At 47.0% G+C, this 144,179-nt stretch overlaps 4 protein-coding genes across 4 annotated transcripts; 2 read left to right on the top strand and 2 right to left on the bottom strand.

The window, feature by feature from the left end:
• The first annotated feature begins 4,260 nt into the window (after window positions 1-4,260).
• LOC108933104 (T-box transcription factor TBX1-like) lies at window positions 4,261-13,989 on the top strand. The gene is made up of 7 exons (XM_018749932.2): window positions 4,261-4,712; window positions 6,282-6,383; window positions 7,049-7,220; window positions 7,432-7,587; window positions 9,368-9,435; window positions 10,431-10,534; window positions 12,312-13,989. The coding sequence occupies exons 1-7, from the start codon at window positions 4,354-4,356 to the stop codon at window positions 12,683-12,685; spliced, it is 1,335 nt and encodes a 444-aa protein (XP_018605448.1). The 5' UTR covers window positions 4,261-4,353; the 3' UTR covers window positions 12,686-13,989.
• Window positions 13,990-28,549: 14,560 nt separating this feature from the next.
• Window positions 28,550-89,161, bottom strand: LOC108933333 (armadillo repeat protein deleted in velo-cardio-facial syndrome homolog). The gene is made up of 19 exons (XM_018750304.2): window positions 89,021-89,161; window positions 64,361-64,488; window positions 62,935-63,103; window positions 53,533-53,688; window positions 47,771-48,333; window positions 45,461-45,942; window positions 41,385-41,568; window positions 41,075-41,192; window positions 40,156-40,330; window positions 39,337-39,354; window positions 38,589-38,660; window positions 33,772-33,899; window positions 32,810-32,960; window positions 32,074-32,266; window positions 31,628-31,739; window positions 29,715-29,802; window positions 29,371-29,462; window positions 28,944-29,055; window positions 28,550-28,849 (listed from the first exon to the last, which is right to left on the bottom strand). The coding sequence occupies exons 3-18, from the start codon at window positions 63,100-63,102 to the stop codon at window positions 28,954-28,956; spliced, it is 2,802 nt and encodes a 933-aa protein (XP_018605820.2). The 5' UTR covers window position 63,103; window positions 64,361-64,488; window positions 89,021-89,161; the 3' UTR covers window positions 28,550-28,849; window positions 28,944-28,953.
• A 17,327-nt stretch (window positions 89,162-106,488) lies between these two features.
• LOC108933114 (probable palmitoyltransferase ZDHHC8) lies at window positions 106,489-136,087 on the bottom strand. Its single transcript, XM_029253024.1, has 10 exons — window positions 135,863-136,087; window positions 116,126-116,247; window positions 115,588-115,745; window positions 112,464-112,636; window positions 111,567-111,669; window positions 111,259-111,350; window positions 110,912-111,041; window positions 110,446-110,548; window positions 108,197-108,282; window positions 106,489-107,592 (listed from the first exon to the last, which is right to left on the bottom strand). The coding sequence occupies exons 1-10, from the start codon at window positions 135,964-135,966 to the stop codon at window positions 106,744-106,746; spliced, it is 1,920 nt and encodes a 639-aa protein (XP_029108857.1). The 5' UTR covers window positions 135,967-136,087; the 3' UTR covers window positions 106,489-106,743.
• A 1,645-nt stretch (window positions 136,088-137,732) lies between these two features.
• On the top strand, window positions 137,733-142,552 carry LOC108933123 (serine/threonine-protein phosphatase PGAM5, mitochondrial-like). The gene is made up of 6 exons (XM_029252979.1): window positions 137,733-138,180; window positions 139,582-139,766; window positions 140,045-140,170; window positions 140,397-140,485; window positions 140,605-140,735; window positions 140,817-142,552. The coding sequence occupies exons 1-6, from the start codon at window positions 137,930-137,932 to the stop codon at window positions 140,965-140,967; spliced, it is 933 nt and encodes a 310-aa protein (XP_029108812.1). The 5' UTR covers window positions 137,733-137,929; the 3' UTR covers window positions 140,968-142,552.
• Window positions 142,553-144,179: the final 1,627 nt, after the last annotated feature.

Below are 144,179 nucleotides of genomic sequence, written 5' to 3'. Positions count from 1 at the left end.
AAGATCATCTATTTGATGAAATATGAATGGGTAATAAAAATAACTGTGCGAAAATATATACCTGTCAAGGGACATTGGTTTAAAAAATATTCGAGCGATGTGCGCAATCTCACGTCATATGAATTAATGTCTTTAAATTTCATTAGGTCATAAAAAAATCACATATAAGTGTTTACTGCACTCGTGCAACTCCACCAAACCAGAGATTTGAAACGATTTATGTTTTTTAATTATGCTCTAGAGGCGTTACCAACTTTTAAAGCACTGGTACAGTATAAGGATATAAATGACCAGGGCGTAGTTCAAATGTAGCAAATTCAATTCCTTCGTTTCTGTGGACAAGACGTATTAATTTTTGTGGTTATATTTTTCTTTTGATTTCGGAAGGCTATTGTTGATTAACAGGGTAAGTAAAAATGGGAGTCTTTATTTCATCTTGTGTTAACTTGTGGGACAGTTGGATCGAATTGGAAAATAACGTCATAAATCAAGGCAAGGAATAAATGAAAAGCAGACTGCGGAACTTGACAATTATACTTACATGTATTTATTTAGCAGACACTTTTCTCTAAAGCGACTTCCAACGAGCTCTAGTGTTATCAGCCCACACACCTTATTCACCGCGGTGACTTACACTGCTGGATACACTACTTACACTGGGTCACTCATCCATACATCAGTGGAACACACACACACTCTCTTTGCCACTCACACACTATGGGGGAAATTGAATAGCATGTCTTTGGAGTGTGGGAGGAAACCGGAGCACTCGGAGGAAACCCACGTAGACACAGGGAGAACATGCAAACTGCACACAGACTGAGCGGGGATCGAACCCACGTCCTCTCGCACCACCCAGGCGAGTGAGACAGCAGTGGACAACAAAATAACGGATGACTGAAGCAAACGTGGAGAGGGAAGTGCAGCACGTTCACACATCGACGTCTACATCAATCCTCACTCGACTCCCTGATTAAGCTGAAAAATATATAAGGTAATATTTATTCAATTTATTAATCTCTACTGTCTACATGATATACGTCTTGTAGAGCAGCGCTTCGGTCAAACAGATTCTGCGCCAGAGTCACATTCATAATGTTATTACTATACTGCACATGACTGGACATAGATAAGTATCATAACAAATTCTGGGCCTTATTAATTATTAATAATTTTAAGGTCATAAAATTATTGCCCTGAGTTTCACGATCATCATCAGACTTATGGGGAAAACGTATTAACGCAGAGAGAGGTTGAACATTAAATGCAGCTTCTCTTCTTTATATACATTTCTGCTGGGTGCCACATATTTATAAATTCCACTTATTATTAAATACAAGTAGTTTTTATAAAAAGCCTGTTTAGAGAGAGAACTACAAGGACATTTACAGGTTTTATACCCGATAACAGAATACGATGATTACCTGGCAATGCTATTCGTATTACCTGAGAATTTGAATCATAGGAAAAATTAATTAAAATTGTTTTAAAAATGTAAACGTTATATGTTTCAACAGGAATCTAGAGCACTACAGTCCAACATTTATATTACAGCGGTTGTATTTATGTTCTGGATAGTATCTCTCTATTTTTCATGTATTTTAAGAATTGAACACTTCATTGTTTTAATCAAGTACATATAATTAATATAAAATAATTTATAAAATAAATGTGGTGCTGTTATGCAGTTCTGTTTACTTTGAGCTGTACAAAAGCGTCTGCAAAGCGCATTAATTCAAATGTAAACTCATTGTAAAAACCAAAATGTATTGATGCGTAAAAGAGGACATCAGAAATATTTTAGAATACAGTTAACTTTTTGTAAAGAATCTCAGTTGACAGCTATGTACGGCGCGTGAAATTGTGCGAATTATGACTGATGTAGTGAGACGCATTTGGTTCGTTTTCCAGGTAGGAAAGAATGTTGATTAGGAATTACTACTCAAATTAAACCAAATCAGAAAACCAAAATCATAATACACACACACACACACATTTTCAGAACCGCTTGTCCCTTACGGGGTCACGGGGAACCGGAGCCTAACCCGGCAACACAGGGCGTAAGGCCGGAGGGGGAGGGGACACACCCAGGACGGGACGCCAGTCCGCCGCAAGGCACCCCAAGCGGGATTCGAACCCCAGACCCACTGGAGAGTAGGACTGCAGTCCAACCCACTGCGCCACCGCACCCCCTCAAAATCATAATATATATATATAATATTAGGTATAACTAATGAATCCTAATCATGTAACTGTTTAATTACAAAATTTGTCCAAAATAGTATAATCTTATGAATTACTTTGAAATATAATGTAAACTCCACATATAAAGACATGGCAGTATATAATTAGTTCGGATTTAATATTAATTATATGTATATAATTATGTACACTTTATAATTATATATACATATCTCATATACATATAGTTTATTTTAAATGCTCCAGATTTAATCCAAACTTACTTTCATTTACCACTTTTGCTTATGTGCAAATGATGTTTTTATCTTTAATCCAAAATCTTATTCGTGACACCTTCTAACTTTTATGAAAGTAGTAGATGAATATTAATATTGATTCCGCTGCGAGCTCCCAGCAGCCTGTTTGACACTGCAGTCGGGCTGGGGGAACCGTAATGATTAAAGTGACTTTTCTTTTTAGCCAAGTTTAAAGTGTCACGCAGTTTACCTGATTTGTACTAGAGTAAAGAACGGATGCAAGATGAGGGTCAGGTGTTTTTAAGGACAGTCCGAACATCCGGCTGAAGACAGTGTAGCCAATTAATAAATCCCATACAACGATGGATGGACCGCTTCTGCATCTTACGAAAAAAAAATATAATTTTAATACAAACGGCTTATCATGCAGCACAACGGCATTTTTTCCCGTTGCGCGGTCATTTACTCCCACAACGGCTGGAAAAGGAGTTCATATTAGAATGTTAATCGTGGACGGTTTTTAAAAGAAGCATTTCAGTCCCGGTGCGAGGCGGCTTTGCGCGGCTTTTGGGCTGTTGTTCTTTGACGCAGAACACTTGAATGGGAAAAACAATTATGAAAAGTGGAGACATTAAAAGCGATTAATGAAAGAAGGCCATTCATAGTGTATTCATATTCATATTCATATTCCTGCGCGGCTCATGCACACTAAGGACAGCTCGATAAAGACAAAGTTAAAGGACCAAAAGTGCGAACTTTAAAAAGAGGTAAGAGAGTATTTTTACTGCTTCCACGTGCTTCTCCTCCAGGGCTGCAGATGTTAATGCACCACGAGGAATGGAATGTATTGCGATATTTTGGGATCAACCAGCCGCGTGCACATAAGCGAATAGAAATACACCTTCAAAGTGCCGCCCCCGTTACCTGTATTTATTCGGCCGATACTTTTCTCCAGTTACTTGCAGTCAGTCAGTGTGCAGAAATTCACAACGATTGTACAGATTGGTCATTTTTACTGGAGCATTTACAGTGCTCAAGGATACTAACGCTACCTCCTACGCGTGAAGACAGAGAAAAGGCTAAATATGAATAAAACTCTACTTACGAATACCTTTTTCATCGTGTAACGCCTGCAGTCCAAAGAGCCAAGATTAGGTACCAAAAGCAGCAACAGACAAGAGCAGCAGGGAGGGGCGGGGTTCCTCGTGGACAAAGTGAGTCACGGGGGGTAGTGACGGACCAAAAGGGTGCCGCCGCGCACGAGCTCTGGGCTGCCCGAGACAGGCGCGCGACATTCACTTCTCCCAGAGAGGACGTTTTTAAAAGCCGACTGGACACATACGCAATTTTCGCGTGACGCTTTGCACGTGTGTGTGTGTGTGTGCTTTGCACGTATTCAGTGCTGCGGAATAAATGTGTGTATCCCGCGAAAGCGCGCGCCACAGGCGACGCGTTTAAACGGAACGCACGCGATCATGTCAAACTCTATTTCCTTCCCTCGGCAGGAGCGAGAACGACTTTTTGTAAACGTCGCGCGACTGAAAGCGGCGTAGTAGATTTGTGCGGACTTTTTTTTCGGAGACAGACGCAGACACCAGGACACACACACACACATATACATACAGCCCGCGGGTTTTAATCCACTTAAGGATTAAAAATCATTTCTTCATCCTTTTATACAGACGAAAAGAGGATATCTGCTAACACATGATCTTCGGCCAACTTTGGACATTCCGTGTCGGGACATCATCTGGAGGAATTTTTTAACAATCGCCCACCGTTGCTCGTGTGTGTGTGTGTGTGTGTCAGTGTCCGCAGGATTTGGGCTTTCGCGTTCCGAGCAAACTCGCCGCTCGCTGCGCTTTTATGCCGTTGCTCGGCCCACGGAGGCGCGAGGAGCCCCCCACTCCGCGGCATGATCTCCGCGATTTCCAGCCCGTGGCTCACGCAGCTCTCGCACTTCTGCGACGTGGCCGCCTGTCCCGCACCGGGAGGAGGGTACCGTTACGCCGGGGCTCCGGGGGACTCGTACGGGCGACCCGACTCCCACCTGGAGCCCGGCTTCGGCTACACGGAGCACGGCCAGACCCGAGGCGCGCAGGCCCGAGGCGGGGGCGCGAGATGCGCGTCGCCGTCGGCCTCCGCTCCCAGTGGGAACGCGCCGGCTAAGAAGAACCCCAAAGTGGCGAACATCACCGCGCATCTGGAGATGAAGGCGCTGTGGGACGAATTTAACCAGCTGGGAACGGAGATGATCGTTACTAAAGCTGGGAGGTAAAAAATTCATTACCATAAGTTGTTTTTAAAACGGCATATAATACCATTTTGCGGGGTTTACTAATTTTGTCAGTCTATGGTTATATTTATATTACTGCTAGAAGGGGGGTGTATGCGGTATTTTCATGTTTTTAAAGGTGAAACATGACATATTTGCGAGATTTTTGCCGCCGTGAGCATTTTATCAGATCCGCACTACACTGACTCTTTAAGTTTCAAATTTATTGTCATAGATACAAGTACCGTGTTGTAGTATCATGAAATTCTTCTTGAATGCTTCTCCGCAAACTATGACGAGCAAAAAAACAATAGGGATACTGGACGAAAAACTAAACAATAACAATGACAATGAGTAATGCTAATAACAACACACTCTTGAAGGTATTCGTAATATTAATAATGAAAAAAAAAACTATGTTTTAGGGGTTTATATGTAAAAAGGAACTGTGTGTGGGCTCAGCGTTATTTAATCCACTATTTTCACAGGGGCAGAATGAGTTCAATTTCAGGCGCAATTTCACCGAAAATTCAGTTTCAGTCAAATTGGGCTGTTTTGCAATGAAAAGTACATTTATTAAATGAATATATTGTAAGATGAGAAAGGTTCAAAGAGTAGTACATGAAGTCATTAGAGATTTTTTTAATAACATTACTATTAACTACAATACATAATGTAAAGAGTTACATAAATACACAGCATGAGGACTAAATATTTCTTTAGAATTAAAGTAAGTATATTAACCAAGGGTGACTAAAACCTAAGCAGAATGTTGTTTTAATACACAGGATATCTCCGTAACACTGTTTTATTCTTTAAAGTTGCTATTAAAATATTTGCTTCAGTAATTTGTAAAAGTTATTGCAAAAACTTGACCAGATAAAATTACATGGACAGTAAAATAACCGACGTTATACTAATATTCAGTAATGAAACGGTTTCTTTAGCATGTTTTAAATTTGTATTTGTTACAATGTAATCTGAACATCTATAAACAAAAACTCAAATCGCTATTTATACATGCAACTTAAAATTATTTCAAGAACACCGTTGGATTCTCCTGTCATTTTTTCTGAATGAACATATTGCATTTTTTAAAATCATGTTTTCAATTAATAATGACAGACGCATTTTTGTAGTTTTCTCTCTTTTGTTGGGCGAATAAGCTATATCCAGATTTCAGCTTCTGTAAAGCAGAAATACCAGTCTATGTTTAAAGGTATTATTATTATTATTATTATTATTATTATTATTATTATTACAATAAAAATATAAAGAATATTTTCCAGAAGCAATATCCTTCTGCTAATGAAATTCAAATATTATTTCTCCAGAGCTACATTACATTAATCTTAACCGAAGTTTGATCAGTTTTACATATGCTTTTAAACGTCTACTATTAACATTTGTAATGTGGTGAATACTGTATTATACCTTATGAGATTTTTAGGAAAGATACTCCATTAAGAATTATTTTATTCTTTTATTAAACTTTTATTCTAACCTGAAGAGTCCCAGTCAGATAAATCCAAGAAGGTTATAAGACCTCAATGCGTTTTATATTTCAGGCGAATGTTCCCCGCCTTTCAGGTGAAACTTTTCGGACTGGACCCCGAGGCCCATTATATGCTCCTCATGGATTTTGTACCGCTCGACGACAAGCGCTACAGGTAACCGAACACACTGAGAACGAGCTGTTACTATAGTGTGAACTTCCCTCATTTCAGCAAACGTGTATTTAAACCATATGCGTAACGCCCCACCCCCCAAATTGTCATGTAACTTCTGAATTATATTGCAATTTTTTTAAAGTGTTTAAATATGGTTATCATCGCTATTTTGAGCTCATTAAATTATGATGTCAAGGAGATCAATTAAATTTTTTATTTTTAATTAAAGGTATGTTGGTACATTAAGTGCAACGTGAATAATATGATTTGCCTTTATTTACAGTATCTGATGCCACTGGATTTATAATGCTATGCGCGATAGAATGATTTACCCATTTATACAACATGATGCTCTTAACACATCCACACAGGAGTTAGTGCTTCGCTCAAAGTTATATAATTACCGCGTAGTACTCAGAGCTGCTGTCTTAGGACCGGGAGGTTACCGGTTCGAATCTCACCTATTGCTGTAGAATCTTGAGCAAGGTACTTACCCTAAAATTACCCAGATGCAAAAATGGGCAAATAATTATAAGTCGCCATGGAGAAAGGTATCTGGTGAATGAATCAAGTGCAGGAAGTTCGGATTCGCGGGACGCCGCCTCGTGCTGAAAAGCCGCGCGCGAGCTACGTGTGACACACCTGTGTGTGAACTCCGCGCGCAGGTACGCCTTCCACAGCTCCTCGTGGCTCGTGGCCGGTAAGGCGGACTCCGCCACCCCCGGGCGCGTGCACTACCACCCCGATTCCCCCGCCAAGGGCGCGCAGTGGATGAAACAGATCGTGTCGTTCGACAAGCTGAAACTCACCAACAACCTGCTGGACGAGAACGGCCACGTGCGTAGCCGCTCCTTTCTTCGTTTGTGTGCCGGACGCGGACGTCCTACTAGTCCTAGTAGTGAACCTTTGTGTAACAACCCGGTAAACTGTTACTACTGTGTATTTATGCCGGGTTTCCGCAGTCGCTCCTGTGAAATACCGCGACACATGTAAGTTCGAATCCCTCCCTGAGCTCAGCGCGGACCCGTTCTCGGTTCTGCCCTTTCAGATCATCCTCAACTCGATGCACAGATACCAGCCACGGTTCCATGTCGTCTACGTGGACCCGAGGAAGGACAGCGAGAAGTACGCCGAGGAGAACTACAAGACGTTCGTTTTTGACGAGACCCGCTTCACTGCGGTCACGGCCTATCAGAACCACAGGGTACGGTACGGGTACGGGTACGGGTACGATTTGAGATACCTTCTTCGTCAGCTTCGAATGCCACCTCCAGCTGTAGTGCTCTTGAGCAAGGTACTTACCCTAAAATTAGCCAGATCTAAAAATAAATGAGTAAATAATTATAAGTGGCCGTTGAGAAAAGTATCAGATAAATGATCAACTATAACTAACTTCTTTAAACCATGTGAGTGTGTGAGTGACAGAGAGAGTGTGTGTGCTCCACTGATGTATGGATGAGTGACCCAGTGTAAGTAGTGCATGTAGCAGTGTAAGTCTTTGGGTGCTCTGGTTTCCTCCCACACTCCAAAGACATGCTGTTCAGGTTCACCCATAGTGTGTGAGTGACAGAGAGAGTGTGTGTGTTCCACTGATGTATGGATGAGTGACCCAGTGGAACTAGTGTATCTAGCAGTGTAAGTCACTGCGGTGAATAAGGTGTGTGGGCTGATAACACTACGTAGAGTTCATTGGAAGTCACTTTGGACAAAAGCATCTGCTAAATAAATAAATGTAAACGTAAACCAACTATTTTAAAGTGTCTGACATCATATACGAGGGTGAGTCAAAAAGTGTCCGCTGTAGTGTAATAAATGTTTTAACTTTTCTATAAGCATCAGTGCACACACTTTTTGATTTACCCTCAAATATGATTTCAGACATGTTAGAATAGTTAGTTTAAATAAGTTAGTTAGTTGGTTCTGTGGATGGTTTCGGAATTATCTGGGTTTGTAAAGGTATCTTAAACCATTTTAAGTCAAATAAAGAGCTGAAACTTTAATCCGCTACAAAGTTTAATTTAAAATGAGAAAATTCTTTTGAAGTAACATTGGGTGCCTTTATGAAAATATAAAAATTTACCTTTATCGATTTAGTATTTTAAATATACAGTGTAATGTTAGAATGTGATAGATAAGGTAACATGTCTGTATTCTTAACCACTAATAATTTAGAGTCTAGATTTGATACTGAATGAAGAAACGCACATTTTAAAAAATTACCTATTTTTCCACACCAGGAAAAGTGGAAAGAACCTGAACTTAACACTATTTGTTCATCTATATGTTTATATGAAATATAAATAGTAGTGATCGCGATGTTAATTTCCTTATATACTAATTTTCTTCTACACAAATGTATACTAACAATATTTTTTTTTTCTTACAATTATTTCAGATTAGGATGGAAAAGCCTAACTTTTCATTGTGCTGAGTTTGTATTTTTCCCCATGTTTTGGTGGGTTTCCACGGGTGCTCTGGTTTCCTCCCACAGTCTAAAGACGTGTTTCACGTGGATTAGTGACTGTAAAAATTACTAGTACTGTGTGCGAGTGGGGCCACCTTGCCATAGACTTGCATCCCGTCCAGGGCGTACCCTGCCTCCTCTACTTCCTTAGGCATCTGGAATAGGCTCCGGACCACCTTGACCCCGTAAAACATCTTTTATTGATTGATTCTGCCCATTTGGGTGTGAATATGACCCTTTATCAAGTAAGAAAGAACATCTTGTTATGGCTGAAGATGTATTCATTAGCATTCCTTCCAGTCGAGTAGCAATAATAATGATAATTAATTAAAAAAAATGAAAATAATAATTACGCAGCCATTCGGAACTAGTTATTTTAGTTTATTAATTTATTTATTTTAGCTGATGCCTTAGTAAAATCCGATCTGCAATGTCATGTTTGTTGTAACTTCTTTTCTGTAAATGATTTGGTAGAAAACCTAACTACCCTTAACTCATTGTGCCCTTTTGTTGGTTTCAGATCACACAGCTGAAAATTGCCAGCAATCCCTTCGCTAAGGGGTTCAGAGACTGTGATCCTGACATTTGGTAAGAGAGACACTCATCATAGATACGGTCATCAGTTCCCGAATAAAGAATGAGTGTAATAATGAAGAATGAATAACCTTTAGCACAGCATCTCTATCCTGGAAACATTGGGCATGGGGAGGGGTACATCCTGGGAGGGACACCAATCCATTTCAGCATAATTCTAATGTTGTGCACACACACGTGTGCGCTAAGGCAAAGTATGTTACCTTTACTAGGCTACAGACCCCTTTAAGAATCTACTGGAAGCGAGTACTAGGCAATAACCTCACACAGACACACAATTACACAAACTGCACAGGTTTAGTAGTCACAGTCGAGGAGGGACCAGCTCTACCCACTGTGCCACAGTGCTGCCCAAATACAAAACAAATCAACAAACAAAATATATGCAAAAAAATATGACTGTTGAGAGGGGAAGGGGGAAGAGGGGGTAGAGAAAAGGGAGCATGCAAATTTATTATATTTAAACAGTTTGGAATATATGGTTCTTGGGTTTCATCCTGGATTTTAAGGCATCCAGAGCAGTTCTGAAATTCTGGACTTGAATTTTTTTTAAATTTTAATAAATTAAAAAAAATATATATATTATTTTAAGATAAGAAATGAATTTTGAATTTTGCATGTTAGGTGATGAAGTTGGCCCAAGTTTTATGACTCAGGAATATTTCATTCATTTTCCCCATTTACACGTAATAGATTTTTTTCAGGGGAATTACCTTTAGAAACAGATTTTCTGGAGCAAATGTATATTTATGTGTTGCTTTTCTCCAAAGTTAAAGTACCTACTATTACTTACTCATTTATACAGTAATCCTACTTGAGGACTTTAGGGTAAGCACCTTGCCCAAGGGTACTAAAGCTGGAGGTGGGATTCGCACCTGTGACTTTTGGATAGAAAGACAGCAGTTTGAACCACTACACCACCAGGTCATTATGGGAGGAAGACTTGCATGGTTATTGTCCCTAATGAAAGCATGGTGTATTCACTGCAGGCCCCGAAGCCACAGGCCATGCACTCTGCCAGTTACAGGAACTTTAGTGACTACCAGAAGCTCGCTGTCATCGGTGCCACTGCACAACGTCCCGGAGAAGAGAGGTGTGTGTCAGCCGGAGCCGGTCTGAACCGGAACCCAGTTCGTCAGTTATGGTTGCTGGCCACGCCCTCAGAGGCAGCGGATAAAATAGTCAAATTAAACAATGTTCTTACAAGTAGAATAAGTGGAGGTGTAGCCAAATTAAATATTGAGTTATTATAGCAGAGTGCCAAAATAAGCCAATAGCCCATTCTGTTTTCTGTCACCTATTCTCACTGTGGGGGGGGGGGGGGGGGGGGGAACACTGCTTAGTTCTTCCGGCAAGGAAAATCTTCCCATGTGAAAAATTTTCTTCAGAGGAGGTACTGTAGTGACTTATATTAAACAAAATAGTATTAATCATGGTTGTCAGCATCAACAGTTATTCAAGAAAGTAATATAAATATACGCTGGCTCCTCTTGTTACAAACTGTTGAGTTACAAACTTTCTAAGATGTGAACATTTTCCACTGTATTTTTAATTGTGTTTTGTTGATGGATATATTTTCAAAAACTTCTGCTTGTTGTGGTATGAATATAACCCATAATTTACACACCCTGCTGATAGCTGGCAGTAAAATGCACCCAAACAGAATATGTTTGACTGCATTAATTCAACTCACTTCCACAGTGTTTACAGCTCGTGACTGGTGTGCTTGAGTGCTGGCGATGAGCAAAAAAGTAGACAAACCCCACTGCACATGTTTATGGGATGAACTAATCAATAATTCGCAACGAATAGGAGTTTATAGAGACAATATGAGTTTTAATTTCAGTGTAGCAACAAGTTAATAAAGCGTTTTATGGAAGATATAGTTAAGACTGTTAGAGAATGTTGCCATAAATAAATCTATGAGATGCCTGCATTATTAAGCTTGTATTTATTGTAACTTAATGGTAAAAGTAAATATATTCAAACTTTAGGTCCCTGTTGTGTTAGTAAGGAGTGGTGTATTTAGATTACAAAAGTGGCAAAATTGTACATGCAAGTACTTTTTCAATGCCCTGAATATTGTACGCAGAGCAAAATTTCATGAGACTGGTGTTTTATACATGTAAAGACCACACACACACACACACACACATTTTCAGAACCGCCTGTCCCATACGGGGTCACGGGGAACCGGAGCCTACCCGGTAACACAGGGCGTAAGGCCAGAGGGGGAGGGGACACACCCAGGGTGGGACGCCAGTCCGTCGCAAGGCACCCCAAGCGGGACTTGAACCCCAGACCCACGGGAGAGCAGGACTGCGGTCCAACCCACTGCGCCACCGCACCCCTGGCATGTAAAGACCAATCCTTGGCTAAAGAATAGGAAAATGGTATTTTGAAAAAGTTAAGAATTTGATAATGTAGTTATAGGTAGTAGTTTAAAAGAAACTGAAATATTAGGCTAAATGAAAATTAAACCTGCTCATAATTTCAGTGAAATCTTTCAAAGTCTTCTGTCAGTTATGTGGATTTATTTATTCTTATTAACTATTAACTTGGTATTTTGTAGTTGCAGTCTATACTTGTGTTTTTCTTCATACATGGGGAATGATAGTGATGAATTTTCTTCCGTGTCATGGGTTTATACTTTTTTAGAAGGATTTTGGCAAATGCAGTTGATCATTTCTGAGAAACATTGTAATTTGCTTGCCTTCATTTAGGCTTGCAAATGTAGTTCTCGTTTTACTCTGTGTTGTTACTATATTTCTGCAGGTCATGGTGGCCCAGTGTTGCTAGTTTCACAATAAAAAAAAAGAACAAAAAGCGTGGCCTCGCTTATGTTATATTTTTGTCCCCATTTCACCCAGAGGATGGCCAGCAAGATTATGACAGGGAGCAGCTGCACAACAACGCTGCCCACTCCGATGGAGCCCACAGACTGATGATGCGTGTCCTCAATAGCACCCTTCCAGCCCCAAGTGGACTCCACACCATGCCTGCCTGCCCCAACCACTCGCATGACCCCTGTTTGGAGGGGCACCCTCAACATCCAGAAGCTCTCCATCATCACCCGTACAAGTACCCCAGCACCTACCATCACTACCTGGGGACCAAATCCCGGGCCGCTCCTTATCCCTTGTCCAACAGAGGGCATAGGTATCCCCACCACATGGGTTCTACTGCAGCCAGCTTGTACTCCACATCCAGTGACCCATCAGCTTTTGAATACAGTCCCAGTTAACGGTACTTATCAAAACAATATCGGTCATTTAGGACAGTTTAAACCAGTAGTCCTGCTGTTCTCAAAATGAGGGAAATGCATCATGGGATCTCATGAAAGAAGCTGGTGGGAAAAGTTGGAAAAATGCAGATCCCCACCAACACATATAATTTGACACCTCGGAGCAGAATTTCTTTGTGCGCAGATTTACCTCATCTATAAGTACTGCCAAATATTTAGCACTTTCTGGAAGTGAGGAGCTTGGCAAGAGACCCCTGAGCGAAGAGGGGTCCCATTGTGAGGGCCAGAGCAGTCAGATGGTTTCGAGAAAGAGAAGGAGGTTTTCTGCACTCCGCTGGATTTCTGGAGAGACTCAAGAAGGCCACCAACCGCAATATATTTTTCATAAGATTAAAGGGGAGAAATAAGAACCAGACGATACTGTTGAATTAATATGGAAATTCCTCTCTCCAGGCATCGTGACCACCGCGCTGCTCGGTTCGGAAACGGCATCTTCAAATTCCTATGGACTTCACAGCAAAGCAGTTTTACTGGAACACTGATTTACCCCCCTGGGTACCGGAGACCTCACACTGCTCTGTGGGGTGTACCTCACCGCACTGTACTGCACTGTAAATATCAGTGAGAACTAAAAGAGACTCGTCTGTAATATCCAAGTACGCAGCATTCAGCGTTCTGCTTGTGGGTCTATTAAATTATTGTTCATATGCTGCTGGTGTACTGGACGCAAGAAACTGGCAATACCCCCATATGTACACACAGCAGACTGAGAACAATAATTTAATAGACCCACAACCCCTTTAAATCAGTGTTTGTGCCAAATCGTACCAAGCTGTTACAGAATATGTATTTATTGTTGCTTTTGTGGAATTAAGATATTTTGGAATATGCAAACACTAGCATATATAGAATTTTGTAGGCACGTACAAATTATTGCTGTTACTGTTTGAAGTTTAAGCTGAGCGTTTGAACAGGACTTTGATGAATGCTTTGAAAACCGCAGATCACATTTTAGTGATGAATATGGACTTAGATCCACAGTCAGTTTCGTGTCCAAACGCTGAGAGGAAACAGAAACACACGCCACAGAAACCTCTGTCATAGCAAACACTGATGCTGTTTAATGAAGACCATCTGAGAAACGGCTATTGTCTCTCTACCTGCGCATTCAACAGGGAATCCATTGCATTTTACTTAATCAGAATTTATCATGGTGGTTCAGGACCCAAACTTGTAACCTCACGATTACCAGCTCAAGTCGGAGAAGGTTTTAATGTCCTGGGGAAGTCGACTTAAAGAGAATATCTTAGGCACAAAATACAGCTGTATAAAGGCAAGAAGTGGCTTTGAATAAAGGCATCAAGTAAGCAATAATAATAATAATAATATAATAATAATAATAATATACGTTTTACTGACAACTGGCTGCCCACCTTGATATTTCTATTTGTCTGGTGTTTAAAAAGTTTTTTTTTTTTTTTTTTTTTAAATTTCAGGGAACAGCTGAAGCCTATGAAAAAACATTTGTCTAAGGCTCGTACTTCACACTTCATAAATTAGCACCCCCATGGGCCGGCAGACAGGCAACAGAGAGCGCACAGGCACGCACACACTGCTGCGCTCTCCCACCCCGAGTCATAGTTTTCAACACCAGATGCTGCGTGCCAGTTAAACGCAATATTTACAGTGAACCATCAGAGGCACAGAACTAGGAGGGGGGCATTTCTCTTTGAAGAGGAAAGGAATGCAGTTGAAGACCTGGACTGGTGTCCCTTCTGTTTAAAGGAAATAATCTGTCAGACAGTCATCAGTCACACTGGAATAAAAACACACAATGACTCATTTGAACTGATTCCACCCCACCCCACCCCACCCCACCCCACCCCAAATATGCACAACTGCCAGTTTAGCCCCAGAAATTGCTAGACCTCTGAGTGTTAAATACCTGACAGAGGGGTTTGGTTGGGTCAGAGGTTAAACAATGAAATCAGCAAGTGAATTGACACCCAATATATCATTCCGTTTTTGTTCAGGAAGTTAACATGAACATATATACAAAATAAAGTGTATCATTATTACACACAAAATATATAATCAATACAAAACATAACCACTTTCACAGTTATTATTGTGGTTACTCAAAAATACTTTCATTAATCACTTGTCCTTTTCAGGGTTGGGGTAGTCTGGAGCCTATCCCAAAATCACTGGGCGCTAGGCCAGGAGGGGTACACCCTGGATGAGGTGCCAGTCCGCTGCAGGTTAGTTGCCCACAGAGAGAAAAATGGCAATTTAAAGTCAATTAACCTGAAACACATTTCTTAGCATTCGGGAAACGGTGACAGGGTCCGTGTTCTGAACCAGGTGCATCATGGGCCCTGTCAGAAAGACTGTGTAGGCATGAGGGTGGCTACATGACAGTCCTCTTGGAATTCATGCAGCATCCCTTATCAGCTACCTGGGTCACTGTGAAACATGGGTGATAGTTTTCGGCATGATATACAGTATTTCAATGTATAATTTTAATTTGACTGAAAAAATCTAATTTATGAAAGAATCAGAGCAATTTTTTGCATTTGAGGTACAAATGGCATTCTACTTCCAAGTCTGTAGAAGGAATACATGTCCAAATAGCCAAGATCAAACCTCAAAGGTTAACAAAAACAATCTGCTGCAAGAACAAATCTGTCAAAGCATGTTTGGAAGAGCAAAAAGAAATGAATACTAAAGCAAGAATCACACAGAACCTTGGAGCACCTCCGGTGCACTAGACTGGAGGGTTTGTTCTTGTGTCCATTTCCTGCCCACTGACTGTATGAAAAAGTCTGCATCATTCACAAATGTCAAATCATTAATCTATTCAGACATTATTTAAATATGTGAAGGTCAGGTCATGTCACTTTATATGTATAACTGCAGATATTGTGATTTATACAGCCAGCTAAGTAACTACCTAGTCTGCTACTGCTGCTATGTCTTGCTGGGTCGGTTGGAAGGACAACCGTTGGCAGCATTTACAGCTGTGAGTCTCATTGCAGATCTTGACACTGGAATTTTTGCCAACTTCTTTGCTAAATCCCTTAAGCTTCATCAAGTTTTAGATACAAATGTAAGCGTAAGTTGAATGCGGATTGTTTGTGAATGGCAGTTTTAAGCCGTTCCACAGATGCTGAACTGGATTGAGGTCTGGGCTTTGGCTGAGACACTCTAGGACAGGGGTCACCAACATGGTGCCCGCGGGCACCAGGTCGCCCGCAAGGATCACATGAGTCGCCCGCGGGCCTGTTCTGAAAATAGCTCACCATAGCGCCACTTACCAGTAAGCTGCATCTAATTTTTTTTGTTGCTATTCTTTTTAAATCACACTTGCATTGGTGTAAATTTGAAAATGACAATATTAAAAAAAAAAACTTTAAAAAATATTTCATATTAGATTAGAGCTAGCTGGTCTCCACGGCAACCGTTGCCGTAGAGAGCAGCTAGCTGGCGCAGTGAAGGGGAGGAGATGATTTACCCCCGAAAACATGGCAGAAAAAAGAAAGAAAACATATCATTTTCACAGTGAATGGGAGGAAGAGTTCTTTTTTACCACTGTGAAAGATTCCTGCGTGTGTCTCATTTGCGGGGCGACTGTGGCGACAGCAAAGCGGCACAATGTTGAGAGACATTTCAGAACGTGTCACGCAAGCTACCATGCTAACTACCCACTGGGCAGCGCATTACGAGTGGAAAAAGCCCGCGAGTTAAAGGCAGGTTTGTGCAAACAGCAGTCTTTTTTCACGAGACCGGTGAAAAACCCCCAAAAAGCAAACTGGTAGCCCTTCACATTAATCGGTACCCAAGAAGTAGCTCTCAGTTTCAAAAAGGTTGGTGACCCCTGCTCTAGGACATTAACCTTTTTGGTTCTAAGCCATTCAAGTGTGCTTACTGTATACTTTTTGGCGCACTGTCCCATTGGATGATGAACTGGGTTCCAAGTCCCAGCTCTCTTGCAGACTGCAGCACATTTTCCGACAGGATTTGTCTGTACTTACCTCCATCCATTCTTGCTTCTTTGAGTTTTCCAGTTCCTACTGCAGAGAACCATCACCGAAGCATGATACTGCCACCACCATGCTTCACTGTAGGAATAGTGCTTTCAGTGTGATGTGCAGTATTAGGTTTGCACCATACGTAACACTTAGACTTGAGGCCTAAAACAGGCCAGTGCCAGTATCTGAAGCAATCGGAGTCATTTAATTAACTGCCAGGCAGATTAATAAACCCATGCCAAGGCCAGTAATAAGATCATTTGTGCATTAAAAGTGCCCCTGCTGGGGATCCCTCTCAACAGCTCACCCATCCTGTCAGACCCTAAAACATTAAAGCTCTGGAAACATTTATAACCCAGTGTGCATGCTCACTCCAGAAACAGTCTACATAAATTACTCCTTTGTGAACATTCAGTCAGCAGCACAGCATCTGGACTATTGCTGAAATTAAAATTTATTGCATTCAAACAGATTTTCTAAGACCAAGGATCACAATGATGTTTTAGAGCTGGAAAGAATGACTCCCTTTGTTCTAAGCCAATACAATCCTCCAAATGCACGAGGGTTGTGCTGAAAATAAAAGCACAAATGATCAGTAATTTTCAGCCTTCACTATTTAGCCATCACTATGTGAATCCACACCGCATTCTAGTATAACGTGGGTCACTGATCAGATATTAAATATGTAATTTTGTTGGACTGCCCAGTTCAGTTTGAGCACAGTGGCATCCCAGGTTAACTACTTCAAGAAGCACAGTTTCAGTTACTGTACGCTGAATAGGTGTTCTAATCAGCCGTTCCAAAATAAACACTTTTGTTTCCATGACTTTTTTTTTTCGTGATTACTATATGAAATCCAGGCTGTAAGTACGCCAATTCTGTCATGAACGTCATGTGCTGAAATCTTTGCCACCACATTCCTGAAATGCATTGCATCTTGTGATTCATCTGCATGCCTTGCGGCTTAGAGGCAATGCAGCATGCATGTTTAATACCGTACTAGTTTGTGTACATGACAGAAGGCTGAATGATGACTGTACCAAATCAGCCAAGGATAATGAGAGAAGCATTAGACTCAAAATATAAGGGGAAAACAAACATGGTAAATTCAGTCAGTCAAAAATGTTTGACGAGAGCAGGTGGGTGTGGATTTGAAAAAGCTGTTCATGAGGTGCAGTAAGGTAGTCGGTGTCAAAGAAACCTGATTATGCATGATACTGTTGGTGATCATGGTGGAATCAGTGATTCCAGCTTCCAATTTCTTGGTTTTCTGTCTTGCATGAGTTCTACCCCCTCCACCAGATGGCAGCACTTTAATTTGTATGTCTTTTAAAAATCATTACTTTTAGCCTACCCTATACAGCAAAAACAAAAAAAAAAGAGTCTTACCTAAATCCAGAGCCCTGTTATGTATCACAGGTGCAGCTGGCTGTCTTAATAGCATCAGTCATTTCTAGGGAAGTGATAACCCTAAACCAGGGGTTCTTAACCTTTTTTTATACCATTAACTCCTTTTGTGGTCTGGTAAAACCTATAGATACCTTCTCTGAATAGTGTATTTAAATGCATAAATTAAAATAAATAGGATTACAAAGGAAACCACTTATATTGAAATACATAAATATAAATATTAAAAACAAATTTGTGATATATGAACATACATGCATAACACATTAAATTAGCAGACTGTGTATTTAAAATATAGGCAAGTTAAAATTTTTTAATAGGTATCAGTGTGAAGGCTGTTGCTTAGATTGAATAAGAACAAACTGTGGAGTGAAATTTGACAACACGAATGTCACGTTGGGCATCCAGTGGATTTTTCTCTGGTATCTAAGAACTAATGTGGTTTTAAAATATGTGATTTCTCTTGGTGAAAGTCACAGGTACTGCTACTACTGCTGTGGTTTGTTGCCTACATTCATAATCAAAGGAAATGCTAAATTTCAGATAGAGGTTAGTGAAAATAAAGATAGAAATTTTTCCCCATCCACGGACACCCTGAAATCCGCTGCCCTCAAAAGAAGTGTAACCTACCCCATGTGATTTCTCACACACTCCTTCCCAAAACATCAGCTAGACATGCAAAATGCAGCATTACTTGCTATTTTAACAACAAGTTTATTAGAAGGGATCACTCTTTGGACTTTGAGCACTGAAGGTGTCAATCTGAGTTGTTTTTTTTTTTTTTTTTTTTTTTTTTGGGGGGGGGGGGGACTCCAAAGGAGGAACAGTTTCTTGTGGGTATCAGATGTTTGTAAGGAAGGTGAGGCCACACCTGTTTTTGCTGTCATCGTCTCGCAAACAGACGGTCACGCCTGACCTACAGCCTCAGGAAGCTCTGACAGCAGAGGAATCCATACCGCTAGTCATGAGAGCGGTCAACAAATCCCAGTATGCACAAACACAGGCATGCAGCCAAAATCCTATACCCACCCATGCAGAAAAACACGTACGCTCACAAATGCAGACAAATGAAACGAGAAACAAACGCACAGAGACAAAACCCACATTCGTACTATAAATGCATACTTTCCAGCTCTTTCCGTGGAGGGTAGTGTGAGCTCATCGCCTTTAGGCATCCTTCCTGACCAACACTGGACAGCTATGACCACAAACACACACTGATGAAAATATCCCTCGGTGTGTATGAACATACATCACACCACGCTCACCACTTATTCCTCCACCATTATTTCCTCACCCCCCCCCACATGCAGCATACAAGCTGTAGTCTCTACAAGCACAGCATTAACTCTCCAGGTACATTTATTCATTTAGCAGAGTCTTTTCTCCAAAGCGGCGCACATCTCAAAGAACAATACAAAAAGTGAATCACACCAACAGAAGGAAAGATTTGGATACACACACACACTTTTCTAGAGTACAGTCAATTTGTCTCATGATACAGTATTAACTAGTGTACATTACATGACTAGATGCATGTAGGGTTTTCATTTTTTTTTAAAGCGGAGTACTCAGTGGTGTTTGAGTTGTTTGCCTTCTAGTGTACGGTATAGGCACACGCAGGTGTTCTCCGACTGCCACGCTACAGAGCAGAGGTCACAGAACACTAGGCAGACAGCTAATTTGTCATATCCTCCACAGCGCACATGGGAGGGCTTCCTCTTCACGGGAGGCAAGAGCTATGCAGTCAGGTGGTTGCTCTTGGTGAGGTCATAGGGTATCTCTGAATGTGAGAAAGCAGTGTATGGAAACTAAAGTGAAGGTAGATATCTATCTACAAGGCGTGATCATCCGCTACAGCCCAACCACACTGCTTTCCACATCTGCCCACTTGGTGGTCCCATGCACAAAAGGTAAAACACTAAGGTTCTCGGTTCTGGCTCCGTTCTGGTGGAACGACCTCCCCCTCTCTCTCAGGACTGCTGAATCTCTGTCCACAGTTAAAAAGGGTCTTAAAACTCACCTCTTCCAGACTCACTTTGCCCATCATGTCTTAAGTTCATGTAAGGTGTAAATGTTCATGCCCTATAACTTTCAGATGATCCCCGGATAAACCTTTTCGCAGCTACTCCTGTAATGTAACGTAAATGTTTCTATGTATCTCCAAAAAAAAGAATTACTAGGAAGGTGATTTGGAATCATGGATATTCTGATAAAGTTTTATGCTCAGATGATGAACATTGGTTCATATGGTGGAAAGAAACAAACTAACGCCACTTAAGAATCACACGTCTGCATCCAAGTGTCTCTTCCTGCTAATGTAATGAACACATTGTATTTTCTATGAGATGTGCGTCACTTTGGAGAAAAGCATCTGATAAATGAAAACACACACACTTTCTGAACCGCTTGTCCCAGACAGGGTTGCAGGGAACCGGAGCCTAACCCGGCAAGACAGGGCACAAGGCTGGAGAGGGAGGGGACACACCCAGGATGGGACGTCAGTCTGTTCAAGGCACCCCAAGCAGGACTCAAACCCCAGACCCACCAGAGAGCAGGACCCAGTCCAACCCACTGTGCCACCGCACCCCCCTAAATGAAAACATGTAAATGTTGGACCTGTTCACATCTGCTAAATAAATAAATGTATGTAAAGCAAGTATAAGCCCTGCATAACATGTACTGCACTCGTTTATGATTTTTTTGTATACTTTTATTTAGCTTTACCTACTATGACACAACTACTTTGTATATTGTACAATAATGCATCCCTGGATGAGGTGAGAAACCCTCCTGTGAGGTAAAACGAGCAACTGCTACTGTCATGGTTACAGCTTCTCTCTTTAGACGCGAAGGCTGCAGCTTCAGATCCCACCTTCAGCTGCAGTACTCTTGAGCAAGGTATTTACCCTAAATTGTGCCAGTAAAAAATTACCCAGCAATATAAATGGGTAAATAATTGCGAGTAGCTGAACGGTGAGCGTGAGGGGCTGTGGTGGTGCAGCGGGTTTGACCAGGGCCTGCTCTCCCGTGGGTCTGGGGTTTGAGTGCTGCTTGGGGTGCCTTGCAGCAGACTGGCATTCCGTCCTGGGTGCGTCCCGTCCCCTTCCAGCCTTGTGCCCTGTGTTACCCGGTTAGGCTCCAGCTCACCACAACCCTCCCTCGGGACAAGTGGTTTGCGTGTGTGTACGGTGAGTCACTTTGGGAAAAAGGCCCAGCTAAATGAATAAATATAAAGACCTGGGCCAAAGTGGACATTCACAGCTCTTGGAAGATGGTGCAGCTCTAGGTGTAACAGAGACTAATACTTTGTGCAAAATGAAGCCAATTTCCGAGTATAAGAAATGAATTCCTTCGTGTTCTGCACACCTATTCACAGCATGTAAATAGAGGCTGCGAGGTTTAGCTATAACAGGATACAAAGACACTCGAAGCACTACATCCATCTTGACAACAAAAACTTGTGTTTACGTGCAACTCGTGCTCTCAAACAATCAAGTGGGTAAAATCTGTGAGAATAGCTGTAGAAAAACAAACTCTGTTGTGCATTTTCTACACCTGAGAGGGAGCGGCTGCTCCACACACATTAGAGATTATGTTGTTTATGAGAACACGAAAAAAGAAAAGAATGGTATGGGAAATATGCTATGCTAATAATATTACACAATCTGTAATGTTGCAATTGTTAAAATGTTTAGAAATGTGCTTTTACAGTGGCAACCAGATACTCACCAGGGATAAAATGGAACCTATGGCCAAGATGGCAGAGAGAGGATCATGGGAGGTGGAGTTCTTTAAAAACTCTCAGGCAGAGTCTATTTGAAAACAGATGATGACAATAGATAGATTGTTGATGTAAACCTGGACTGACTTGCAGATGTATGTAATAGTGTTTTTAAAGTGTTATTGGGTTGTGATTTTGTTTTACTTTAAAAGCAAAGTGTGCATTTTCAATGTTAAATATGCTAACTGGACAATGGAATGGCTGAAGGCGGAGCCTATTGTATAAAATTGCTTCAGTTCTAGGGCAGAGAGAAAAGAAATGAATGGAGGAGTGCTAATGTGAAGACTGATGTTGGTGCACCTGTAAATAAAGCATTGAGAGAACTACTGAAGGAAATAAACCTTTGTGGACACACCCCCAACTTCATGATCTCCTCTTTGTTTTACAATGTTTAACTCCTAAGGTACTATAGTCAGAAATGAGTTCATATCAGGGGGTGACTGACAACCAGGAATAAGAGTAGATCCCAGCCACCAGCATAGGCATGCCCACATTTTCTCAGATATCGTGCTGTTAAATAATAAATGCAGCAAACATAATGAAATGCATCGAAAATTAATATGGCTGAGACCCATAGTACTCAAACGGGCTTTGCGGTGGGAAGAAGCCAGAGACATGAATCCTTTCCTGCTTCATGATCAGAGCAGACAGCTCCAGTAATGTGACTCCAGGCTTCTGGATAAGGCTGTTTTGTGTCTTCCTGGATCAGCTGTCAACACCTGCTTTATAATTAGGTTCAATTAGGAGAAAAGGCAAGAGTACCCTTCCCTCAGTTGGCTTGAGAGCTTGTCTCCCCAGCCTGGCATCTTTCGACACCACCGACGACCTGACAACCTTTAGGTCTGGTGGAGACCTTCTCCCATGGCTGCTTCTGGACTTCCTGGAGAGGAGAAGGGGGGGTGGGTGCAGATTTCGGAGGTACCGACTAGCCATTCTGTCCTGGGGTGTTAACAGCCAACATCCTTCCCTCCCCACCCTTTTGAGTTCTCTTTGTTGCTGAGAACAATCAGTGGATAAACCTCTGTGACCTCTCATCACATCCCATACACCCCTTGCAAAATCACTATGATTTCACCATAGGAGAAGGACCCCCAGCACCAAAACTTCTGCACTGGAGACAAGACCTGTTTTCTCCACTGCTATTGATGCTTCCAGGACTTTAAGAATCATTAAGTGATCATTTTACAACAATAGAGGAAATCTGCAAATTCATGGGAGTATATTTTTCTTTGGGTTTGGCCAAAATATTGATGAAGGAATGAAAAACAATAATGAAGACAAGGATGAGCTATGTCATAATGACTGTTTGGTACACTTCTCTAAAAGGTGATAATGATACATACTGAATATCTCTGCAGGGTCCAGTGCCACATCTGCTGTGTTTTCTTTAAAAATTTGATCACTTTTCCATCACTATTCTCAGTCCAGTTCAATTTATTTTTATAGAGCACTCTTCTCACACAATGACATAGGGCACTGAATAAAGGGATAAGACCGACCAACCGTCGTCAACAATCGCTGGAGCAGGGTCGCGGCGAGCTGGAGGCTACCCGGCAACACAGGGCACAAGGCTGAAGGGGGAGAGGACACACCCAGAATGGGATGCCAGTCCATTGCAAGGCAACCCAAGTAGGGCTCGAACCCCAGACCCACCAGAGAGCAGGTACCAGCCAAACCCACCATGCCCACTGAAAGTCAAGGGAGGAAGAAAAGAAAAAAAAAAAAAAAAAACCTCAGAGCTCTGGCTGTCCACCCTCCTGGGGATTCTAGATTAAAAAAAGACATTTATAACTAATAACATTGTAGCTGAGTATTAACATGAGGTCCCAGTTTACATAGGTATGTCTTGTCCATCATGGCAGGCAGTCATCAGCTTTAGTCAGCATAGGGCACTGGTATGACAGCCGGCCGGTTTCCTCAGGTCTTATCACAGGGAACAATGCTCAACAACAAAGAAACTTAGTATATGATGACTTAAAGAGATTAGAGTTGGTAGAGAATACAAAAAAAAAAAAAAAAAAAAAAAAAAAAAAAAAAAAAAAAAGCACTGTCAGCTGGAATTACACTGCCTACTGATATGCCAGTGTGAACGTGCAAGTCTTTAGTCGGGATTTAAAGGCTTAGACAGACAGGCATTTCTGACACTTACTGATCGATTATTCCACAGTTTAGATGCTCTACAGCTAAAGACACACCCTCCTACTGAGAGCGTTATTGACCACAGGTACTTTGAGGTAACTCGCATCCAATCGGCAAAGACACCGTTTTGGAATATGAGTCAATCTCACAAAGGTTTCCTATATAGTAACTAAATACATTTTATACCTTAGATACATATACAGTAGATATACTTGTATTGGGTCTAATAATAGATCTGAACTCATTACATTTAAAGATCGTTCAATGAACACAAGTGAATTCTATAGTGGTCAGTATTTGCAGTTCCAGGCCTTCAAGACAAGGATACAGTGGAAACACTAATCGAAAGCCCAACGGGTCCAACAGCTAAACCTCACCCAAGAAGGTGCCCTGGGCAAAAAGATAACCTGTCTCACCTAACAAGTGGACAGGGGCTTCTGAATTTTTTGCACATTAAAGGGGTTTGTAATAAATTGTGTCTCAAGCACAGGTGCAAGGAAGGTTGACAATAGTGAAGTAGTATACTTGGTTAAGGCCTCTAAATTCCTCCTGTAAAAAAACCATACTTTAGAAATGGAAACAGTAAATCATTGTAAAATTTATCATAGGGGCAACGGTTAGCGCTTACACTTTTGGACTCAAAGGATGCAAGAGAAAGTGCAAATATATCCACATACATAGAAATATGGTCAAAAGGTCAATTTTTCCCAGGTGTTATATAATTAAAAAAAAAAAAAAAAAAAAAAAAAAAAAAAAAAAAAAAAAAACTGTATATGGTATAAAATAAATCCCATAAGAGTGTGCAAGCAGCACAGAATTCCTCTGAATAATCATGCACATCTTAATTAACATTTAATTTTAGAACTCACCTTACAAGCAGTCCTTTAGGAACAAGGTATTCCATTGTCAGAGGGATGCTTGTGTTTGAGTATTAGTCTGTCAATCAGTTCAGATTGCAATGGCGCCACCTTCAGGTTTATTGAGGCACATCATTTATTTTATGTTTATTGATGTACACTTCATAGACTTCAGAAGGAGGACACAAAGAGTGCCTCAAACCAATCAACATCTACAACCACTTGTCCCCAGTGCGGTCATGGGGAGCTGGAGCCTACCTGGCAGCAGAGGGTATAAGAGCAAGGGGCCACACCCAGGACGGGACACCAGTCTGGCACAAGATACCCCAAGCAGGGCTCAAACCCCAGATCCACGAAACAAAGGGCATTGGCTGAACCCACCATGCCACTGCAACCACTGCTGCCTGAAATGTTTTGGTTCATTTAATTTTACTATATTCCATGCAGCTTGAAAGAGAATATTCATTAAAAAAAATAATCACAACTGAAAGGCATTTCCCAACTGTAGTGAAATGCTGATATATAATTACACAACTCCACAGTTGGTGTTTCAGCGAAAGGGACATCTCACACACCTGTGCTGGTTTTCGGCAATAAGTTTGCGCTCGGCAGGCCTGGAGACACAAGGCACCTGGTTTCACTCAGCACTGATTGTGGGCCGTCCATCATCACACACCTCGAGCTTCAGTCAGCTGTCCTGATGGCTTGTCTATCACAGTGATGGGTCACCACCTACATCTGCAGGTGTTTTAGCACAGGAAGGCAAATTCTGGCCTACCTCTGCAATGTCATTCATGCAAATAAAGTCATTGCACTTGCGTGGGGGATGTGGGTCACAGTGCAGGACCAGGGCTGGCGAATGAAGCAACTCCTGTTTTGCTCATATTTTATCAAAACACCCTCTGAAGTGGGTCTGGATTTCATTGCATCTGTGAGAGCTATAAATCGGACTCTTTAGAGCAAGAAATCACTGCAACACAATGCAAGTGGAATTGGCTAAAAGCACGTTTGATCATGCAAGTTCATTAAAACAAATTAAAAAAAAAACAAATGAAAAATAAATAAAATCTGAACGAACTGGTCAAAGACAGGCAAGAAAAAAACTTTCGATTATTTTCCATAACCAACATCATTTTCAGCAACTGCTAGCCCTGATCAGGGTCACGGTGGTCCGGTGCCTATATTCATCCTTTATATGTGAAAAAAATAAAAAGTGTGGGTGGTTGCAGCAAGTTTCAGGAAAGACCAGTTAAAAAACATTTTCTCATATATTTTCTTAACATGGTAGTGAGTTTGTTTTTCTAAGAATGACGCGTTCTGCTGTAGCTGCAGGGTAATTTGAGGTACATAGCGCTTGCATACCATGTACCTGACTCATTTCACCATAGTGTCTTCCTCCTGTCACTCAAGAAAGGAATGATGGGTGTCTGATTGACACCGTGCTGCATCATCACTGCACCTTGTCCGTGCAGGTGTGTCCGGCGTGTCCAAGGTTTCCACAGACACATGCAATCTGAAATTACCTGCCGCCTTTTTCCACCTTCTCTACTTCATTACATCATGGCAGGCATCATGGCAATTGTAACGATTTTTCTCCTGAAATTATCAGTTTTCTCCACTACTCTGTACTGTTAGTACTAACGGAATACAATGTGCTGCATATATACAGTTTATATGTAGTGTATGTATATATACAGTATACTGTATGTATATATAGTATATATACTGTCTATAGCTACATACATACACATATATCATATATATACTGTAGATATATATAGGCTCAGTGAAAAGTTATTTCCCCCTTTCAAATTTTCTCTATTTTTGCAGCAATTAAAATAAATGAATCCATCAATTAATCCATTTGGATCTTTTTATCAGTTTCAGTAACATGCAAATGGAGCCTATAAAAGATAAAATTGAGACAAGTTTTGTTTTCATTTCATTTCATTTGTGCGTAAAATAATGAAAAGTGCAGCTATAGATGTGAAAAGTAATTAAACCCTTCATAGTCAAGTGGTTGTGCCACCTTTAGCTGCAATGACTGCAACTAAATGTTTCCTGCAGTTGATGTAAAAGCGCAATAAAAGACTTTTTCACGGCATTGTATGAATGGACAACCTATCTTAAAGGTTACTTTCAAATACAAAATAGTACTTTTTCAAATACTATAAGAATGTGTAACTGTGATATACTTTCTTTTATCAGAGTGAAGAAATGGCAAGATTTAGCCTGTCACCGCAATTTTTCTTCCATTTTCCTCCGTTTTAAAATAACAGTTCTCCCAGCTTTGATAGTTTAAACCTGACAAGCATATAAGTGAAGAGACAGAAAATAATAAAAAGCAATTTTTTTTTTATTTTTATGACACCCCACAGTTCTGTCCCAAATCAAATACAATTGTCTTCGCTTGCATTTCTTGGGCTGCAAATGTTAAAGTGCACAAAAAACGAGCATACAGACGGACGTATGAAACACATTGAAAGCATCAGTTTAATTTTATCATGCCTGCCCCAAAAATACTTAATAAGTTGCATCAAAAAACAGGAAAATGTCCTACCGATGCACTGAGAAGCAAATGAAATCAAACACAGCTGCTGTCATTTGTCTGTCTCTACAGAAACAAGAGTCCCTCTGGCCAGCCTCACTGAGTGTCCCTGTTGTGATCTCAAGTATATCTGTTCATCCTGGCTCTAAGCTGCAAAAATTTCCTCTCGTTCAAAACACAAAGGTGGGGAATGATCCCTGTTTTACTTTTCAATGTATTACAGATAAACAAAACTGGCAGTTTCATACATACCTTCTAAAAGCCTTCTCCTATATAGATTATTATTATTATTATTATTCTCAACACAGTTCCTTCACTTACTCTCATGAATACAGCTTACGACCAAACAGAAATGTATGGTTTCTTTTCCTCTTTGTATTATATACATTCATAAAACTAATATAAATATAAATTACTTTGAGATTTTTTTTTTTTTAACATTTTCCATTCAGTATATAACTAATATCTTCAATACTCCATTTCTCATCTTGTACAAAAGCATTTACCTTTTTCTTTAAATGAGCTTTCTTTACATCTTAATGTAAACGAGCGTTTGGAAAAATCGGAATAACTTCATAACTTCACAGCAAAGCGTCGGCGCCTGAAGAAGACAGAGAGTGTGGGAGTCGAAAATAGTTTGTTTTTTCTTCCTGGGGGGACGAGGGGGGGGGGCATGTATCCCTCCACGTGGGTGGGCGACATGGAACGAACCGGAGGAAAGGCGCCCAGATGCCAGTGATCCCAGTGCCGTGACCTCAGCAGCCAGCAGGGGGCGCTCACTTTGGGCTCCTAGCCTGCGGTGGTTACTAATGTTTACTTCACCAAAGCCGTCTTTCAGAACCGCTGTGTTTTTCCTGCCCAGACCGAAAAAAGAAAGCATCCATCACACTGCCGAGCAGTCCTGAGTTTCTGGAAAATCACAATACAAACGAAAACATCTGCACAGTAACCTTGTAAATAAAAACAGGAGGTTTGCACAGGGTCTCCACTTTGCCTTATAGAAAGACAAGAAACACACAAACCCAAATAATAAGAAGTATAATAAAAATGTGTCGATATCCACATACAATAAAAATATTTCTCTTTCCTTCTTCCTCTGTACATTCCACTGGACCGTCCGTGTCTCTAAAAGCGCAACTCGAATCTTGCGGTTAGAACAACATCCAACACTAGGGTGCCTGTCGGCCCAAACCCGGTGACCTCTCCGGGCCTTTCCACAGTGTTCTGGGGCATGTGGACTTCAACAGCAGCAGTTCTGGTTGCTCTCCACTTCACCTGCTGTGCGGTTAAAAGTTCTGTTTTTAAGAAAGTCTGCCGAGACGTGGGCGCCAAGACGACAACCGTGACGGCGGCAGTGATGCTGACCTCCTCTTCCGCTCGAAGGGTCCCCGCACGCCTCTGAAACACATCGAGGTGCGGTGATGCAAGAGCGTCGAACCAAGCAGGTCGGAATTTAAGGAAAACGGACAAAGGGAGAAAGAAGCGGCCGTACCAGTGCGGCGTTACACCCAGGAATCCACGGGCTGGGGTTTGAGGTCGCAGGCATCCACCAGATTCACAGAAGGCTTGTTAGTCCTGATAAAGAATTTCCTGTTTGAGTCATTCTGTAGTAACGGGAGAAGGGTTGGCACGGTCAGTGTCAAACGATGTGAGAGAGCTCCAACGGCCCTCAGAAAATTCAGCAGTAGCACAGTAATCCCGCCGAACCTAGGAGGCCAGAGATACACCCTTCGAATGGCTCGTCTGAATCTGCTGCTCACGGCTGATGAGCCTCACGTGTCCAACACACACTCTCTTTTCACCCCTTAACTCCTCCTAGGCATTTGGTTGCATATTATCAGGAACGTAGATGCAAATAAGAGTCCGGATGTCTAGAGTGGCCCCCGAGCAGAGCCACGACATAGTTATTCCGGGGTTACCTTCACATGGTCCCGTTCCACCATGCTACCTGGACCATCCCTGGTGCTATATCTGCACTCGTGGTCCCTGGAATCAGTGTTGGAGAAAACATCTGCAGAAGAAAGGAGGGAATCTTCAGGCTTACCTAACAGATCTCGAATATTTCCACAGCACACAGGTTCCACTGGAACAGGAGGAACCACCGCATGCACCCAGAAACCACGCTGCCACGTGAGAGTTTCGCCATCTGATGCAAAACTGAAGCTCGGGGTTGAACCTAATAAACCATCGAAAATGACCCCCTGCGCTGCTATGCTCAGCGAACACCTTACCACATTGCAGCGGGGGTTAAGAACCAGCGCACCTTGGTTCCTCTCCATCAGGGGCAGAGTGGTGTCATCGCCGCTGGCCCTGCCGTTCCGGGTCCCTTTGGGCTGGACGGCGGCTGAGGGCTAAAAGGGCGAAAGACAAGAGAAGACCCTGTGAGAACCACGACCGGAAAAGCCAGGAATCCCGCCCACGGGTGTTTCGACCACTTTGCTGATATTTTGTCATTTCATCCGCAGTGTGGCTGTGGGCAGCAGAGCAGGGTACATACGGAGGCCGCTGGGACAAGCCCCGCCCACTGTTACAAGCCCCGCCCACTGTTACTACTTGATGAGTTAGTTAATGAGTGAGCATGGTACTTTCCCAAAATCACTCCAGTGAAAATGCCGATGGCTCAGATACTGACGGTTGGTTTGAATAAAAGTATGAGCAACAAATGAATATCAACATGCCCATGCAGGCCTCATTAACAGTACAGTAATTAAGCAGAATTAGGCGGTGATTTTGATGAGCTATTAACAGTAATCATCTGCCAGAGAACAAGTAAAAGCTGTCCACTAACATTAGCTTTAATGCAGTAGTGCTGGCTTCCCCTCAGAGTAAATCTGAGCCAGACACACACACACACACACACACACACACACACACACAGTCTGAAACTGCCTGTTCTGAGCAGGGTCACAGCTAGCCAGAGCCTAACCCAGCAACACAGGGCACAGGGCAGGAGAAGGAGGGGTCACACGTCCGTCGCAAAGCACCGCAAGCGGGACTTGAACCCCAGACCCACCAGACAGTGGGACGCAGCCAAACCTGCTGTGTCATCGCATCCCCACACCCCTGTGCCCCCCATCTGAGCCAGACAGCACTCTCCTAATCGGCATCCAGCTGCTGACAGTCATGCACTGGTGAGAATATCAGTACTGAAACTCAGAACGTACAGTTCGTGTCCAGGAAAAATGTATTATTACTCTCTTGATTGTTATACACATCATCTGAAACTGCCTGTCCCACGCGGGGTCGCAGGGAGCCGGAGCCTAACCCGGCAGCACAGGGCGTAAGGCCGGAGGGGGAGGGGACACACCCAGGATGGGACCCCAGTCCATCACAAGGCACCCCAAGCGGGACTTGAACCCCAGACCCGCCAGAGAGCAGGACCCAGTCAAACCCACTACTCCACCGCGCTCCCCTACTTGATTATTATTATTATTATTATATCATTTATACCTCTCACTATCATTCTTTTAATTGTTTATACTTCTTGCTATTAAGGACAGTTGAAAGTGTACTGGTTCGAGCTATTGCCTTTGGACCTAAAAATCACAGGTTTGAATCTTACCTCTGGCTGTAGTACCTGTGAGCAAGGTATTTACTCTAAATTTACCGCAGTAAAGTTACTCAGCTATGCAAAGAGGTGAAAAACTCTAAGTTGCTTTGGGGAAAAGTGTCAGTCAAATGTGTTTCTCTCTTAGTTGTTGAAATTAATAAAAGCCCTCTTGGGACATCTGTCATTTGACACAATTATGCTTTTTTAATCATTTACATTCATTCATTCATTCATTCATTCAGCTGACACTTTTCTACAAAGCGACTTAGAGCACTAAGACGCCTACAATTATCTATCCATTTATACAGCTGGGTCATTTTTCACTGGAGCAATTTTAGGGTAAGTACCTCACTGAAGGGTACTAGAGCTGGAGGTGGGATTTGAACCTGCAACCTTCTGTAAGTCGCTCTGGACAAAAGTATCAACTAGATGAATTAATGCAAATGCAAGAGAATAGCTTATCCTGCATGTCGCCAAAACGCAAATGCTATTTATATATTTTTTGCTTTGTTCTCCAATAACTGCCACTTATATTGTTCTTATACATGTTTTTTTTGAACTGCAGGCAGATGCAATACCTCCCGAGGCGTCTCTGGGTCCTCTCGGACCCGCGAGAAGCACCGTACCTGAAAGTGGGTCTTATTCCAGCCATCCCTGGTCAGGACGTTCCTCAGCTCCTTGTAGCTCCACACTGTCTGCAGCACGTGAGATGCAGCCTTAGTCTCACGCGGTGACTGGCTGATGCCGCGGAAGAGGAGAAATCGGTGCGTAATTTTGTGGCGGCTGTAGCACAGCGACACAGACACACTGGCTGCTCTGCAGAACTCACTTTGACTCAAAACAATTAACTCGAAACAAAACAATTAACTCGAAACCAACACCACAGGCTGTTTTTAATTAATTCCCAAATGGACGAAATTCGCCAGCCTTCCCGCATCTCTCCGAATTAATTATACCAACCGTTTATACCTTTCCGAGTATAGTTTCACGCGAAAAACAATTAGCCGGAATGCGCAGCTGAATGTGAGCTTCCTTCTGGCCTTCACTCTGCTGGAAGCGACTCCGCTATTACCTGGTCCGACTGATGGAGACCAGCTTCTGGATGGCGTGCGCCTGGATGAGGGCACGGGCGTTCTCGGAGCTGTTGGTGACGATCTCGTGCAGGGTGTTGAGCACGGCCACCACGGTGTCCTCCTCCAGGTTCTTGGCTGGACGCTGCTGACCACTGGGCAGGTTGCTCACCAGATCCCTCACAGCGTAGCTCCCTGGGGACGGGAAGCATGCAGTCACAAAGATGCCAACACACCCATTTCAGGCTACGGTGCTCACACAGCAGAGGTGAGCATTACAGCGTTGAGGTAAAGGGCACACCAATATCATCCTTAAATTGCAGTAAAGGGCAGGGGACAACTGGTGGTGTAGTGATTAGAGCTGCTGCCTTTAGACCTGAAGGTTCCTTCTCCGAATCCCACCGACTGCTCTAGTACCCTTGAACAAGGTACTTACCCTAAAGCGCTCCAGTAAAATTACCCAGCTATATAAATGGGTAAATAACTAAGTATATTAATATTGTAGGTTAAAACTAAATGAATAAATGTGATGTTGACCAGGGGGTTGTTACGGTCGCTCGGGTTCCAGCACATACTGAAAATACCACCTACGCTCCAAGGGGGCTGCACTCGCACAGGACAGCATGTTCTTCTCGCAGGGATCACACTCCCACCATCAAGGTTCATGTCAGCAAGAACATCTTTCACTCTGGAAGCAGTGTGAAGGTGTCCTTTCCTTGTCACCTGACTGGTACCCACCTATCAGGTCCTTGTTGCGGTGGTCTATGGCCAGGTTGCGCAACGCGATGGCCACGGCCCGGACCACGGTGTCAGCGTGGGACCGCAGCAGCTCCACGAGGACAGGCAGGCCCTTCTCCTTCCGTACCGTCGCCCGGATGTAACTAGACCACTAGGCGAAAATAAAATCACTTAAGGGTGACAGGACTGTTGTCCTCTCATTCCACATCAATGCTTACGTTTCATCAAAACATGACAACAGAATGGCAAGAAGAGAAACGTAATATGGCAATAAGGTCTATGGCTTCTCCTTTTCCAGAGAACAAAACACTCAGCTTTGGCTTCTGCTTCCAAAAGACCAGACAGCAGCAGCACATCGCCTGCCCCTCGTGTACCAGTGTGATGTAGTTTTGGTGTGTTTCCATGGGGTGACAGTAGTGAGCTTCAAAACAATACATTTAAGTTCTCTAATAAAAAAACAGACAAAAATGCTACATAACTGACAGTATGCATCAGTGAGTCCTGTGGTCCAACCTAATACCCTTGGTCCTCAGTCCTCAGACCACAGTGTGGTCACAGGATAGCCTCTAAGCAAAGCTAACCTTAAACCCCTAACCCCTAAACCTAACCCTAACCCAAACTCTAACCCCAACTCCTAATCCTAAACCCTAATTCTAAACCCTAACCCCTAACTCTAACCCAAACTCTAACCCCAACCCCTAATCCTAACCCCTAACTCTAACCTTCGCCAATGGACTCTCCAGCCTCAGTCAGCTCTGCCTTTTCCTACTCATGTCCATGCTCCCCATCAATTTCCCACTCAACTCCTAAATCCATTTCCTAGCCCGGACTCAGACCAGTGATCTCACCAGGGTACAGCCCGTCTAACAGCCCTTTCTATTTCTCCAGCCCAGAAACAGATCAAAGTACCCTCCCAGGCCACACCCCTTTTCAGACTGCCTCGACTTTCCCAGCCGACTCACCGTCCAGTGTCCAGCAGCGAGGTTCTGCAGAGCCCCAGCGGCTGCCTCTAGCGTGTTGTAATTCTGGCTCTCTGTGAGAAGGGACAGGTAAAGCCTGACCACCTCTGGTTGGTAGAGCAGCTGGTAGCCTGCAAGGTGAATGAGTGACCTATCAGATACGGAATAAGGGCTTGAACCAATCAGATGCAGGATGGGTCCCGAATGGAAGATGTCTCATTGCCAAGCTCATAGGTAGAGTTGGTTTTGAGACACATACGTTCATGAGCAACTCAGGGGGAGATATACGTTGGCACTCAAACTAGCAGTTGGGCTTTGTGAATGGTACTAGCCCAAGAATCTCTTAATCTGTGCATTGTGTAATCCATCCATCCATCCATCCATCCAATTTCTGTAATCACTTGTTTTGAGTAGGGTCGCGGTGATCCAGAGCCTATCCCAGAAGCATTGGATGCAAGACTGAGGGGAGGTACACCCTGGATGAGATCTTGTGTAATACGGTAGCACTAAATTAAGGACCCTGTCAATGTGGCTACCATATATACACAGAGTATGTTGATTCCAAGGAGAACACAACATTGGAATTAAAGCTTATTGATGTTTCAGATGAGCTTTTGTATGTATTTTATTTGTTGTTAGGCCTTGTGACGGACAAATGCCAATGGATCTGTTAAAGAGGATTTAATTTATTTCCAGCTTTGGAAATCATAACAGGTTTCCCAAAGGCTGCTTTCTGGAAAAGGTCTTCAGCTCTGACACTTCCATCAGTCTCTGGTCACCTCGCAGCAGGGCACCACATGTGTGATGCACCACATGTGCAAAGCCTTTCCTTCACCTCCACCCAGTTGACTGTGAAGGGAGGGCTTTAGTGGACCACAAGAGACTCCACAAGAGCTGCTCCACCTTTCAAGAGAACATCATTTACACACGGATTTCTGCAAAAGGGCCATTTCAAAAGAAATCCGGGACCCGGATGGATCACCGGTGACACTGACTGCACACTGCAGTCCTTTGTGGGTTTTGAGTAGCAATCTGAACAGAAACAAACTTCAAGACTAAATCAATGAGCACAGGTCAAACTGAGGGTCACTTTCTAAAGCTGCACTCATCATGCCTCCCTGTGCCATTCAGAAAACCACATATCTTTCAGGTGAGCACAAGTGGCTATGGCATGGAGTGAGTCAGTCGGTCAGTGGAAATGCTCCCCGGGACATGAGAAGAGTTGTGATATGGCTTACTGCACCCCCTAAGGCATGGTGGAAGGTCTAAACTGTTAGGAATGACTGTTAGGATAGTTAAGGTGTGGTAGTATCTCACTCAGGACTCATGCGGACCCATCATTACATTGAGCCACTATTCCTAACCCTAACTCTCATAACCCTAACTCTGACCCTAACCCTAACTCTGACCCTACCCCTACCCCTAACCCTCATAACGCTAACCCTAACTTTGTGCTCGTCAGGCCGAACTATTCCATTCCCGCTACTCCATACTCCAGTTACTACGATGGCCACCCTGCAAAAAAGTTACAGGGATTTTTAATTAATAAAACAGGAAAAGTTCCATCACCTCAGGGACACTCATCCTTACAGTATAATTAAATTGTGGCCATTAAAGTATTCCATTAACTTTTCTCCGCTTTCTGCACTGCAGGCCTGTCTTTTTCTTCTTTTGTCATTGCATACATACGCAACCTCCTTGATCGATAGCGATATACACCAACCAACAAAAACGATCTTTCTTCCATAGTCAGCTGTGATTTTGCAAAGTACGGAGGTTAATATCCTGTACAGAATTCAGTTGGACTCTTTTGTACGTCTGTACAATAAAACCCAAAATTAATCTCAAATAAAAGCATATCTGAGCCCCAAGCAGGAAACATACTCAGTGTCCTTGGTCCATCATTGCAGCACAATTGTACAGTGCAGTCTTGACAGGGTACAGGATGGACAGGGTCATTTTTCTTTCCATCCCACTATAAAGCGAAAGCACAGTTTAAAAATCACAGCAGCATCTAAAAGCAAGTATTATTGTATGCCACCCTCATCAGCATTACTTGACATTTATACAGTTAAAAGGCGAATTCAGTTGACCTCTTCACCTCCGCACTTGAGACCGTCCTATATGAGAAACAGTCTGCTATGATTTGGTGAGTGTACTAGTGTACTCCTCTCTCATATGATGGGGTCTTGTACAATGAAAAAGCACTACAATGGCTCATGGAAGTATACAGGCTTTCTCACACAACAGGTTTATCATCACCATATTGGCATTTTTGCATTTCATTCTCTAGTTTTCTCCATAGTCATTATGTTAAACCACTTTGAATTATCAATCCCTTTATACAGCAGGGAAGGTTTTACTGGAGTAAGTCAGGGTATGTGCCTTGTTCATGGGTACTGCAGCAGATGTTGGGATCAAACATTCAAACACGGCGCCTCCCACGGTATGGTGCCTGTGAACTTTGCAGAGGGAAAGAGATGGGTAGCCATGGAGTGAACTTTATTTTTTATATCACCAATATGTGTGAGCGAAGTCATCTTAACGTGTTCATCTTGGCATGAACCCTCTCTTGTTAGAACCTTGTGCTTCCAACATAAACTCTGTTTTGCCCCAATGCTGCACTAGACATTCACACACCATCTGAAACCGCTTGTCCCATGTGGGGTCACGGGGAGCCGGAGCCTAACCCAGCAAGACAGGGCACAAGGCTGGAGGGGGAGGGGACACACCCAGGACAGGATGCCAGTCCATCACAAGGCACCTCAAGTGGGACTCGAACCCCAGACCCACTAGAGAGCAGGACCCAGTCAAGCCCATTGTGCCACCATGCCCCCCCCGCACTGGACACTTCTTGACAATAAATAAATGAAAGAAAATGTAATATTAGACAACAAAAAAAAACATATGTTGCAAATATTATAATATCACTGCCAGGCCTAAACATATTTTTCATTTCAGTATTTTAATACAGTTTAGGTGACACACTTTTCATTTGGGGATGATAGCTTTTCAAGAAGACATAATGGTAAATCAAGCCCCTCACAGCAGGAATTCACTTAATGGGGTAATTTCACACAAGAAATTAACCCTTTTATGGGAGGAATGAGAGTATTTGGAAAACACCAAAGGACTCTGCCTCCACCAGACTGAGAGCCTTTTAATTTTGGGAAGGGCGACACTCCCTAAATTATGGCGACTCAGAGCAGACTTGTTCCGCCACTTGTTTCCACTCTGCCCATAAGTGGGATGACTTCCAGAGCCATATTGAGGAAGAAAAAGAAAAACACATGGGAAATCTTTTACGTGTGGCTCCTAGCATATGACCGTTCTGCACTCTGATGGGAAGGCAGCTGGTTCAGTATCTCCTGTCATGTACCATCGCCCACTGACAATTTGTGTCAAAGAACCACAGCCTGGAGCAGCCTTGGCAACAAACCCAAGCCTGATTTAAGTCACTGGAACGTTCTGGAGTCATCTAAGAAGCATCAGCAGCGTTCCTGCTGTCAGCGCGAGACAGTTTGCGTAGTGCAGGGCCCAGAGGAACCAAACCACGTGGTTTATGCTTCTGTAAACAGGTGTTTTTCAATTTTTTCTACAGAACTCCACAAACGAAGAGAGCATATCTCTAAAGTAAGTACAATAAGAATGAATGGGAACGTTTGACTTTAATGATCAAAATCTTACATGACAGAAATGGCATTGATAACATACCGCATATAACACTATTAACTGAGTAGCCCTATATATCGTGCAGTAATGCACTTCGGACTAATTTATAATGGATGGTACTTAAATCTAAACGTCAGTCTTTGCTTATCTTATTATTATAATACGGTATTCTACCATGTCTCTGTATTCTATGAGGCAGAATTGTTTAAGCCAGATATATTCTTTTACACACAAAAAGTACATATTACAGAGAAATTAAAGTTAGTCCTTATCTGTTGAGATGTTAGATAATAAAAGTGCATTTTTGTTAACCAAGATCACATAAGTATAGTCTGTCAATTCTGATTATGAGCGATGGAGCAGCGTGCAATACACTGGGGGCTCAACTTATGAACGCAACTGGGACCAGAACCCCAAAATGCAATTTAAAAAAAAAAAAAAAAAAAAAAAGAAGAACTGGAAGACGTCTGTATTTTTGAAAATTCGTAACTCGAACATCAGTATCATGAGCAGCGGGTATAGTTCACTAGGATTCCAGAGTGTGTGCTGCGTGTTCGCCGTTGTGCTTTTCCACTGAATGAACTCGAAATCGGAATATCTCCGGCGATGCTGACCTACTTCCATGCAATTACAAACAGCTCTTCTTGCACTATCTACCGCCTCCCATCAGCGGAGTACACTGAGTCGTTTGACTACCCCATCACATCCTTTGCGAAACTTCTCTGGAATAAAGGCACCCCAGAGCACGTTCTTGTAAGAGTCTCGTTAAACTGCCAGGGCACATCTCACACAAAGTGCAACACCAGTGCCTCCCTGTCTCTTCGTGTATCTGCGACTTGCTGTTGCTTGGTTACGGAAATCGTGCTCGCACTCCGAAGCGTAACTTTTCCGGCGCTCGCCATTTGCATTCTCGCCACGGTCGTTCTCAGACGAGAGATACTGAAAGAACCCCTGTTCCTTACACCCAGGGGAGACACCTTCCCTTCCCTGCTTCAGACAGGTGTTAGATTTGCAAGGTGAACTGCAAGCAGCATGCAGAGCCTTGCAGTTTAGCACAAACATTCACAGCGTGGGCAGAGAACAAACCGTTGCACCTACATCACAGACTCTGAAATATCTGACTAAATTATAAGTTGGAACCCCCATACCTTTCATGGGCTCGGTGCGCTTGGGTAGATCCAGCGTCTCGTAGGTTCTCTTGCTCTCTCCATTTTTCCTACCTAGATAAAGAAGTGCGAGAGGATAAGATGGGGAATGGCCACATTTAGAGTGTCCGGTCACATATGAGCATCGAAGGGCCAAAAAAGAGGTTAACCAAGCTCAAGAACCACGTGTCCCAAGCGGGGCTGCGGCGAGCCTATCCCGGAGACATTGGGCGCAAGGCCGAAGGAGTGGGAGGGAACACCCTGGATGGGACACCAGTCCATTGCAGGGCCACAACTAGGTACCTAGGCACAGAGCTGGGCGAAGGTACTGGAGCAATTGCAGGGCAAGCACCTTGCTCAAGGGCACGACAGCTGGAGACGGGGATCAAACCGGCAACCTCCAGAGCCAAAGGCAGATTTGTTCCAACCACAACGCCATCAGCTGCCCCAAAAAAGAAGCGAGCATGGTACTTGTATGTATGACATTGAACTTGAAACTATGACTATATTTGTTTGAAGGTCTTCTACATACAGGTGGCCATTACACATCATGTTCAGTTGAGTCCTTTCTCTTCCTTGCAGCGACCTTCTGAGGTCTTCATTTAGGGCTCAGCAAACGGTCGAGCACAGGGTCTTTCGACGAACCTGTTATTTCTGGCACCGCCCAGCAGATGGGCTTCATCGCGAAAGAAGAGACCGAGCGAAAAAGCCAAGAGTCAGTGAGATCAGTGGATCAGATGGCATCACTCACCATGATTAAACCAATCCTCTATGGAGAGCAGAAGCCAGGGCACGATGTAAGGGGAGGGCAAAAAAGGGAGAAGAGATACAGTAAGTGCAGGGCACCTATTATTGCTAAGAGCTCAGCTGTGAAGCACAACACCATTCTTTGCTTAGAGAAAGAAAAACTTTGGACGAGCAGTTATAAAAAGCACACGGACACATGAACAGAGGCCAAGAGAAAGAGAGAGACACATCAGCCACATCAGCAAACTACAAAGCCCCCTTGAGTCCATCTAAGCTCTTTACCGCAGCCATCAGAAGTTGGCAGGTTTGCCTCGCTGTATGAAGGGTACAAAGTGGCACATTAACAGGCGCGGCGCTGATTAATCCTATCCGTATATATACTCCTCCGCTCCTGGCACAAGGCTTAATGAGCACACAGAACTGACGCGCAGCACAGTTACACCACTTGTCCACCATCGTTACTGACAAACCATGGTAACACCTCTCACACAGTCACGGCGGATCACACTTACAAAGCGTATGGTAGTAAAACGAAGTACAAAAATGCCACAATGCAGCCAGTGGAGACACAGTACAGCAGTGCACCTACTGTAAACTACACAGGGCAGCATTCGGCAAGTACACATATCGCACCGCGGTACACAAACAGACGTATCTGCTTAGAACCAAAGCCAACTGTATGGGTAAAGTAAACGATACTATTGTGTTTCAGCTGAATACTATGTGCTCTTCTCCCAGCCTGAGAGTTGAGTAAATGTCGATTTTTCTCTCTTGCCAGCTTTCTACCGACGCCACGTGTGTGACTTGTCCCATTTTAACTGACCTTTGACCTTCTTTCCCCCAAAGCAGCCGGCATCATCCTTCTTCTTCTTCTTCTGTGAGCCTCCAGAGCTCGGTTTGAAGCCGCTCGCCGGGTCCTGGTACTTCTCTGCCCCCGGCACCTCCTTGTGCACGTGATACGACAGGTTCCGCAGGATGCACACGCAGTTCTCCACCGACTGCAAAATGCCCAAGTCATGTGCAGTGAGGAAGCTGGACGGCAGACACACCTGCGGAATTTCACACACTTCCCATAATGCCCTGCTCTCACACATGCGAAGACACCAACAGACGGAGAGATCGAGACGTAATGACGCCAACTACAGTACATCGTTGCACCTCTGCTTCACTCTCGTAGCATGTGACTTTCATATTTTTCACAATTTTTTTTTTTAAATTCTACAAGCTGGGACGGCACGGTGGCACAGCGAGTAGCGCTGGTGTCTCACAGCCCCTGGGTGGTGTGAGAGGATGTGGGTCTGATCCCTGCTCAGTATGTGTGGACTTGGTATGTTCTCCCTGTGTCTGTGTGGGTTTCCTCTGGGTGCTCTGGTTTCCTCCCACAGTCCAAAGACATGCTGTTCAGGTTTCCCCATATTGTGTGAGTGACAGAGAGAGTGTGTGTGTGTTCCACTGATGTATGGATGAGTGACCCTTTGGAAGTAGTGTATCTAGCAGTGTAAGTCACCACGGTGAATAAGGTGTGTGGGTTGATAACACTACATATTGGAAGTTGCTTTGGAGAAAAATCATCTGCTAAATTAAATGTAAATTGAAAACTGACCATCAAGAGACATGATACCAAAAATTTAGATAAACAGTTTGAAAACTGAGATGCCTGTATACACAGTACTTTATAGAAGCAATGCCAGTTGCAGAACAGCATGGCAGTAATTCCCTTCTCCACACCATGTGCAGCCCACCTTGTTGTCTGTGTCCTTCTTGGCCACGGCACACTGCAGGGTGTACAGCAGCGCATCCACCAGACCCTCGCACTCCCGTAACCTCCTCCGGGCTTCTGCCCCATCTGAACTCACATTCCTGCAAAGCGAGGAGAGCCTGTGGCCACCTGCTTTCTACATGGACACACACACACACCTGTACAAGTCACACCTGCAGGAAACACCTGTCTAAAAGACATGTTGGCATTCATGCACTTGCGTAATGACTGAACAAGACAAAACTGCCCATTAAGAATGACCGTCAAAACCCAGATGGGGTTCTTCAATGTACCTCAGACACCCTGAGGTGTTCTTGAAAACCGTGGTCCACTCGACATCGCGGGGCTTGGAGTCCTCACCGGGCTCCCGTCCCCAGCCAGAATGTGGGACAATGACCTCGCTGGTGAGGGTTTGGAGGCAGTGGTTGATGATAACCATCTTTAGGGGTTCGTAGGAGGACAGGTTCCACAGTGTTCCTGAGAGGAGCAGGAGAGGAGTCATTTAATTTCATTTATTTCATTTATTCACTTAGCAGATACTTTTCTCCAAAGCGACTTCCAATGAACTCTATGTAGTGTTATCAGCCCACACACCTTATTCACCGCGGTGACTTACACTGCTAGATACACTACTTACAATGGGTCACTCATCCATACATCAGTGGAACACACTCTCTCTGTCACTCACTCACTATGGGGGAACCTGAACAGCATGTCTTTAGACTGTGGGAGGAAACCAGAGCACCCAAAGACTTTCAGTGCTAGATACACTACTTACACTGGGTCACTCATCCATACCTCAGGGGAACACACGCTCTCTCTGTCACTCTCACGCTATGGGGGAACCATATGAGTCTGAAGCAACGGGCCTGGAAACACCCTGTTCGAGGTCAGAATGTAATCTCTATAAATTTCACTGACACTAACCACACAAATGCAGAGGAACATAAATCATACATTTCTGGCAGAAAGACAGAATAACAACACGTTGACCCAAATGAAAGCCTAAACTGTTTCCGTGGACACACTTTCACGTGTTTATAACTACCGTAATTTTTTTTAAAATACATCCGTTGTAGAAGGAATCCCAGGTTAGGCACCGTGCACAAGGGCACCACAGCAGATACCTTCTCCACACCATGTGAGAATATGTGTTTTTGGACGAGCAGACATTTGAGCGAAATATAATATCGTGAAATCTCTCAAGTGAAATCTGAGCAGGCGAAAAATAAGAAAATTTGTCCGCGGCAACGGCATTCCCTCCATTCTCTTAGAGACTGCCAGAGTACAGCGATGGTTAAAATGACAATTAGAACAAGCAATTGAGCTCAACTGGCCCGAAAAGCTTTGAATGAAAAAATGTGACATAAACCTTCAAAAAATATACTGCATTTCTGGCATGATGTGTTTACATCAACACTATTTTCACAGAAGAGCTTTGAGTGAAGTCTCAAGGTTATCCCTGTCCTATATACAAATGGCCTTCGTTTCAGTATCATTATGAGACCCCCACACCCCCCAAGCCCACATACACACCTTCCTCAGAAGAACAGTTTGAAGAAATCTTTTCATCTCTCTCTTGGGTCTGATGAGAGGAGAATCCGGGGTATTTGGGAACGATTTTAAATTTTCACTCATAAGGAACGAAAACGGCCAGGAGGCACCACTTCGAACCTGATCTTCCACGCGCACCAATTGCAGCGAAGGCCATCAGGCAGGAACTGAGTCCCTCCCAACTTTCACACCCAACTGTCCCATTTACATGAATTTTCCACCAGATTAACAATTTCCATGTCAAATCACACCAGCACTGCATTCCGCAGCTGAAAGGCAAAACCTAAAAATAATTGTAAGTCCCCTGTGACGTTATTCTGTCTTTAAAATTCTTAACATACAGTCATTTTTCCGAACAATGTCTAGCTGCTGCACACAACCATAATCTGCTTGGATAACATGGGTTGCATGAAGAAACAGCTGGTATGTATATTAATCTCCACTATTTTGCATTTATTCATTGAGCTGATGTTTTTCTCCAAAGCAACTTCCAGTGTTAAGGTTACAACCCATTTATACAGCTGGGTAACTTTACTGGAGCAATTCAGAGTAAGTACCTTGCTTAGGGGTACTATAGCCAGAGGTGGGGATTAAATCCACGACCTTTGGAGCCAAAGGAAGTAGCTCTAACCGCTATGCAACCGGCTGGGTCGTGTGGCATCTGTACAACATGTTTATTTCAGCAGGTCTGTTTGCAGAGCTCAGCAAGAGGTGGGTCTGGAGCCCTAGCTGCCTCCACCTGAGTGCTGTGTGCTTAAGACCAGGCCATCTTTCTACAGTGCTGCTCGAAAGTGTGTGAACCCCTTGTGTCTCTTAGTTTTGCCACAAAATGGTTATTTAATGAAAATCAGTGTTTCTCATATGACACAATAGGTGTGTAATGATCAATTCCATATGTTGCTTTAGAGGAAATCATGTGTGTAGTAGAAACACACAAATAGTGCAGGTGTAAAAATAAGTGAAAGCCAAGCTGTATTGGTTCGACCAAGTAGGTAAGTAGAATTAGGTGTGTAAATCATCATTTATTCATTTTATGAGTTTATTTTAAGGTTTAACGTTTAGATTCAGGAAGCAGCAGGGGGTACGGTGGCACAGTGGGTTTGAGCAGTGTATGCTCTCTGGTGGGTCTGGGGTTCAAGTCCTCCTTGGGGTGCCTTGTAGTGGACTGGTGTCCCGTCCTGGGTGTCCCCCCTCCGGCCCTGCGCCCTGCGTTGCCGGGTTAGGCTCCGGCTCGCTGCGACCCCCCGCATGGGGCAAGCAGTTTCAGTCTGTGTGAGTGATTTTACAAGTTCATTTAAATATTTATACAAGAATAATGACCAACCGTAAAGGGTTCACATACATCCAAACAGCTCCGTATATAACAAGAGCCGCAACGAACGAAAATGCACTGCTGAATTTTCCCGACTCATACGATGCAGTTTGTAACTGGTGCATTACAACAGCGTGTGCTAATTAAACAGAGCATAACGACTGCGTGCGGCGCCTGGAAAGAATTACAGTCACTTTGCTGGATTATGGCCATGAAGTCATTTGATGGGAAATAACATTCTGTGGTCTGAGGAAATGTACATGCTGCTATATTTAATTCGACCCACGTCCACTGTTTCCAGTGTCATTACAGCTTTCCCCACTATTCAATTAAATCAATTTGGTGCTTTATTCCCCTTCTACAGTCGAAATCCATACAATTTATTTCCAGAATAACCTCTAATGGCCACCAACTGATTGACTGTCTAGATACACAAAGATATTAATAATAAGTAAGTTTGTGTATATAGTTATATTACATGCCACCAGCTGCTCTTGCCGATCATCTGTACTGCTAGTTGTGGTTTCTACAACATCTCGCATTTATCAGGCACTTTTCTTCAACGCAACTTACAGTTATCTGCCCATTTATACAGCTGGGTAATTTCACAAGAACAATTTCAGGGTACAAACCTCATACCTTTCAGCTGAAGGAGGGATTTGAACCTGCAGCCATTAGCTCCAAACGCAGCAGCTTTAACTGCTACCCTACCAACTTCCCTGTTGTCACTGATTCCTGTTCAGGTTCTCTTCCTGCTTTTAGTTACTGTTCACCTTAACTTCTTGGTACAGGTTTAGTGTTTACCTCATTTCCTGAGGCAGTTTACTGCCACATTGCAACTGACCCTCTCCTTCTGTTGCTTTTTGCTCTTCCCTTATCATATTTATAATAGTATACATTAATGTATAGATTAATCATATCAGGCATATACAGGTGGTCCCCAACTTACGATGGGGTTATGATCCATGAAACCCATTGTAAGTCGAAAATATCATAAGTCAAAAATGCATGAATTCACCTAACCTACCGAACATCATAGCCTAGCATAAGTACGATGACTATTACGGGCTTGTCGCCTTTATGGTGGGCAGCTATCTTGAGTTTCTCCTCAAGAGTAATTGCCATCCTCTTCTTCTTCTTGCCAGTAGCAGGAGAGACAGATGAGCGTTTCGTGGACATGATGGATGCAAAAAACACAATGTAGATACTGGGGGTATCCGTATCACGACCGCGTGACGGACTGTGAGATGCGGATCGCTGCCGCTGCCCAGCATCATGAGAGAGTATCGAGCCGCATATCGCTTGCCTGGGAAAAAAATCTGAATTCAAAATTTGAAGTACAATTTATACTGAATGTCTATCATCAGCTCACCATCGTAAAGCTGAAAAATTGTAAGTCAAGTCATCTGTAACGGAATACTTGCATGGGCAACACATCACCAGCTCTCTCTCAGTTACACCTTTGGACAGGTGGAGGTCTGTACAATTCATATGGCAGCATACCTGTGACCAGTTCTCGGACCTCCATGTCACCTGTCCGCCTCAGTAGCCGTACCAGGGCAGGGATGCCATCGCAGTTCCGGATGGCGACCTTGTTCTGGTGATCCCTGCCGTAGGAGATGTTGCGCAGTGCTCCACAGGCCTTGCGGTGCACCTCAGCCCGCGGGTGGTCCAGCAGACCCACGAGCACGGGGACCCCCTTGAGCTGCCGCACATCCCTCTTGATTCGATCGTTTTCATAGCACAGGTGCTGCAGGTAGGCTGCGGCGTTGGATTTGACGGGGTCCACTGGGTGGCTCAGCATGCTGATGACCTCGGGGAGGTCAGGGTCACGCCAGCGAGGGTCCTTGCGGACACTGTCTGTGGATGGAGAGTGGTGGCCTGCTGTGGGCTCCATGCTGGGCAGAGAGGCTGGGTATACGTCCTGGAGGAAGGGGTGTCGTCCCTCACGGAGCTCTGCCTCAACGTGGTCATCATACACACCCCTGAACGAGAATGACAAATGCAGACAGAGAGGGTCCTCTTGGGGTTAGGGTTTTGAGAGCTGATATTTTGAGTCTTTGCCTATTCATTACCGCACATTTCCCCATCAGTTGTCAGTTAACCACTGTGAAACAGCTGCACAGAAAATAAGATTGGATGCATTGACTCTACATGATGATAGCCACAGTCACCAGAATTTATCCACCTTTATATACTCGCAGAAAAAGAGACTCGTATGCTTAGATACTACAGCTACGTGGTACTGCGGACTCATTGAAAATAATTATATAATGAAAAATACACACACACCTTCTGAACCGCTTGTCCCATACGGGGTCGCGGGGAACCGGAGCCTAACCCGGCAACACAGGGCGGAAGGCCGGAGGGGACACACCCAGGACAAAACACCAGTCCGTCGCAAGGCACCCCAAGCGGGACTCGAACCCCAGACCCACCGGAGAGCAGGACCCGGTCCAACCCACTGCGCCACCGCGCCCCCTTAATGAAAAATAATGCTTACAAATAAAAACAAAAAGTAAATCACAACACTAAGGGAGTTACTGTCCCTTGGTTAATGATAATGATGTGCAGAAACTAATGTTACCAGTGCTAACTAAGCCCTTTCCAAGGTGAGAGGACTGCCAAGGCCGATTGTAAATTCCTGATGGGGAACTGTGCTGATACTGCATTAGTCACTAGAGGAATGTAGATGACTGTGTTTTGCTGCATGGACAGAGTCTCTAGTGTGTGTGTGTGTGTGTGTGTGTGTGTGTGTGTGTGTGTGTGTGTGTGTGTGTGTGTGTGTGTGTGTGTGTGTTGTGATGAAGTCCACTGGGTGACATGTCAAAACAGCCACTCCAGAATGGCTGTAATCTGCCCTCACGCAGACTATCGAAGCCCCGTGGCCTGGCTTTTCTTACAGCCTCGCACAGTTTGGACCCAAGTGGCAGTAAAATATGGACTGCAGCACGCAACACCGTGGGCCCAAAAGAAATGCTGGCACACCCAACAGGCCCCCAATGCCCTGCTGAGATTTCAAACACTTTAACTGAAGCAGCTCCGGAGCAATGCGTGGGCCAGCGGCCAAACTCCTGGTCGTTGCAAATGCAAATGTTCCTCTCTGAGCCTTGAGGAAACGAGAGTGTGTGACCTCAACGCGATGGCCTGTTGAGACCTCACACACTCAAACCCGGTCACACACACAAAGCCGCTAATTTTTCACATCAACTGAAAATCTGCAAACATGCAGAACTCGAGGATATAGTTCTTCCCCGAAGCAGTTTAATCAAGCCCACATACTGTCCGTAAGTGTCACGTCCGCATCACAATCAGCAACACCCGGCTCCAATTAAGCACCCGACGGTAATCGGAGCGCTCGGCTTCATCAGACACCCCTCCCCTCAGCCTCTTTTCAGTCACGGAATCTCATTGAGACAACCGTCCCCTCTGCGCTAACAGCACTCACCATGTTCCATGTCGTGTTCCCCTTCGTCCTCGTATCCTGACCTTCGTTCCCTGGCTCCCGACCATTCGCCTCGCTTCCGGACGTCGCCCACGGATCTTCGCTTTCACCCTGACCGCCGATCGACCGACCATTCGCCGGTCCCCGATAACGAGGACAAGTCTATCCCCTTGGCCCTGAATGAACGATCCTACACTTGGGTCCTGCCTTCCCCATGTCCTCTCCTACACATGACAATAAGTCTGGGCTCACGATTTTTCCCTTCAGATACGTGTTCTTTGTAGGACGGAAAGAGGAAAAGCTTTCCTGGGTGATGAATAACAGGGATTATCTACGATGACCACCACCATCATTACTAAAACTCTTACCTGATGTGGAGGGGCTCTCTGATTGGCTCCCGCGCAGGCCTTCCGCGGTCGGTGGCAGCGAGCATGCGTCGGGCAGTGGTGCCGTACTCAGGTTCCAGGCTGTAAAGTGCTTCTTCTTCAGGTCCTAGGCTGACTCGCTCGACCTCCAGGCTGTAGCGCTCCGGTGGGGACCGGGCCGCCTCCACAGGGACCTGCGGCTGGGCCGCGAGGCCGTAGTCATCTAGGCGATGGGGCAGAGTGTAGGCGCCAGCGGGCGCGTAAGGTGGGTGTAGCCGGTAGCCCGCAGGACGAGACAGACTCCCATAGGCGTCACCGGCATCACGACTCGCCTGGCGCGTCAGCCGCTCCGGGCTCTCGCCGTAGGATCCATTGTAGCTGTTGAAAGAGCAGGTGAGCGTGGAGCCTTGAGGGAGGCCGCGGCGCCGATCAATGGAGTCCGTGTAGCTGCCCAGCGGTGGAGAGCCTTCAAGGAGGGGCAGCCCATCTGGTCCCAAGGTCGAAGACCTCACCGAGCGTGCCATGACTGTCGTCATCGTTTTGGTGGCCTGCAGGAAGGGCAGGGGCTAGTAATAATATGATGCCAGGGTCAGCTAGCGGAGAGACAATGTTATGAAGGCCTTGTTTCAAGCATATACACACACACACACACACACTTTCAGAACCGCTTGTCCCATATGGGGTCGCGGGGAACCGGAGCCTACCCGGTGACACAGGGCGTAAGGCCGGAGGGAGAGGGGACACACCCAGGACGGGACGCCAGTCCGTCGCAAGGCACCCCAAGCGGGACTCGAACCCCAGACCCACTGGAGAGCAGGACCCGGTCCAACCCACTGCACCACCGCGCCCCCCTCTTCAAGCATATATATTTCCATAAATATTAGTGTAGTGGTCAGAGCAGCAGTCTTTGGACCCAAAGGTTGCAGGCTTGAATCCCTCCTCTAGATATAGTACCCTTGAGCAAGGTACTTACCCTTAATTGCTCTAGTAAAATTGCCCAGCTGTATAAATAATCGTATGCAGCTTATTGCCAAGTTGCTTTGGAGAAAAGGATCAGCTAAATGAGTAAATGCAAACAAAATCATAGACACTCCAAGGAAAAGGGAACTATTCTTTTCTGAAAAATCTTCATCTAGGTCAAATAGGTGCATCCTTTCCAGTTGACGTCCCTTTTCCTATATTAGGGATTTGAGGTTATCATATGGCACTGCTAGAATGGAAAGTTCCAGTACATAACGGCAGGGTTTCATATCAGGTGCATTTTTAAAATATTTTTTTGCAGATATTGCTCTCCGTCTAAACAGAAGTTGTGAGGAAGCACCGCAAGGACTGGTTCTCAATGTAGATTGTCCTGCGCTGAATGCAATGTCCATTTTCCCTCTCCCTTGTCTTCTGAATGAAGGAGTTCAGAGGGTTCAGACTTTACGTTTTTTATTATACCACAATGAGTTTGCTCCTAAGAACTTCAGTTTCTATGTGGAAAGCACCTCGTTTTATTTCTTTTGAATCAAGACTGCTGCTCTCATCAGTTTACCACACCTCTGCAGTGCACAGTTTGTCTGTTACAGAATTCATTCCAGAATCTTAAAGGATCACTGAAGTACAACATATTGAATTTAGCAGACTGTATGCACTCACATTCAAGACTGATCAAAGTGCCCTTTTTTACAGATATTTTTTTTACAAAATAATTATGTAAACACATGAATGTTCCTGACCCACAATGTTATCAAGAAACCACTCCTGCTTCATGAAGCATATCAAATTAAATCGAAATTAAATTTTATCCCAAAGATGACTCTTCAGTTGCTAAGTAACTAAACTATACTGTATGTCCTAACATAATCAATTTAAATATAAGACCAGGCTGGTTCATTGACATTTAACTTCCAATGAAATAGTCTGGTCTCATATTGAAATGTATTATTATTATTATTATTATTATCACTCCTCCGTGAACCGCCACCTTATCGTGGTGGAGGGGTTTGAGTGCCTGAATGAGTCCAGGAGCTATGTTGTCTGGGGCTACATGCCCCTGGTAGGGTCTCCCATGGCAGACAGGTCCTGGATGACAGACGAGACAAAGCGCGGTTCAAAAACCCCTTATGACAAAAAAATCAAGGCGTCCGTTTACCCCGCCCGGTATGGGGTCACCGGGGCCCCACCCTGGAGCCAGGCCTGGGGGGGGGGCTCGCATGCGAGTGCCTGGTGGCCAGGTCTATGCCCACGGGGCCTGGCCGGGCTCAGCCCGAAGCCACAACGTGGAGCCGCTCTTCGGTGGGCTCACCACCTGCCAGAGAAACCATAAGGGGCCGGTGCGTTGTGATTTGGGCGGTGGTCGGGGCCGAGTGCCCGGCCGACCCAAACCTCGGGCGCCAACTCTGGTTTTTGGGACTTGGAATGTCACCTCACTGGCGGGGAAGGAGCCTGAGCTGGTGCGGGAAGTTGAGAGATACCGTCTAGATATAGTCGGGCTCACTTCCACTCACAGCTTGGGTTCTGGAACCACTCTACTCGATCGAGGGTGGACTCTCCACTGTTCTGGCGTTGCCCAAGGTGAGAGGCGGCGGGCTGGTGTGGGCTTATTAATAGCCCCCCAGTTCAGCCGCCATGTGTTGGAGTCTACCCCGGTGAATGAGAGGGTCATCTCCCTACGCCTTCGGGTCAGGGAACGGTCTCTCACTGTCGTTTGTGCTTATGCGCCTAGCGGCAGTGTAGAGTACCCGGCCTTTTTAGAGTCCCTGGGGGGCGTGCTGGAAAGCGCTCCCACTGGGGACTCTGTCGTTCTACTGGGGGACTTTAACGCCCACGTGGGCAGCGACAGTGATACCTGGAGGGGCGTGATTGGGAGGAACGGCCTCCCTGATCTGAACCCGAGCGGTGAGTTGTTATTGGATTTCTGTGCTAGTCGCGGTTTATCCATAACGAACACCATGTTCATGCATAAGGGTGTCCACCAGTGCACTTGGCACCAGGACACCCTAGGTCGGAGGTCGATGATCGACTTTGTAGTCGTTTCTTCTGACCTTCGGCCATATGTCTTGGACACTCGGGTGAAGAGAGGGGCTGAGCTGTCAACTGATCACCACCTGGTGGTGAGTTGGATTCGATGGCGGGGGAAAAAGCTGGACAGACCTGGCAGGCCCAAACGCATAGTGAGGGTCTGTTGGGAACGTTTGGCGGAGGCCCCTGTCAGAGAGGTCTTCAACTCCCACCTCCGACAGAGCTTCAACCAGGTCCCGAGGGAGGTGGGGGACATTGAGTCTGAATGGACTATGTTCCGCTCCTCCATTGTCGGTGCGGCTGTTCGGAGCTGCGGCCATAAGGTCTCCGGTGCCTGTCGCGGCGGCAATCCCCGAACACGGTGGTGGACACCGGAAGTAAGGGATGCCGTCAAGCTGAAGAAGGAGTTCTATCGGGCCTGGCTGGCTCATGGGACTCCTGAAGCAGCTGACAGGTACCGACGGGCCAAACGGAGCGCGGCTCTGGCAGTCGCCGCGGCAAAAACTCGGGCTTGGGAGGAGTTCGGTGAGGCCATGGAGGAAGACTTTCGGTCGGCCTCAAAGAGATTCTGGCAAACCGTCCGGCGACTCAGAGGGGGGAAGCGGTGTTCCACGAACACTGTTTACAGTGGAAGTGGTGCGCTGCTGACCTCAGCTGAGGATGTTCTCGGGCGGTGGAAGGAGTACTTTGAGGATCTCCTCAATCCCTCCGACACGCCTTCCGTAGAGGAAGCTGAGGCTGGGGACTCGGAGGGGGACTCGTCCATTACCCTGGCTGAAGTTGCTGAGGTAGTCAAAAAACTCCTCGGTGACAAGGCTCCGGGGGTGGATGAGATCCGCCCCGAGTTTCTCAAGTCTCTGGATGTTGTGGGGCTGTCTTGGCTGACACGCCTCTGCAGCATCGCGTGGAGTTCGGGAACGGTGCCTCTGGACTGGCAGACCGGGGTGGTGGTCCCTCTTTTTAAGAAGGGGGACCGGAGATTGTGTTCCAACTACAGGGGGATCACACTCCTTAGCCTCCCTGGGAAAGTCTATGCCAGGGTACTGGAAAGGAGAATCCGACCGATAGTCGAACCTCGGATTCAGGAGGAGCAATGCGGTTTTCGCCCTGGCCGTGGAACACTGGACCAGCTCTATACCCTCACTAGGGTGTTGGAGGGTTCGTGGGAGTTTGCCCAACCAGTCCATATGTGTTTTGTGGACCTGGAGAAGGCATTCGACCGTGTCCCTCGTGGCATCCTGTGGGGGGTGCTTCGGGATTATGGGGTTCGGGGCTCGTTGCTACGGGCTGTTCGTTCCCTGTATGACCGGAGCAGGAGCTTGGTTCGCATTGCCGGCAGTAAGTCAGACCTGTTCCCGGTGCATGTTGGACTCCGCCAGGGCTGCCCTTTGTCACCGATTCTGTTCATTATTTTTATGGACAGAATTTCTAGGCGCAGTCAGGGAACGGAGGGTGTCTGTTTTGGTGGCCGCGAGATCTCGTCTCTGCTTTTTGCGGACGATGTGGTCCTGTTGGCTTCATCAAGTCAAGACTTGCAGCGTGCACTGGGGAGGTTTGCAGCCGAGTGCGAAGCGGCGGGGATGAGAATCAGCACCTCCAAATCCGAGGCCATGGTTCTCAGTCGGAAAAAGGTGGATTGCTCCCTCCGGGTTAGGGGGGAGTTGCTCCCTCAAGTGGAGGAGTTTAAGTATCTTGGGGTCTTGTTCACGAGTGAGGGAAAAATGGAGCGGCAGGTCGACAGACGGATCGGTGCGGCGTCTGCAGTAATGCGGTCATTGTACCGGTCTGTTGTGGTGAAGAGGGAGCTGAGTCGTAAGGCGAAGCTCTCAATTTACCGGTCGATCTACGTTCCTACCCTCACCTATGGTCATGAACTCTGGATCATGACCGAAAGAATGAGATCGCGGATACAAGCGGCAGAAATGAGTTTCCTCCGCAGAGTGGCTGGGCGCACCCTTAGGGATAGGGTGAGGAGCTCAGTCACCCGGGAGGAGCTCGGAGTAGAGCCGCTGCTCCTCCGCATCGAGAGGAGCCAGTTGAGGTGGCTCGGGCATCTGTTCCGGATGCCTCCTGGACGCCTCCCTGGGGAGGTGCTCCGGGCTTGTCCCACTGGGAGGAGGCCTCGGGGCAGACCCAGGACACGTTGGAGAGACTATGTCTCCCGGCTGGCCTGGGAACGCCTTGGGGTTCCCCCAGAGGAACTGGAGGAGGTGTGCGGGGAGAGGGAGGTCTGGAGTACTCTGCTCGGACTGCTGCCCCCGCGACCCGGCCCCGGATAAAAGCGGAGGAAGATGGATGGATGGATGGATTATTATTATCATTATTATTATAGAGCTAGCTTGCAGTGCAGTGGCTAGAGCAGCTGTCTATGGACTCAAAGGTTGCAGGTTTGAATCCCACCTCTAGCTGTTGTACCATTGAGAAAGGTACTCACCCTGAATTGCTCCAGTAAAATTACCCAGCTGTATAAATGGGTAAATAATTGTAGGTATATTAACTCTGTAAGCCACTTTAGAGAAAAGCATGAGGAAAATGTAACAAATAACTAATTATATTTCACATTTCATGCTGTTCATGTCACTTGTTTGTGCTGTGCTGATATTGGAACAGGTAATAAATAAACGTTATAATCGGCCCTAGCTTCAGGAAGCCCCAATGTGAGCAAAATCTACTACCCTTGGAAGGGGTGGATCTAGCTGTCAGTCTCGTACAATCGATCAGTTGCCCTCTTGCAAAACGAGATGCCTGTATCACTGTCCTACCTTGGCCTCGGGACGGTCAGTGGTGAGCGCAGATGGCCGGGAGGTGGGTGTGCCAGGATCCTGCTCCGTGGTCACAGTTGCACTTATAGTTGGATCTAGCAGTTCCTCTGGTTCCTCCATCATAGCCAGGGAAAGGTGCTCCTCAGGGCTCTGTTCCTAAGCAGCGAAAGGCAGGAGAAGGGTAGTAGGAAGACTACACCATTGCACTGGAGAAGGTTTGGTCCATGCAGACTAAACACCACCAAGCAGAAGGTCTGGTCCTTGCAGAACACCAGTCGGGAAGGTGGTCAGGCCCAGAAAGCTGGGTTAAGTAGAATTTCAAATCAGAATTTTACTAGTGCAGTAAGAGGTGACGGACAAAGGTTACTAGCATGGTACACTGCGTGGATCATTAGGAGTACATCTACATCATCTACACACTGCTTTCTCCTAGATGGCTTGTACTCATCGAGGGCCCACTGAAGTGTGAGTTGTTTCTGGAAATTCTACAGCAGAATGCCAGTGCATAGGTCTGTGATTTAAGACTCGAAAGAAGTTGGATCATTTTGATCCAAAACAAAGGAGTAAATCAATAAAAAGTGGCCAGAAGAAGAAAGAAGAAATTCTGTATCAAAGAACAGCTAAGACAGAGCCATGACCTCAATCCCACTGAAATGCTATGGCATGATCTGACGCAGGCTGTTGAAGCAAGAAGCACCAAAAATATACATGAGCTGAAACAGTTCTTCAGCGGAATGGACCAAATTTGTTCCGGACTGCTGAGGGTGTGTCACCGGTTGACTTTAGTTGAGGTTCTCGCCAACAAAAGTGGGTCCACTAGTTACTAAATACAAGGGTTCGCATTTTTTCCATCAATGACATTGAATATTTAAAGCATATTTCCAATGAAAATATGGAAATGTAAAACACTGGTGTGTCCTTTGCTTAATAAGACTGTCTTTATTAATTATCATGAGACATGAAGATCAGGTCACGTTTTACTGTAAATGCCATTCATGCAGAAATCCAGAGAATTCCAAAGGGTTCACAAACTGCACCTTGGGTGCCAGAAAGATTGCGTCCCTCCGAGAAACCTCTATATCTGCTGCTACCACCTGAAAAATGAGAGCAACGAGAGCCGCAGTGGTCCAAAGATGTCCTGGAAGTTTCCCCCAGACCCTAGGTGGCAGTTCATGTGGCAGAAGGGACCCAGGGTGGTCCACCTAGTTGCCATTTGCTTTGGAGAGCAGAAATCATCTCCAGCAGCTCAATAATGAGGCAGCAGAGGAGCTCAAAGCTGTAACATCCGCACTAATCATCTGGTTGTTTCTTCACTGGCATTTTGCAGGTTTCTCCACCTCCCCACCCCCTTCGCCACTGCGCATGTCCTCAAACAAGAAGCCGACACTCGTTGTCCAGGACCACGGTCTTAGGGGACATCGAGAGGTCTTCTCCCCTTCTTCCAAGCCACAGCTTGTTATTTGCTTAATTAGATGGGTGCAGGAACTGGCTTCTGGGAAGAAAAAAGGCCCCGCTGTCTGAATTAATGGCCAGGCCTGGAGCCCATAAAAACCGCCATCAATTTCAGCAGCAAATTCACATAAAAATACTAATGTTCTCAGCGGCGTTTTTCTCTTCAGCAGGTAGAGGCCTCCAGCCTTTAGAGCACAACGAGCGGTTATTTGCAACGAGGAAAAAAATTATGGGTCACTTCGAAAGGTCCATTAGTTACACCATAAAGGTGCATAAAACATAAAATTCATTTTTCTTCAAAAAAATCAAAGGAAATGAGTGTATTATGAAAAGCTTCATTTTGTTTTCTCAACATTTAGTTTTTATGCCCAATCTGTCCCAGTAACTGGTTATCATCCCAGTGTGTGTCCCTGGTTACCAGCCATGGTACTCTTGATGGTTACCAGCTTTGTCAGGGTGTCAAGTCCTGGTCCCCCTTCTCTGTCTGTGTCCATGGAAACAACCCTGTTAGTGGCCCTGGCTCCAGATGACATCACCAAGAGGTGGTCCAAATAATATTAAATATGTGTGAAGGACATGAACTTTTACATTGCAGGAATTACTTCTGCAATATATCCATTGTTTTCTTCTTGTATTATACAATTTACAACAGGACTTTCCAGCGAGTCCTTGCCACCCGTATTTCGGGGATATCAGCAGTTTGCTCAGGGACCTATTTGTTACGATATATTTTCTGAAAAGGTGAATGCTTTATGTGAAATTATTATTTTCCAGCTCTTCGCTTGAAAATTATATAGCCGTGCTTTTGCCAATTAAGTATTAATCTTCTTAAAAGCTGAAATCCTGACCCGTCGCATTAAATTGATTTTTCTCAAACGGAGATTTATGATTTGCACTGTAAAAAAAAGTCATACAAGGACAAAGCAGGTAAAATATTAAAGACCAGAAATCGTTTTAGATTCCAAAAGAGCTGGACATGACAGTGAAAGTGTGGACCAGAGGGTACTTCGCACGACGCTCTCCGAATCCCATCATCCCCATGCAGAGGTGGGCCCGGTCAAGTACCTCTGATAAATACATTTAATCCTCGATGTTAGGACATGATAATAACAACTTGTCACCAAAAGCACTTTGCTTACGGCAGAAAATACAGGAAAAGCTATTTCCTAAAAGTGGATGAAACTCTCCGGGAAGACGTGCAGCTGCGGCATTCACCCGGCAGAAAGTCCTTTACCGCGGGCACGATGGACAGGTTAGTTAGCAGAAAAATACCGAAATGCGCACTGCTTTTAAAAGGTCAGTACAAGATAAACGCCATCATTCATGCGTGCCGCACTTCCTGCAGCCTCTTCCCTGCCCGTTGTTGGGGGTGACCGGCGCGATGCTGCCAAGCCATGCACAATGAGAGAAAGGTCAGAGGGAATCGGTGGTGTAGTGCTTAGCGCCGCTATCTTCGGAGACTCGGGGCACAGCTTCGAATCCCACCTCCAGCTGTAGTGCCCTTGAGCGAGGTAGTGTCACGCCCCCCCAGGGCTGCCCAAAAGGAAACACCTGCTTCGAATTAGCAAGCACAAGCTTACAAAGGGGCTGCGGAACACAGCCCGCTGCGGAACCTTGTTCGGCCTTATTGATCACTTGCGCTCCTAGTCTTGCTCCTCGTTCCTCGCCCTGCTCCTCGTCTCCGACTCACTGGTTTGCCTGATCGCTCGCCTGTTTCTTGGATTACGGTTCTTGGGTTTGCCCCTTTGGATTCTGTTTGTACATCGGTGACCCTTTTCCTGTTCCCTGACAATGTCTACTGAACCGCCCCTTGACCAAGCTTCCCGTGCCCCGCACTCGGGTCCGTCGCAACCGCGCCGGGGAGAATAACGTAACAGGTAGTCGTCGGCGGTGCCACCGAGTCAAAGGCAAGGGAGGAACGGAAGAGGGTTGCCAGGTCCCTCTTCCACATGGCGGAGGAGGCACGTGCAGAGGAGAAACACGGAACCGTCAGGCACCCCAAGCAGGGCCTGAACACCAGACCTGCCGTGCAGTTTGTGGGATAAGTGTCTCTGGACCTCTAGGCAGCCGCTATGTTCGAAAGTCCTGGCTCTTTCATACAACAGGGAGTGGGTAACGTGAGGGATGCTGAACCAGAGCACTGCCTGTACATATGCTGACACCCTCCGTGGCACAATAAATCCATCCCTGGTGCATTTCTCGCAACGGGAATCCCGTGCTGCGGATGTTCTGACCGAACCCGGGAACGTTCTTGCTGATACAACCCTCACTCATCCCAAGCATGCTGCTCTGAAGATCTTTATGTATCCCAGACATCACCTGGTCCGGATGACCCCCTTCCAAACCCTCCAGGTCCCCTGCCAGCTGGACAGCCCCTGCAGCGCACTCACGCCCATACTGTGCTTCCCTGAGTTGTGCATTAAACTTCAGAAAGACTAATACGCAATCGGAGGTTCGAATCCCTCCTCCATCTGTAGTGCCCTTGAGCAAGGTACTTACCCTAAGTTGCTCCAGTGAAATTACCCAGCTGTATAAATGGGTAAATAACTGTAAGTAGCTTAACCTTCCATCCTTGACCAGAAACCCAAGGTGTCGGGAGATGAATCTTCCTATTGGCTCTTCTTCAGTGGACCACAGAGAGCACCGCTTTGCTGATGGTTTGAGACCACTTTTGCATCAACCTCTCGTCCCTGGGGCACATTCCATGCCAGAACCTTGCACATTGTTTACCTTGACAGCCTTGCTTCAAGTTGGCTGAGAAAAGCACATCGATACTAATTAAAATAGGGCCACACTCTTAATGTTAGAACCGCTGGCTTTGGACCTAAAGGTCACAGGTTTGAGTCTCACCTCCAGCTTTAAAAGCCTTAAGCCCAAAAATTACCCAGCTATATAAATGGGTGAATGACAGTAAAAGTGTCAGCTAAGTGAAGTAATGAGAAGAGAAAAAAAAAATAACATTAACTTAAAAAGTGTCCCTGGAGTGCAGTGCACTCATATGTCTGGCAGTTGTCGCTTTAGGACCCGTCACCCCAGCACTGATGACTGACTGTGGCCTGGGCATACTCGGAAACGCTTCAGGGAATGGTTAAGGGGGTATATGCATGGGGGGCGGGGTTGGTCATACAAGCCTGGCACCATCATACATAACCATGTATTCATCCTCACAGCACAGAGACTCTTTCACCCACTGCAATGAGCTTCGTTCAGGAAGATCAGCCTCCAGGCAGAGTCAGAACATCATCCAGCATCTCCCTTCTTTCTCCCTCCCATGCAAACCCTTCCACCCCCAGCAAACAGGGGCTAAATCGTGGTAAATTAGGTATGTCCCTTTAATACGTCACTGTAAATATGTCATGCATGCTAATGGATTGTAATACCTGATACATTAAGTGTTTCCTACATAGATTTCCCTGCCCTGCTGTACTACCCTAAATCGCACCGCTGATTAATTACCCCTCCAGGCACGTGTGTATTGGGTCCTTACCTGGATCGCCGAGCTAAAGTCTATTAGAGAATATCGACTAAGAATGTGTCTTCCATGAGAGCAGACAGGATTTGTTTTTATACTGGTAACAAAAAAGAACGTGAACGAGATCACGCTGAAGGCACACATGCACGCGCACACACACTATCTTTTTTTTTGACTTGGTCCCAAAGGAGGGGTGCCAAGAACCGTCCTGGACAGGGTGCGTTTCCCAACCTCAGTAAACGATTGATCCATGCTAGACCTCCACGCGGTGCAAAAGGACACAGAGAAGGAGTTATCCCAAGGTGCCCGAAGCGCATGCGTGTGTGAGTGTGTGTTAAAAGAGCAACGCAATCACCCAGTAGTGCTGAGCACCAAGGCCGTCAGTCTTGCTGTGTAAACGCCACACACCCCCCCTCTGTACTACCCACACTGCTATTTCCCTTTCTCTGCAGAGCAATGGACATGAGCTGCCTTCTATACACCGTCTAGTCCCTTTATGGACACTCTATGCAGTCGTCTCAATTATCACTGATCTGCTCAGTTATCTGCGTGCGCGTCCCTCCCCATCACGCTTCCTCACCGCTCCCTCTGGGTAACCGTTCCCCGCTGATCTCTCGCCGTCATATCTCGGCGAAGTCGCCGCTCCATAATGGTCTCTTGATGCTTCCCTCTGTTCCCAAAATGATAGCGCCGCTAACACTTTATGATAAGTGTCCCCGAAGCGCAGCAGTTAAGGCAAAGGCGCCCGAATAAGCAGGAATACATACATTTTCACTCGCGTCTCTTTTCTTGCGAACCGTTTGAATACAAAAGAATTCTTCAGAAATCTCGAGACGCTCCGCTGAGACGAGAGAGAATTTGTACCAGGTAACATCCTTCAAGAATCCACCTGATGTTTTGTGAAAACGGCTGGATGACTAAGACCCATGTCCTCGCGTCAGGTATGTTTGTAGCAAGCAGAAGAACGGACCCGTTCCGGCCAGACACGGTCCTGCAGTATGTTTGCAGATGTTATGACAGCTCCATCCTTAGCCGCTTTACTTTGGTCTGCGAGGCGGGCACCACGCTGAGCGGAGTCTATCCCCCAGAACAGCCTGAATTATTTAGCTTTGCTTTCAACACACTTGCATAACAGCTACGGCTCCACGTTCAGCCGATGCAGCCTGTAAGCAAACTCTAAATTTCTCACAAATTTGTATTCGGCGTGCTGCAGGTAGGGGAATGAACTTCAGCCATACATCTATTCATTTGTCCCCAGCAGACACTGGCCAGAGGAACATATGGTGAGACCACCCAGGTGCTGAATGAATCTGCCCCTTAGTTCCTGTTGCTGTGTGAATCAATGCCTTTAGACCTTTTTCCCAGCATGGAAGAAGCAGAAGAAATGAGAATAACTCACTGTGAGCAAAACCTACCAGTTCCGAGGAACTCGCCCAATAAAAGAAACCCGCTGAACATGGAAGCAAAAAGAAAAAAGGAATAAAAGACAGACAGTGAATAAAAGAAACCAACTGAAATAGTCATAAAGTAATCTGACAAAATTAACTAAAATGCATTATTCACTATTTATATTAACTAGAGCATCAAATCACTTTCGGCGTACAGAGAAAACCAGTTTACGTAAGCTGTTAAAGGCAACGAGAAGAACCTAGTACACCTAGTACATCCTTCACCGTTTCCCAAACCTGCTTGAACCTGAAATTTTAAGCAGGGGCAACACAGTGGCCCAACGAGTGGTCTTAGTGCCTCACGGCACCTGGACTGTGCTATTGGATGTAGGTTCAATCTTTGCGGCTTATAGGTTCTCTCCACATTCATGTTATTTTACTCTAGGTGCTCTGGTTTCCTCCCACAGCAAAAACATGCATTTTGGGTGTACTGGTGATTCCCATGTGTCTGTGGGGCTGAATGTGTGGGGATACTCTTCGATGGACTGGTATCCCTTCCAGAGTGCACCGTGCCTCCCTAGCAAACTTCCAGGATAGACTCTGGACCACTGCAACCCTTCCTTAGGATGTGGCCTTATGGCAGTGAGCGGGTGAGTATTTAATTCCAAGTGGTCTCCCCCAATTTTCGCCATCATGTAGACCATTCTGGCAGCAGACTGGGTGCCCTGTTAGGCATCACAACTGAGCTGTCAGGTGCGCTGGCAATCCCTAAGTTTCAAGCCCGTTTCCACCATGGTACTTGTACACTGTCCCGTGGAAAATTATTGACGCAGATGACAATAAATGATTTGTGTTAAATTAATTTTAAAGGAAATGATACAGCAAACAATAATGTGTTCTGCATGAAATGTATGCTGCTATTAATGATTTTGTTTTCCTTGAGTATAACTACAAATACGGATAAAACACCTCATTGAGTTAAAACACGTCCCACTCAGAGACAAGCAAACCGTGTACACGGGCTTTTTCTGAAGGCAGAACAAATGCTGAATAACGAACAATCCAGTCAGCGACACTTTGAGTTATTCCTTGGTGAATACCTTCCAAAAACAGAATTGTTACCATTCATCAGTCACAGTCTCCTTATTACAACCCCATTTCATTCTGAGGAGTTTTGTCATTTAGGAGCCATCTTTTCCTGCGTTTGCAGGTTTCCTATAAATTTGCCCCTTTTTTCACAAATCTACTTCAACGCAGTTAAACACAGTTTCAGTAAAAAGATTTTCCCACAGTACTTTGTTACTACATCTTCATGATCTACACCACTGCAGCTAAGACAGCCTAGCAGCACTGCTGTCTCACAGCGCCTGGGTGGTGCGAGAGGACGTGGGTTTGATCCCCACTCAGTGTGTGTGGAGTTTGCATGTTCGCCCCTTGTCTGCATGGGTTTCCTCCCACACTCCAAAGACTTGCTGTTCAGGATCACCCATAGTGTGTGAGGGACAGAGAGAGTGTGTGTGTTCCACTGATGTATGGATGAGTGACCCAGTGTAAGTAGTGTGTCTAGCAGTGCAAGTCTTCGGGTGCTCTGGTTTCCTCCCACACTCCAAAGACATGCTGTTCAGGTTCACCCATAGTGTGTGAGGGACAGAGAGAGTGTGTGTGTTCCACTGATGTATGGATGAGTGACCCAGTGTAAGTAGTGTGTCTAGCAGTGCAAGTCTTCGGGTGCTCTGGTTTCCTCCCACACTCCAAAGACACGCTGTTCAGGTTCACCCATAGCATGAGAGTGACAGAGAGAGCATGTGTGTTCCGCTGATGTATGGATGAGTGACCCAGTGTAAGTAGTGTATCTAGCAGTGTAAGTCACCATGGTGAATAAGGTGTGTGGGCTGATAACACTACATAGTTCATTGGAAGTCACTTTGAAGAAAAGCATCTGCTAAATAAATAAATGTAAACGTAAGGTGCACTGCAGGAGCTGTGCACCCCACAACAAAGCAACTTTGCAGAGTTACGCTCACATTACAGTAGCACAGTCGTAACACCGAAACAGTTGCAGCACCAAAGCATCCCTACCCACGCTAGAGCCGCTCAGCACAGAGACCCCCTCTCGAACCCTTTCTCAAAGGTCATTATTCTAGCAGACAGCGTACTCTCAACGCAACACCAAGCTCAGCACAATTCCAGCGCAGAAAAAGCATCTCAGCCAGGAGACAGACTAATAACTCCTGCCAGAACTCAGGTTAAAATGAAATAAAGCGGAAAAAAGCAGAACTAGTGTAACACATCCTTTACAAGCTGCGGCGAACAGAGTTCAAAGTACTTTTATAAACGTATGCGCGCTCCTTACATAACGGGTTAACGGCTAAAGAAATTAGCGCTGCAGCGTTTTCTTTTCCTCATATTTACCAGTGAAATAAATTTTCCACACTGCACTTTCGCATCCCAAAGGGTTATACAATGAAATGACATTTGCTTGCAAGTGTAACATACTGTATGTATGGGACAGCTGGTTATGCAGTGGTTAAGACCTGCTGCAGCCTTTGGACCCAAAGGTGGCAGGTTCAAGTCCCACCTCCAGTTTCAGAACCCTTCTGCAAGATACTTACCATAAATTGCTCCAGTAAAATCACCCCGCTATATAAATGGGCAAATAATGGTAAGTAGCTTCACATTGTAAGTTGCTTTGGAGAAAAATGCGGGTCTGTGGTTTCTGTGATCTTGATGGGGGGGCTTCTGAAAAAGTGAGGGGTCAGCAGGAGCAAGAAGTTAGAGGGTGGGCAGAAACAACACAGCAAGTGACTCAAAAAAAACTGGAAAATAGAACTACTCAGACCACCACATACTCTAGCGCCTTAACGTGGGATGAGACGAATGATGAGGTATATGGAAAATGAGCCATAATGAGGGAGCGAGGAAAAAACAGTCATCCAATGAGGAGCTTTCTGTGGGGAATTAGCCAATGAGGAACCTCCTATGGAAATAAACCAATGTGTTTGCTAAGGAACAGCAGTTACCCTGGTAAAAGCTACTGTAGGCTGTAAGCGAGCCCAGGTGAAACCCAGACCTGAGTCGTCTGTACGGTACCTGCATCACCACCTGCTGCCAGGCGAGGGTCTGTCCACCGGTCGCTGACTGGAGGGCCATGCTGTGGCACTCCTCCTCCAGGGCACGTGTGAGACGCTCAAAGCGAGCCTCCTGCTCCTTCACTGAAGCCAGGATGCTGGCCGCAGATCGCAGCTCATAGTCCTCCATGCTGCTCTGAAGGTGAATGGGGGGGGGGGACAAGTGTGAAACATGGACACAAGCAGACAGGAGGTTATTTCATCCAAATTAGCATAGTGTCATCAGGAAGTTCTCACCGCCACACTGAGGTCTCGCGAAACAGTACGATCGCACATGAAAAAGATTTTTGCATTTTATATATATAAGCACCTATAATACACACACACACACACACACACACACACACACACACACACACATTTTCAGAACCGTTTGTCCCCTACGGGGTCACGGGGAACCGGAGCCTACCCGGTAACACAGGGCGTAAGGCCGGAGGGGGAGGGGACACACCCAGGACGGGACGCCAGTCTGTCGCAAGGCACCCCAAGCAGGACTCGAACCCCAGACCCACCGGAGAGTAGGACTGTGGTCCAACCCACCACACCCCCCAATGAATAAGTATTCCTCTTCCATTTAAGCGCGACAGAATATCAACATCAGGACTGAGAGCAGGACTGTGGTTCAACCCACTGCGCCACCGCACCCCCCTATATGCACCTATAATATCGAAATGAAATATTAAGATATTTTCAGAATTGTACTGAAGGCAAAAACCTGAAATTGACCAGATACGTATTCAACTCAACGAAACAAGACCAGGTACAGCACATCGCTTAGCGGCATCACATTACATATGATGGTGACCTGTCTGAGTTTGATGCACCTACTCGAGCGATCAACATCGATGCGTAAAATGGAAAGTAACAAACTAAGTTGATTTAATCACACATCTGCAACTATATCTCTCTTTTTCCTAATGTAATGCACGCATTGTATTTTTCTGTGATGTACATCACTTTGGAGAAAAACGTCCGCTAAATGAACACATGTAAACGTAAACGTCTTCACTTTCGGTCAACGGCATGAGTGCGGAGTCAAGATCTCTGACTTTTCCAGCTCTCGCGACCGAAACTGCGGCGAATAAGAAACTTCCTCTTGAACATCGTAATTAAACTCTCAGGAACCGCTACACACAGCCGATCGCACATATTTACATTGCTACAAGGCGACTCACCACGTTAAGCCGATTACGCCGACTTATTCATACAGCTGGGTAACTATACCGGGGCAATTTAGGCCAGGTACCTCATCCAAGGGTACTACAGCTAGAGGTGGGATTTGAACTAGCAACCTACAGATCCAAAGGCCACAGCTCTAATTCCAGACCACCAGCTGCATATACAGTCTTACCCACTTACTCCAGGGGAAAAACGGCCAAGTGACTGACCTCAGATGACGGGGATTCCTTGCTCGTCTTGTGGAGAGATGGGCTCCGGGACTAGGGGCGGGGCATTCCCCTCGACTAGAGCTTGAAGAGGAGGTCCGGAAGGAGTCGAGCTACAGTTGGGCGACCGGCTGAGAGACAGACAGGGGAAGGAAGCGTTCAGACCGCCGGAGCGTTCAAAGAGGCAACGGCGACACCCCCCCCCCCGATTCTGCACACACAGGCTACCAATATTATCCGAAGAATGCATTTTTGGCAGGAACCCGAAAACCTAACAAGGGCGGACGCACCCCATCGTGTGAAGGACTTGGCCTGTAGACGATCTGTCCTCTTTGACTTCACCCCTACATGTCACGCCACGGGGACTTTGACAATAACTTGTTTCATATTTAAACGCGCTCGCCCCGAGGGCGTTCTCCCAGTTCGGAACCGGCCCGCACGGCCCCTCGCCTGCTGAATTTGGAAATGAAACCAGTAACACCAGAACTTGCAGAGAACTTGTATTTACTCCATCTTGGCCTGCGTTTTGCTTACGACATTTTTTTTTTTGTCCCTGATCACTTTGTTTACAAATGTTTCCGCCCGCATTCCCTCGAAAGGACTTTTGATTCGACGTGGCTAACAAGCGAAAGATGGAGTATTCTGGTGGCGCTGAAACAAAGAAGCAGAACGCACAACATCGTGTAGAAATGAGAGTGAAAACAGCGCGATACGAAGAAATAATAATATATGATTAGAATAGCGTATTGTTTTTATAGCTCTACATTGGTATTATTTAACATGAATAATGTGTGGAATCAGTGAAAAATGTAACAGCTCGTTATACAATATAGCATGTTCATTGTCTACGTGTCCTTATGGATAAAGTCGACATGTGACGGCACTGTCGGAACAGAACCCCGCTGTAACCCGAGGAACGGCCAGTGGAAAACAGTGTAACCAACATAGTAACATCAATGCTGCTTCTCAAACAATCCAAAAATTCCACAATGCAGTGGATCTAATCTGAACCCTAACCTGAACCATAATGCCAAGTCCAGGCTGCGTTACTATTGGCGTGTTGTTAGCACGTTATGCTAACGACATGCTAATATGCTAATGATAAGCAGCATGGTAAGATACAACATGCTAATAATAAACAACATATAAACACAGTGAGTGTCGCTGCTGTCTCACAGCGCCTGGGTGGTGCAAGAAGACATGAGTTTGACTCCTCAGTCTGTATGGACTTTGCATGTTCTCCCCATATCTGCATGGATTTCCTCCAGGTGCTCTGGTTTCCTCCCACAGTCCAAAGACATGCTGTTCAGGTTCCCCCATAGTGTGTGAGTGACAGAGAGAGAGAGTGTGTTGCACTGATGTATGGATGAGTGACCCATTGTAAATAGTACATCTAGCAGTGTAAGTCACCACGGTGAATAAGGTGTGTGGGCTCATAACACTACATAGAGTTCATTGGAAGTCACTCTGAAGAACACACACATATGCGCACCATCTGAAAAGCCAGCAACACAGGGCGTCGGGGGGGAAACAGGCAGGACGGGGCGCTAGTCCGTCACAAGCACCCCCAGCGAGAGTCGAACCCCAGACCCACCAGAGAGGGGGACCCAGTCAAACCCACCGCACCCCCAGCTTTGGAGAAAAGCGTCTGTTAAATAAATAAATGTTGTGCTGCCTATGCGAGGCAAGGTTTCTTATTCCATCAACCTCCGAACGGCTACACAACCTCCCCTTGTCTACAGGACCCTCAATTTACTGTGTAGCAGTATAGGCAGCATTAATCCACCGGAGAGTTAGAGAGAGCCAAGCCACCGCACTATGGCTTAGCAGAGAGCACCACAAACAAACTATAAGGTTCAGAGGAGGGAAAAATAGACTCGTTCCTCTGTTTCTGGGCTCCAAGGATTATTCCTTTTTTTTTTTTTTTTTCGGTGTCACAGCGCACAGAATGCTCACACGCGAGAGCGATTGCATCATCTAAGCACACAGATTCACTGCACACATAAAAGCTGGCCAAACCTGAGCTTATTAAAAACACAGCTTGGACACAAAATTAAGTGGGGGAAAAAAAAAAAAAAAAAAGGAAAAGTACACACCCACGCATGCCCACACGTTCACACCCACAGGCAAAGCAAGAAGCCCCTTTCCACGGGAGGCGGCAACAAGATTTACTTGTCACCGTACAGCTCATCAGCATTCGTCCTTGAATCGGTACCGATCCACCTAAACAGCGTCTCTTTGGAATGCAGAGCAAATACGGAGCTGCAGAAGGAAAGACGAGAGAACGAAAAAAACCCACCCAGACGCAGCTGGGGCCTGTAGAGGTAACTCTTCCCCACTAAGACAATCTGGGTAAGAGCAGCAAGCAGTAAATTACTCCAAAATGTGTGTTTCCAGAATTGCTTACTCTCCAGAAGGTTGACCTTCCTGCAAAGACACGTCACTTATCAAGGTTCCCAAAGGGAATCGAAGAGGTGTCAAGAAACGCTTGTGACCTCTACACTAAAGCTGAGTATAAATATTTCCACATGTTGAACTCATAACAGCTGCTGGGATATCGAAAATAAGAACAACACATTACACCGCAGAAAAAGGAGAAAACAGGAAGCTGATTCATTTCGAATTCTATTTTGTTTTTTAAGGATTCAGTTGCTGCACCCAAGGGCACGTGTCATGGTTTCCGCACGGAGAGAGGCGACGGACCCGATCGCGGGTGCTCGAGGGTTTATTCGACGGGGCAGGCGAAATCTCGTGGTCCGAAAAACACCAAAGGGCCACCGAGGAGCAAACGTGGTTTCGGGGAAGATCCAAAAGACGTAGTCAGGAAATGAGGCGAGACAAGTCTGGTCGAGTCAGAAAACCGGGGAGACGTGACACGGAGGCAGACGAGCAAAGGAACGGGGACCACGGAGGGGGTCAAGGAGAACAGGGTTGTACGCAGTGGTCGTAGTGCTGAACGGTAGGTTCCACGATCCGTTGCGTCCGGAGCAGCCCTTTATAGTCCCGTTCCTCGATCAGCCGCAGGTGTCTCTGGTTGCGTGACAGCATGATAGAGACCTCTGAGCTGTGGATAAATATATTTATTTGGATCGATGAGTTATTGGTTCTGTCTGAAGTGATACAGTATATAAACAGAAGAAATTTTTATAGAGGTTTATAGATATTTTAACTAAAAGCAAATCAAGCTATGATAGTTCACAGGTATCTTGAGGATGGATAGATAGATAGATAGATAGATAGATAGATAGATCAAAAATGGTGATGAAAACATTGTTTTCCTCCCCTTCCCTTTGTGCTTTTGTGTACCATGGTATACACTCCAAAAATTTCAATGATTGTCGCCAGACTGAACCTCAGGTGGTTCAAGTTGCATCAGTTGAACAAGGACTCTCAACCTGAACTCAAAAGTTTTCAAGACATCCGCCTACAGTCCACAGCATCCACAGCTAAGAGCATCCAGCTTAAGAGTCATTGTATCTCATCGTGACCTTAAGTAGAGCTGCCCGATTAGTACTCGTCTGTATGTTGGATGGTCTCCAAAGCCAAAACATCCTCGGCAGAAAAAAAAAAAAAAGAAGAATCAACTCAAAGCTGCCCGCTGTGATGCTGAGGAAGCAGCACGTCTCGCAAGGGGTTAGAAGAAGGGCGAAGGAACGGCTGGCTTGTTTCAAGCTGTGAGCATTTAGAGGGCGAGCGGGCGAAGAAGCGGCACGCTGAGAGCCAAGACGCCATAGCGATTATGACTGAGAAAATGAGCAAAGTTATTAAGGCTGGGATAACAGAGCAGAGACCAACCCTTCTTTGACCTTCTTGCTAGTTCTGGTCTGGTAAGCGTGTCTTCTATTACGAGACAAACGTAATCAATGCGCCAACGTTGTTCCTTTCCCGCCCGCTTACCCTCAGAGTGTCCGCGTGGACGAGGCCTGAGACATTCAGTCTTTTGTGACTCGCTCTCAGGATAGATTGAATTAAGGAACAAAAAGCGAGTTACAACATTAATAAAACACGGAGGGGAGGAGACTAACTTCTGTCTATTCTTGACGTCTGATGTCGCCGTGTTCCGAAAGGATGAGCCGCGAGGGGCAAACTTCAATGGAAATCGACAAGCCCTGCGTCTCTCGCAAGTCGGCGAAAGGTCAGTGCCGTGAAAAATCATTGTTCCGCATGGTCTCTGCTGCTCCCTTTTCGGTCAGAAGCCCGGCCCACGTTCAAAGGCACAAAAACACGGTCTGAAATGTTGACGCTGGCAGGACAGCGTACTGAGCTTTGCACTCGTACTGACAATTATTTTCTTAAACCTGCACAAATTCGTCGGCAATTTCTTGCAGGGTTTTGCGGGGACTCGGGGAACGTACCCCTGAGACAGGTACGCTCATCTGTTGTGTCGTTTAATAGTGTCTTCGGGTGGCGATGAATTCTTTATTGTAGTGTAAATCAATTTATTTCGGAATAGCGCACGTCCCAAAATGTACAGAACGTGCATGGAATACAATTGGTAATAACTCAAGTATGGATCCACAAGTCTGAAGCACGACTCTGTTTCCGTGAGAGGCTCTAGACCGAGCTTCCCAGGTTTGAATCTTGCAGCACAAGTGCATCTAAATAAAACTCTGATTTATTGTGAAGGGAAGAATTCCAGGGCCAAATACATGGCCATATGAGACCTTCGCGTTTTGTGAATGAAACACCCATAACCTCTAAACTAAGAAGCATAAGAAATAAGCAGTAACTTTGAATCATCTTCCTTTGCAGACAGAATGGGCTATTTTTGAACGAGATTAGTCGGCGCTTCCTGAGTCACGATCAGACAACATTCTGAGGCACAACCGAAAAGCTATGACTCAGCAGAGCGCTCTCCAGACACAAACACGGTTTGTTTGTTTTGTTTGGTCTTCTCCTGTTTGTTTGTTTGGGATCATATCCAAATGAATGAAAATAACGCACATAGAGTAATTTATAGTGCTTGCAACATTCGCAGTGCGAAATTGAGGACTCGGATGCCATACTTTGTTATAGGCTGAAAACCGCATTTTATTGATGTATGATATTTCGGGGGAAAAAAATTGTTTATGGTACCAAATGCATAAAACGTTTCACCTTATTTTCACTGTCACTGCAAATGGTCTGTTTACCACTGCTGCTCCACATTAGTTCAATCAGCCCTAATGTACAATACTGATCTAAGAACATCCCAGATAAAACCTGCGGTCTACCACACCAGATTTGTTTGAAAAGTGTAAGAAGACAAACAAATATAACAGCGAGTTATCTGTACGAGTAGCCGCAGCCTCGGAGGGGTATAAACGTCCCTTGTGATTTAATGTCCGACACCCACGCGTTTGTAATTTGAAGGCAACTGTAGTTTCAGGTCCTCTTCCAAAAAGAAGCCATAACCAACAGGTGCGGTTTCCGCAGAAGCGGAGACGATGGGATTGTTTTATGGGGACACAAGGTAGAGCGTCGCATTCCCATCATGCCGTGCCCGTATTCCGCCTTTCGCTTCCTCCCAACAAACTGCACGTGATCCCAATGAAGCCAGTGTGAAAAGGAGAAGGTGGCCGTGATGGAGCCTTTTCTCCAAACATTAGAACTGGACACGGTGGTTATAAGAATACGTATATAGTCAAGGAGGATGATTATACGAAATGTAACGGCATCTTCCTTATAAGAATATGTACATTGTGACTGTGAATATGTTTATACAGACGTGTTGGTGTTGAGATCACAGGAAGAAACAAACACACACCTTTCCTTTGTGTCAAATCACAGAACGATGGCGAAAGGGAATTGTGGGGATTAAACTTCTTTAAGCATCGGCAGGAAGAAACCGTTTGGGAAACGGATGGTAGAAACTGATTTTATACTGTCATTTACATTTACATTGACAGAGAGAGTGTGTGTGTTCCGCTGATGTATGGATGAGTGACCCAGTGTAAGTAGTGTATCTAGCAGTGTAAGTAACCGCGGTGAATAAGGTGTGTGGGCTGATAATTTAAATGATAGTATGTAGTGTTAAATCAAATACTGCACTTTATAAGATGCCTGTTTCTGATGTTGATATTCTGTCGCGCTTAAATGGAAGAGGAATACTTATTCATTGGGGGGTGCGGTGGGTTGGACCACAGTCCTACTCTCCGGTGGGTCTGGGGTTCGAGTCCCGCTTGGGGTGCCTTGCGACGGACTGGCGTCCCGTCCTGGGTGTGTCCCCTCCCCCTCCGGCCTTACGCCCTGTGTTACCGGGTTGGCTCCGGTTCCCCGCGACCTCGTCTGGGACAAGCGGTTCTGAAAATGTGTGTGTGTGTGTGTGTGTGTGTGTGTGTGTACTTATTCATTTTTCTATTTTGCTTGGAAGAGGGCGGTGCCTCGTACTATATAGCTTGTTGTACTAGAGTAAGGGTGCAAACGGTGAACTAGTGTGAGTCTTAAGCCTCTATACAGATATTGATTGAATATTGACCCTACTGACCCTTGTAAATAGCGCACTGGGATGTCTGTTAGCCACTTTTATGGATCCACACTTCCTTGCGTTTTGACCACTGTGCACAGCTAGTCTGGGGACAGATACAGGCAAATATCTCGTCCATGGCCAATTAAGCATCGATGAAATCAGACCTCTCTGAACCCAATTGATGTTGGTCATTAAGGATGAATTAAATCTGCTGGAAATGTTTTAAACCAGCGCAAATGTAAAACACAATCCCACACACACTGCGTGCCAAAGGAGCATTCTGATGCTAAACATTAAAGGGAAGAAAGCAAAGCACCACGGGGGAAAAGAGACGTCCGAACTCTGCTAATCTGAAACGGAAGCGCGATGCTTAATTGCGGCACATTAGTACATTCAAAATGCCTCTTCATTTTCTCTAATGAACCTAGGCCTTTAATGAGAGGAAGAATAAATATTGCAAAAAAAATATAAACCGTGACGCTCGGAAATAAAAGTCAGACAAAAAGATGAGTTGTTCCTGCTCATTTAGGTTTACATTTGCATTTCAATCATTCAACAGATGCTCAAATCCCCACTGACAACCCGACCATAGTCGGTAAAAGTAAACATACTGTGGATCCGTGCCGCACATTAACAGCTGTCCAGCAATTAATGCTATGAACGGTGTTTACTTGTGTGACTCACTGGAGGTCAGTAAGCCCTAGAGGGACCATCCCATATTGTCTGAGGCTATAAGGAGACACTGCATTTACTTATTTATCAGCAGCATTTCTCCAAAATGACTTCCAATGAACTCTGTACAGTGTTATGAGCCCACACACCTTATTCACCGCAGTGATTTACACTGCTAGATACACTACTTACACTGGATCACTCATCTATACACCAGTGGAACACACACTCTCTCCATCACTCACACACTATGGGGGAACCTGAACAGCATGTCTTTGGACTGTAGGAGGAAACCAGAGCACACAGAGGAAACCCACACAGACACATAGAGACCATGCAAACTCCCCACAAACTGAGCAGGAATTGAACCAACAGCCTCTTGCACCATCCAGGCACCGCGAGACAGCAGCGCTACTTACTGTGCCACCATGCTGCTGTCAAAGGAGCTGCTAAAGTTCAGACAGCAATCAGGATCCTTTTCCAATCAGGTAAACTACCTTGTGCCTCACCATGTTCTCTTTGTGTGTGAGGGTCACCTTGGTGAATAAGGTGCGTGGGCTGATAACACTGCATCGCATCCGCTGGAAGTCGCTTTGGAGAAAAGCGTCTGCTAAATAAATACATGTTGGCACAGTGTGAGAAGCGCATGAAGAGAAGCACAGTCTTTTTGCTCGTCCTCCTTCTTTGGCTTGAGGTCCCCTATTGACTCAGATTCATAGAGCTCCCGCTACTACCGTCAATCCCTGCGACAGTCATTGATATACATGCGGGATACCCAGAACCGGAGCACAGCTGGTAAGGGAGGCAGGGCTGCTATCCATCTCTCCCCACCCCACAGAGCGTGACAAGTCTAAAGAGGGCCAGGCCTGCTGAATCAGCAGCTGAAATATGGCATCGCACTTGGCTGACGTTTCCGAGCACCACTAAGGGACCCTTGCTTACAAAAACATATGAACCCCAAGGCAGCGTGAAACAGGCTCAGGCCGCACATCCTGTTAAAGAGAGAGAAGATAAACATGCTCACGAGCCATCGGTGGGGTCCTATACTTAACCGTGTCCCCTGAAGGAAGCAGGGAAAGGTCAGGCGACAAGACGGGCAGCTCCCATTAGCGGCGTTGGCAGAAGGGCAAATGATCTCGTTTCGAGGAGGAGGCGACCCACAGCTCCCGGCCCCTGCGCGGAGGGACAGGCGGCCCCCGTCTCGCCAGGAGATTAATCTGCTCCTCCCAAGTGTCTATTAAATTGGTTGCTCATATCCTGGCTGTCAGAGCGGGTCAGAAACATCTTATTAAATGGATTCCGGCTCCATGAATGCACAGAATTTGAGAAGTGTTTTTATTATATAAATTGGTCCTGGGAGGGGGGGGGGGGGGGGGGTCGCCGTGCTCACAACATCCCTCCAGATCTCATTTTCAGCTCTTTTTTCTGGTTAAGTGTAGAGGAAATCAAGCCCCTTCCTAAATTCTCCAGAGAGGGTGAAAAAAAAAAAACAGGAGAAAACAGCATTTAAAAAGGCTACAAGGAGGAAAAACTCGATTTAAACCAGGGTCAGGCCTTAATTCTCGACGGATCGTGTTTGTAGAGGTCCGCACTCCAAGCCACTCTGTTAATTATTTAAACCGCTCTGTTCTTTAAATATTTTCTAAAGGATAATCAAGGCAGGATAATTTATAGTTCTAGTGAACTAGATTCCTGAACCGCTGGGGAACTGAGTTGGACACGTTTGATTACAAAAAAGAAAAAAAAAAAAAAAAACAGAAATATGAAATGTGCACTTCATGCGAGAACGGAATGTTTCCCATGTCAACATCACACATGCCAACTTCATACATGCCTCATGGGGCAGCCAGCCTGAATACCGCATTAACAACAACTGCGGGAGGATGGTTTGCTCGCAGAAATCTCAGAATCAGTGTGTCGCGGAATGTATCAGAGCCCACTGTTACCACACAAAGCATGCTGCTCCAACTTCCAGAAAGGCTGAGGAGTCGAGAGATAGGCAGCGCCTTCGTTCGTCATTCTTCAAACCCTTCTCATAAAGGGCCCTTTCAAAGCATTTGTTTTGGACACCCAAGGATGCCCTCAATGTGATTTCCAAGCATCTTTTCACCGCTGCAACTTCAAAGCAACACTGGCAACGGAAAGATATAAGTCCTTTCACACAACACAACAGTCCTTTCATTTGTGCTAAAAGTTCCTAGAATAAACTCTCCATGGTTAGAAAGTGGGGGAAAAGAGTTAATGATGAAGCAAGAGCAAAAACGACCTGAGAATTAGAATCACCACACTGAGGGACCTTGCATCTAGCCCCAAACCTGCTCAAACGGTAGAGGTGGGGAAGGCGGACCCTGCTCTGTTCATGCCACCAGTGCTCTGCATAACCACCCAATTAAGAGCAGCATGGTGCTTCATAGCTATTGGGCTGGCGGTTCGGTTCTGGGTTCAATCCTCTCTCAATCTGTGTGGAGTTTCCATGTTCATATGTGTGTGCATGTGATGGCCCTGCAATTGACCAGAATCCCATCTAAAACATATCCTCCCTCATCATTCAGCATTCTGAGATCGACACTGGACCATCAGAACCCTGCAGTGGACAAGCAGTTATTGATGGATGAACAGATTATACCTTATTAATACAGCACAGAAATATACATTCATTCCTTTAGCTGACACTTTCTCCAAAGCAGCTTATAACATTAAGGTTACAATTATCACAAGCTTACAGCTGTTTACCCATTTACACAGCTGGGCAATTTTACCAGTACAATTTAAGGTAAGCACCTTGCTCAAGGGTACTAGAGCTGGAGGTGGGGATTGAACTTGTGACCTTTAGATCCAAAGGCAGCAGCTTTAACCACTACACTACCAGCCCTCTGCTAAACATAATAAAATATAATATAAAAAGAATAAGAGAGGGGAGTTGTTTAACCAAGCAAACAATGTCTACAACCACTGGTCCCAAGTGGGGTCACGGAGAGCCAGAGCCTACCCCGGCAACACAGGGTGAAAGGCCAAGGGGGCAGGGTACACGCCCTGGATGGGAGGCCAGTCCACCGCAAGGCACCCCGAGCAGGGCTCAAACCCCAGACCTGCCACACAGCAGGCACAGGAGAAACCCACCATGCCACCGCATGCCTCCCAGAGGTGTTTTATATATGAAATAAAAAGAATCAATCATGGGAGCTTATTTCACATATAAAATAAAAAAATAAACCATGGGAGCTTATTTCACAAATAGAGAGACTCAATCATGGGAACTGATTTTACATGTAACAAGTGCTTTTGTTATTCAGTCAGCATTAGTAAGCAGCCAGACTCACCCAAGTAGCATACCTTGTGGATTTGATTTGTCTCAGCGTTCGCTGACTCGTGGTGCCTGTGGAGTAACCGGAGTTTGTAGGAGACAGTGTGAGGGAGGGGAATTTGCGAGTCACAAAGCCGTGCTCGTGGCTCTTTTGGCGCTGTTCCGCCGTAAGAACGTCGTGTGGGTTTATTCCATCAAACTGCGACGTATTAAGTGCCTGAGCAGCAGCCTTCCTGCACCCGTTCGATGGCTGGTGCGGTGTGCGGAAACACCTTGGAAGTGGCTGTTCTGGACGTGTTTATTTTCCATCTCATTACGGCGAGATGACAAACCCTCCCACGCTGTAGGGATTTAAGAGCGGGGTGCATTAAGTCCCTTCGACAAAGCGCCTCCGCCAGGCAGCTGGAAAACACCGCCACATGACAGCTGAGGATCGCTGAGCTCTCGAACCCAGATTACAGCTCCCAGGTTTGTGGAAATGGGGCATCGTCACAGGACTCATAAAGCATAAAAAATATTTACTAATTCAGACTGCAGAGAAACACTGTATTTGAAGGTCAAAAAGTAGCGAGAATGAAACTTAGCAAAAACGACAATGGCTTTGTGCCCAAATAAAACCTGCAATAAAGAATTCATCACTACCTGGAGGTGATATCATTAATTCATTTATCTCATGCTTTTCTCCAAAACAGCTTACAACTATTTACCCGTTATTTTACTGGAACAATTGAGGGTAAATACTCAAGAGCTCTACAGCCGAAGATGGGATTCAAACCTACGACCTTTGTGCCCACAGGTAGCAGCTCTAAGCACTACGGTGCCACCTGTTTCCAAAACAGCCCGACACAAGCAGATCAATATTCCTGTCTCAAAGACAGTGTCTACGTCCCCTACAAAACACACAACAAATCCCAACTAAAATAGCAACGATATGCTGCAGCCAGTCCCTCTTGTGTGTGACATTCATCAATCACGTGTACATGCGTGTCCTTTACATGTTCTATAGTCTGCTATACAAAGAGCGGATTCCCGCACCTCATCTTACTGTTCAAAGAGCTGGGGGTCTCAAAGTTCTACACACGACGATGCCTGCCAAAATACTGCACTCCGCACCCTCTTTTCACACACAATCCAAAGACTTCGCAGCGAAAGCCACAACAATGCCGATCTTCCACACTTGCGACGCGGCCTTGAGTTCTCCCGCCATCAACGTAAACCTTGACTCAAAGCTTGACTGCAGTTCGGTGTGACTGCAGCAGATGTGTGTGGATGAAGGTGAATGGAGTTGCTAGGATGGTCACAAGGTCAACCGAACCAGCTGACCTTTGGGAACATACAGTGGGCGAAGAGGCCTTCAGCACCCCGGACAGCTCCCCGAGGGAAAATCCTTCAGCACCGGACGCTGTTCCCCAAAAAACACATCAGCCAGTAATCTCCCCATCAGGACCACAGGGAAGGCAGTGGGGCAGTCGATATGGGAGGTGGGCTCCCGAACAGACACCGTACCAGTGATACAGGAGGATAGGAGACCCCCAACACGAAAGTGAAAGATGACAGTTTGCCGCTTTGGTCACTAGGGACTCCCCCGTCCTCGACCAACCCGTTCAACTGGCATGGATCCTTTGTTTTGTTTTTTTTTTTTTTTTTTATGATTGTCCAGTCACTCTTTGACTTTTTTTTGGACCCATGCTCCATTTCACTTGGAGTACTCGAACTGAGGACGTTTTTGTTTGTTGTTAGAAGACGAATTATGGAACAATAAAGCCTGACAAAGCACGGAGCGACCTCCCAAGGTTCATTTTTATCATCTGTTCCTCCCATACTGCTTACGGTGTACAAACTGGAGCTGGGCAAAGAGCAGCTTCATAAATTTTCTGTTTCAGGAGTGCAAAGTTTTTGCAGTGAGCTCACAGCTCAAGAAAAAACTAAATTCTAAAAATCAGCAAGGACCTTGATAACTTCAATGATCCAAAACAAAAATTATGTTTGCATCCTCATAAAAGATTCCTAAGGCTTTCGGGCAATTTAATACTAGGCACATCCGTATTATGAATGGAGCGATAAGCCCTGCGCCGACTCCATTCACAATTTACATTACATTTACATTTATTTATTAGGAAAAGAGTAATTATTTTTCTTATTTCTGTATTGTTCTTTTTCTGGGCGGCACGGTGAGACAGTGAGTAGCGAGGAGAGAACATGCAAACTCCACACAGACTGAGTAACGTAGGGTGGTGCGGGAGGACATGGGTTTGATCCCCATTTAGTCTGTGTGGAGTCTGCATGTTCTCCTCATGCTTGAGTGAGTTTCCTTCGGGTGCTCTGGTTTCCTCCCACAGTCCAAAGACATGTTGTTCAGGTTCACCCATAGTGTGTGAATGACAGAGAGAGTGTGTGTGTGTTCCACTGATGTATGGATGAGTGACCCAGTGTAAGTAGTGTATCTAGCAGTGTAAGTCACCGCGGTGAATAAGGTGTGTGGGCTGATAACTACATAGTGCTCATTGGAAGTTGTTTTGGAGAAAAGCATCTGCTAAATAAGTAAATGTAAATATGCATTTGCCAAAATGTTCCCTGTGGGTGAGAATACCTTCGGCGGTTGAGAAAGCCCACCGGGGAAACCCACAGTTGATCCATGGTACGACTTTCCGTTATGACATTGCAGCAGGCGAGAGCAAAGCGAGGTGAACCTGCGAGGTAAAAATGGAGCTGCGTAAAAGTCATACAGATCCATCTGCTGATGCTGCAGATCTCCAGCGCAGCCCAGTGACTACGAGCCTCTGTCTCTGTTTAATCTTTGTGGTGACTGGGATTTCCATTTAAGTTCAACTACAAACGATGGAACTGTGTTCCTCACGCACTTTTGCAATGACTTGTAAACACGGTGAACGTTTTCTTTTCGCCAGGACAATCGCACGGGTTCACTAGTCTGACACTTTTCACTTCAGGGTCACATGCCCTGCACCTCACTCCCCACAGCACTTCATCTTTCTCCGTGGGGTTCTGCACCCACCTGCCCTCATTAACATTCCACTACCAGCAGACCTCCCGCCCATCATCCAAGAGCGTAGACTTCACAGATACGCAACTCTCTTTTGAAACAGGTCCATGAATATTTAATCAAAGGCGCCTAAGTGGATCCTCCAGTGGTTTCCCTCCAGACAGCTGGCGTGCCGTGCCGTCGTGGCGGCTCCGAGGGCCCGCAGACGCCGTTCAGCAGGGAAAGCAAAATAATAATGTGCAATTCACAGATGCGCCACTAAAACAGTTCAAGGAGGTGAGAATGCTAATATTTGTGAAATTGTTTTAAATGCGTCGCGCACAACAATCAAACGGAGCGCTGAGTTCTGCAGCGAGACGCTCCGTGCACAAGACGAAACGTTTCAAATAGGTCTTCTGACAATCAGAGAGAAAAAGTTTCGAGATTTGAGTATCGCTGGTGGGAGCGTTTAGAGTGTCGTGTAACGGGAGGATGAAACGATCTGGGGAAGAAAGTGTGGTAGCGACTGGGGCTCGGCTGCCAAGTGGCCGGAGGACCAAGTGGCTCACGTGGGAATACTGTCTGGCTTCCAACACACATCCACCTGCACCCACCTGTTTCTTAGAAAACAGAGAGCACTCCTTCACATCCTCCCACCCGCTCAATAAACTGGAGTTCCAAACATACGAGGGGCAAATTTGTGCAATCTATCCTTCAGCCAGTCTAGGCTTGTGAGACGTAGGTGTCCGATGGAGGGGAACAGAGACTTGTGGAACCGGCGGTGCCAAGTGCCGGTCCAGGTCTACACCCACAGCACCGATGCCAACGAAGACAAGAAATTCTGTCCTACACCACAGGCAGCTCATTGCTCTGATTATGCAGTCAAGCAGTTGAGGAAGAAATGGGTCAGGCGTCATCAATTTCCAGCAACATCACAGGAAACACAGAGCCAACATAGAAGCCAGGGGCTGTTTAATAGCAGAGCTGTTAGAGAGGAAGCCTTAAAAAGCAACAACTCAAAACATCCCATTCATACATAGATTTCATAATGGGATGAGCACATTACATCATTGCAGAGTAAAAAATAATTTTAAAAAAAAAAAAAAAAAGGTCACGTTGTCTCAGTCGGATTCCTCCCACGTTAAGTGACTGCTCGCGCGCCGAGCGCCTGGTGGGACAGAAGCCAGCGCCAGGAGAGTAAGCCGATTGATGGTAAAGCTGAGGTTTGCTCACCGGTACGGTCATAATGTGTCAACAGAAGGCAAATCATATTTAAACATATGTGTGGTATGTCATTTCAGGTTCATGACCACAAAAACAGAGTTATTGCAGCAATATTGCATTAACCACCAGTGAGCTCATGCAGCGTGGCACATGAAGAGCCCTCCTCCCAGCCACCCAGCCCGCCCACTTGCCCCACTCTTTCCCCCATCCGGTGAGACTTCAAACATCGTCCCGTTCCAAGCACTGCGCACCCGTCACCCGGCTACTCACTGTAAGTGCCCCCCTTGAACGTCCCATTTGTTAATTGCTAACAAGTCAGATTACACAGCACGGTAAATATTTAATGCTGTTCTGAGAATGCACGGATACACTTGCCGGCAACACACTGCGGGACAGTGGGTCAAGAGTCCAATTACTAAGTTTGTCACCGGTGGTGGAGTGGGGTTGTGACCCAGCTCGGCACAAGAGGTATTTAAACCAAAAATAGCATGGCTCACGCATCCTGCAGAAGCCCACTGCCCCAGAAAAACCACAACCAGCACAAACCCAGACACTCCTCCTTCCTTCATTAACTCCAGTTTTCTGAGAACTATTCCCCAACCAGGACGAAACAGTTTTGTCCAGGAGAGGCAGATGTGCAAACCTCCTAACACCGTATCTCAGTGCGGGAGCTGAATAATTTCAGTCAAGACCGTTTGCAGCATGAGAAGATTCGCTACCTGGCCGAAATGTAATCCTCCTGAATAATCATATGCTACAGCAATCCAGCGGTGCCAAATCTATCCTTAAGAATACATACATAAACACATATATGTAAATACAGCAGTCAGTCAATATACCAAGTAAACAGATTGGTCCCGTCACCGTGTGACTCTCCTTCACGGCTGATGGGTGACGCCATTCTGTCTTAAACTACAAATCTCCAGCACTTCCCCTGAACTGCGTGTGCCGTCTTTAATACACTTCACATTGCCTAGTAACAAACACTCAAGCATGCAAAGCAAGGAAGGACATATGTGTGTCTCTCACCCAACAGCACATTGGGTTTCAGTTGCTATGGAAACGCTTGCATTAAAAGATCTGTGTATCTCAGGAATATACAATCTATAATTTATGAAACCCCAAGGTTTGTCTAGATGATCGCTGAAAAAAAATGAGTCTGGCATTTAAACTTTAAAGGCTGTTAGAAAGTAAGGTACAATTTAGCAGAATGCCTGACAGGAAATTATATGTTGACAAAATATGCAAGTAATTCTGTCTGGACAAGGTGATATATATGTATATAAATCTGGCTTTCGTGTGTATTAAATATATCATTAACTGTGGATCAGCTCATTCATTCAATGACTATCGCGCTTGTCCTCATGTGCCAAGTGTCCAGTCACGGAGTCCGCACCCTCAGCTACCCACCGCTGAGCATCCGAGCGGACGAGTGGTAAATATGGAGTTTCCATTCCAAAATCCTTAGTAATTACAGGTTAGCGATTACCTCAGTTACACCCCTTCACAAGGATCATGAAGCAGTGTTCATCACATGACGACCTTTACCCAAAAAGCCAGTAGTTTGGGATTTAGACCAACAAAGCTGATTGGTCCCAGGACCTCCAGGTCCTACAGCTGCTGTAACAATTTTTAAAAGACTCGGGCAGAGACTGTAGATACTACAGTAAAGTTTCATGATAACCCTCAAGCTCAGAGCTCCCCCAGCGTCCGGCTGTAATCATGCTGGTTGTTCTCTCTGAAGCTGCCCCCCCACTTCCCCCAATCAGCAGCCCTCCTGTTTGAGTGCGCTCAGCTACACATGCAAATGAGGCCCTCGGAACATTTACACCGAGATCATATTTCCATGCAGATGAACTTGCTGTGAGCACAAGCCTCAACAGGATAACTCTGACAGAACAGGCGCTTCCGAGTGGATCTGCTCTTGGGAATACAGCTCTGGCTCCAAAGACTCCGGATCCCACGGCCACGGAGCGATCAAAGCGGCGGCGCACGCTCGTCCTCTCCTCGAAACTGACCAGAACATCCCTCTCCTTTTTCCTCGTCTAGCGCTTCGGGTCCGTCACGCAGGGCGAGGTAATTGGGGTCGCGTCGCTTGTCATGGAGCGTAATTACTTGGCGAACCACTTCCCGCATATTGAAAAGGAGGGATGAAAGAACGAGCGGGGCCGTTTAACAGCCGTGTGACGTGGGAGAGAAGTCTGTCCACAGTGGGGTGTGGGGTGAGCGAGCTGGTTTGAGCACTGACACACCAGCGCTGATGGATCGCAGGATCAAAGTGTGCCCAAGTCAGCAGAGAATCCAAACTTGCCCAAAGGCCCAAACAGAGACAACTTTGTGCCCTCTTACGGCTTATCCTGAAAATGACTTACATAACAGTACTCTGAGCTACATGACATTACAAAACTTTCAGCAGTATCAGCATGTCCTCCAACATACAGCAAAGTGTTGTAATGAAGATACAATCCTCTACATGGGTCAACATCCTTCTGCCCCTACTTTGAGCAGACTGAAAAAGCAATACAGTAAAACAAAGCTCTCGAAACATTTAGTTGACCCTTTTCTCTAAAGCAACTTGCAACATTTACCAAGTTTTAGAGGTGTGTAATTTTAAGGTAACTATACTGGAGCAGGTCTCATCACTGCACTATTGTCACGACCATGCCCGCACCTCAACCAGCAGCACCTGACTCCGGTTAAGCATCTGACCTCAACTGAAACGCTTAGGTATAAAAACCACCACTCGACCACATTCCAGTTGTGGAATCTCATCAAGACATTCTTCCCTGGTCCCTCGTCCCTGGTTTCTGACCATTCGCCTAGCCCCCTGACTTTGTCTACGGATCTTCGCTCCCACTCTGACCGCCGATCGACTGACTCTTTACCCGTCCCCGACAAAGAGAACTCGCCTGATCCCTCAGTTCCAAACAAATGCTCCCGCACTTCAGTCCAGCCTTCCCCGAGGCCTCTGTTCCGTGCGCCAACTATCAACTCCCTCAATGAGGTAACCAAGGCCTGGCACTGATGTAGGATTTCCGTAGAATGAAGAAGTCCTCAGAAAACATCAGCAGCGGAGTGAATCCACAAACAAGAGAGCAGAATCCCCCGCAGAAGTCACAATACAGTAAAATTATTGGCCAAAAACCTGGGAGACAATCCATCACGATAACTTCAACCTCAACCAGTGAGATGCAAGAGGATAAGCTCTCTGATAGGAAGGCTACGCTCGTATCAGGTGTTGGTGGTTCAGCGGTACAGTCCTTCCCTGCCATGAGGGACAATCAGGTTTGATTCCCAGCTGATACAAGCTGAGTAGAGTCCCGATGCTATAGTGGTTGCCTGTGTGAAGGTCTTACATTTGAATCCCACCTGTAGCCTTGAGAAAGGTACTTGTGCTAAAATTGCTCTGGTAAAAATGACCCATTTGTATAAATGGGTAAATAATTACAGGTAGCTTAACACTGCAAGTCACTGTGGAGAAAAGTATCAATAAATGTAAATGTACTATGCAGGGCAACAGCACCACCTGAATGGTGATCCAAGGTGCACACAGCTCACCTTTCCTGTCTCTCTGCATGATGCGTTCCTTTCATGCTTTTAGCAAAGCAAACTGTTCCCTGCAGAGAGACGTGGGCTGCCTTTCACCTGAGAAAAACCATTTCGAGATCAGCCCAACGCAGGGGTGAGGAATGGAAGTCTTTTCAGCGACCATCAGGTCAGGACATTTCGGGCTTGAAGGAAAAAAAAAAAAAAAAACCACATCAATGAGGACTGATTAGCTGGACTGCAACCATTATTTCTCAGAGAATAAAGAATGATGAGGCTCAGTAGGCTTATATCAGCTCTTTAAGGACGATCGAAAGTGTTCCTCTCGTGGGTCCTACTGGCCAAAGCCGTAGACATCCTTGCCCCTGCAAAGACACATATAGGGGGAGGTGCATTTGAAGGGTTCTGCAGACTCCTAATTAAGAGGACAGGACAAGTGGAAAGCCAAACTTATCCCTTGATATAAAGGAGTCTAAAACTAAAAAAGTGAGTTAAGATACAGTGCCAGCACAGGATTACAATACCTGGACGCTGACAAGTCTGTCACCACAACCATACTGCAAGTGCGGAGAGTTTTTCTGAATATATCTGCTCTGTAATAAAAATTCAAACAAAGAGAAGCACGAGGTTAAATCGTGGGCGGGAGCATCGGCGCACAGAAACCTGCTCTTAAATTGTATTCCACTGCTTCTGTCCTGTCCGCCCTGAGATGTGAACTGTGAAGACAGCCTGCTCTTCACCACGGCGCGGGAGTTCTACTGATGTCTCCCCTACTCGGCCGATCAGCATCAAGAGGTGAACACACCGTTCCCAGTGCGGCTGGGACTCTTTGTTAGCGCATTCCCAAAACCTTTGCAGGTATCTTTTTGTCTCTCCACTTAGGTTCCTTGTTCTCATCACGAGGTATGGAGGGGAGATAGTAAATGAGGCCAGCGTGATGGACAAGGTTCAGCTGAAGCACCCTAGTAATGAGCATGGGATCACATGATGATGATGATGATGACGACTCCACTGGTGAAACCACGGCCTCGGTAGTCACAGAAACACCGAAGATGCAGTCATCAATGCTCCATCTTTGCTGCTCTACTCCAGGCCTGGCAGAGAACATTTTTTCCAAACAAAAGGCCAGAACATAAAAAGCAACTTCTCATTTTTTATCCATAATCTCTTGTAGGCAACAGCGGCTGAGAATGTCGGCTCACGGTGATGGATCGCAACAATGGTTCATCATCATTTCACCGCAGCACTGGGCAGTTTGTATTACAGCTGCAGAATGGGAACTATTGGAAGCGAAATACCGTTGGGCCTCACAGCAGTCCTTGATGAAGAGCGTCGGGGAGCCACACGGGACTCGTCCGCCCATGCTGATGATCGAGAAAGTCAGACCTGTTTCCGCCTCCTTCTCAAACACAGGCCTCCCAGCAGTGCCATCGAACCTCCCTCTCCCGTTCTCCATCAACAGCAGTCGCCTTGTTCCACGAGCACGGCCGTAACGAGGAGCCGGCCGAGTGGCTGGGGGGAACTAGAGGCGGAACGGGTTCGGAACACACTTCTAATCCCCTGGCAATTTTAGCACAATAGCCTCCACCACTTAAACTGCTTCGCCACGAAGGCAGCCAAGGGTGTCAGCGCTTTTGGACAAGAGCTGATATGGAGTAAATTTTCCTTTCTGGTAATAACGTATGTTGAGAATAAGTAATCTTCTAACAATTAGAAATTTTGACAAGGGAAAGCTCTCTTTTTGCCAGACGGGGACCTTGCTGCTTGACTGAGCAGACAACAAATGGTACAAAGGATTTATTTTTCAATTTTAGCAACAAAACCCTCAAATTCCCAACCTCGGTGTAATACATGAGTCACATTCCACAGTCATTCTCCAGAACCGTCGCCAACCTTTCTGTCTGTTTCTTGCTTCAGAACACGATAACATTGACAAGGTAGCAAGCCCCGGGATTTGATGCATTGAAATGGGAAAAAAAAAAAAATCATATAACCATTTTAACATTGTGAACATTGAGTGGCAGGGAAATCAGCCCCCTGCACAACACAGCCCACACAGTCAACACGCAGCCCACACATGATGATCAACCTGGGATGTAGCTACACACACAAATGGAAAACGCCTGTAGGAAGAGCAGCTCCTCAGCAGATTACCACCACTCCCAATAATCAGAGCCACGACCTTGGATATTCTCATTTAAAACGAGGAAATCCCCCAACGAATCTGCAATTCCGCTCTCCAAAGAGTTAAACAGTTGGATCAAAGCTAATGACCTGAAGGACGTGGTGTACTGTGGGGCCCGGACACCCTGGGGTAAGGTTCTTGGTGGGGTTTAACACTTCTTGGTCCATGTCATCCCAGAGCGCCACCCTCCAAATCATGCTCAGAAACAAGGCTCTGGAATCCTGAGAAAAGGAAAAGTTCAGCAATGAAGTCATCTTTTTCCACCCAGCCAGAGCATACCAGCCTGCTGTGGATGATGTCACCCGAGGGCAAGGAATTTCTCATATGTCTAGAAAGCAAAGTGGGGAAAATGTAATGCTAATGGGCATAAATAATCTCATAAGACCATCAAATGTTTGACAGTCCTCTTCTGAAAATCATTTCCAGGTGTTTCTCTGAAATCTCTCAAAGTCCCTTAAGAAAAAAAAAAAAAAGTACATTTGGTCCCTTGAAATGTCATCCTGTCCTTTTGTGTCCAGCTCATTCGTTTCCTAGTTTGAGTCTACAACGTTCAAAAAGAAGCAGCCGCAAAAACCCTCGGGAGAGCCTCCGAGAGGTTTCCAAAAAAATTCTGATAAAGCAGCCACTCGATGGTGGATAAATCACAGTGCCCCCCCTCAACGTGAACCTACAATAATGGTCTGCTTGATAAGCAAATGAGTGCTACCGCACAGAAAAACAATTAAAATGTACCGCCTTACTGACTACATGTAAAGCTCAGCATACTGAAATTTTGCCGATAAAGCCAATATCGTTGAGTACCATAAATACAGTTTCTACAGACCACACTCATAACATTTTTACCCGCTAGTTTGTATATTAAGAATGCAATAAACACATGGAAATTAATGTTTAATTTTAGCTTTTAATATATTATACAGTACTTGCGTTCAGCAGTGAACAGCAGCATTTTTCAGTTAGGCACCAGAATGTGGTTATAAACAGAATTTTAAAGAGGCAATTTTCTTATTAAAACATTTTCACTGTCAGAAGATGACAATGCCTAACAGAATTTAATACAATTTTAGAATATATTTTAAAAATATATGGAAACAGCGGGGGGTGCAGTGGTGCGGCAGGTTTGGCCGGGGCCTGCTGTGTGGCAGGGCTGGGGTTCGAGCTCTATTTGGGGTGCCTTGTGGCGGACTGGCGTCCTGTCCTGGGTGTGTCCCCTCCCCCTCCGGCCCTGCGCCCTGCCTTGCCGGGTTAGGCTCTGGCTCGCTATAACCCTGCTTGGGACAAGTGGTTGTAGACATCTTGTGTGTGTATATGAAAGCCCCCAAAATATATGTAATGTACAAGGCAACAATAACCAAAAATATACGTATGCATCCCATACACTTCATTTTTCAAGACATATAAATTGACATTGACTCATTTAGCTGACACTTCTCTCCAAAGCAACTTAAAATGTTAAGCAACTTACAGCTATTTACCCATTTATACAGCTGGATAATTTTACTAGAGCAATTCATAGTAAATACGTTGCTTAAGGGTACTACACCTGGAGATGGGAATCAAACCTGTAACCTTTTGGGTCTAAAGGGAGCAGTGCTAACCACTTCACTGTCAGCTGTCCAAATATACACTTACACACAGTCTGAAACCACTTGTCCCAAGCAGGGTCACAGCAAACCAGAGCCTAACCTGGCAACACAGGGGACATAGGGCACAAGGCTGGAGGGGGAGGGGACACACCCAGGATGGGACGCCAGTCCATCACAAGGCACCCCAAGTGGGACTCCAACCCCAGAACCACCAGGGAGCAGGACCCAGCCAAACCCACTGTGCTACTGCACCCCCCTTTCTGCCCAAATATAAATGTACTGAATATTTATATACAGAAAAATACATAAATATACTTACTATGCACACTGTGTATGGATGTGGACCAAAAGAAATTACTTTCTGCACAATCTGGCACGATCATGTGGCCCCGAAAGATAATATTATACCATATCTGTCGAGAGTAACTTCACAGTGCAATAAAGTTGTGGGTTTGAATTTGGCCGCAGCAATTTCTCACATGTTCACGTGTCTTCTGTGTGCACATGTATGTACGGCTTCAGTGCTCTGGCTTTCTCCCGCTGTCCAAAGACGTGGCTTTCGAGTTAACCGGTCACTTCGAAGAGTGCCAGAGTACCCGGGCCTTGTACTTATCGTTCAACTTATGCTTTTCTCCAAAGCGATTTACAGTGTTAATGTCATGGACGAGGGCGGGAGACCGAGCAGTTGGTGTGGACCCAATTGTGGGTTTGTTTATTGTGGGAACAAAGCAAGCAGTAAACAAGGATCGTAGCTGGGGACAGGAGTGGGTCGTTTGAGGTGCAGATGTTCTTCTTGAGACGAGACAGGAATACAAGTTGATCAGGCGAAGCAGGAGATCTGGAACCAGGAAGGCAGCAAACAGGGAATGAAGGGAAAAAATGAAGCGGGACTGGAAGGATGAGGAGGTAAGCAGGGTTCTATCACTATCGCAGGAGAAACGCGTTTGCTCAATGAGGTTCCGCAACCAGGTGAGCCGATACGGCTTGTTTCATACCGTGCTGCTCTGATTCAGGAAAGCTGCGGTCATCTGGCGCAAAGGGATAAGCGCGACAGCTGAACTACTTACAATTACTTATTCATTGATACAGCTAGTAATTTCTACTGGCACAAGTACCTTGCCTTAGAGTACAACAGCAGGACGAGGGGTTCCAACGTGGGTCCTTTGAGTTAAAGGCAACTGCTCGAACCATCACGCCACCTGCTCTACCTTAGACCATGCGCTTCCGGAAGTAGCTCTAGGTAACCATAGCCCCGCTAACCAAGCAGATACTGAAGGAAGACGAATGAACGGACTGCTACAGCTGTACAGGAGACAATAATCTTATCATGAACCATGAACACGTGCACCGTGACCCCAGATTCAGTAACACACCTGGAAACAAGGTTGATCTGAAGACAAACGGTCAACTACCGCATCCACGGCAAACTCACACGTGTTCAGGAGAGCCTCAGTGACATTCACTGGGTGGGCTAGACAAAGGTGTGTGTGTGTGTGAGAGAGAGAGAGAGAGAGAGAGAGAGAGAGAGAGAGAGAGAGAGAGAGAGAGAGAGAGCAAACACCCATTCTTTCGGGAGTCAAACTGTGTACCTTCTGGCTTGGAGTCAAACCACGGTACAGAGCAGTAAACCTCTTCAGCTGTACAACCAGAGGATTAGAGCTGAGCTCTTCACTGGGCACTGAATGACACAAAGTACAAAGCCAAGTAAGCCCCCCCCCCCCCCACACACACACACACACACACAGAGACACACAGTCGGTGCATTATTATTAAGGCGATTACTATGTTGCTGTATTAGACGTCACCCCGGGCTAATTTTACACGTGTCCAGTATGACCACATATTGTGTTTTGCATCATTACCTTGCACATCAGTGAGGGAAACAAGAGCACGTCCACTGAACAAACCCCCCCCCCCCACTGCTTCCCAGCCCCGACTGTTAATTGACCGAGCGCGTGGCGTGGAGCGCGTGCACGCGCGCCCGCATCCCCAGCCGTAAAACCGGCATCACCCGACGTGTCCTACGTGCGCGTTCGCCGCGTACGTGAGCAAACGGCACCCAGGTGCAGCGCTGCAACCAGCACGGAGCGCTGTTCGGTGCGGCGGCGGAGCTGCGCGGCCCCGCGCGGTCCCTAAAGTCACCGACACGCGGCCATCAGCGCGGCCGCGGGGACTCGTCGCAGCTCACTGCATAGCGCGCGAACGCGCACCGTGTGACACCGTGTTGTCTCTCGTGACACCGAATATCGTCGTGGAAGTCGTTACGTAAAGGCACGGAAAACAGTTCGCGTTGGCATCTGCGCGCTGAGTCGGGATTTAAGCGGAAAGCCACAGCCCGACACGGAGCAATCTGTCCCTCCACCACATTCGGCGATCAAATCACTGCTTCCCAGCATCTGCGGCGGAAAAAATATGAAGAAAAAAATGCGAAAAACTCCCACATCCCCCGTCCACACACAATTATTTTATTTCTGACTGACCTATCCCTCAGCACTCTGGAAATGCCAAGACAAGTCGTGTGTGCGTAACGGTAACGTAGCCCCGCTTCGCCTCCTCTCTCGTCCGCGTGAACCCCGCGCGTGCCGCGCCGCGGCTCCTTTCACACGCACACCACCTCGAGATCCTCCGCACACACTTCTTCACAGTGGCCGCGCTTTCCCCGTACCCCTCCCGCCGAAGGTACAGCAGCTCCCGAAAATACGGAGCAGCGTCACTTACTGCAACGGACAATCCGGCGAGGGACGAAAACGTGCAGATGGCAAATAAGTCGTAAGACGAGGAGCGAAGAGAGAGTCCGTGGAAAAGCCGCGGCCGCTCCAAGTGACACGGATAAAATCCACGAAATGAGGAGGGACGGTCAGTGCCGTGAAGACATTGATTGGTTACACCTGCTTGTCCGCGTCCCCTCCACGCGTGGACACGCAGTGAGACGGGTGTCGCTCTCCGTGGAGAAACACGGAACGTAATTTGCGCGTCTCCGTCCGGCGCCCCACACCGCCGCCGCGCGCCACCGGCCACCGACTCCGAACGGCCGATGTCCGAGCGCGTCCTAACGAGGTGTGAAAGCGCTCACTCACACACACACACACACTCTCCGACTCGACTGTGTGTGTCCGCTCGAGGCGCTGGGGGTCGGGGGGGGGAGCGATCGCGCGACACTCCCCCTTTCTGCAGTGAGCCAAACAGCGGAACCCCGAACACCGCCGGTTGGACCTGAACTCCGGCAGTCGCGACCCCTGGGTCACACTTCCAGCGCTGTGAACCTCCCACACGGGGGTATCAGCTCGAGTCTCTAATGTGCTCGTCTTCCGACGCACTGAAAGCACAGGCTCTCGGACCCGCAGCTGCTGCAGTGTCTGAACCAGCAGTCAGTCCGTATTGATCGACGCTTATTTTACCGGGCTGCGAACCCAGTTTCACCCTCGACACGTGTCAGTCACCCCATGTGCACACCTCCCGTCGTTTATAGCCATCTCTGCAGCTAGAGAAATTTAGGGTAAACACCTTGGACCACAGCTGGGATTCAAACCTAGAATCTGTAGGGCCAAAGACAGCAGCTCAAAGCACAACACCACCAACTGCCCTTCCTTACTTCCCACTATACTGTTGGCTTTGAAATTGAATCCCAGAAATGCTGTGCGGTCAGTAAGTAGAAAAATTAACCTTGATCCCTCAACGGGCTACTTGGTTACAGACGGGTATCTTGAGATGTTTTGCATCGGCCCTCATTGGCTGTGAAAACAGTCACGTATGACTCACGGAAAAGAGTTTCAGAAAAACCCCAAGTTTCTTGCTGTGTCTCAGAGGGGCGGTGGGTCCTTACCTAGATAACCTGTGGCAGTCAGTGAACTGCCATCTTAGAATAAGGTTCCAGAGGAGGTCCTGATCAAAGTCACTTGATCACCAAGTTCTCTGGTTACCTTGCAGAGCCTCAAAAGCTTTGTTCTCTCTACAGAGGTGAAACAGGGAGGAATGGTTGTTTCAGTCAAGTACATTTATTCATTTAACAAAGTATTGTACATCTCAGAAAACAACACAAAATTTATTGCACCAGCTGACATAGTATATGTTTAGCACATAGAAGATCAGGGGAGAATTGAATCTGAAACAGATGTTTTTTGAGAGTCTTAAGATTTGAGAGAGATTCAGCAGTTCTGAGGAACGGAGGGAGGTCATTCTTCCTGATTGGAGCCGGAACCGAAAACCCCTTCGACCTCTTCTGCACAGGACTACGGAAGGTGGAGGAGTATAGTTAGGAAAAAGCCTCGTTTAAGCCCCATCCATTCCGCAGAATGCAAATACAGCCACTGCCGGTGACATATAATCCCCGTGTGTTTTGGAAGTTGAGTCTTTGTTTTGAGCTTATAGACAGAAGAACCTGACTGGACCAAATACACAACCGCTTTGAAACAGAACACTTGCAACAGGTGTCACAGTAAAGTTCTTCATGCTCTTTACTATAACAAATCACCTATTATTTGCTCCACTTCCAGAGAGCATTAGGTAGCTACTCCTGGTGCCTCTATGAGACACAGTGGAAATGGCAACATGGACCGTAACACTACAGACAGTTATGGCTTGTGCAAAAACGCCCCCCAACAACAGTACAAGACAACCCATCCAGTAACTCCAATCCGCGGTCCAGTCGTTCACAATACAAACATTAACCTGACGCACAAACAATTCTCAGAAACCCATCGAATAAGAAGCCACCGAGGAGCAAAGAATAATAGGATGCTTACAATAAATTTAGCAGAAAATATAGCTTTCCTCCTTTTCCCATATTTTCCTACAAAAGCTTGATCAGCTCTTGACTTATATGATTTGTTCTGTTTGACTCTATATTCTCCTGCTCCTGTCTTGATGTTGGGCTCTCTGCTTTATGGGACTTCAGCTGTCAAAAGGTTTGGTACATTCACCTTCTAAACAGTCTCCAAGAGGAGTTCTATAAACGCTTTTAAAATAATTGTTTTTTCCTAATTCAGTTTGTTTTTATTACTTGTTCCTTATTTTATTGTTAAGAATACTAGCATGCATAAAACCTACATACTGGCCTTATCTTCTTTTTTTTATATTATGTGCATTGTTTAATCACTGCTCTCCTTTTCATTATCTGTGCGTCCAATGATTATGAGATAATAACCTGTTGCGTGTTCTATAAACTGTGCATCCAGTGCCTCTAGAAAGTGTGTCACTTCCTGCATCATGTCCAGTAAGGTAAATTTGCCACAGGAGGACTACAGTAACGTTCTAGAATCATCTCCAAGATGATAAAAAGAAGTAGGATACATCTGACCTCAATTTGAAGTGTCATTGCAAAGGGTGTCAATATTTATGTAAATGGGTGATTTCAGTTTTTAATTTGGAACAAACTTGCAAAAAATTCTAAAAATGTGTTTTCACTTCTGTTATGATGTATGGTGTGTCAGTTGATAGGAAAAAAGAAACAATCAATTTTCACATAATTGGTCAATGCAACAAAGCATGGAAAAAGTGCAGGGGTCTGAATACTTTCAGAAGGCACTGTCTGCATCTCAACGTAGTATGCATGCATAGTAATGAAGGCATCGTGGAAATTAAATTTATTGTTTATTTAAAAATTAAATTTAAGTTTAAATTTATTTGTTCAGCATAAACAACCACAGTCAGATGGGGGTTCGCCTCAATATTGTCAGTTGAGACGAGCGCATAATTTTGACATTACTGCTTCAGACAGTAATAATCAGGAAGAGAACAATACAAACGAGTTTGTTTGCTCGCAAACAATTTAGTTTTTTTTTTTTTCATCCAGACTTGTAAATAAGAATTTGAGGGTATTTTTGTTTGACTAGAAAAACAAGAAGAAATGGGATTGTAAAACTCTAATATCTGAAGGCCATGTCTCAATATAAAAACATGTTCCAAAATATACTGTATGTTCTTCCTGATAATGAGACAAAATTCCTGTCTGTTCCACAAACTTCACCCTCACACAGCTCTCTTATACTACAGAATATCTTTCAGTGGAAGATTGTCGGGGACTTACAGCCCGATGTGTGAAGATCAGACAATGATTTCACTCGGGCCTGATGAGGGACGTCACCACCAAATGTATGAACCCACGTTTGGGAAAGCGCAGTACGATTCAGGAGAATGTCCATGCAAGTACCGAAGACCCACACCGAGCTGCGGCAGAACCATCACAACAAGCCCGGGTTTAAAGAGATGGGTTTGCTGTTGACTTTGTTTCCATAGTAACATACCATAGCTTCCTCAGCCCCGTACAGAAGATCAGTAACAGGACCGCTCTGGATGCGATGTGTCTGGATTTGATGTGCACCCTTTCGGTTCTCCTTAAAGCGATTTTTAGGCACACCAGTCCAAAGCAAGTGAAATTACAAGCGTGACCACTTACCGTCCGCGGTCGAGTGTCGCTTCCTGGCCGAAAGAGACGGCGTCGAACGCTGATGTATCACATTTGCCTGGCACTCGGAGCAAAGTGTGTGGGTGGTTCTGGGTGTGTGTAGGTGTGAGTGTGAGGATGTGGGAGTGTTGGGAGAGGAGCTGTTAGGTGTTAAATCAACTTTGAATTGTGTGCTGTTCCCCCCCCCGCATCTTTTTCCCTACATCTCCTTTAGGTTAATGCACATTTTTTGAGCTGAATCTTACATTTACATTTACATTTATTCATTTAGCAGATGCTTTTTTCCAAAGCGACGTGCACCTCAATCTTATTTGTCACGTTAAACAACTGATGCATATCAAACACGCTGGCATGTGAAAGGGAAATTTGCACAAGCTATTTGTGTACAGAACATAGCTCTATCATGACTGAAGATGTGGGGGTCGGGGGGGATCAGGGATGACCGGCACCAGCTCAGCCATCAGGGATGGAAGAGCTTGAGGAATTACATTTACATCAATGCTGCACAGCTTTTTACTCTTACAAAGCAGCGGCTGAGCTGTTCTTGCACCCAAAAGTCCCGGGAAATTGTCTGGCTTGGGAGAGTCTTCTCGCTCATCCACGCGGCTCACACACTTTGAAGCAGGGGCCGCACAAACACACATCGTTTTGGCTATAGAGTAGCCAGTCATTAATGGCTTCTATAAATAGCTGACTGGCACTGAGGAATGTGCTGGATTATCTTTGGCTGACAAAAAGTGCCTCGGTTTCCTGCCAGCGCTTGTTCCCTGTTATTACTGCTGAGGATGTTGCTGTGCTCGGCCTGCACAGTGTCTGCTTGCTGCGGCAAATTACTGTGGGACAGGCGCCACACATACTCCCAAGAAAAATATGCTTTGCCTCTTGACCTGAAGTCATTCGCATACGTATATCATATCTCAGAGCATCTTTGGCCGGCTGTCAGGTGACTTTTACTGGATTTTACTTCCATTTTACATGTCCGAACACCAGGGTTATGAAAGGTTTTGTGGACCCTGTGAATCCTTCCGGTTGGAGAGCAACCCTTCGATCTGTCTAGGGGGGTTCTTTTTAGACCCAAGTCAACATTTCATAAATGTGAAGTATCACAGCGGACCACACAGATCTTCTACATCTCAACAGATCGGTATTCCTCTTAGAGTGCTGCAACAATGATATGATGGTTACATTTAGCTGATGCTTCTTTCCAAGGAGACTTACGATTTATACAGCGGGGTAAATTTACTGCAGCAATCCATGCTAAGTACCTTACTCAAGGGTACTAAAGCTGGAGGTGGGTTTCAAAGCTGCAACCTTTTGAGTCCAGAGGCAACAGCTCTAACCACTGAGCTACCAGCTGCTACTGTTGCTGCTGAACCTCCACCATGTGCTTTTGTTGCTATTACAGGTCTCAAAAAGTATGTTATGAGCCAGGAAGGGATGAGAGAAATATGGAACAGAAAGCCTCAAGTTATCATTCAGACTCTGGAAATTAAACAACGAGCTGCTGTCGGTGCCTCTTTGAGCTTTAATAGCACAGTGAGCGCTATAGCATCAATCATTTCTTACAGCTCCGTGAACGTCCCGGGCCAACAGCTCTGTGCGAATGGAAAAGTGAGTGAAGGTTTGTCCGGTGGGGGGTAAACTAGATAATCGAGGAGTAAAAGAAATATCCAGAATGTTCACATTAATCTGGCAATTTACTCCAGAGCAAACGATACTGTCAAGTGACTCAATTGTTTACAGCTTGGCAATTTCTACTAGAGTAAAGCAGGATAAGTACCTTGATCAAGGGTACTCCAGCTGGAGGAGGAATTTGAAGCTGTGTGCTTTGGGTTCGAGGGCATCTGTGCACGACGCCGCACTATCAACTACCCTTGCAAACACCTTTCAGGATTTCACTTGCCGAGCCTTTAAAAGTTAAAGTAAATGGAAATCCTTATTAATGTTAAACAGCCACCGGTGCCACTTGTTTCCTTACAGCAAATGTAACGGTCACTTTTTGCACAAGACGTCGCTGAGAGTTGCTCCTTTCCAATCAATGCTGCCCCCAGTGCATTAAACCAAATCCAACCTTCTGCCTTAAAATCCATTTCAAACTAGCCTTCCATTCCAATGCTCATCACAGCCATTCAAATAACACTCAGTGCTCTTATTGTGATTCACAAAATAACACAGCAGCCCTATTAAGAGTTCGGAGAACATTACAAACCGGTTCCCCCTTCTTTTCATTCCCTGTGTGTCAGCATGAGCCAAAGGCTACACTCCGCTTTAAGATCAATCTTCCAACTCCAGTTTTCTTTACACCAAATACACTTGTCCAATAAAGGCCAGCTGAGGTCGGATTGTACCGGCAGGCATGCAAACAAAAAGCCTGAAATGTTTCACAACAGAGAAAGGATATTTAGAAATGCCCAAACCCTTCTGTGATGCATAATCTTAATTTTATACTCATGAGGGATCCAAAATTAAAAGTCCATGGGTTCCCGTTTTTGGCCCAGATGTGGTCGAACGATCTCCCTCTCTCCCTCAGAACTGCTGAGTGCCTTCCAGCATCAACAAGGATCTCAAAACACATCTCTTTCTCAACTCATCTCCTTCCTGAAAGCTCCAGAAGTTTACACCACACCAGGTGTCATGATCATCTTGGTTTTTCCCATCAAACGCAATTCTCTCGACAGCTACTCGCGACATGTGCACAGTGGTGTCAGACAAGGAACTTCAGTGATGGTGTGTTTGCATCTAAAGGTCTCTGCATCTTATAAAATGTCATTTTTGTACATTCAGAGTTTTATGTCACTTCGGAGAAATGTGTCCGCGAAAAGACTGCATGTAAATGTAATGCAAATTTAATGTGAATTGTTCTGATAAGAAGGGAAAAAATTTATTTCCTATAACTATATTTTGGCCTAATCTTCACGTCTTCAAAAAAGAAAGAAAATGAGAAAGAATAGATTTTAAAAAAAAAGGTTTTCCACTGTGCGTCTTGACCACGGTGTAATTTCTTCAATGTTAGATGTGAATTCTAAAAATGAATGAAATATTTTGCAAATTGATATGAAGATCAAAGGAGCTTTGGAAGTAGCTGCAGAAAGAAGATCAGAATCGCATCCAGATCTGAAAGAATCGCCTTTCGCTGTGTGACAGAGCGGCTTTTCAAGGGACGCTAAACAATAGAGCGAACACCGGGAACTTCTGCATCACACGTTTGATGCACAAGACAGTAAGACAGTTAAATGCTGGAGAAAAATGTATACTGAGCATTTTAAAGACTAATGCATATGGACAGCAGGGGGTGTAATGGCTAGAGCTGCTGTCTTTGCACCTGAAGGTTGCAGGTTCAAATTACAGCTGTATTACATTTATTTATTTATTCAGCAGATGTTTTTTTCCAGTATGATATTCGGCAGCGTTGACATCGCCATGATGATCACTGATGGCAACCGAGGCCATTTTTTGAGGGCTTCGGCTTTACACAGGTAACTTCCAAAAAAGTGATCCGTCTTGTAATGTACAACATTTACGTTTTTAGCAGACACTTTTCTCCAAAGCGACTTCCAATGGACTCTATGTAGTGTTACCAGACCACACACCTTATTCACCGCGGTAACTTACACTGCTAGATACACTATTTACACTGGGTCACTCATCCATGCATCAATGGAACACACACTCTCTCAGTCACTCACACACTATGGGTGAACCTGCACAGCATGTCTTTGGACTGTGTGAGGAAACCAGAGCACCCAGAGAAAACCCACACAGACACGGGGAGAACATGTCAACTCCACACAGACTGAGTGGGGATCAAACCCATGCCCCCACGCACCACCCAGGCGCTGTGAGAGCGCAGCACTACTTGCTGTGCCACTGTGCCACATATTACTCTCAGGAAAGGTACCCAATAAATGTAAGTTGAAATAACGCTAAAGAAAACCATGACCGAAGGTTATCTGTCCTAATAGAAGCATCACAGCTTCAAAATACAAGAAAGGGATCGTGAGCTTTTTTAGGGGAAAGTGCCAAGCAGAGAGTCCACTTGGAACAAGCAGGAGGTGCATTTGGCGAGGCAGCCAGGTGACCTCCAGGCTGTTGGGAAGGGGACCATCTCAGCGGGATGGTCACAGTCCACACCACACCGCAGTCCACACCACAGCACCCACCACCGACACGGCGCAACAATCAAGGAGAGGTTGCATCTCTCCATTGCTGCCTTCCCCTCGGGTCAATTCACAGCCTTGTTCCATTTGGCCGTTTGACGCACTGTGGCAAACATTTCCTGCCCTGAAGAGATCATTTGCATTCTTAATTTGTTCCGAGGTGCATAAACCCAGCCCAGCGACACACACTTTGGCTTGTATACTCTATATTCCTGCAGCATGTGTGGGTGTTGTGTGGTGTTATCACCACCGCGGTAAGTCCGACATACCTGCTTTTATTGTACCTGCTTTTCTTTGCAGAGATATGATTGTGCACTTTATGATTTCACATTTATACATTTTGCAGCTGGAAGCTGGACCTTGCACCCTGGGACAGCTGCAGAGCCACCGCTGGGGATCAAACCTGAAGATTCTTCATCAATAAAACAGTTATTCCAGAGTCTCTTGCGCCTTTTCGATCTTCATAACACTTTCGGATGCTCCGCTCAACCTGCGCGTGGCCGTTCGTTAGGCTGCGCCGGTTTCTCCGCCGGTGCGTTAAAAACCGTGCCCTTGGCGGCGAGATGTGCTCCGGCGCCTTTCCAGAAGCAGCAGCGCACATTGAGACTAATGTACCTCAATATTATGCGATTGAAATACCGCGGTAATGAAAGAAATAACACTTGAAGGCACAACAAGCTCACGTTCTCGCAGACAAACGATCCGAGTCATTAGCACTTCAAAGTGGGAGGCTTGCCGGCCCCGAACGCACATCAGGATTTCAGGTTCGAGCAGATGGGCAGTGCTTAGAGCTCTGCGGCGCCAATCAAAATGCATAATTAAGCAGCCTGCAACCGGCCCATAAATCTGTCGGCGTGGAGCTGCCTGTAGATCAGCTGCATTGGAGGCTTCGAGTCTCAGCTGAAACACTGAGCTGCCTGATACTTAGAGCAAAAAAAAAATTAATTGTTTCCTTGTAATCTTATGCAGACATCACCGATAAATGTAAATACTTTCTAAGTGTTATAGGGTGCTATTATACTCTGGATTGTTCTGCACAAAGAATTGGTGGTTGAGGAGCTTTTCCAATCCACTGGACTATTATGCCTTCATCTTGACAGATCCATTAAGTGTACAGAAGGGAAGTTTACTATAGTTCAGGTCAACTGTACTCAACGTAATCATACAGTTATCCATTACGTTTACTCAGCCGGCTGAAGCTTTTCTCCCCCCAAAACCAGCTTACAATGATTTGCCCGTTAATACCGTGAAGCAATTTCAGGGTAAGTACCTTGCTCCAGGGTACTACAGGTGCAACTCGAACCTGCAACCTTTGGGTCCAAAAGCAGCAGCTTCAACCATTACGTTACCAGCTGATCCCAACCCCCTTGAAAGGAACAGCAAAAATGAACTTGTGCATCAAATATTTTGTTTGCCGGAGTATCAATTAATTAATCATCTATTACCGAACACTTCCCTTCCTCCGATAATAAATTCAGAATGTTTGTTTTTTTTATATGTTCTGTTCATTTATGCATTACTAGTTGGGGTATGATGTGTTCTGCACCAGCGTGAACACAAGAAAGAACACAAGACAGTGGTATTAGCGATCAATATTAATTTACCACTGTCATATGCTGCTCTTCATATGTATGAGGAGAAATCCAGTAATAAAGACCAAAGAGCTTAAATCACTGGCAGTTGCTGGTCTCCCGCCATCATTTTTTGTGTGGCCTTGTTGCTCTTTCTTGTTCTTCATGACTCTGTTGTTCTTTCTCAGCTTCTTCATCAACTTTCTGAAGATCCAGCGCTTCGGAAATGATGTTGCGAGAGGATCGATGCCAAGCAAACGCTCTTTTTTTCCAACTTTTTCCCTCGTCCTAAGGTGTCTGGAAAGGTTTGAAGATACATGAAAAGGAGCCCTGCAGACCATTTCTTTTCCTTTACATTTATTTATTTAGCAGACACTTTGGTCCAAAGCAACTTCCAATAATAACTCTATGTAGTGTTATCAGCCCACACACCTTATTTACCATGGTGACTTACATTGCTAGAGACATTACTTACACTGTGTCACTCATCCATACACCAGTGGAACACACACACACTCTCTGTCACTCACACACTATGGGTGAACCTGAACAGCATGTCTTTGGACTGTGGGAGGAAACCAGAGCACCCGAAGGAAACCCAGACACAGGGAGAACATGCGAACTCTATACAGACTGAGTGGGGATTGAACCCATGACCTGTTGCACCACCCTGCATAACTCAGTCTGTGTGGAGTTCGCATGTTCTCACCTCGCTACTCACTGCTTACTTCTTTACTCTTTGTAGTACCGTCTAGTGTAGTACCCAGCTGTCTATTTTACTACAGAAGTATCTATCTATCTATCTATCTGCTTGTGTGAAGTATAGCTGAGCTCTTGCTCATGAGATAAACCCAATGTATCTGAATTCACTTTCAAACAGCTAGCAGTACAGGGCATCACTGCCCTTGACATTGACTTGCTGGCATGAGTTGTCTTGGCAACATCGGAACATATTCCTCAGTGACATGTGACAGGAAAGAGCGTAGTTTACTGTTGGACAGGAGCGGCTCCCTTTCCACTGAGCGAACTCTTCCGCCCCCCAGTTGAGAGAGCAGCCTCAGGTGACACAGGTGAGGAAGAGCAAATGAGCTCAATGAGCCCAGCAGCTCATACTGACACGCATGTGTGGTTCTAAACCCCGCATTTGTAAATAATTCAGGCTTCGGCAAATACTTTCGGTGTCCGCTCCTGCCACAGTGTCCTCGTATTGGCGAGAGCTCCTATAAAGACATCGCTGACATTCCTTGGTGATGTTCTTTTCTCGTACCTGTGGGGATTTAAACCGGCATTTCGGACTGACCCGGTCGTCAAGCAAACGCTGCATCGCCGTTTCTGCTTAAATTCACCTTCTGTCATGCAATAACCAAGGGAGCCAAGGGAGCGACTGAGGCTGTAACAGTTTCTCAGCCCAGCCACCGCTCTGTACCTCCACCATCCATTAACCAGAGCAGGAGCACTGGTCAAGTACCACATTTAAATTCCTAGAGGAGTTTATTAATAACAGTCTTAATTACAGAAATTTAAATTATTAAGTCCTCCAGCTCTGAGTTTTGCTGCAAAATATAGTGGAGAAGTATTTTTTTTTTTTAAATCCCAGTGACTGGGTCCTTTTATACTTATGACATGAAAATGCATCCAACATCCCTACTGCAGGACCTCTGCTGCCTAGCAACCACCCTCCAGCCAATCTGGACAGAGTATTAGCATTGGAAATCCTCCTGTCTGGGCCTGTCTCCATCGCTGGAGCCGCAGAGACCTCAGGAGCCAGCCAGGACCCGGGCTTCCGGAAGCGTTGCGGAACAGGCACCCGAAGGTCAACCGGTCGAGAGCTCTTCTGCGCAGACCTACACGGCAGGGTGCTTCGGGTCTACCGCCGCAAACCGCGGAAGCGAAGCGCACGTTTGCCTTCAAAGGCCCTCCGTGGGATTTCCCTGCCGGTGTCCCAGAGCCGAGGATGATAGGTGAGAAACTGGGCCGAGTTCCGTCGAGGTCCTGATTGACGGGCCCTTTGTAGCTCTGCGGCGTTTAACCCCTTCCGATCAAACCCCCGCACCGAGCTTCCCGAAAGACACGTCCCCGCTGGAACTGAGACACAACCTACTTCTTGGACGCACAAGAAAAACCTCTCTTTAATCCACCGTGCTTTCGTGGGCTTACCTGGAATATCACTCAAAGCAGCTCCTGGGCCTCTTAGGAAGCACCGTGTGCTAGTTACCTCCAGGCTTCCGAGTGAAGCCGACCAGTTCTCACGCTCGTGTAACTGAACCCGTAATTGTTAAACGTCATTTAACAGCCCAGGCGCATGAGAAAATTGTGTAAAAACAGTGTAACCAAGAGCACCTGATAAAAAACTATGACATGTAGTTAAGGCTTCTGTTATGTGTTAGTATAAGCTGGTAGTGTAGTGGTTAGAGCTTCTGCCTTTAAATCCAAAAGTTATAGGTTCAATTCTCCCTCTGGCTGTAGCATCCTTGCTTAAGAGGCCCAAAATTACCCATGAGTTTAAATAATTGTAACATTGCAAGTTGCTTATGGGAGGTTTGTTCTGAAAGGAAAGACCAAACTCCAGTTTCAAAGACATGGACATTTCTCTGGGACCTTGTTATGGATGTGAAAAGGACACAAAAGAGCCATATTGCTCTCTTGGGGCTGTGTAGTTGGACTAGTACTAATTCTGCTTGCTGATCAAGCAGTTGCGATAGTATTGACACGGGGCGCGCGCGCACACACAAATGAATGACCGCTGCATAATATACACAGGACGTCCTCTGTGTGGTGCAGTTGAACCGGAAGAAAAATGTCATCTCCTTGTTTAGAGGGACTATTCAAATCTGCCAAGATCTGAAGACCTTCTACTCTTGCCAAAACATCCAAAAGCCAACGTGGCGTGTTGTAGAGAGGACTCGACATGGGCGGGTTTTGGAAACATAAAGAGCCTTTGGAACCTGACCTGGACGGACAAACCTGCCCTACCTGCCCCCGTGTGTCGAACATGAGGACATAAAGCTTTTTTGGAGCATTTCGCAAGACGACAGCAACCCAGATGATACGTGATGGCGCTAAACAAGACGTCAATTTCAAGAAATTAATCACGGCACAGCAGTAGCGTACAAAGAGGCCGTGTAAAAAGAGTGAAACTCCGATGAGTGAATAATGCATCCCGGCTGCCATTAACGCCCCATCCGAAAAGATGTTACTTTGGCCTTTGATATGATTTCTGTATGAACTGCACGATTAAAGGGGCCTCGGAGTTGGGATGTGCACACGAAATGGTCCATTGATTTATCATTAATTTACCCAGGGTACCTTCCCAAACACGGACTTTAAAAGCGAGCAAAGATGAGTTTTCTTTCTTTAAGAATTATGGAACACTTTAGCACCTAACAGCTTATTAATGGAGCGGCAGCCTCCCTCCGAGGGCCGGCGAAGACGACGGCGAACGTGAGCGGCGGAGCTGTTTTTTCACAGCAACGCGCTCGGCGAGATTCGTGTCGGAGTCCTCTCTCGTTGCAGGAGAGATCTGTGGTCTGCAGCTGCTAACCAGATGTGCTCTTCCTAACCCGCACCTCCACGTGGCGTTTCTCGCTCGCACTCCCGATTGTCACTCCACCTCTGATCCGACCTGGATTCCTGCTGCCCAACGGATCGCGGTGCAATGGAAAGTACACAGCCCACCTCCTGGATCCTGGTTGCAGCTCATGTTCAAGTCCGGAGGGAGTCGGTGGAACAGCAACAGTCGCCCACGACATCCTCGGGAAACCGCCCTCTTCGGGGAGCGTGCCGCCAGAGGGAGACAGAACGCTCACCGGCTCCTGGAGACCTTCTTTTGCTACAGATAATAATGTTTTTAAAAAAGATTATGATTTACCTTGAGAGGAGTATTTTTTTTTTTTTCACATGCCTGGGTTGGCAAAAAATGAAGCACAAGTGGAAACCTTTGAACGGGGGAAAGGTTCCCCGGGGGACGCCTAATGGGAGAGCCTTGCAGCGATCCGCTTTCAGTGTTAAATAATTCAATTTTGTGAAAAATCTCTGAGCTTCTATATCACAAATGCTCCACACAATAGGCAGTTTATTAATCTCTTGCTCTCCAGTGACACCAGAGCTGTGTTCCCTTCCCTCCATTTAATCAGGAGATGCTCCTAATTCATTCGCAGAAGAGGAACAGAAGGATGAGACCGGGAAAGGAATCCCATAATCACCCAATTAATCAATGGACCAGAATGATGTCACTGAGAAAAATAGAGTGATGAAAACCACAAAATATTTCAGGTGTTTGTCTAGGATGTTGGCACCTGCAACCTCATGAAGGGACTGTAAAGAACTTTGTCCAAAGTCTACAATATCCAGAGCTCCTTGAAAGTATGTGAAGCCCTTGTGTCCCTCAGTTTTACCACGAAACGGTTATTTAATGAGAATCAGTGTTTCTCGTGTGATATAATAGGTGTGTGACGATCAGTTTCATATGTTGCTTTAGAGGAAATCGTGTGTGTAGCAGAAACACACAAGTAGTGCAGGTGTAAAAATAAGTGAAGCCCAAATTGAACTGGTTCAACCAAGTAGGTGAGTAGAATCAGGGGTGTAAATCATCATCATTAGTGAATTTTACAAGTTTATTTTAAGATTTAGATTTTAGAAGTTCATTTTATTATTTTATATAAGAGTAATGACCACTGCAATAGGGTTCACATACTTTCAAGTAGCACTGTATGAACTGTGAGCAAAGGACCGTGATGCAGACGATACCCCCAAGGTCTGGCCGCTGTTTCCATCCCGCACCTGTTTTCCCAGCTTGCCGCGGCGTCAACAACGAAGAGAATTCCTCCCTCTAACCGTGACCGTTTTATTTCAGATGCGAGCGGTCGGCGCGCTGAACCCGACAGCGATAACCAACGGACTCGACGCGTTGCTTGGCAACACAAAGGAACACACACACTGCACATGCCATTACAGCATGCTAAATTGCCCGTGTGTTTCGATCAAAAATTGCTCCTTAAAAGCAAATTGCTCTTTTAATCATGATTTAATCGTGACCGCAAACAGCGTGGAACCGTGTTCTACAACGGCTCCTAAAATCAATCAAAGGCTCTTTCGCATTCAGCCGGTGCAATTTCCTCGCCAAAACATGTCATAATAACACATTTAATATATAATCTTATATTTAATATTAACATACAGTATAATCCCACATTTGGCTGTGGCCGTCTTCCAGTTTCTTAGTTGTAAATTGCATTGAAACGTTGCGGCCGCCCTACCTACCTCTTTACGTCCATTAAGCCCTGCTGTTAGTGCGCAGACCACCCACGGGATGCTGGGTTCTACTAAGTCGGGCAGACGAGCTCAGATCGCAACTGGTCCTTCACCTTGAAGTGGAAACATGGAGAATTTAGCATCCGCCATGCAACGCGCTCCATTCCCACCCTCTTCGCTTCCCCAGGCCCAGGTGAGACACTGTGCCCGGTATCAGCCCGTCCTCGTCGCTCATTTCTGGCAGCTGTTCCGTGACCTTCAGTTCATATTCAAACCTCTGCAGTCCTCGGAAAGAGAGAGAGAAAAAAAACAGAAATACTCTAATTTTGGAGTAAATGCCATCAGCTCTACGCACTGAGAGAGAGTTGGGGTACTGCCTTGTGCTCAAAGACCCGGGTTCGAATCCCACCTTCTTCTGCAGTGCCATTGAATGCAGAACTTACCCTCAATTGCTCCTGTAAAAATTACCCAGCTGTACAAAATCAGTGCTTTGGAGAAAAGCGTGAGCTAAATAAACACAAAGGAGGAAACACTGAACAGGTCTGATTTAATAGAAACACTGAAAAAATTAATATGTATTAAATATACATTTTTGTATTCAGGTACCGGCCACTACGGCACTTAGGGCCGTTACCTAAACCCCTGTAGGTCCCTGGTTCAAACCCTTGAGTACGGTACTTACCCTGAATTGCACTGTTATGAATATCTGGCTGTATAAACAGGTAAACCGTACAGTAGCTCGGCACACAAACCCAACAGTTGCAGGTTGCCTCATAATAATACGATTGCACTAATAATAAGAATAATAACACCACTAATGAATAATAATTTATTAAATAATTTAAAATGCTCATTTTCATATTAGATGCCCCTGCTTTTTGTGACATCGGGGTGGAACTGCAGGGAATCCTGGAAAATCACTCCCTCGGCCGACGACGCCTCTTGCGCCCCCTAGCTGTAGACTGGCACCAGGCGGTGTGAAGGGCTCTGCTCCCGGGCCGACGACTTCACGCTCACGCAGCCAGACGGGCGACGAGCCTCGGCAGGGGATGCCGCGCTCCTACATACCGTTGAAACACTAGATATTGCTGCATTCAAACAGATTTATCTCTGCATCTGTGCTCTGGATTATGATGACGTGTCACAAACTTATAAAATGCTTGCACTTCCAAGGAGGTCCCGACCACCCCCCCCCCGAGCATCTTGACCGGCCGACGGTGCAGTTTCCCCCTCATGGGATCCCCTCTTCCCCGTGACTTTCTCCGCTGACCTAAGCGCTGCTTTTGTCAGCTGCTTTTCCTTTTCCTCTTCTTGCCCAGTGGTTTTTTTTTTTTTTGCTCGACTTCAAAACTGCTCAAGAAAAAAAGATGAGTAGATGTCATATACGGGATATATATATGACAACGTGTGACTTATGAGAGCGGTTACACTTTGAATTGAAACAAAGGAACAGTAAATGATGGTCATGAGGTTCGGTCGCTGGATTCCCATCCATCCATCCATCCATCCATCCATCTTCAATAACCACCTGTCCTGAACAGGGTCACAATGAACCGGATCCAATCCCAGAAGCACTGGGCGCACAGTTGAGGGCGGGTGTACACCGTGGACAGGACAGTTCATTGCAGGGTAGCCACTCACACAACCATGCAAACACTTTGGGCAATTTATCATCAGGAGTCCACCAGAACTGCATTTTGTTGGACTGTGGGAGGAAACCAGAGCACCCAGAGAAAACCCACTCTGATACAAGGAGAACAAGCAAACTCTACACAGACTGAGTGGGGATCAAACCCACATCCTCTCACTCCACCGTGGCGCTGTGACACCCCCCCCCCACACACATACATTATTATACATTATTAAGCCATCTTTTCACCTTCAGACTCATGTGGGTCATAAACTCTTCTCGGATCTCTCACCGCTGTGAAATTAAGTCAGTCTGGGAACGGGATCGAGTCTGAGAAACGTTTGGAAGAAGAGCCACAGGAGAGCGGAAACAGAAGACACGCTACACAAAAACACAATACAAACGGCTTTATTCTATTTTAAAAATACAAAAATTGCCTGCTTTGAAAAGTACAAAATGTGTAGCTTTATATCTTTTTTTTTGAAGTCACACACATCAAGTTGAAATAAATAAGAGGGGAATTACAGAGGAGTTCAAGTCATATCTCTGAGCAGGACCCCATCGCAACACTTGTCCGGCTGCGCGGGACGGGAAACGTGGTGAAATTTTCAAGGGCCGACGGGTCGATTCTGCGAACGGGTGGATCACAAATTAGGGGAAAACTGTTGGAAGTCAGAGGCAAAGCGACAGCAGGCATCACAACGAACGCGAGGAGCGACGGCACCGACCGCGTCGTCTCCGTTTTCGTTTCCAGATCCTTTTCTCACCGGAAGGCGCCCCAGACTTGTGAGAAATAAAGCGAAACGGTCGCCGTGTTTTGGGCGATTTCTTTATATCGAAGGGTGTTTGTAAAATCCCTCCTTTCACGTGACTGCAGCAAACCAGAGTACTGTAACCGTTCACCTTTACTTAGTTTTATTATTTTATTTAAACCTTCTCTTTACGGGGCAGCTGGTAGCGTAGTGGTTAAAGCAGCTGCTTTTGGACCCAGAAGGTTGCAGGTTCAAATCCCACCAGTAATACCCTTGAGCAAGGTACTGACTGTAAATTGCTCCAGTAAAGTTTCCTGGTGGTGTAAATGGGCAAAGCATCAATACAAAATGCTTCCGTTCAAAACCCGTGAGCAAGGTACTTACCCTAAATTGCTCTGGTAAAAAAATAGCCAGCTGCATAAATGGGTAAATAATTGTAAGTAGTTTAACAGTGTAAAAGTAACAGTGTTGCTTTGGGCAAGAGTGCCAGAGAAGTGAATACATGTATCAGTTCATTATTTTTGTCTTTCTGTTAAGTTCCCCAACTGGACAGGACAGGAGAAACGCGACACCTGCCTGCGGAGAGCGAGAAAGGAAAAGTGAGCGTCGGGCCTTGTTGAGGGAGTCTGGGCTGAGCTCGGAGGGTGACGGAGCTCCCGGGAAGTCGGCGGTCGAACCTCAAACCTTGGGCTCCCCCTGGGGGCCGGAGCCCATCCAGTCTGCGGCGCTCATGACGGACAGACGCTTGTGGGACACGTAGGTGGGGGGGGAGCGAGGGGGGGTGGAGCAGGTGGAGCGAGCGCGATGGGCGTGGTGCGAGGCGCCAGATGCGTCCGTGCGCGCGGAGGTCGCGGAGGTCACGGAGGACCGGGAAGAGGAGTGCGGGCAGGGCGCCCTGGCCCTGGCTCCCACGAGGCTGTCGCGGGAGTCGAACACGGGGGGGGTGGGGCTGCGGGACCCGGGGGCCCGGCGGCCCTCCGCAAAGCACGGCCCCGGGTGCAGGCTGCGCGCGCGGGGGGTGTCGTACACGCCGCAGTCCGGAAGCGCCAGGAGGCGTTCTCTCTCCTCGGTCTCCCTGCGCTCCTGGATGGACGCCATCGCCGCCTTGGAGAGGCTCTCGTAGCGCGGGGGCGGCTGGTCTCCAGGGCAGGGTGACTGCCTGCCCCCGACGGGCAAATTCCCAGGCGGGAAGGGTGCGCGCTGCCTCCCGCCGTAGGGCGCCGCTGCGACGGGGCTCAGCAGGCTGTCGTAGGACAGGCTTCCGTTGCGGCTGAAGAGGGAACCCGGAACCGGGGCGGAACCCGCGCGAGGACTGCAGGCCTCGGGCCGAGAGGGTCGGGAGAGCAGCCGCTCCCGGTGCCGATGCGACTCCCGCAGGCTGAGCGACCGCGAGTGGAGGCTGTAGGTGTCCAGCTGCATGGGAGAGCCCCGAAAGGCCCAGTGTACGGGGCGGCTGCGCCAGTCGCTGAGGTCCAGCTCCAGCTCAGAGAAGCAGTCTTGGGCCCCGGGGCTGCGGTCCATCGGGCCCTGCGGTAAATGAGCGGTGAACGCGAGGGGCGAAGGAGACAGACAGACAGACAGACAGACGCGTCACAAACATCGAAGCAGCGGGGTATTCGCTGATAGGGAGCCCTGTGAGTCAAACACAGAGGGTTTGAGTATCATAAACGACTGCAAAATCCGCACAAAACTAGTCCTGGTCAAGTTCACGGTGATCCAGAGCATATCCTGGAATCATTACACCGGTTACACCCTGGACAGGATGCCAGTCCATCACAGGGTAGCCACACACACACACACACACACACACACACACAAAACTTAGTGTGTCCAATCCACCTGAACTGCATGTCTTCGGACTGTGGGAGGAAACCAGAGCACCCAAGGGAAACCCACACAGAGACGGAGAGGACATGCAAACTCCACACAGATTTAAACCTACACCGAAACAGCTTAGGTGCTTTAAGGGAGCAGCACTACCCGCCGCACCACCGTACCACCCTAACGCAGCATTTATGGAGAAAAGAAAGACGAGTTATGCTGAAGCGCTGCTCGTGCTCTAGTTTGCTGCCAACCCCATGCGGAGAACATCGAGCGCCTCCTGTAGCTCTGAAGCCCCCGTGAGACTCACCTGCTCCCCCGCTGTGCAGTAGTGCACTTTGGCCACAGGTGCGAATGAGGGCCGGTACTTGCACAAGGCTTGGGCAGACAGGCCCTCTGGATCAACAGACAAGGCACAGAACGGACAAGGTCATCAGGAGTGTGTGTCTCCGGTGCGGAGCGAGTGTGTGAAGACTTCAAACTGTCTTATACTGTCTGAACCGCTTGTCCCATACGGGGTCGCGGGGAGCCAGAGCCTAGCCTGGCAATACAGGGCTTAAGGCCGGAGGGGGAGGGGACACACCCAGGACGGGACGCCAGTCCATCGCAGGGCACCCCAAGCGGGACTCGAACCCCAGACCCACCGGAGAGCAGGACCCGGTCCAACCCACTGCGCCCCCTCGACTTCAAACTGCATACAGACAATTATGTTCGCGATTAAACATTTTCCAGATGCCCCGGTCCTCCTGCCACAAACTACCGCTTCTTTGTTCACTCTGGTCACAGGGAAGTTTCTTGTTTCCTGCTGTGGTTTCGACATATTTACAGTACAGGTGGTCCGTCCACTCACAACGCGGCTCCGTTCCAACAACCGCGTCTTATGTCGACTTTGCCGTTAATCAAAATCTCCTTTTACCGTGTTACATGAAACACGTGGAAATATATATCATTTAGCTGATGCTTTTCTCCAAAATGAATGACAGTGTTAATCTACCTACAATTATTTACCCATTTATACAGCTGGGTAATTTTACTGGAGCATTTAGGGTAAGTACCTTGCTCAAGGGTACTACAGCCAGAGATCGAACCTGTGACCTTTGGGATCCAAAGGCAGTAGCTCTAACCACGACGCTACTAGCCAGTATAAAAAAAATTAAAACATATGAATGATATATTGTATCACTGAGATTTTATATTTTTCCCTAATATCAAAATAATAAAGAATAATGCAGTTATAGTTAAATCAGTACAACTCTCTGCAGAGCAACTGACAGTGTTAAGCTACCTACAGTTACTGACTCATTTATGCAGGTGGGTAATTTTACTGGAGTAACTTAGGGTAAGTACCTTGCTCAAGAGTAACACCACCAGTGAGGGGATTTGAACTTACAACCTTTAGCTACAAAGGCAGTACCACTAATCAATATACTATAGACTGCCCTGAATACTAGAACCTTCATTAATTAACAACGAATACTTACTTTTCACTTGTTAACCACTGTGAACAAAGCATAATATAAAATGAATTACACATGATTTTTAAAAAAAAAAAAAAAAAAAAATACTATCACTACAAGACACCCAAACACCGAGGCCCAAAAAATAGCAGGTGATAAATAACAGTGAGGAAGAGGTCGTTGTTAGGCAGTACAGCCAAACGTCGGGTCTCGAAAATATCATACTGTAATAAGGTTGACGTAAGTCCGGGTTGTTGTAAGTCGAATTTGTTGTAACTCGAGACCAACATGTAGTACATAACATGGCCACCAGATGGCACTGTAACTGTGGCTAAACAGGTAAGGACCTCAGTAACGTGAGAAACAAGAACACCTGGTCTACTTTTAAATTACTGGAGGATGCAGGGAAAGAGAAGTTGAAAACAGAGAGTTGAAGGACAACTGGAATTAAAATTCATAACTTATAGTGCTAGGGGGGTGCAGTGGCACAGTGGGTTGGACCACAGTCCTGCTTTCGGGTGGGTCTGGGGTTCGAGTTCCACTTGGGGTGCCTTGTGATGGACTGATGTCCCGTCCTGGGTGTGTCCCCTCCCCCTCCGGTCTTACGCCCTGTGTTACCAGGTAGGCTCCGGTTCCCCGCGACCCCGTATGGGACGAGCGGTTCTGAAAATGTGTGTGTGTTATAGTGCTATACGTAGCACAGTGTTCAAATTTCCGTGTGTGCAAATGGTTATTTTTTCATTTAGCAGACGTAAAACATACATATATATGTGCATATATAATATATATATATATATACACACACGTTTAGAGGCCTTTATCCAAACCTTCATGGCCAGCAGGTGGCGTAGTGGTTGGAGCTCCCGTCTCAACCTCGAAACGTAATATCTGAATCCCATCTAGGTAACTCCTCTGAGCCGATACAGTAAATATTACCCCGGTTAAATCGCCGTTAGTGGCTAAACACTGCGATCTACTTCGGAGAAAATAATCAGCTGGATAAACACTTTTAAAAATGCAAATGTTTAGCACAAAACATCCTGACAAAGGAGTGCGTTCTCCGTCTACGGGAACAGGCTCTGCTTCGGCGGAAAGCTCCCACCTTCGCTCTCGCCCAGGCCGCTACTCAGCTCGTAGTCCTCGTCCGCGTCGGCCCCGGGGCCCAGAGGAAGCTGGGGGTCCAGCAGGTCCAGACTGCATTTGGACTGACGGAGGCCAAGGGAAGACACGGACCGTGGTTAACGACGGTTAGCGGAACTATCTCCCGGTGTCATCGGCACACCGGCGTTCACGGCTTTGGCCTTCCTGCACCTCCGCCTTGCATCCCACGGAGCCTCCGTGACGACATCACGCGCCACTCCAGGAGACACCGTGCGGACAAGTCACGGCTCCGCGTTCGCGACCCACGTACCAAACCACGTACCCAGCGGTCTTGCTTTGAGGAACCGTGTAGCCCAGCTCGTGCGTCACGTGTTCCCCGCAAACCTTTCACCCCGCAGAAACGCGAGGATCGGAGCCACCGACGGTACGGTATGTTTTGCAGAGGGGCGGTTAAGGTGAAGGCTCACTTTCGTCCGCAGGATATCGCCGCTCCCATTGTCGCTGAGCTTGAAGGTGATCTGTCTTTCTGAGAGCTCCAGATGCAGGAAGGGGGGCTGGATGGAGATGGAGGTCTTCTTCCTGTGGTCTACTATGTACCTGCCAGGCATGGGAGAAAGGGGGCAAGGGGGGCAAGCGCACGCAGGGCATGAGATGGAAATCATGTCTGAGGGACACCAGTAAAGACGTGGATCTCCACGAGGACCTTCAGCAGGACTGTTAGGAGGCGAGCGTGTCCTGCAGGTAAAGCTGGGATGTCAGTTCTCCTCTGGATCTACTGCTGTGAGTCAGCGGCCGGGCTCAGCGAGCGTCTTACCTGGGAGCAAGGGGAGTGCACAGGACGTACTCCACGTTGCCACGGCAACCCCGAGTGAAAGGATTGACCCCTCCTTTGAACTTTCCAGTGACCTGTGCGAAAACAGAAAAAAAAACACGTTCACCTCAAAACTCTCCAGCTCAGAAATAAAACCCCCGACTATCTTTTTCAGTATTCACCTTGTTCTCAGGGTCAAAGGTCAATTACTCCCTAATTGTGTAGATAATCTCTTCGATCGCTGATCAAAGACAAGGGCATGAAAACCGACACGATGCTAAGCGATGCGGTCCTGGCTACGACCCTCTCACCTGCTCGTTTGTGGTGCGTCCCCGGGCCACCAGGACCATGTGGAAGCCTGTGAGTCCACCCACCGGGATGAAGAAGAGACCTGAGACACACATGACCGCCAAGCTGGTTCAGCCGGTCAAGGAGTTCCACCCTGCAAACCTCTCGTTTCAGCAGAAGCCAGAAAAGCCCACGTTCCCTTCATCCGTGAATAATGCAACAAAAGGTGCACAGCTGCACCGTAAAAGGGTGCGGGTTCGAATCCCACCTACTGCTGTAGAACCTTTGAGAAAGGTACTTAGTGTAATCTAAATTGCTCCATGAGAAATTACTTGGCTGTATAAGTGGGTAAATAGTTCTCAGTCATCCTGGAGAAAAGATAAGTGATTAAATGTACTGTATTTACTTCTGATGGCATTGCCACAGAGTTCTAACCTTTCAAAGACCAGCATACTCATAACACATGTATGGTCAAGAGATTTGTGCTTTGTATTTGGTCCAAGGGCAGTTAGGGCTCATGTCAGTAGTGCTGCTGTCTCACAGCAACTCGGAGGTGCGAGAGGACGTGGGTTCGATCCCTGCTCAGTCTGTGTGGAGTTTGCATGTTCTTCCTGTGTCTCTGTGGATTTCCTCTGGGTGCTCTGGTTTCCTCACACACTCCAAAGACATGCTGTTCAGCTTCACCCATAGTGTGTGAATGACAGGGAGAGTGTGTTCCACTGATGTATGGATGAGTGAGCCAGTGTAAGGAGTGTATCTAGCAGTGTAAGTCACCGCGGTGAATAAGGTGTGTGGGCTGATAACACTACGTAGAGTTCATTGGAAGTTGCTTTGGAGAAAAGCATCTGCTAAATAAATAAAGGTAAAGGTAGGTAAAGATGTGTGAGACAGGAGAAAGACTGACTGGGGGTGCAGGATACGTGATGGTCGTGTGCAGGGCTTCCAGACACTCCAGGTGGTGCAGCACAAAGAGGAGGCCAAAGGAGAAGACGCCCACCATGTGCACGCAGAGTGACAGCAGGAACAGGAAGAAGTAGCGGTAGTTCCGCCTCCCGATGCAGTTGTTCACCCAGGGGCAATGGTGGTCAAAGTCCTGCAGAGCAACAGCACATCATACTGAGAGAAGGCGATGTCTCTTTACAAGAATCTTTTCCTCTTCTCACTTCGGAACAGCGCAGCTGATGGCCTAGCAGTTCGAACCGTTGCCTTATGATCCAAAGGTCGGTAGTTCAAATCTCCCCTACGGTTGCACTCCCTTGAAGGAGGCAGAGGAATCCACTGATTTACAAAATTTATCTGTTCCTGAAAACTTTAAATAAGAAAATTGATAATGCGCTCCCAGTCAATCTGAAAACCCCAAAATATTTTCCCAAATATCACAAAAACACTGTACAACACCTACGCAACTATTGACCCGTGATGTCAGCACAATATTAAACGCTTACATTGACGCTGGTTTATTTGGCAGACACTTTTTCTCCAAAGCGACGAACATCTCATAGAAAATACAATGTGTTCATTACATTAGGAGAAATAGACACTTAGATGCAGACGTGTGATTCTTAAGTGCAGTTTGTTTCTTTCCACTATATGAACCAATGTTCATCACACGAGTAGCTGTATAAAACTTTATCAGAATATCCACAATATCACCTTCCTAGTAATTTTTTTTTGAAGATACATAGAAACATTTACGTACATTACAGGAGCAGCTGCGAAAAGGTTTATCCGGGGATCATCTGAAAGTTATAGGGCATGAACATTTACACCTTACATGAACTTAAGAGATGATGGGGAAAGTGAGTCTGGAAGAGGTGAGTTTTAAGACCCTTTTCAAACGTGGACAGAGCTTCAGCAGTTCTGAGTGACAGGGGGAGGTGCATTACACCTGTAACTTTTGCTGTTCTGGAGAGATTATATCTCCCAGTTGGCCTGGGAGCGGCTGGGGATCCCCAGGTTGAGTTGGAGGAAGTAGCGGGGAACAGGGGCGTCTGGGCTGCTCTGCTCTCCCTATTTCCACCACGATCCTAGTAGGAGAAGTGGGTAAGAAAATGGATGGATGGATGGATGGATGGATGGATGGACGGACTTTTGCTATTCTGCTTCCAGATCTTTCTCGGAAAACCCAGGGTAGTTTTCTAGAGTTACTGCTCTGGGGTATTTCCCAGGTTTCTCTTAAACTGTGGTTCTCTGCAGGATGAGCAATAAACTAAACAGGGCTCCACTGAGCACAGTGCATCCATTGTGAACAACTTTCTAAAACTGCGCACTGCTGCCAAGATGCACATACATACCAAAAAAAAAAAAAAAAAAAAAAAACCATCCGGTCAACTCTCCCTGCTAATTGCTCTGCTGTCTCTGCAATCACTCAATTAAATATTGCAGCCAATGCGGCCAACAGACATTGCTTCATAATTTCATACACTTCCCATAATGCCCCGCTCTCTGAATGCAACGCTCTCACTTTCCTAACGCACCAACACACGATCCCTATCTGAATGCGGTACATCACTCCACTTCCGCTTCGCTTGCGCAGGGCACGACTTTCGCTTTTTTCTGATCAGCGTTTGGATAAATTTTGCTATACTGACCTTTCCACGAACTGAAAATTAGCTATCAAAAGCCAAGAGCTGTTACAGCATAATTTTGGATAAAAAGAGTTTATAAAATCAAGGAATGCCGGTATTTACCCTAAATTGCTCCACTATAAATGGGTAAAAAATTGCAGTTAGCATAACATTGTAAGTCGATTTGGAAAAAAGCGTCAGCTGAATGAATTAACATAATTGTCTAATTATATGAGGAATTGCAAGACTAACTTTAGTTACAGGTTTTGTTTTTTCTGCCCAGATTTCCTGACGGGAGCCAGCGGTACACAAAGGAGAGCCTTTTCCCTCAGCTCGCAGCACAGCAGATATTACTGTAACATCACACCCTCCGTATTGATTTTTCTTTTCCCGCAAATCAAAATAAAGGTAAAAGGAAGAGGGTTTGAAGACGTTCTCAGCATCCGCAGTAAACGTGACGGCGCAACTTTCTCGCAGCACCGATGGAGAGTCCCGCAGCGGCTTCCCGGAGACCCTAACCCCGAGTAGGAAAAATGATGTACGTACACTTTTCCTTGAAATAAACGGCACGTCTCCTAGTTTACTGATCGCACCCCGTAGAGTTAGGAGACACGTGTTTTCGGGACCGTTGGCCGTAAAGCGCGTCGGAGAAACTTGAAGGAACCACCTCACATTTTATGGGAAAAGCGCCGAAAAAGCACCCCCAGGGCCAGACCGTGTAACAGTTTCCTCCCCCAAACCATCCGACTCCTCAATACCCAGCATGTGGACTGATGCCAACCCACACACACACACTCAACTGAACACCCTTCCTCTCCCTTTGCAATTATGTTTAGATTTTACAGTATTCGGTGGGTTGGACCGGGTCCTGCTCTCCAGTGGGTCTGGGGTTCGAGTCCCGCTTGGGGTGCCTTGCGACGGACTGGCGTCCCGTCCTGGGTGTGTCCCCTCCCCCTCCGGCCTTACGCCCTGTGTTGCCGGGTAGGCTCCGGTTCCCCGTGACCCCGTTTGGGACAAGCGGTTCAGAAAATGTATGTGTGTGTAGTATTATATTGTAATATAGTTTTTTTTCTTGTATATATTATAACACACACACACTGTCTGAAACCACTTGTTCCAAGCGGGGTCGCGGCAAACCGGAGCATAACCCAGCAACACAGGGCGTAAGGCCGGAGGGGGAGGGGACGCACCCAGGACGGGACGCCAGTCCGTCGCAAGGCACCCCAAGCGGGACTCGAACCCCAGACCCACCGGAGAGCAGGACCCGATCAAACCCAATGAAATGTCCTGGAGGGACATTTTTTCCTTTCACTGTACACTGAACCAGCTGTAGACGGTTGAAATGACAATTAAGACACTTTCACTTGACTTTGACTTGAAAAATTGATTCTGAAATACCATATTTCATTGTGTCAGAATGGTAGTCATTAGTGTATGGCTCGCAGACACACACACACACACACACACCCTGTCTCACCTCCACGCAGTGGTCACACACACTGCAGTGGGAGCACCGGGGGGGTCTGTAGAAGTGACAGGACGCACACCACTTCATGCGCACTTGGATCCCCTTCACCTCCACGTTCTTGTAGAGCGGGGCACGGAAGTCGTCTTCCGCGTCCTCCTCCTCGGTCGCTGACGCGGGAACGAGAGTTGCACTGAGTTGCATGTCCCGATTACGCGAAAACACAGCAAAGACACAAACGCTGTTTTGTCACCGATTAAATAAGCCCTGGAGAGAAGCTTTTTACCGATTGCCACTTTTAGGATGTGAAATCCCTGCTGGTACATTTTCATCATTCCAATGATTAAAACAGCGCTGACAGTAACGCAGACGGCAGTGCTTGCTCTGGCCTCTCGGATGTATTAATGAAAATTATAAAATAGATCTAAGCGTGCAAAGTGGGGAGGGGGGCATGCCTATCTACTTACCGAGAGCAACATCTCATTTGTTCAGCCGCGTGCACCCCCCGGAGGGTCAGCGAGAGAACGGGTTAGCGAGAGGCATCACTGACCTCTGGGAAACACACCGGAGTCCATGAAGGTGGCCATGCTGAAGTTGGCCAGCACGAACAGGAAGATGATGCCATTGTAGAGCGGCACGGCCAGGGAAATTGTCCGGCTCAGCCAGGGGCACCTGGGGAGGGAAAGATGTTCCGTGAGCGTGCGAGAAGGTGGACGGTTCAGTGCGCTTGGACCACGAGGCAGAAGATCTGCATAATTGTGCCGTGTGGCGAGGGGGCCACAGTGTGTGTGTGTGTGTGTGTGTGTGTGTGTGTGTGTATTTATCCATTTGTTTGTTTTGTAAAGGTTGTATTTTATTTTATTAGTCGGGAAGGGAATTGTTTAAAGGACACAGCTATAGGTGTCCTTAGGGGACACAGTGGCACAGCGAGTAGCGCCTGCTGTCTCACAGTGCCTGGGTGGTGCGAGAGGACATGGGTTTGATTCCCGCTCAGTCAGTGTGGAGTTTACTTGTTCTCCCCGTCTGCGTGGGTTTCCACAGGGTGCTCTGGTTTCCTCCCACAGCCCCAAGTCATCCCGTTCAGGTTCCCCCATAGTGTGAGAGTGACAGAGAGAGAGAAAGAGAGTGTGTTCCACTGATGTATGGATGAGTGACCCAGTGTGAGTAGTGTATCTAGCGGTGTAAATCACTGCGGTGAACAAGGTTTGTGGGCTCATAACACTACATAGAGTTCACTGGAGAAAAGCGTCTGATAAATAATTGTAAATATGGTGTGTTTATTGTTCACTTTGCTCACAGTAAAAATGAATGACGACAAAAGCGGTCCGCACTCAAGAGCCTGGCTTCTGTTTGTGGTCACCTGAAGACGAATGCGCGTTTATTTGTGCGGCGGATGGTCGACGGTCCATCACGCGCCGCCATCGATAGCCTCAGAGAGGGGCGATGAGACGAAAGCGCCGCCGAAGAACCACAGCGCACTGCATGTCCCCTCACCATTTGATAAGGTCAGCGATGTGTCCTCTAATTAAGGCACGGTAACATCCGCCGGGGCAGCCGGTAGCGCAGTGCTACTGCCCTCGGATCCAAAGGTCGCAGATTTGCTCCCCGCCTCCGGCTGCAGTACCCTTGAGCAAGGTACTTACCCTGAATTACTCCAGTAGAATTACCCAGCTGTATAAATGGGTCTATAACTGTAACCTTAATACTATAGGTTGCTTGGGAGAAAAGCGTCAGCTAAAGGAACAAATGTAACATTTCCACGGACGCCATGCGGCGCGTTAGCCGGGAAGCAGCCGTTCGACCGAGCGAGACGATACGGACGTATAACGAGCCCGAGAGAAGACCGCCCTTCCGCCTCCGCATCGTTTCCAACAGACGCGAGCGCAGCCAGCTCGTCCGGCACATCCGGTGGAAGTACGGCAACGAACAATGGGTTCGCAGCTCAGCATTAGCATTCTGGCAGACGCGGGGCTCTGTAATAAGTGCGGCAGCGGGCACCCTTCCCAGATCGGTCCGCACACGCACTCAGAATATACGCTTTTATGTAACGGTTTGCTCGTGTCAACCCGACGGGCCCTGCGGGCAACAAGCGACTCATCGCGATGCCGACTCTGCCGATATTGAATTGCATGTGTGAAATATCGCCGACGCGCTAAAGAGCCCGCCGGCAATTCGTGCGGCTAACAGAGACTCGTCTTGTCCACGGCGCGACGCTTACGTACGTTTTTGGCCTTTTTCCCCCGGCTTTTCCGGCACCGTGCGGCTTCGCTCGTCCTTCCGGCGCGAGCATCCGTGACGCGTCAAAGGAAACGGAGACCCGAGGGAAGTTTACTTCCTCTCCGCGCTCAAGGTAGAAGAGCCCGAGTCAGGCGTGGGGAACGCTTTAATGAAAACGCCACGGGGCAAAGGCGGTCAGACCAAGAATAGAACGAGAACAGAGAGGAAACGCCGTAACGCTGCTGCTGAGACACACGGTCCAAGACCGTGCAAGCCCGTACACCCTCGCTTGGCTCTACACGCGACACGCGTGCAGGTTTCTTTGCAGATCTTCCTTCCGTTTGCTGGATCGGGAAGCCTTCGGGTTGAACCTGGACCCAAGGCGTAGAAGAGAAGCCGGTCTAGATTCAGACTAAACCGGACTCGGCCGGTGGAAGGAACTTGAGCATTTCCGATACGCTGAAGACAGCGCGCCGACGGCAAAGGACGGAGCAGACCTTATTTTAAGAAAGTCGAGGTGAACAGTGGGGAAAAAAAGGGTCTACCTATTAAAATGTGAGAAACCTGGAAGAGCAGCAAACATCAGCGCTCAGAGTGAAGGCGTAAGTCAACGAGAGCTTCCGCCTCTCGGAATCAGTACTCGACACCAAGGGATGTAGCGCTCAAGACGAGCGGTGCGGCTAAAGATCCGGAAAAAGGCCATCGAATGCGTCCGCAAGGATGAACGGTTTAAGCGACGATATTTTCTATGAAGATGCTGCTCGACTTAACGATGGTTTGACTTACGATTTTTCAGCTTTAAAATGTTGAGCTGGCGATGGACATTCAGTAGAAACCGCACTTCAGATTTTGAATTTAGATTTTTTCCCAGGCAATCCGATATGCGGTTCGATCCTCTCTCGCGAGGCCGGGCAGCGGCGGCGATCCAAATCTCCCGGTCTGTCACGCGGTCGCTAGTGTATATAACCGATACTCTACAGCGGTCTGTGTTTCCAGCGTTTTTTTCGGATATCCTCCCGTATCTACATTGTGTTTTTTTTCGCATCCATCACGTCACAGAAATGCTCATCTGTGTCTCCTGCTACTGGTGAGAAGAAGAAGAGGGAGGCAATTACTCTTGAGGAGAAACTCGGGATAATACCCAGCATGAAGGCGGCAAGCCCGTAATGGCCATCGCACGTGAACTTGGACTTTCACAATTGACAATCTTTGTTCCGTAGGTTAGGTGTATTAAATGCATTTTCACACACACCGTTTGAAACCACTTGCCCCGAGCGGGGTCGCGGTGAGCCGGAGCATAACCCGGCAACACAGGGTGCAAGGCCGGAGAGGGAGGGGACACACCCAAGCGGGACTCGAACCCCTGACCCTCCACTCAGCAGGCCCCAGCCAAACCCGCTGCACCACTACGCCCCTCTCAAAAACATACATAAACACTCAAGTCTGACCACAATTGCCACACACACATTGACTGAAACCGCTTGTCCCGAGCAGGGTTGCGGAGAGCCAGAGCCTAAGCCAGCAACACAGGGCGCAAGGTTGGAGAGGGAGGGGAGACACCCAGGGTGGGACGCCAGTCCGCCGCAAGGCACCCCAAGCGGGACTCGAACCCCAGACCCGCCAGAGAGCAGGACCCGGCCAAACCCACTGCGCCACCACGCTCCCCTCTATTAACACACACACTTTCAGAACCACTTGTCCCATACGGGGTCGCAGGGAACCAGAGCCTACCCGGCAACACAGGGCATAAGGCCGGAGGGGGTGGGGACACACCCAGGACAGGACGCCAGTCCGTCGCAAGGCACCCCAAGCGGGACTCGAACCCCAGACCCACCGGAGAGCAGGACTGCAGTCCAACCCACTGCGCCACCGCACCCCCTCTATTAATAACACTCTATATGAATATTATTTTGGTGACACCCCTGTCCAAGAAAGCTTGCAGTGTCAGATTTGTATAGAAAGCTACCGACAGTTACGCACCTATTTGCGCAGCAGGATGCGTTCAGGGCACGTACCTTGCTCAGGGGTACGACGGAATTATTAGGGCTGGACCGTGAGCTCGCAAGGCACCAGACGGAGTGACACGCCGCGCTTTCCACCACCACAGAGCTACGCATTTAATCGCAGGCTTAGTTTCCGTCTCTTCGCTCCCTAGGTGACCACCTAGCGCCGCTGCGCGTAGCGACACAGCGTAGCTCCCCGACATCAGAAATATGAGCCGTCAGAGCTCCTCGGCGCACGTATTCATCAAGCCCGTGACTCCGGTATCGAGACCCAATTACATTTTCTCCAGCCGAATGACTCTATTGAGTTCCCATTTTTCATTAAATTGTGAGACAATTTGGACTCGCTTCCTGTTTTAGCCATTTTTCCACCGTGCTTAACGGTTCGGAACGGGTTTTTAAGCAATCCGTGAGACGGCAGGGGAAGATCTGTATCTTCGCAACTTTCTTCTCTCCTCCCTAATATTCTGCCAAAAGCAACCGGCAACCGAAACGCCCCACGTGCTCATTTCTCGGTGGCCCTTTCTCCTCGTGTCCCGCTCTTCAACGAACGTCTGGGAATAAATCACAGCGACATGCAGATTTTCACATCAAGAAAGCGCCGTCAGTCAGCTGCTACTCTAGACCAGGACAGAATAAATGTTGCCCATGTCTGGAACATAGCGGGCCATCAGACGGAGCTGGTGATTTTTCTTACGCTCGCCGACGTCGTCCCCGCGCGAACCCGAACTCCCCGGCCGGCTGACGGACAACAAATGCGTTGCACGCCGGGATATTTTGCGCACGGGTTTACCTGCGCTGGTCGTGTGCTGTAGGCCTGAAAGAACATCTCTGTTCTCCGTGTCCTGCGGAGACACGTCCCCAGGTGCCCAGAAGCCTAATCTCGTATGGAGACGAGGCAGAAATCCAATATCGAATTAAATCATTTATGAGCACTGATTGGGTTCGATACACAGGCTGCCCAAACTATAAAAACAGTAATTAAGAGAACTACAGTGCTCCATCTAGCTAAAATATTTCATAGATCCTGCAGGGTTGTCCCACAAATGTACATCCTGCTTAACGCCCAAAATAAGTCTATGAGCTGTTGGTATCTGAACCAGGGGTTATTAAAACTAAACTAACGAAAGGGTGTAAAGGTTTGCTCTTTACTGCTGATGCGTGCATAGGATTGTTGCAACCAGGGGCATAGGAACTTTTCAGGAGCTGGGGATGTACGAAAATATTAGAAATAATGTAGAGTTAATAGACAGTGAGGGGCAGATCAGATCAGCCCCCCGCAGCGCTCGACTAAGCACCCCAAGGGACAAGCCTGACAAATCCTCACAGGGAGATGGAGGGAGCAGGGAACAGAGCTGTTGGGACCAATGATTAATGATGTAATAATAATTAATAATTTATATTGCCTTAATGTCGTCTTCGTGCATAAAGCAACGGGAAAGCACGAAAAAGCCGCTCCTGAGCCTTTTGTAGAGAAAATATCACGGCTCATGAAGCAGGGACTGAGGTTAAAGAGGGAGCGTTTCAGAGCCCCGCATCCCCATCCTGTTTCGGAGAGATTAACCCAGAACGGCTGCACAAGGAGCGCCCCTCCGGGACCATCTGGACCACAAAGAGAGTTGATTACAGTCCGGAACGCCAACCCAACCCCCCCCCCCCCGGCCCCTCCGCCCCTCCACCCCTAATGAGAACACGGAGCCGTATTAAATCGTCTGGCCACATTAGCGCTTGCTTTTCAATCTGAACCCGCCCCCCCCCTACAGAGATGAGGACTCTATCAGCCACCAGTGTTTCATTAGACAAAAGAAAATCCACCGCCGGAAAGGGAGTCCACTTTGGTTGTCTAAAAATGAAAGCATGCGGAACACAACCAAAGCCAGAGTCGAGAGTACATTTAAAACCGGGAAACTGTCTTCGGCTCATTGAAAAGATATCCGAAAGCGACGAAGGCCTCTTCTATCCATACGTAAATGCGGAAAACACCCAGGAAGAGCACCAGACGAGCGCCCGTCCGCTGAGTCGCGCCGCAGGTCCGCCTCCTCGGGTCCGGGGGCTGAAGGCTGGCGTCGGAAGCCACTTCCACCTGGAGAAGAGCTGCCGAACAGCAGAAGCCGGTTACAAATCATCTCCTTTAGCCCACCGAGCGCCTGTCGGTTTAGGGTCACGGTCCAAACGGAGCTGGCTGGGAAAAGGCTTAACTGTAAACACCCTCCCGCTGACCTAGTTAGTGGTGGGACACGAAAGCCCTCAAATGTAGTTAAGAGCGTTGGACGACATGGACGTGAGCAGAGGTCTAAATCAGCTCCGAAAGCTCATCTGTCAAGAAAGAACCCAAAAGGTGACCCCCCCCCCCCCCCCCACCCCAAAACGGAACCTCTTATTTAGCTGCAGGGTTCCAGTTCCGAAACCAGCAGTAAACGGTGAGTCAGTGGCCAGCAAGATGGACTCGGGGTGGGGGTGACAGTGTTTTTCCAGAAGAGTCCTGGCACAGCCCAGTTACCAGGGAACAATGGCTATCATGGTGTGTGACTAACAGGGGGTGCGGTGGCGCAGTGGGTTGGACCGGGTCCTGCTCTCCGGTGGGTCTGGGGTTCGAGTCCCGCTTGGGGTGCCTTGCGACGGATTGGTGTCCTGTCCTGGGTGTGTCCCCTCCCCCTCTGGCCTTATGCCCTGTGTTGCTGGGTTAGGCTCTGGCTCCCTCCAACCCTGTATGGGACAAGTGGCCCAGACAATGGGTGTGTGTGTGTGAGACTAAAGAGGCTTGACCGTACTGTGAAAATACTGCACAGCTCACACCAGGCTTCACGTTCCCGTTCATAGAAACACACCCACAAACTGCTGGATGCGAACAAAACGGAAGCGGATGAGCAGGACGTCGCCGACGGAACGAGCGGTGTCCACGCGGTGTCCGCCTCCAGCCCAGAGCTCGGAGTGCATCGGGACCCAGAGCGTGACGTTCATCTCCCGCCTTCTAATTGATCTAATATACTTTGCGGTGAACTCGGCACAGGAGCTCGGCTTTCCCGTCCTCCCCGGATCAACGGACACAAATCGGAGACGTCGAGGCCCCCGGCTTTGACCGTTTCATCAAATTCAATCGCATCGCGTCTCGGGCGACGCAACGGCCTCCCCACCGATAGCGGGACACCCCTGAAGGAGGGCATCGTGAACCCTCACGCATCGGCTCCACAAAGTCGCCTGGAGCGCCGGGGGGTCCGGGTACACATGTCAGCACCGCGAGGGCAGCGGTAACACAGCAGAAGGTGTGCTCTTACGAGGACCCCCGAGCACCCGCGTGCAGTTTGCCCTGCATTCCAAAGGCGAGAAAAGCGTCGTTCGCGCCGTCAGCAAGATCCCAGCAGAACAGGAGCAGCTACGCCTTCCGGAAAGGTCATTTAGGCACGACCAAGGGGCGGAAGCAAGATTTACTCATTTATCTGATACCCTTTTCTCCAAAGCAACTTACGCTGTTCAGCTGGTTGCAATAATTTACCCAGTTATACACACACGGAGCCTGAAACCACTTATCCAAAGCAGGGTCGCAATGAGCCGGAGCCTAACCCAGCAACACAGGGCGTAAGGCCGGAGGGGGAGGGGACACACCCAGGACGGGGCACCGGTCCATCGCAAGGCACCCCAAGGGGGACTCGAACCCCAGACCCACCGGAAAGCAGCACCTGGTCAAACCCACTGTGCCACCGCACCCCCTTACCCAGTTATATAGCTGTGTAATTTTTACAGGGGCATTTTAGGGTAAGTACCTTGTCCAAGGGTACTACAGCTGGAGGTGCGGCTCGAAGAGGCAACCTTGGGGGCCAAAGGCAGCACCGTTACGCTACTAGCTGCCCCACGTTCTCTAAAGATGTTCCACTCTGCAGCAATCAATTATTAATCCTTCATTCATTTCCTTTATCGATAAAAGACTGATGACGTACCAGGCCACCGCCACATCTTGCCCTAAATTTTAAAACCAGACAAATTCACAGCAAGACTTCCCTCCTGAGCAAAGAGAGCAGCCAGCTTTGTGACTTTCGCCAACGACAAGGCGCCGCGGCAAAAATTCACAGGGGCGCGGGGTCACGTGTCCACGAGCTCCGTTGACCATGCTGAGGATTAGAGTGGGAAAAACACGGACACAAATCCCCGCAAGAGCTGCTTTCTAAGCAGTAACTCAGTCCTGGTCCAGATCTCAGCTCTCCGGTTAACTTGGAACAAGTCGACATGGCAAGTCGATGAGGGCGCAACCCGTTGTGGGGAATCAATGGCCGTAAATCCAGACGGTCAATATCTGGCGGCGCTGGGATGCTACCGGGACTGTCTGTGCACATTTCGTTTCCGCAAATGTCAGACGCTCCTTGGAGCGCAGTCAGCGCTGGGGGTGGGACTCCCACGTGGCCGCTTTCCAAAGCCAGTAGGGTGTATGTGGAAGCTCTGGGGACCGAGGCAGCGACAAGCCGTGGAAAGGACGGCTCTCCGGCCGCCCGTGCTGCTCCGTGTACGGAAGGACACCCTCTCACCCTCTCCGAGTGCGTGCCCCCGGCCACCCGGCCTGAGTGAGGAGGAGGACAGGCCTGGAGGACATGTCCCTCCGCTGGACATGGCATTCTGCCAGTGAGGTTTGCAGCAAACCTGTTTTCGAGAACTGAACTCCCCTTCTGGCAAGGCCTTTTACTGGGGCCTGTGTGGAGCCCATAATAAAGCGATATATTAGCTGCAAAGAATTCTGGGAGGAAAGGCCCGGTGGAATAATTAGCAGATTTCTCCAGCTGTGCCCGCACCTGTGCCTGTCCTGGCTTTCGGAGGCTGCGCCGACCGCAGAGACGATGAAGCATCACGCCCCTGTCGCCAAGCAAGCAGCTTCGATAAGAAGAAACCCTTCATCGCGCGCCAATCATCCGACAGGAGGCGGAGCCAGAGCTGAGGGCCGGGGCAGGCAATTCGCACCCTGGAAACGAGGACGAGGGGGGCGGTCCGGCCGATTCGACAGGCGGTATATGCAAATGAGCAGGTCTTCGGGAGATGAGCTAAGCGCTGGCGCACGGCCACTTACTGTGGAGAACCTGTAAAATCGCAGGTACGAGGAGGAGGAATGTTCTGGAAGATCTGTGAAGCACGAGGCCAAGCGAAAATGTCTGGCAAAGAGGACGAGGGACTGCTCTAAATTTAGTGCTCATACACTCGACTGAGAGATGGACCCGTCCTGTGTCCGCTTTCGATCTGAAAGATCACCAACCACTCCGACAAGGGACCGCCCTTGACCCTGGCTATTAACCAGTATTAATTATTAACTAGTATTTAGTTGACACCTCTGTCCAAGAGGACTAACATTTTCCCACATATATGGCAGAACAATGTAACACACTCACACTCACAAAGGGCTTTTTAGATTACCCAGTTCTCCTCAAACACATGTCTTTGGACTGTGGGAGGAAACCAGAGCACCTGGAGGAAATCCAGGCAACCACGGAGAAAACCTGCAAACTCCGTACAGTCTCTGCCGGATTCGGACCCATGTCGGAAGCCACGGCTAGGAGAGAGAGAGGCTACGACACGTCAGAATGTGTGTATGCAGTTATTGGTCTCGTGCAGATGTTCAGCTTAGTAAATCTGTGAAGCAAAATAAATTTGGATCTCAGCAAAACCAGAGAAGCGCCAAACGACAGCGGCAGTTTCTATACGTACATCTGCGGTGGAAGACCTGAGGAGACGGTGTGGGAAAGGGGGCCGTCGAGGAGATGGAGATTCCGGGCAATGACAGCAGCTGCACCCCACCGCCACCTCGCTACCCTTTTCCCGTGGAGTCCTCTCGTCGATCTGTATCTAAGCAACAGTGGCTATTTATAGAGCACATTTAAATGTCATCTTCAATTTCATCCCACCTTCTCCTCTCACCTTGCCAACAACAAAGGATCTCGGGGGAACTAGGGGGCTAAGAAAAGCCAAGACATCAATTAGTGTTATTCTTTTCCGGTATGATATTCGGCAGCGTTGACATCGCCATGATGATCACTGATGGGAACCGAGGCCATTCTTAGAGGGCTTCATCTTCACACAGGTACCTTTCAAAAAAAGTGATCTGTCTTGTAATGTACGACATTTACATTCACATTTATTTACTTATGTAGCAGATGCTTTTCTCCAAAGCGACTTCCAATCAACTCTATGTAGTGTTATGAGCCCACACACCTTATTCACCGCGGTGACTTACACTGCTGGATACACTACTTACACCGGGTCACTCATCCATGCATCAGTGGAACACACTCTCTCTCTCTCTGTCACTCACACACTGGGTGAACCTGAACAGTATGTCTTTGGAGTGTGGGAGGAAACCAGAGCACCCGGAGGTAAGCCACACGGACACAGGGAGAACATGCAAACTCCACATAGACTGAGCAGGGATCGAACCCACATCGTCTCGCACCACCCAGGCACTGTGAGACAGCATATGATGGAATTCCAAGAATGTGGTGCCTCGGCATGGGATTCTGGGGACTGGATCTGTACTGATTATAAATCCAGTCCCCAAAATACTAAGCCACAAGGTTCCACATTCTTGGAATTCCATCATAAAGAGACATATTTACCGTTTCAGGTTTGACGGTCAGAACCAGTTATTCTCATGATAAATGAACTCTAAAAAAAACCGTTCTATGTTTATTGGAATTCCAACATCAGCCAGCGGAGCTGATTCTTTACAGGTGAACAAAACGTCTCCAACCCTAGGGCACAGTGGACGGAGCAATTAAGTGGTCACTGGTTCCGTTCCAAGTGGGGGTGAGGTGGCGCAGTGGGTTGGACCACGGTCCTACTCTCCGGTGGGTCTGGGGTTCGAGTCCCGCTTGGGGTGCCTTGCGACGGACTGGCGTCCCGTCCTGGGTATGTCCCCTCCTCCTCCGGCCTTACGCCCTGTGTTGCCGGGTAGGCTCCGTGACCCCGTATGGGACAAGCGGTTCTGAAAATGTGTGTGTGTGGTTCCGTTCCCTTGGGCAAGGTCCTTACCCCGAGTATTTCCAGTAAAAATGAGCAGCTGTATAAATGGGTTAATCAGCGTAAGCAGCTTAATAAACAAACAAACAAACACTTAGTTAAAGTGGAGAAAAACATCAGATAAATTAATAATAAGCAATGACTGGGAATTCACTGGTGATGGGCACTCTCTATACCGTCGCTCCGCTCGATGTCCCAAAGATGAGCAAAAATGATTTTGAGCAGCTCTCGAGTTTATTGTGCCGGAAAGCCTCCGTTTTCTCCATTTCGCTCAGGTTGGCGAGACGCGAACGCGACTTGGGGACCGTGAGCCGACGGGTGGTCCGACCCAGGACGGGAGGCGGAAGCAGCGACGCGAACATCTCCCAGGGCCCCGCCTCCGCCCTAACCGAACGATGACCGCTAGCTGCCAACGCTTGAGGGCCAATTACGTGGACAGAAGAGACAGCCGGTCCGAAGACTTCGAGGGTCGTTTTTCCGATCCACCCCCAGGGCCTGGTTTTCTGGGGAAGCGGCTAGGAGAAGGTTCTTGCTTTTCTAGCGTTCCTTGGATTTCGTAATTTTGTCATCCGAAAGGGTCTATTTTGTTTTATAAGAAACCAGTTCTTCTTTAAATTCAGGAAACAACAAGAAAGAGCTTTTCCATTCTTACACCATTCTTACACCCCTGCACTATACTTTCCTGATTGATGGGAAACTTCCTAAACAAACAAACCCGTGGAGGGATCTGTGACCCACACCTCCATGACAAGGCCTTACTGACGGTCTGGAGCGGCCCTTTCTCAGTAGGATTCGAACCGATGCCCTAATCCGAACTCCCTCGTTGTTTACCAGACGCAGGTGGATATTTTTACCGCATCGTTCAGGATAAGTACTACGCTCAAGAGCGCTACAGCTGGAGCGCCATTCAGACCGGCGACATCGAGAGCGCGGGGCAACGGCCTTAACAGGTACACTTGGCACCGCCATACCGCCCGCGCCCACGGAACCTCGCACCCGTCGAGCTGGTAGCCTCCCGATATAGCAGCTCGTTTTCAGCTCGCTCCTCTTACCTTGGCCACCTCTTACTGATGGAGACCCATCAGCTACGCATCTGCGAAGACGCACCGCCGATGCGATTCGCCCGACGGCACCATTTGTTTTCACGCAAATGGAAGGAAATACCCCCCTCCAAAAAACGGGATATGTGAATTACTTTGTGCAGGTTTGGATTTGCACAACCACTAGTTAATATACAGTGAGAAACGGTCCACTCCCTGGTCCCCGTTACTCTTCAGAGGCCACAGTACCGACACGGCACAACATGACAGGTGCCGGTCCTTCTCCCAGAGAGCACGGTGGGCATCGGGATCGGGGGGGATGTGGAAAAGGGCAAATGGATCAGGACCGATGGATGTGGCTCAGGCTCAAGAGATGTTGGGTCGGGGAATGCGGGTCGGGATCAGGGGAAGTAGGTCGGGATCAGAAGGCGTGTGTCGGGATCAACGGTTTTAGATCCGGGAATGTGGATCAGGGGTCACGGGTCAGGATCAGAAGATATGCATCGGGACCTGGGGAGGTGGATCGGAATCCGGAGACGTAGCTCTGGGGATGCGGATCAGGATCAGAAGATGCGGATCGAGAAATGATGCCGAAGTGGATCAGGATGAGGGGATGTTGATCCTACACACTTGCTTCCCAGGAGCAGCTTCTCTTGATTTGAGACACAGAGGAAGTTGTGACAGAGAGTCCCAAAACAGAAATATAAATGCAGTGCACATATACAGAGACAGAGACAGACATCTCTCACCGAACGAGTCCCTGCTGGTGTCTCTGCCGGTCTCTCCATTGGTTTAGCACAGCTGGTTACTGTACCAAGCGCCCTTATAAAGTCCATCTGTCCCTCTCCGTTTGACAGCATCTCTGCGGTCCTCTCTCCGCCATTCTGAGCGTGAAACCGAGGGCCCCGAATTTATTCCCATCCAGACAGAACAGGTGATGAAGGTTCCGCAGCCGTGGAGCCGGAAGCCCTCAGGCCATTAGCGTGGATAGACAGGTCAGCAGAAGCCGGACCGAAAAGCATCCACCGGCGGTTCGGTTTCCCATTTGATTAATGATTTTTCATTGACTAATTCGTTCCATTTGCTCATTAATTGCGCTAACGGCCAAGCTCCGAATCAGGAAACGTTCCATTTAGTTCTTTCCCTCCGGATTTGCTACCGTGTTAATTCCCCTCGGCGTCTATCTGATGTGTCCTTGGGGACGCTTTACCGTCCGAGACTGTTACTCGGGAAAATACTGCACTGTCCTCCACATGCAAGGGAGAGACTACCACACACGTTCGGTGTCGTCGTCATCATCATCATCATCATCATCGTCATCGTCACGGAGAGCTAAAGATTTCTCCGTTAGTGTTTATTCACAGAATTGAACATGAAACAGGTACATGATTTACATTGACTCATTTATCTGATGCTTTTCTCCATGTTAATCTACTTACAATTATTCACCCATTTATACAGCTGGGCAATTTTACTGGAGTAATTTAGGGTAAGTACCTTGCTCAAGGGCGCTACAACTGCAAGGGGGATTTGAACCAGTACCCTTCAGAGCGAAAGGCAGCACATCTAACCAGTACACGACCGGCTGCCCCGGTCGATTAGCCTTCTAGTTTGTGGAGGTTCAGACTTCAGATGAAAAGTCCCATCTGGTAAATAAGAAAACAGCAACTTCTTTCGCGTACTTTGAGTCTCCAGCAACAGGAGGAACATGTTCGCCCATCCAGTTTCAAAAACCGCTCGACCCAAGCAGGGTCGCGAGAGAGCGGATCCCGTCCCGGAAGCATTTGCCGCAAAGTTGGGGGCGGGTGCGCTCTGGATGGGATGCCAGTCCATCGCAAGGTTGTCCCACATACACATTCACACCCCACAGGTAATTTAGCGTCACCAGTCCACCTACACCGCGTGTCTTTAGACTGTGGGAGGAAACCAGAGCACCCGAAGGAAACCCACGCGGACAAGGGGAGAACGTGTAAACTCCGCACTGAGCGGGGTTCGAATCCATGTTCTCTCGCACCACCCAGGCGCTACTCGCCGCACCACGGTCCATTTTGGACATCCCCAGCCGAATTATAACTCGGTAGATCACAGAGCAGCGAGTCAAAAGTAATTCGGAATTAAACCAGGTGAATAACTGTCACTTTCAGACATGGTCACCCTAAAAAATAGTAGCACTGTGTATAAGCAGCTCTGAGAGCGACTCATGGCAGCTGGAACATCTCCTGCTGAGCTCAGCTTTCCCAAAATTCTCCAGATGAAAGCAGAGTCTTGGATTCGGACAAGACGCCTCTTACTGGTTTTCTAAGATTAAACACACCCTGCAGCCGCAAACCTCAGCCAAGTTCAAACGCGTTCGCAAATCCACCCCAATCACGACATCTCAGATTTGGATGCGCTGCTGCTTTACTGTTACATTATTTAGCAGACACTTTTGTCCAAAGCATCTTCCAGTGAACTCTATGTAGTGTTATCAGCCCACACACCTTATTCACCATGGTGACTTACACTGCTAGATACACTACTTACAATGGGTCACTTATCCATACATCAGTGCAACACACTTTCTCTCTCTGTCACTCACACACTATGGGGGAACCTGAACAGCATGTCTTTGGAGTGTGGGAGGAAACCAGAGCACCCAGAAGAAACCCACACATACACAGGGAGAACATGCAAACTCCGCACAGACTGAGGGGGGATCAAACTCACATCCTCTCGCACCGCCCAGGCGCTGTGAAACAGAAGCGCTACTCGCTGTGCCACCGTGCCATTTGAGCTGTGTTCCTCGTCCCTTCTACTCCACCACGAGACGCAAGCATAGGGAAATAGAAAAGCTCATATTACATCTAGACCTCGATCCCTGACGGGTTCCTGAAAGGCCACCGTCTGGACATCCGACCAAATCAGCGAATGTGCGATGAGCGAAAAGGGCGAGGAAGACGTCTAGAGGACGAGATGGTTCGAGGGACTGAGAAATCCAGCGGAGAGACCGACCCCCTGAATTTAAGGCCCTTAATGTGTCCATCAGTCAGCCCGGAGGCCCCTGCACCACACGAGCATCACCGGTGCATTGTGGGTGGAACGGAAAGCAGTTTGCGCCGCGTCTCCCCGGAAGCGCCGACTGCGCTCAACCCCTCCCCCCCCAACCACACATCACACCGCAAGGAGTTCACGACAGAAACGGATCTGCGACTGGGGATCCGAAGACCACGGCAAAAAAAAAAAAAAAAAATCCAAATCCTAAACCTCCCATCTGTTAAAGAAATTCACGATGAGTCTCTTGGGGCGACTGGACAGGGAATCTGGAATGTGCCGGGCCTTTCCCGCTCCTGCTCTTCATTATTATTATTATTATTATTATTATTATAAACAGGGCCAAAGATAGCAGAGTGGTTTAATTCCTGTAGCCTTTGCATCCAATGCTTCCAGGATAGACTCCAGTCCACTGTGACCCTGCTCAGGACAAGCAGTTTTTGAAATTGGATGGGTCAACATGTTCATGCTGCTTCTGGACACTCGCTTTCTTCATTATTATTATTATTATTTTTATTATTATAACTGTAAATTAATACATGAGCGAAACATTCAAGTCGAACTGGACAAAACTGTCAGATATATAACTGTGAATAATAATAACCAAGTTGTACCCGAAAAGTGAAGATGGCACAGGATGCGACGTGTACCTTCTGAATCGACGTTCTCGTCACACTACGCGCTGCTCTGGGCTACAGGGAGTCCAGGGGCTCCGTCTGCAGCGGCATCAGCGCAAGCTCCTCTAAGAGTCCCGCACAGAGGGCTGTGTTGACCGTGCGGTCACAGGAAGCCCCCCCACCGCACAGGACCCAACCGGCCGAGAAAGAAATGCCCCAGACACGGAGCATCCGTCACACCTGCATGGTAAAAGCGGCGGACGGGTGCAGTGCCGCATGATATTTCCCACCCGTGTTCCACGCACCACGCTGAGAAAACACACAGGCTTCTGCGTGCTGCAGGAAAGAGCAGAGATGCCCCAAAGGCTCCAGGTTCGAGCCTCACAATTAACCCACCTTAATGGCATCAGTAAATATTGGGAAAAAAATGTACATTTGTGGTGGGCAACATATCTCAGTACGAAACAGCTGGAATAAACAAAGCAATAAATACGCAGTATATACAGTGCTGCTTGAAAGTATATGAACCCCATTCTGTCCATTGGTTTTACCACAAAATGGTTATTGAATGAGAATCAGTGTTTCTCATGTGACATAATAGGTGTGTAATGACCAGCTGCATAAGTGGAATTATTCCATTATGGTCTACAAAAGCATCAACAGAACTTCTCCCAGGTATCTACAAGACTTGATCATCCGCTAGTCGCCAACCAGACCCCTTCGCTCCTCCACATCTGCCCACTTGGTGGCCCCACGAACAAAAGGTAAAGCACAGAGGTTCTCGGTTTTGGCTCCGCTGTGGTGGAACGACCTCCCCCTCTCACTCAGAACTGCTGAATCCCTGTCCACATTTAAAAAAGGGTCTCAAAACTCACCTCTTCCAGACTCACTTCACCCATCATCTCTTAAGTTCATGTAAGGTGTAAAAGTTCATGCTCTATAACTTCAAGATCATGTCTGGATAAACCTTTAGACAACTACTCCTGTAATGTAACGTAAATGTTTGTGTATTTCAAAAAAAAAAATTGTTGGAAAGTCATCGGGAATCGTTGATGTTCTGAGTTTTACGCGGCAACTCGCGTGATGAACTTTGGTTCATATGGTGGAAAGAAACTGCACTTAAGAATCACACATCTGCATCTAAGTGTCTCTTCCTGCTGATGTAATGAACACAATGTATTTTCTATGAGATGTTCGTCGCTTTGGAGAAAAGCGTCTGCTAAATGAATACACGTAAATGTAATATGTTGCTTTAGAGGAAATCACGTGTGTAGTAGAAACACACAAGTAGTGCTGGTGCAAAAATAAGTGAAGCCCAAGTTTCACTGATTAAACCAAGTAGGTAAATAGAATCAGGGGTGTAAATCATGATCCTTTATTATTTTTATATCTTTATTTTAATATTTTGTACAATATCCATCCTTATAGGGTTCACTTACTTGCAAGCCGCACCGAATGTGCGTACACAAGGAGTATAGTATATATCAGAATCCATCGATACACGCAAACATACAACGAGCACGCATGTGCTGGACTCGTCACATGGGTCACGTGCGAGAAGGGAAACTGCCCTTGTGCCCCTGTGCTCCGAATCCCCACGACGGGCTCGGTGTGTAATGGGGACAGGCGCCGCCGCTGCATCCGCACCGGGAGATTAGGATTAGGCCGCGGTCCGGGAATAATCGGATAGGTAGCCGCCCACGCAGATGAAGCGGACGGAGGAAATATTAAACACCTGCGCAGAGGAGCGAGACGCCGTGTTCCGATTTGAGCAAAACGCGGACCGTCTCCCGGAAAGCGGCGCTGCACAGTGAAATAAACAGATTTATTCTGTCAGACGTCCCGACTTTAATGAGTGTCCGCACAGCGCTTGGATTTAAATTTTGTGCCCCTTGTTGCTCCCATTCAGACCCCCAGCGAATCGCCTTTCACAGGGGCGTGAGCCGAACAAGCCCCGGGCAGCAGGTGGCGCCGTAGCTAAGGAGCAGAACCTCGGTCCACGCTGTTGTACCTTTCAGGAAGGAAATGAGGCCGCTGGTAGTGCAGTGGATGGAATTGCTGCTTTTAGACCCAAAGGTTGCAGGTTTGAATCCCACTTCCAGCTGCAGAACCCTTTATGAAGGCACTTACCCTAAATTTTCCCAGTAAAATTACCCAGCTGTATAAATGGATAAATAACTGTAGCTAAATTAACATTATTAGTTGCTTCGGAGAAAGGTGTCAGGTAAATGAAAAATAATGTCAAGCATCTCGAAAATATTCAGCACTAAGAATAAACCCCTGAATTGTAAGCAACGGGACAAAAGAACGAAGCGGCCCATGAGGAAGCGGTATTAATGCAGGTACGTTGCTCACGAAATGTAAATGAACGGCTCAAGGCAGCATGTGAACCCAGGTACCTCTGTGGACCGGGCAGTTACGGCAGGTGATGATGCTGGATGAGAGCCCTTACTACCCGGGGAGAGGTCATCGCTGTACGAAATCAGTGTGAGAGGAGAGACACCGTAAGAGCTCTCGAGCAACGCGGAGCTCCAGGGGGTTTTCGACAGGGGAATGCAGCCAACACATCCCACAGGGTTCCAACCAAGGTTAGAAAAGTCATCACACCCTATGAGTGAATCTTTTTTTTCCTCATGCAGAGCCTCGAAACTATTAACTATGAATTAAATAGTGCCATTGTTTATACCGGGTGTGTTCGCAGCTCACACTCATGGACCGTACAGCACCGATGAAAAGCGGCCCTGCAACCGCAGCGTCGGGTACACGCAAACGTACGTGGAAACCTTTCAGGAGACCACAGTGGTCAGACGTTATGGCGTAACTTTGTGAAGAATCATTCAAAACAAATATTTTACCTCTGCTATAAAAAAATAATTATATCCCCTCACTGATGGAGGGGGTGGCAGCTTACAGGAACAACACCGCACAACACAACCACAGTACTGGGTATCCCATAGTCATGATTGTTTACAGAGAACGCTCTTCTATTACTATTATTATTATTATTATTATAATTATTATCATTATTATTATTATATTCTCATTTGTTATTTATGTCTCGTTTAATCACTATTGTGTTTAGTAGCTTTAATGCTCATTATTTTATTCATGGGATAATAAGTAAAAGCTGCTGTGGTCAAGGGGGTGCGGTGGCGCAGTGGGTTCGCAGTCCTGTTCTCCGGTGGGTCTGGGGTTCGAGTCCCGCTTGGGGTGCCTTGCGACGGACTGGCGTCCCGTCCTGGGTGTGTCCCCTCCCCCTCTGGCCTTACACCCTGTGTTGCTGGGTAGGCTCTGGTTCCCCGTGACCCTGTATGGGACAAGCGGTTCTGCAAATGTGTGTGTGTGTGTGTGTGTGTGTGTGTGTGTGTGTGTGTGTGTGCGCGTGTGTGCGCTGTGGTCAAAATGCTGCAGTAACAGGAGACTGAAACTTCACACTGTGGAAAACATGCAAATTACACTTTACTGGTACAACATTTCCATCAAAAGCACCTTTTATAGTCATAAAACACTACGGCTTTTTTTACGGGTCTAGCGACACGTTTCTGGGGTGTGTAAAGGTTTCTCAGGGTCAGGGTAAATGTTAGGGTTAGAAATAGGGGTTAGGGTTACAGTTAGGGTAAAAGTAAGGGTTAGGGTTAAGGCTCATGTGGAAGTGCAGTCAGGAATTCGGACACCGCCATCCGCGCTCGGGGACGGTCTTGCTTCCTATGGTCCATCAGCATCATCGCTTTCTCTCGTTTTTGATGTGGAAACTAATGTATCTGGTGGCATTTAAACCACTGGAATAATTAAGAGTTGGTCGGAGAAGCTGTACCGGAGCTGATAAAACGTGGTATAATAGCAGCCCAGGACTGAAGAAAACAGTAAATGCAACATGGACGTACAGAGCAGCATGTGGGAGAAGCCCATAGAAGGTAGTAGAGTACAGTGTAGTACAGCACAGTACAGTGCAGTGCAGGACAGTACAGTGCAGTAAAGCACAGTGTCCTAGAGCACAATATAATAGAGTAGAGCACAGTGCAGTGCAATACAGTGTAGTACAGTAGTGCAGAGTAGAGTTCAGTAGAGTGTAGTACAGTACAGCAGAGTGCAGTACACTGTAGAGTGTTGAAAGCGCACCGCATACTGTACATACCGGTGTCGAGAAGAAGAGCCCCGTTGTTGCCGGGACAAATACCATAGTACTTGGTGTTACAGGTGCGAGCGGAACGGAGTCGCTCAGTGGGGGAAGGGGGGGGGGGGGGGGGTCCGTGACCACGCAATGACACCGCGATGGGCAGAGAGAGAGCCTCAGAGCGGCCGCCGGCCGGGTCACTCGTCTCGCGCTCTGCCTCTCGCGCGGCCGGCAGCTGCCAGGACACGCGACGGACACGCGACGCCGGACACTCACGTGAAAACGAAGAACAAGGTGGTGGATCCGACGAGCAGAGCGGCGGCGCCGGACACGGGGATGAAGGTAGTGGCTTTCAGGGCGTTCGGCGGCACGCTGGGCATCCTGCGCCGGTGTGCACGTTCATCCTCGGGTTACGGCGCCTGGGGGGGGTGCGGGAGGGGGTGCGGGTGGACTGCTGAGGACGGACGGTCCCGCTGCGCTTCCCGAGGCCCGCAGCGCCGCCCTCAATGTCAATGACATGATATTCCGCGCGGACTGCTGCTGGACGGGGTCGCGGCGGCGGCGGCGGCGCGCGCGTGCAAGTGCCCCCCGCGCAGCCCGGCGTGGAGCTGAGGCTGAGCTCACAGGGGGAGGAGGAGGAGGAGGAGCCTCTGCGCTTCGCGGGGGGGCGTGACGCGAAACCCCCCGCCGGGACTTATCGTGTGCGCCGAAGCTAGTTAGTTTACACACACCCGGCCCGAATCGCCCTGAGACCGCGCGTCATTTCGCCATTTCCGACACAGGGACTAAGTAAGTGCATAGAGAAGGTTTTCTGAAGCCACCAGTGAAAAATCTCCCCTCTCCGTGGATAAATCATTGAAAGGGAGAGAATGAGAACTCGCTCCGAGAGGGGCGTGGAGCCGCTGCTGCACCGAAACGCCTCTTACCTTCTACACCCCCTAGTGGGGTATGTTTCAGTGTAAATATCTGAGTAGAGTACAGTGGAGTGTAGTACAGTTTCAGGGACTGAAATTAAAATAACAGCTGATTAACAAAGTTATATGATTCAAAATGTGCTCACACTTTTCAATCTATCAAAACGTAAAAAAATCTCAGCCGCTCACCTCAGAACGGTTCAAAATATTACAGTGGGTGCTGGATTAGGAATAAAAGTACACTTTACAAGGAATAATTGTATGTATACAGCACTGTGCAAAAGTCTTAGGCACTTAGATGTTTCACAAAAATATTTGTTTTAGACGGTTATTTAATATCTTCTGCATTAGTGTCAATGGGAAAGAGAATATTTTAGATTTCCAAGCATTCCTTTTGCAAAAAGTTACAGTATTACAGTAAGGGTTTTAGATGTCGTTAAAGAGAGTACACACACAGTCTGAAACCGCTTGTCCCAAGCAGGGTTGCAGCAAACTGCAGCCTAACCCGGCAACGCAGGGCGTAAGGCTAGATGGGGAGGGGACACACCCAGGACGGGACGCCAGTCCATCGCAAGGCACCCCAAGCGGGACTTGAATCCCAGACCCACCAGAGAGAGCAGGACCCGATGGATCGCTAGGCTTTGTAGGAAGCTTATTAATTAAGAGCATTATTTTTAGAAGCATTCTCACTTTACAGCTTTTTCCCCAGGTGCCTAAAACTTTTACACAGTACTATACACACACACACACACACACACACACACACACACACACACACACACACACACACACACACACACACACATTTTCAGAACCGCTCGTCCCATACGGGGTCGCAGGGAACCGGAGCCTACCCAGTAACACAGGGCGTAAGGCCAGAAGGGGGGGGGGGGGGGGACACACAGGACGGGACGCCAGTACGCCGCAAGGCACCCCAAGTAGGACTCGAACCCCAGACCCACCAGAAAGCAGGACTCGGCCCAACCCACTGCACCACCGCGCCCCCATCAGTACTATATATAAATATAGTAATATATATAAAATTTGTGATCGCACTCAGTTATGGAAGGTGTGGCAGTAAGCAGAGGTTTTTTTATGCTTTTGTAACGCTGATGGATGATGATGATGATGATGGTGATATATAAAAAGGAATGCAGGTGCTGGAACCTGCACGTCAACGAGCGCGTTTCCCGCGACCCGTCCGGCTCCCTTTTCGCGTTTCGTATTTCCACTCTTTTGTCCCAAGGCGCGCAACGTACTCGGAGACGTTCGAGTTCAGCTTTGTCTTCGTTTTCGTTTCGAACCGGTCGGCGGCGTCAGGTGCGCGGAGCGACTCGGGACTCAAGCGAGAGCTCTAGACTTCTGCAGCCGACCAACTACGTGGGTTCGAGCCTTAGGCTGAACGCTGCCAAGTTTGGGAAGCGTCGCGATGGCGTCCCGGAGGGCTCTGAAAGTGGTGTGCGGGATCGCGGGCGCGTCCGCCGTTCTCGTGGCGGCGGAGCGCTTCGGTTCCTTCGGGGACAGCGACGCCGGTAGTGGCAGCGCGAGCGCTCCCAGCTGGTGGCCCGTGTTCGGGGTCCTCCGAGCGGCGCAGCCTGCGGCCCCGACGGCCGCCCGTCAGCATGGGCAGCACACGACGGTGGCGCTAAGCGGGAACGGCTGGGACAGCAACTGGGACAAGTGCGTTCGCTTCCGGATTGTTGTTCTTCCTCTGTGTGTGTGTGTGTGTGTGTGTGTGTGTGTGTGTGTCGCAGTACAGCGCGTGACACCACGGAACACACACAGCGCCCGTCGCTTTTGCTTAGATCATCATCTCGTAGGTCCGTTCTCTGCACCGGCGTTACCTGCCCTGAGAAACAATGTAATAATATATAATGTTACATTTACATGTATTCATTTATCCGACACTTTTTTTTTTTTTTTCCTTTTTCTCCAAAGCGACGAACATCTCATAGAAAATACAATGTGTTCATTACACTTAGATGCAGACGCGTGATTCTTAAGTGCAGTTAGTTTGTTGCTTCCCACCAAAGTTCATAGCTGCGTAAAACTTTTATCAGAATCTGAGAATATCCACGATTCCTGATCACCTTCTTTTTTTTTTTTTTTGCTAAACATTTATACACGAGTAGCTGCGTGTAACTTGTTTATCTGTTACTCAGCAGTTTTGTTGAATATACATATACTTTTGTTTTGTGCATTACAATATTATGTCCAGTCTTTTAAATTTCAGTGATTCTGTGCATCACCTGCCACGTTTTTCTCAGGCGCGACGCTCCTCATCTGCGACCAGGTCTCGATCCAACACCCTTCTGTCCTGCAGATACATCAGTTTCCTCACCTTTTCCACACATAGGATTGCGGCAGTGTGTTTCTAAAAGAAACACGTGCTGTTACTATATTAATATAGTATGTGGGAACTCCTCTCCGCCCTTTAAATGCGCACGTGTTTCTCGGCGCTGCTGGGGGTCCGCGCGCTTTGCCAGTCCAGCACTGTTTGTTTGCGTACATTTATTCATTCATTACAAACAGAAGAAAACAGAACCAATGCCATGGGAACTAAGACCCAGACTACAGAAAGAAAATTAAATGTTTTTGATTTTTTTTTTTTTATTAATAATTGAAATGTGTAAAGCTGTAGTCAGTTGATCATAAAAGAGCAAATAGAGGTTGTTAATAAATGCACTTGCTTGAATATGTCATTTCTCAAGTAAAACGCACTTAATGAAATATTCGGTCCTTCTTTTTCTCTCTTCCCATCGCAGAAACCAAGCAGCATATCCTTACATAAAAGTTATTGCACCAGTGACCATAATGAATCTGCATGGAAAAACTGGCCGTATGAACAATTCCAAAAGAAATTAGAAGTTTTGCGGTTGTCTCTTTTCGCTGAGAAGCTGAGCCCAGTTGTAAATCTTTTTGCTGTTAGAAGTACTTTTTTTAGTCTTCATCCGGGTCTTATAGCGGAGTCTCTGTAGATTATCGAAATTTTGAGTTGGAAGCATGAATAATAACTAATAGTAAAAGATAGCACCCAGACGGGTGGAAATTGATTCAATGCCCTCCTTTACTTGATTTTAGGCGGGATCCCATCACACTGATGAACTCCAAGAAGAAGAGAGACAAAGATACGCCCCTCTCTGATGACCCGAGTGCAGAGCTGGAGAAAAAGAAGCCCAAGGCCACCCGCCACATCATCCTGATTCGGCACTCCCAGTACAACCTCAAAGGGGAGAGCGACAAAGAGCGCTTTCTCACTTCCTTAGGTGTGGTAACAGTACCTGAGACTTCACTTTCCTATTCCGCAAGGAGATGTAGGAAAATCATCTTTAAAACCTGTGACGGTCTTAATGTAGATTCATTAATGTTAATTGTATTTTATTGTTATGGTTGTGGTCTACAGCTGAGGACCGTGCTCAACTTTTTAATCAATGTAAAAAGGAAAAAAAAAAAAAGAAAAAAAACATGATGGTTTTAGGTAGTTGGTGTCCATCTGGACTGGTGTGAATGACGCAAACACTGCATCCTCCAATGATCTCTGCAGGTCGTGAGCAAGCTGAACTGACCGGTCAGCGGCTGGCCACCCTGGGTCTGAAGTATGACTTCATAGTTCATTCTACCATGACCCGCGCCACAGAAACTGCAAACATCATCAGCAAACATTTCCCAGGTATTAAGAAGCGAACACCGAATCGCCATCAGAACTTGAACTACCGCTAGGATTAATATTTAAAATAGATGTTTTGTCAATGATAATTGCCTGTAAATGATATGAAGTCACTAGAATTAGCGAAATAAGGTCAGATTTCCAACACGTAAACAGGAGCTTGCAGGAATTCCTTTCCTAGAATGCCCTTATGCCACATTAACGTGAGCTGTCATCCTCTCTGGTCTAGATGTGGAGAAGGTGAGCTGTGATCTGTTGAGGGAAGGTTCTCCCATTGAACCCGTGCCACAGGTTGGTCACTCGAAGCCCGAGTTCGTGGTGAGTCGTACCCTCTTCATTACGTTGTTATCTGGCTTTAGAAACGGTCGCCAGTGTTCACCGCGATGCGGTTGGGTCGGTTCCGAAATGAAATCCTGAGCAGCGTTGTCGCTCGGCAGTATCACGAGGAAGGGGCTCGGATCGAGGCGGCCTTCCGTCGATACATCCACCGAGCCGACGTCGAACAGAAGGAGGACAGCTACGATATAATCGTGTGCCATGCCAACGTTATCCGCTATTTCGTGTGCAGGTGAGTGCTGAAAATGACCAGAACCAAGGCGCACATCAGCTCTTTGAGAAGGTCCGATGGCAGCGCCACTCTGTTCCGCAGGGCTCTTCAGTTCCCGCCCGAGGGTTGGCTGCGGATGAGCCTGAACCACGGCAGCATCACGTGGCTCTACGTGCGGCCCAGCGGCCGCGTCGGCCTCAGGATGCTGGGGGACGCAGGATTCATGCCCCCGGAAAAGCTGACGCGCTCCTGACCCTCATCTCCAGGAGGCGCCGAATCAGTTTGGTTTCACACGCAGTGTCTTAGCAGAAATATTTCGACAGACTGCACCACAGGATTTAAAGGGGAACCTACTCCTCGAACCTCACGAAAGCTGGTGTACTGTACCTCAGCGTGAAGCTTTCTTTACGTAAACGCTGAATGTTTACAACAGTACAAGTGTTTTGTTTTATACGTCGCATTTTAAAAGAGCCATCGCGGTAGTTTTTAAAACAAGAAAAACCTTAGTAAAGAAAGTGCCTTATTGCAACATTCCTGCTATGAAAAAAGTCCAAACGGAGCAGATGAGCTCTTTCATTGATTTAAGTTTTGTCAATAACATAACGAGAGTAAAGTCCTGGTTGTCGAACGCGGTAAATCAACAGTACTCCTGGCCGGTCTTTGATATCTCGGACATTGCCGCTCTCGTGTAATTTGACCGGTCTGCTTCACATGAGTGTAATTTGTTTGATATTTAAAGTGCCATGGGTTTGTTTGTAAAAAAGTAATACAATAAAAATAGTGGTTTAAAATGTTTAAAAAATGTGCATGATATGTGATGAAATAGCTTAAGGCGAAGAGACCTGGGCTGGAACAGCACAGCTTTAGTGACAAGATACATTTGTGTGGTGCAAAAGTACAGCACACGCAGTGGTCAGTTCCATTGGAAATTCAGGGTGTGAATGACGAATTTATTATTATTCATTAATAGCAATAATACAAAATCATGATTTATAAAGTTGTACAGCATTAGCTTACATTGAGGGCCATGATATACAATACTGCTCCATCTGTATGAATATTTATTAAATTCATTATTCTAAACTATATAAACCATTGCTGCAGTGTTTATTTCCAAACGGAGGAGTCATTTTAATATTACGGCCTGAACTTGTATATTTGCTAACATGTCATTTTTAAGAATCGGAGACCTGCTTCTGTATTTATTGCTGCATTTCCTCCCACATGCTATGCTGTTTTTTTTTTTTTTTTTTTGTTTTAGACATGACAATACATAATAAACTATGCTTAAAAAAAATGACTTTTTTAAAATTACTTTAAATCTGGCAGGTGACAAAGTATAAATGGCAAACAAAGTACACAGATAATAGTTTTAATGTCAGCAAAAATGTAGTGTAAGTGCATAATGAACAAACAGCAGCATGCGTGAGAAACTAAACTGTTCAAAGTACAAAACTTCTAAGGTTCAATTCCTTAACTATCAAGCGACCTCTTGCCCAGCAGCAAATTCAAACTGTGGAAAGTACTGTTACGCAGGGTCCTGTACAGTGACCATGAGAGCAGCTCATGAAAATATACAACTTTGCATACGACAGGCTTGTTCTCAAGCACAACAGCACTTAGGGGTATTTTACTCTGCCTGTACAATGGCTTGTATCCCATGTTTCAGACACGTTTATTGTCCCAAACCCAGAGGGTTTTTGTCCCTCAATGGTATCAATATGGCTATTTTCTGGCTAAATGCCCAACATACCGTGGAAACTGACTGCTCCTGTACCGGTGGTCCCTGACTTACGATGGGGTTACGGTCCGCGAAACCCATCGTAAGTCGAAAGTGCGCTAATACACCTAACCTACCAAGCATCATAGCCTAGCAAACGTGCGATGGCCATTATGGGCTTGCGCCTTCATGCTGGGCAACTATCTGGAGTTTCTTCTCAAGAGTAATCATTCTCTTCTTCGTCTTCCCACCGGTAGTAGGAAACACAGATGAGCATTTTTGTGACACGATGGATGCAAAAAAACACAACGTAGATACGGGGGTGCGAGACGCCGAGGGGGGCAGGGAGGGGGTTAGAGTCTGGGGTAAGCCAGCCGCAGCTGGGGCTTATTTCAACCTCTATTTCTCCCACCCCGGACCCGCCAGTAAGCAGATGAGAGAGACGGAGAAGAAAGAAAGAACGACCCGAGACAGCCACGACCCCGGTCCCGACCACAACCCCGAAGCACCGTTCTGCTCTACCCCCCCTTCCCCCGCTGTTATCTTCCCGTGCACAACCCTAAATAAAGATGCCGAGAGGCGAGCACCTCATCTTTCCTGCCTCCTCTGTCACAAGTGGTGCCGAAACCCGGGAAGACCGCTACGGATGGCGACCAGTTGGAGCGGATTCTCCAGCGACTCCAACTGCAGCAACAGAAGGCACTGGATGCCGCCATGGCAGTGCAACTCGCTCAGCGCAGGGCTCTGGCGGAAGCCGCGGCCGCCCTCGTTGACCGCCCGCCTCCGCGGGCAGCCCCCCCATCCATCTGCCGAAGATGGCCCCGGAGGACGACCCACAGACCTTTTTGGAGGTCGTCGAGCGGACCGCCCGCGCCTGTCGCTGGCCCCCGGAGGAGCGGGCGCTGCGGCTCACCCCCCTGCTCACCGGGGAGGCCCTTCTAGCGGCCCGATTACGGCGTCCTCCACGAAGCCGTCCTGGAGCGGGTGGGGCTAACGGCGGAGGGCCATCGTCAACGGCTCTACCGCTTACGCTAGGAGGAGTCGGCCTGACCCTTTCTGATGCTCGGCACGTCTTAGACGCCGCCCGGCGTTTGCTGCAGCCGGAGCGTCAAGAACCGGAGCAGATCGTGGAGCAGGTGGCCCCGGAGCAGTTCATGACGACCGTGCCGGTTCCTACAGCCGACTGGCTCCAGTGCCACTGATCCGAGACCCTCACGGACGCCATCTGCCTGGCTCAGAACCATCTCGCCGCGAAACCCGGCCCCTCTCCGGGGCCGCCAAGCCCCCCCTCCCCCACGACCTTCGGCTTCCCCGAGTCGCTCCTCCCCAGTCAAACTCAGCCCCCCGACGGGTCCACCCTTCGGTTCCCCTGGCCCCGTCTTTTTTGTCGCCCCTAGGGAACCTCCCGATGGCCAGCAGGCGAGGACCGGAATGCTGGCGGTATGGGGATCCGAGCCACCTCCAGCCCGACTGTCCCGTAATGGATGCTGGCACAGTGCAACTCACGGAGGACACCGCTGGTGCTGCTGCTCCCGGTCCGGTTCAGAGATACCGAGTCCCGGTAAGGTTCCGAGGGGGTGGGTATCTGCTGGGCTTTGCTGGACTCAAGGTGTCAACAAACCATGGTCCACCAAAGCCTAGTACCGCCGGGGACACGGGGTAAGCGGGAGGTGGTGAAGGTTCGGTGTGTTCACGGGGATGCGCACAGTTATCCTGTCGTGAGGATTGCATTCCGCACGGGAGGG

The sequence above is a fragment of the Scleropages formosus genome, chromosome 6 (assembly GCF_900964775.1).
Source record: "Scleropages formosus chromosome 6, fSclFor1.1, whole genome shotgun sequence".
Lineage (NCBI taxonomy): Eukaryota > Metazoa > Chordata > Actinopteri > Osteoglossiformes > Osteoglossidae > Scleropages > Scleropages formosus.
This window is presented reverse-complemented; position numbering and strand designations above follow the sequence as displayed.

Coding starts and splice junctions, on each gene's coding strand:
- LOC108933104 (XM_018749932.2), top strand. CDS start 4,354: ATGATCTCCGCGATTTCCAGCCCGTGGCTCACGCAGCTCTCGCACTTC. Junction 7,221..7,431: donor TGCTGGACGAGAACGGCCAC/GTGCGTAGCCGC, acceptor CTGCCCTTTCAG/ATCATCCTCAACTCGATGCA. Junction 10,535..12,311: donor CAACGTCCCGGAGAAGAGAG/GTGTGTGTCAGC, acceptor CATTTCACCCAG/AGGATGGCCAGCAAGATTAT.
- LOC108933333 (XM_018750304.2), bottom strand. CDS start 63,102: ATGGAGGACTATGAGCTGCGATCTGCGGCCAGCATCCTGGCTTCAGTG. Junction 41,193..41,384: donor AACACCTCAGGGTGTCTGAG/GTACATTGAAGA, acceptor CTCGCTTTGCAG/GAATGTGAGTTCAGATGGGG. Junction 33,900..38,588: donor GCGCACCGAGCCCATGAAAG/GTATGGGGGTTC, acceptor TTCACCTTGCAG/GCTACCAGCTGCTCTACCAA.
- LOC108933114 (XM_029253024.1), bottom strand. CDS start 135,966: ATGCCCAGCGTGCCGCCGAACGCCCTGAAAGCCACTACCTTCATCCCC. Junction 116,248..135,862: donor ACCTTGTTCTTCGTTTTCAC/GTGAGTGTCCGG, acceptor TTCCCTCCCCAG/GTGCCCCTGGCTGAGCCGGA. Junction 111,042..111,258: donor TGCACTCCCCTTGCTCCCAG/GTAAGACGCTCG, acceptor CATGCCTGGCAG/GTACATAGTAGACCACAGGA.
- LOC108933123 (XM_029252979.1), top strand. CDS start 137,930: ATGGCGTCCCGGAGGGCTCTGAAAGTGGTGTGCGGGATCGCGGGCGCG. Junction 139,767..140,044: donor GCGCTTTCTCACTTCCTTAG/GTGTGGTAACAG, acceptor TGATCTCTGCAG/GTCGTGAGCAAGCTGAACTG. Junction 140,736..140,816: donor ATCCGCTATTTCGTGTGCAG/GTGAGTGCTGAA, acceptor TCTGTTCCGCAG/GGCTCTTCAGTTCCCGCCCG.